The sequence below is a fragment of the Antedon bifida genome, chromosome 3 (assembly GCF_963402885.1).
Source record: "Antedon bifida chromosome 3, ecAntBifi1.1, whole genome shotgun sequence".
NCBI lineage: Eukaryota > Metazoa > Echinodermata > Crinoidea > Comatulida > Antedonidae > Antedon > Antedon bifida.
The window spans coordinates 22,024,471-22,141,489 of record NC_136228.1 but is presented as its reverse complement, the minus strand read 5'-3'; the positions used below and the strand labels follow the sequence as shown (position 1 = coordinate 22,141,489).

Genomic DNA, 117,019 nt, shown 5'->3' with positions numbered 1-117,019 from the left:
ACAAAACAAGGTCAACATGTGTACGATTTTGTAAGAAATATTTCATAACCATTTTTTTTATACCTCTCTGATTCACCCAAGGCAATCTAACAACTTGCCTTGATTAAAAGATATAAAATGATATAAAACACGATATTTCAAAGTAAGTTAAAAAAACGGACTATAAAATCTCTGATCTTGTTAAATTTCCTTCTTTTTGTGGGTCGCCATTTTTATGTTCTTTGTTTTTGACCCAGTTTCACATTTTGACGACGCAGCCTTTAATACACATAAATACAGCATAATTATGTCTATCAATTTTACCAGTACTTTCCCAAATGTACACGGCATATAAAACCCTAAACTTAGGCCTCTTTTTTTCTAAACATGTCATTTTTTTTAGTAACCGTTAAAGTATATACGGAGTAAACGAACATTTCATGTCACTTAAAATAGGACTAAAACAAAAATAGTATGAAACAATTATTTTCTACAACATAGGTCTCCACTTTGTTATCTACCTTGATACGATAACATTCTTTACTGTAGGCAGGGAAAAGTGAACTTTCATTCTTTCCTGCTGTAGATCATTTATAATCTAAACATTGTCATTGGGTTTCTGGAGCCTAAGGTAAAAATTAAAAAATACGGAGTTTTGACTTAATATTAGAAAAATATAAATATTTTGGCACATATGACGTTTCATACGTATACTACTTGAGCTTGTAAACTCAGACGAACAGCTATGATATTTTGTTTTGTTTTTATAAGCTTTTTCGACTTATTGATGTTTTGCATGAGATTTTAATGTTTTTAAGTGTTTTTTATTATTGTACAAATGGTATATGTAATTTACTCTCAATTCAATGTTTTATATTGCAATGAGTAGAACGAATGAAACCCGCAAATCGAAAAGCCTCGAAATAACTACATACTTGGGACAAGTTTATTGTAGGCCTATACATACATTGCATTACAGTATGTACATTACACAACAATGATACAATTATTTCAATACCACCTTTCCACTGATGTTATTGGATGAAGATAAAGAGCATGGCAAATCATTAAAAATACTGAACTAACTGTTTTTTAATGAACGAGGCCTACCTTCTATATTAACATGGTCGTCACTACGGTTTACAGCCGAAACGGCCGCCAACTGAAACGGCCGCCAATTGAAACGCAATTAAATGTATGAAACGCCGCGTGTGCCGTTTGTCATACAAAACGACGTGTGGTTTAATACAATTGTTTTACTTTTTTTTCAGATTGAAATGACTTTAGACGTATGTGACTTAATAAATATTAACAGATAGATGTTTTTTGATTATTTATGTATTATTATGTTTATCGTATAATAATGAATATTGTGTAAACATAATTGAGTTTTTTATATATTTTTTAAATGTAGGCCTATACAGTAAAAGTGTAAGGAAAAGAATTGGAATTGGACAAAATAAATGATAAATAATTACTATTATTATATTAAAATCTAAATTCTTCCTAGTACTAATACTGTAGTAAACCTATATAGTTAAGTTCAATAAATGTTTAAATATCCTTATTATTAAATTTTATTCTTTTTTTAAGAATTAGTTTTTTAAGATACATTACTTTTTTTTTATTTACCGGTAACACTATATCAAACAATTGTAGCGGTTTCGTTGCGGAATGTCATCATGTTCGCAATTAAATCATATAACATATAATTAATAACAATTACGTTAGATAAAAAGACAACTTAGGGCGTTGACATCACAAACTCAACACAATCGATTCAACGCAACAATAGCGACTTTAATTACAAACAATACACACACAGACACTAGCAAATGCTAAACAATACGCAACACGATTTTATTCAAAATACAAACGAGGACATTTTATTCAGATTATTGTTATTTTAAATTGTTTACAATTAATGGTGGTCAAGGCTTTAATATTAAAAACAGATCATTATTTTTATTTCACATTACATTAAATATTATATTACAATTAGTAACCTGATTTATTTATGTATTATGAATCAAAACGAACTTTATAATTAATTTCATATATGTACAATAAAATAGATTTCAATAATCATTAATAATAATAATAATAAAATAATCAGATTGCTTAAATAAGTTAGTTTGCATACAGTAGATAGTAATTATAGAGAATTGATTTACACTTTATTTTTCAAAATATCTTAAATCAAATATGTTTGTACATTAGCAAAGTTAATTAAATATTACACTATTTGTATTAGTGAAGTCTTGATTTGTATTCTAAGGATTACGTGCGTTTCGGCTGATGACACGGCTTGATGCTAACAGCAACGATCTTGCAGTTCGTGCACCTCTTACGTACTCGTCCCAGTATCCGTTCAATCGTTGTGTTGCAATGACGGCATGTCGTGACTGTCTTCGGATCTCATCGCCTGGTGCTATATGTTGGTTTTGGAGTTCGAATTGCAAGTTGGACGGATGCCTTGGTCTGGACAACTTTCGTCGTAGGTTGGCTTGTCTTGCGAGGCTGGAAGGTTTAGGCAGAGTAGGATGAAGAGCAATTTGACCAACACCGATGTCATCACGCATTATGGTGTCCACGATTTCAGCTGCTGAGTCGAAAGGTCGTTCCAGAGCTGTAGCTTTTATCTTACGACGGATCACGGCCACCTTACCACGTCCTGTAGAGTAAAGAAGAAAGGGAAAAAGAAATACACACATTATTAATCATTAATTCACGATCATTTTGAGTAAAAGCGCATGATTTTTTTTAGTTTTATATTGATTGAAACGTCGAGAAACTCAACAGTTTTCGGAACAGATATACGTGGTGTACTTTATCAAAAATTTGATTTTGCCATGCATAATATATTGCTGAATAAACAAAAATGTGGATGTGAGATGATAAAAACTATAAATGCACGTACCTGGCATCATCCCGCATATGTGCTCGTGGAGTCCTCTAGTATATACCCCATCTCTTTCTAAAACCGTTGCTTTACAGGTTAAGGCAGGAGTCCTACGGTAGCACCGCCAAGTTATGTTCGCCCGCCTCCGATCAACCTTCTTTGTATATTGGTATCCTAGGCTATCTATCAAAGTTGCCTGTTAAATAAAAATGTCATATGATAATAAATCAAACGCAAAGAAAAGTTAGGAAAATCATGTTTCAACAGTTGGAACTTGCTTTAGAAGATCAACAAATAAAGTTTAAAATATTAATTTATAATTGGACCTGCCTCACTTCTTCCGGAGATTGCTTTATATTATTACATAAGAATAACATGTATAAGCACTGAAACAAATACTATCTAATACGGTATAATTATTTAAAATAAAAATAAGAATGTAAATTAAATCAATTCCTTTTATATCCTAGACGGATCTACTTTTTTTTCCGAAATAAAAGATGAATGAATGAATAACAAAAATAAATTCTGAACTATGAAAAGAGCTATATAAAATACACCCTTACCTTTCCTTTCGCCGATGTGCCTTCCTCCACTACGTACTGGATTTCGTCACCCTCGTCGTCATTTCCTGCCACAGGATTCGGCTGTGGATAAGGATTCTCCATCTCGACTTCCTGATGTACTTCTGGCTCAAGAAACTGTCCCAGGTCGGCGGCAAACACATCGATTTCATCTGGCATCGGTTGATCATTTTCAGAACATTGTCGGCAACTCCATTCAATATAACCATTCTCCACTCCTCTTAAATACTCTGCTCGCGTCACTCCACTATCACACTCGCGATGTTGCCATCTATCACACTCCTCACATAGCAGTCCTTCTTGATTCTCGATAACAGGTTGTTGGCATTCGATACAAGCGTTCATGTTGATAATTTGATAAAAAGTAATGTTCAATTGGAAAAAACTCCATTTTAAAGGAAAACGCAAGCACCAAAAAGTGCGTGGCATTTCTGTGCAAATAATAGATTATTGTCTTTATGTAATGTTAGATGACGCCGATACGCGGAGCTCCACAGATAATGTGACTAGGCGCGGTTAATGCGCTAACATCTAACATAAATTCAAAACAATTAGCCCCGCGAAGGTGTTGTTGATACACATAATAGTAAAACAATAGGACACAACTTCATTTAAAGTGCTTTATTTGCACGTTAGAATGTTTGAATATTATTCCACAATTTCATATGTTATTGAATTTACTATAGACCTAATAAGTAACAATATAAATAGCTTTACTACATAACATATATTAATATTATTACAGTACGTTTGTATTTGTTTTGCCTATTTCAACTTCAATAATTGATACAGTATTTGTTTGAATACGTTAAATAAATTTATATTGCGCTTAGAATGGTGAATTATTATAAAAAACATTATTTTTATAAAAACGTAACTAAAAAATACGTTTATTCTTTGAACAATATAAATAGCTTTACTACATAACATATATTAATATTATTACAGTACGTTTGTCTTTGTTTTGCCTATTTTAACTTCAATAATTGATACAGTATTTGTTTGAATACGTTAAATAAATTTATATTGCGCTTAGAATGGTGAATTATTATAATAAACATTATTTTTATAAAAACTTAACTAAAAAATACGTTTATTCTTTGATTTTATTCTTAAACATATATTGGTTGGTTTCATTTATTTTTTTTCTCCATCATGGTTTCATAGGCTTTACTGTACGTTTATAATACTGCATTGGCTTGTTAGCTGCGGCGGTATTGGCGTCCCATAGAAAATGTTGGCGGCCGTTTCAGTCGGCGGCCGTTTCGGTCACACACCGTCACTACTGCGTCCATCTTCTTGCAACCACGCCGTCGTAAAATCATTCTTTCAAAACTGGCGCGATTGCATGCTGACAGACACTGTAAAATGTTTTTCAGTCATAATTATTGTAAACCGTATTCATGTCAATAGATATAGATATCAACCATTAAAAAGCTTGAAGACATTCGGTGATTAGGCACAAAACTGCAAGTTACATATTCCTCCCTACTAGAGGTACCGCACCACCACCACCAAACAACAACACACACACGCGGGCTCAGCTGCTGCATTTGACCACCACTCCACGGCGGGCGGCAATTGTGTTTGAGTCGTCCACAACAACACATCAAACAAGAAGTCTAGGCCTACTCCCAATCACGCACCGCGTACCCTGGAACATGACGAATTGGGGATCAACCTGAGTTTTCGGCATGTATTGAATATAGGACTATTCCATTATTATTTATAGGGGTGTTAGTCAATATGTTGGGTGTGCCAGGCTTGTTGAGGCTTCTATTGTTCGTGTCATTGTGCCAATTGTTTTGTATTTCACTGTGTTTGAGAAAAACAAACAAAAAACTGCTGCTGTAGTTAGCCTATAGCTTTTATTATGTGTCTGTAAATTATATCGTATTTTACACTATATAGGCCCTAACATGTTATGTTATAGGCCATCAACAGTTAAATCATATCATGTTTTATTTTACATTTCATGTAATACAGTATTGTTTTTTTTTTCTCAACAGCCGAATCAAGTTATATAGCCTCTTACAAATAACAAGAAAAAATACATTCAAACGTTATTCACAATAAAGAGAAAACATACAAAGAACTTATTTAATTTATGTTTTAATTTATATAAATCCAAAGGCAAATTAATGAAACAATGACAATGATGTGGGTATCAGTGGCTGGATCTCAATAGAGATACAAAAAAAAACGAAAAGCTAAATCAAAACGATAAAGTAAAACAGCTAGAAAAACAATATATATAAATACATCCATGTTTGTTTTTTTCTCAACCGTTTATGACTTTAAAAAATTCAGTACACTAAAGGCATAAGATTAAGCAAAACATACATTGTGTAACATATTTAATTTAAGGTATACCTGTATATGTTTTATTTCATCGACCCAGTTTTAAGTGTTATTTAGTAGTGTCATGTTTGGTTCAACTCAATGAGTTAGCAATATGTTTGTGAGGTTCTCTCTCCAGCTGATCCTGACACAAAAACTAAAATAGTCAGAAATAAAATTGCAGAGCTTTCTCTCATGCAACACACACTAACCCTTCCCCAGTACAAGATATATAGGGCCTACACTGTTAAAAAAATTCTTATAAAAAAACGGTAAATTACTGGCAATCTGGACGCCAGTAATTTACCGTAATGTAGAATTACAGGTACTGTTGAAAATAAATTACTGTAAAACTACAGTAAATTGTTGGTCATAAAGTCGGTTGTCTACCGTAATGTAGAATCACAGGTACTGTTGAAAATAAATTACTCTAAAACTACAGTAAATTACTGTTAACTTGAAAGTCGGATGTCAACTATAACGTAAAATCACAGGTACTGTTTCTAATAAATTACTACAGTATATTACTGTTAATCTGAAAGTCTGTTTGTCATCAATAACGTAAAATCACGGGTACCGGCCATAAATAAATTACTGTAAAACTACAGTAAAATTACTGTTGATTTCAAAGGAAGTGGTCTACCATAATGTAGAATCAAGAGTAATGTTGATAAATAACTGTAAAACTACATTAAAATTACTGTCAATTTCAATGGTCAATGGTAATGTAAAATCACAGGTACTGTTATTAATAAATTACTGTAAAAGATTCAGTGAATTCCAACCAAACAAAATATTACAAAAATATAAATACCATACAGACAAAATAAATACATGCCAATAATCTTATTTCAATAACTGATAACAATAACAAACTCAATTATAATGTTTCTTTTTCTACTTGTCTAAATATCTTGTTTCTGTCATGTTCTTACAGTATGTTCCCTACAATGTTCATTGTATCTGAACTTGATCTGGGATTCTCTGTAACGTTTCTTTTTTTAAAATAAACAACATTTTTTATAAATCTCTGCCTACAGTATATTACATAGATGTTTTCAATCTTCAAAGTACGTCTTCTATTAAAATTTGTTTATCACCTATTTCAATATAAAATATTTAAGTAATTGATATTGATATTTACAATCAATCGAAAATCTTTAAAAAACCAATCTATTAAAATTAGACCTACCATCTATGCTTGATCATTAAATAATTAATGTGGATGTTACAATCATCAAAATATGCCTTATATTAAAATGACCATCAAATAAATGGAAGGTTTATTCCAGAGTACAGGACCTGGATGTGGTAGATGGACACTTAACAGTAAACCACAGTAAGAATTTTGTTGATCCAATAACAGGAGTCCACACTCAAAACATAAAATCCTACTGGAATCGTGAAAAATTAAAGTTAAAAAGAATGGGTGTAAATGGGAATGGTTACCGGAATACCTTGACGAATTTATGTGGCGAGAAAGATATGGCATAATATAAATTAAACAGATTAAGTAAGTTAAAATAGTATATGTTCCTTGTGCCTTATTAAATAATGTTAAAGTTCTTGTGCCTTATATTTGAATAAAGTTTGAAGAATGTATTTTTCGATCTATCGATTTTTTTCTTGTTGTTTGTAGAGGCTATTTGATTCAACTGTTGAGAAAAAAACAAACATGGATGTATTTATATAAATTAAAATATAAATTGGATATTTTATATAAATTAAAACATAAATTAAATACGATTAAAATGTATGTATATGAATCTTTTTCTTGATCTTTTCTTGTTATTTGTAGAGGCTACTTGATTTAACTGTTGATTAAAAAAACATGTTAGGGCCTATATAGTGTAAAATACGATATAATTTACAGACACATAATAAAAGCTATAGGCTAACTACAGCAGCAGTTTTGTTTTTGTTTTTCTCAAACACAGTGAAATACAAAACAATTGGCACAATGACACAAACAATAGAAGCCTCAACAAGCCTGACACACCCAACCCAACATATTGACTAACACCCCTATAAATAATAATGGAATAGTCCTATATTCAATACATGCCGAAAACTCAGGTTGATCCGCTTTATTTGCCTGTCGTGTTTATATATTATATTCATGAAATGTATTATTTGAAACTCGTACTTACTTTTTTAATACCTTATTCATTTGTTTTATTATTGATTGAAAGAAAGAAAATAAATGTTTACGTTGAATTGTTGAATTTATAGTCAACAACTATTTGAAATTGAAGCCACATGGTCGACTCATGGTCGACGATATCGCCCATGCTGGAAAATAATTTGAGTAAATAATTACATTTTATGAAGAAAAATAGTAGAAATTCATATAATATTGAACATTTCTACTTTCCAAAATGTGTCAAATAAGTATTTAATGATAATTTATGCATTTCGGATCTTCTAAATTTTATTTTTTTCATTTATTTGATTTTTTAAATTAAATTGGTTTTATTACTAACCCTATTTTAAATGGTACGTTCCATGCGGCACTAACGCGCATGCGTAGCTTCAGTTAAAAAGCAACTTTGGACTGTACCATTTTGTAGAAAGGTAATTTTATAAATGTAATTTATTTTGCTTATTATTATTGTCGTTTAAAATTGTTTTATGTATTGTATGTAAATAAAATAATTTGGTTGTGTTTCAGGGAACAATATAACATTTGCTATAATGTTAAACAGATGGTTGTGGTGTTGAACAAACAGTATCCTTTCTATTTTCTAGTGGACCAAATAAAATGTCTTATATCTTCTACTACTAGTACTAACTACCCTAGTGACAACCCGTCAACCGATTCAGTTCCAAACCAATACAATCATTCACGAAAACATCACCTCAAGAGGAATATTTGTTGCCACAGACACTTACCTTTATTTTAGTGATGTTAATAAAGAGGCTGCAGTGAGGGTTGCCTAGGTATAGTACTAGGATTTAGCAGCTATTGTCGAATTATATCTATTGTGTAAGTGGTTGAATTGCATTTGTTCAGTAGTAGTAGTACTAGTACATTGCATTGTTGTGAACACATAATAAATACACACTATTGCTTAACAATCTCTTTCGGTTTTTGGGTAGCCCTGAAAAGGGCTGTTTGGTTTGAGATTGTTTGCGGTTTGTGGTAGCCCTGAAAAGGGCTGTTTGGTTTGAGGTAGCCCTGAAAAGGGCTGTTTGGTTTGAGTTTTTTTTTTTTTCTTTAGGGTTTGGCTGCCAACATGGATGGCGATGTCTTCACCCAATGTTCCTTCATTGCACTGGTCAGAATACCAAGGTCATCGTTGAATCCACGGATGTTGGACTTGAGGGTGTTAAGCTGAGCGTGCATGCTCTCCCCTCCCTGCTCTCCATGGAATCCCAATCCGAACTTCCATCTTCTTATCCATTCAGACACATGTTCTTCCAGAATGTGCATCTTGGGAGGCTCTGTTTCTTGAAAGTGTTTCCGAAAGAACTGCACATAATCTTCAATGTCTGATTCTTCAGAGACAAAAAAAAAATGTAATAGATAGAAAGACAGGCTAGATAGACAGACAGGCTAGATAGACAGACAGGCTAGATAGACAGGCTAGACAGACAGACAGGCTAGACAGGTTAGACAGGCTAGACAGGTTAGACAGACAGGCTAGACAGGTTAGACAGACAGGCTATCAGGCTAGACAGACAGACAGGCTAGAGATACAGGCCAGACAGATAGGCTAGAGAGACAGGCCAGACATCCAGGCAAATTTAACTCAATATATTTACAAAAATATTGTTGGTGCTGAAAGAAACTCATCGAAGAATTTAGTGGAGCAGCTGAAGTTGAGATTTTAGTAGAAAAATAATAAGTATTGATTTTACCAAGCTTCAATATCATCTCCTCTGTGAAAAATGAGGCACAATTGTATTGCCTGTGGCAGTTCCCAAACAAATTAAATAATCTTCCATATTTTGTTGTGACACTGACAACATTCTCTTTAATTTCTGGGCTGAGTTCTATTGCAGTCTTGCATATTTTTGTCATAAGTGTTTTGATATTTTCAGGCTGAAAGTAAATAATTCAATGATAAAATGAATAGTATAGTATAAAAGTCAAATGACAATGACATTACTATAATTATATAACATAAATGAAATACCTTGCAGCACTTATGAATATGGTTACCGACAAACGATTTGCCGTGATATGCCTGTCTGTTAACCCTGAAGGATTTCAGCACATCATCAAGTTTTGCCACCAAAGGCCCTTTTCTCACTTCAGGTAAGTCTTTAGAAATATGGACTGCTTCAGCTCTCTAAAACCAATAAATATATTGTTAGAAAATAAAATAATTCTAAGGAAAAATGCCACCTGTATAGAAATGTTTTCTAATTGTCTGATTTAAACTTACAACTTGTGCCTCTTGTGCCTCTTGGCTTTGAATCTCGCTAATTATACTCTCAGTTGTTCCACTGGTGTCACCCAATAGCATAAAGACACTTAAGTAATCTTTAAGTTGGTCTATTCCATTGCGTATGTCTTCTGCCTTGTTTTCTAGGTCTTTGATTTGATTTGACATGGCAACGTGCTTTAAGAATGTGGGGATATTGGTAGGAGTTTCGAGACTGTTTTGAAGCAATGCACTATCAGTAGACTTTAAAATGATGTCGTCCAGTTGCTGGCAAGCTGACTCCAGACTGTTGAAGTTTTTTAAATATAAGCCTAGGCTTATATGTAAGCCAGGAGGACATACCTATTTAAAAAAGTGAGGGAGCAAAATAATTACCTTGTTTTATGAAATTTAAGAGTCATGCAAGCTTTTAGAAAATAATGTTTTAATACCTACATGGTCAATGGGAACTTGTATCAAAGGGCTGGCAATTACATTATTGTAGTTCTTTGCTTTTGAAATATTACCACCAGCCTCTCTGAACCTGTCCAAGTCTTTCTTCAGAGTGTCCAATGTCCTTGGGAGTTGGGATTTGTGTTTTTTGGTTACATGGCACCACAAGCAGTAATGTCGTCCTTTAAAACAAAATTTAATACACATTTGCTTTCAATTATCCATCATTTATTAATTGCTAATAATTGCAGTACTGTACCTGTAATACATATATTGTTTGTTTACCGTTTGCACCCGTTAGGCCATATATACGAGCCAAATACTCGTAGTCACCGAATACGAACACTTTGACTTGTTTTCCCCTATTAAGAAAATGAAGCCAGTTAATAATTTGTCTTAATTTACACAAATATATTTGTACAATTTTGTGCAATATTTTAATTTTACAGATAAATGGTATATTTACCTTAATGTGGAATTTTGCAGCTCTTCGAGTTGAGGCAAGATATCCTTGAGGCCAGTTCTTAAATTAAAACTGGAATCGGTGGCCTCAAAGCAATTGATGATGATTGTATTATTTTGGGCATTGGGGCGTGGTACATGGCAAAGCTGAAGCATCTGCTTGAAATTTCCACCACCCTTGTCCCCTCCGATCTTTACCCACATCTCATCTGATGGGATGTGGCCATCGTGCCATGTTAGAAGATTTAATCTGTAAAAGGTATTGATATTTATTTGATTCATTTTTTAAAATTCAGTAATTAAATTAAATCTGTTAATGAAAGCAAATAAAAAACCTACTTTTCTAGTTCATCATATTGCTGGCAGATTTTTTTGTTGAGACTTGCAACAGAAACACATGCAGTTTTTTGGATGATTGTATCCCCTGTGTCATTGCAGGAATGTGCCATAGGGACGTATTCAGAAATGATGTTGTCGTTAATGATGATGTTTTTTTGGTGCCTCATTTTTGCCTCGCATTCTGTGCTGACACCATATTTTTTTAGCCAGCTTTAAAAAAAAAATAAAATATTAAAAACTATAATGTTGAGGGTGTTCGATTCAGATACTGCAGAATGTTGATTTGTTATTTACCATTTCAGTTCTCTGTTTTTTTTCCATGTTAGGCCAAGATTTGTTTTTAAAGATAGCAAATCACCAGTTGGAAGACGTATCGGACTTTTAAATTGAGAAAACTCATCATCTCTTTGAGCTTCTGAATCTCCTCCACTTACTGCCGACCGTACATCATCGATGAATTTACTTCTGTTGTGAACAGTTCTCCAGCCTGCATCAGATGAGCTTTTTCGTGGTATCGGCATCGCCATTGTTTTTAGTTTCTGGTTTTTGAAAAAAGGTAATACATTTCTATAGTTGGTATTATTTTTAGTAATAAAATTAAGTAAACTTGTTAGTTTTTATTGAATTTAAGTTTTAAGTTTTTTGTAATAATTAACAATTTGATTATACAGTAATAACCATTAAAAAAGTACCTTTCCTTTAACACTAAACTCAGTTGTGTTGTTGTTCGACTGTTTCAATTTTGCTTTTAGGATGTGTAGACCAACTTCCTCCATCAGTGGCGTTACTGGAGTACCAAGTGGATGGTTTAATATGTCATCTATTTGGTTCGTTTGTTGTAATTGATCACGAGGAGTGACTGGCGTTGATGTTAAGTTAGTTGGCGATGATAGATAACAGTGGTCTGGCAGGCATACATGGTCACTGATACATTTACATTTCACTACAGTACGACATCTTTTACATACAACAGGAACAGACAGATAACATTCAGCAAAGATTGACTGAACATCGTTAATACATGAAAAATGCACAGGTACATTACATACAGAACATTGGACAGTATCACAATCCATATACAACGGTTGAATGCAGGACTTGCACATAACGTGATGGCAAGATGTAACCACAGGAAAAGACGAAACAAGTTTACAAATACCACATTTAAAATTATCAAGTGAACTTGAAACATGAAAGGAGCCAGAAATTGGCTGAAGAAACGGAGGCTTTAAGTTTTTAAAATGTGTTTCCACTGCAACGGTAGTTGCATGTTTTATTTTATAGCTTTCAGTTGCTAAACCTCTTTTCTTCTTCTTCGGTCTACCGCCACTTTTCTGTGTCTCAAATTGGGCACATGTACTACAGTCGCCTGTTCTATGATGGGGTTGCCACTGGGTTACATTGCATGGTTTGTTTTTTTGCAAATATCCTATGCACAGCAGACAGAAATACTTGGAGTGAACACCATCAATATCTTGCAAAATGTTGATGTTTAAAGCAGTTGAAAATTGTGGTTGAAAGTTGGAACAAGCAAACTGCCTGATTTCCTTGCCTCCTTGTCTGGAGGCATAAGGTTTTAGCCTGTTCCCACATATACGACACAAGTAATTTAGATTTATAACATGCTTTTCCATATTCAATTTTAATAAAAGAATGACGTTTTACACAGTGAGTCCTATACTAATATTAATATATTACTAGTATTATTTTGTTAAAGTACAGGAAATAGTCTTCTACATCGACCTGAAATAAAAAAAAAATTAGAATAGGCTCAACATCAAGAGTGCATTTTAAGTTTTATTTGATAATAAATAAATAGTATCTTAGAATTGAATAATGACAAAAAACTCTGAAAATTTAATGATTACAGAAATTATATGCCTTGTATATTAATTAATGTTTTTATAATGATACTTTTGGTAATTTGATATGCCTATACTAAAATCGTTTTTTATAATTGTTTTTGCTCACTAAAAATTTTGAAAATTTCACTAAGTATGTATTATTATATTAAAAGTAAACATATATTTAAAAAAAATAAAATTATGAATTCTTACCGTAGTTATACGACTTTTAATTGTCTTTTTCGTCGGCGCGATTGTTTGTTTATCGTTGCCAAGTAACGAAACTACGAAGGTATGTTTACGCCCTCTATTGATGAGTGACGTAACCAGGAAGTATCGAATTTCAGGCTTTTGCATAGCGAGCGAACATACGTGGGTACCGCACCACCACCACCACACAACAACACACACACGCGGGCTCAGCTGCTGCATTTGACCACCACACCACGGCGGGCGGCAATTGTGTTTGAGTCGTCCACAACAACACATCAAACAAGAAGTCTAGGCCTATTCCCAATCACGCACCGCGTACCCTGGAACATGACGAATTGGAAGAGGCTCACGTGTACATTACAAGAATTACGCCTGGATGTTGCTTTAGTTTGTGGTCAGAGTTTCAGGTATGAAGGTCCAATGATCAACGGGGCATAGGAAGCCCAAACTATCTTTACAGATGTAGGGCCTAGGCTAGACCTGACCGGGATGAATTTAGTATGGAACGCCAAGCTTGCTTGCATTGTTTATATATTGTATGCATTGTTTAGATGGTGACCTCCGTGGCTTATTCCATTAATAGGGGTACATTGCTTAACCGATTTTCTAATCAATTTCTAATCAACTTTCTAGGCTAGTCTACAATTTCTGGACATTGTCATTTTTAAGCATTTCATATTTTTCAAAAAAATTTGCGCTGCGCACTCGCTTTTGCGCACTTTGACCGTACGCAGCTTAGAAATACCTTTTGCACTTGATTATCGTTCTTTATACTTTTTATGATGTATTTCTTTCATTTTTGATAAATTAGGAATGTAAAATAATGACACACTTGCACATCAAACTTTAAAAATTGTGCGCTTGAAAATGGGTTATTTTATTTCAACCACATCCAACAGCGAAAAATCGGCAATTACAGGATGCCTTAAAGATGAACTTGAGTTGAGTATATGATTTTGAGTTTCTGATATTAAAATTACATAATAATTAATATTCTTAACAAAATGGGTGCTTTTATTTTTTGTGTATGTTTGACAAAAATGTTAAAAAAATAGAATTTAAAATATTATTCTATGCCCCACCCACTGCCGATATTCACCGAAGCGTGAAAATGACCATGACGTCATCTCAGTTTCGCGCATGCAGTCTGTAAATCAATTTGAGCCTTTAGCAAATGGAGATGAGGAAGAAAATATGGAAACTGAGGATTTGAGGGAGAAGCAAAATAGATTACAAAATACTGACTGGTAAATTGAATTTTAACTTTTTTTATACTGTACTGACGTAGGCTACGTGACTCTATCTAGGTTATCTGATTCTAGCATATAAATATAGTCTATAGTACTATAGGGTGACTACAAAATGTCACGGGTCAATGATTTTCCGCTCGAGTTGCTTCTGGTAGACAAGCAAACTCTGAGTACAGCGTGGTCAGTGTGTTTACTGTGTGTTTACGTATAGACAATGGCAGTCGGCACCGCTAGTTCGTCGTTGCCAAACATTGTTTTATCAACAATAACTGATAATTTATCTACAACTGAACGTCGAAGATATCTTCAGAAAATATCAGGTATTGGAAAAAACCCATATTTGATTGATAAAGATGAATTTTCGCACGAAATCGACAGTCTGCCGGACCTCACAGCGATAGATATCATGGCATACTTAATCGCTACGCCAAGCCCATACACAGCTGAAAATTTTCAAGCCTACAAATCTACAGAGGCTTACAATCAATTTGCTAATGGATTTCTGTCGGATATGGGCATTTTTTGTCCCCCACACAGACCAGATTTTAAAGTTGTTAGAGGAGATGTAAGTAATATTGAATTTACTTTGTTGTAGTAGGTCTTCCGCCTCCTCCTAGTTAGTAACTAGGAGGAGGCTAGTAATTATTAGCAGTAGTAGCCTACAGCCTATGCCTTGTGTAAGACTGGGCCTAGCTAGATAGAAGGGATACAATTCTACTACTTATTTATTTAATAATTTTATTAAGTTATAACCTTTTTTGGAGAAAAGCCTATGCCCTTTTTTATGTATGTAAAACCATTATTTTATGGTACAACCATGAAGTTATTTTAATTTATATCCGGACCATGGATGGATAAGCATGGTTAATTACTGATAAGCAGGAAACCGACTAATTGAAATAAACAATTATTAATAGTACTGTATAATTAATAAACACAATGCAATCTTTTATAATGTCTGTAAAGGAATAATATTATTTGTTGTTAATATTATTTTATTGACTATTGTTTTTCATTTTTCAAGGTGTTGCACTCACAGTCGGTTTCTAAGAAACCGTTATCACCTTGGGTTATCTGCAGTGAGTAAAGCTTATTGGATGGAACCAAACCGAAAGTATGTGGTGGCAAAACCAGTGGCTTCAATTGACGTTTCATCAGCAAAGGCCAAAAAAAGAAAACTAGATGAGTCGATTGATGAGGGCACCCCAGATCCACCAGTTTCAACTACTACAACATCAGTGGAAACACGCACAACGGCTTTCCATGTCATGAATGACCCAGGGCTTGCATTCCTTGTCGAGCAGCTGGCACTGATTGCACCAAAATCTGTAGTCCTGAGTACTTTGCCTAAATACTGTGAGGCATTTGTTCCAGTAGAGGTTGAGGAAAAGTTTCCACCTGTTATGAGCAAGCTGTATGATGCAGAGGCGCTGATGCTTTCGTATCCTGAGCTGTACTGTCTGTTGTCATGTACTCAATTGGTAATGTTGAACTTAAAATTGAGTACTTTTGACGGACACCACCGATGACCCTCTCCACATGAATTCGTAAATGAGCAATTTTTCTTATGGTTTCCACCTCAAGAGCAGACAGCTGTTGTTTTCCCTTCTTAAAAGCAGGAATCTTTGCTTTGCAACCATAAAACCCAGCATCATCTTTTATGTCAAAACCTCGGTCGGCAAGGATGACATCCCCAGGTAGCAGATAATCAAAAAAATCTGACGTCAATGTTATGGTCTTATCTGTACCTCTGCCTCCCCATGCTGCAGACAAATATGAAATTTACCTGCATGGAGTGCAGCCAATTAAAAACTTTACTGTATTGTGGTGCTTGTAGCTGAAAAACAGTTGTGCCCTCGCTTCAAGACTTGAGGGCCGCTCGCAAAAAACCTCAAAACAGTCAATTATTACTGCTACCTTCGACTCCAATGCAATTCGAAATTGCATTGGCATGGTTTTCCACAACACCTCCCTTTCTGGCCATACAATAAGCTCTTGTTCAGCATAGACATGGCATCCAGTCCCGTATTAAAAACTCGACACTGTTGAGTCACTTATATGAAATCGGTACGCAATGTCCTGATTTCTAAGGTTCAGTCTAAGTTTGAACAGTACAATTAGTAACTGCTGGAATCGACTTACTGATGTTCTACTCGGGAATCTTTTTTTAACTAGTTCAAAAACCAACATCAATACTGCAAATGAAGGCAACCCTGTGTAGAAATGAGTTCGCTCATTGTCATTTTTAAAAGTTAACTCTGTTATTGGCGACTCCTGTAACAAGGCCTGTGACTGGGCCTGTAAGACATCTATGTCAGCACAACACATAGTAGAGTTTGGAGTTGATATGTCAACACAGACACATATGTTTTCTACAGGAGAAACATCTTCCATATTAGCCTCACCTAATTGGAGATCTAACAAAACTTCCACAGCAATACATTTCTTTTTTTTTTCAGTTCTTTTTTGTGACCTTTCGTATCGCTCCTTATCACGTTTTGCGGTGTGATCATCCAGGTCCAGCCTGCCCATGTCTTGAGTTGGAGCCCAACATTAGCGAACGTATGTACACTACGTTGCCCCTCGCGGTACTCGTTCCACAATGTTGTAAGTCTCTCGTTTGCCACCTTGCTGCCTGTTCGTGTTCTTCTCAATTCATCTCTGTATATCATCTCTACATTGATCGATACTGTCGAATTTCTTGGATGGTTACTAAATGTGAACATAAGCCGATTTAAAAAGGCATGTTTAACCGATTTATCATGCACGTCCGATCAGTGTGACAGCGCCCTCCATTTCTCCAATATGCGCCGGGCCCATGTGTGGATCGAGGCTAAGAATCAAACTTTTCAAACGACAAATTACAGTTAATTATCAAACTTAAATAGTAGTATATGAACTGGAACTAAATAATTTGATTTAACTTTCCACGTAGACAACGCTGGTCGAGTCCTTCTTACAACAGAGCATATTTTATACTTATAGATACAATAAACCGTGTTAATCAAAACCCGAAAAGTAAGGTTGTGAAGGAGCAGCATACGCAAAGTAAACATACGTAACCAAGTAACTTTGCGCGCCTTTTCAATGGCACATGATTACGCAACTTCAACTATTATCATGATTTGACAAGTGCCTGAAACTTTATTTTTCCTGGTTGAAATGAAATCATTAATAGCAATTACTTAAAAAAAATATTATACTGTATACTGAGATGAAGTGAGGTCATGTCAATTTTTTTTAAATAAGTATGTAAGTATGCTTTGTATTGGAATAGGTTTGTGCACGCTGCATAAGTCCTTTGTACGCTGGACAAAGATTTCTGTGCAATCTATAATACATGTGACCTTTGAATAGTTCTCACTAAAGCAACTCTTGTTTCTTCTTCGTTCCTAGCACCTCCAAATTGGAATTCATACTTGTCCTGCCGCAGCTCTCCATACTGCATCAAGTCGTTTAGTATGTTTTCATTTAACAGCCTAGCTCTATCAGCTTTTTCCACCATGCCTTTGTGATTGTCATCTATGTGCTGCTTCTTATCTTCTGCTAAGGTTTGTGTTCTTTCTGCATCAATTTGTTTGTTTCGCAAACAAGCATTCTGGCCTTTGAAAGTAATCTTCCTTAAATCTGATTTTTTTGAAAGCCATTCCAACGTCTTATTGCATCACTATCTTACTTTCCACACAACTCAAACTGTTTCGGAGTTCGGAGCTGTAATGGTCAGTAATCCAAATACTCTCTCACCACTAATATTATTACTTGTACATGTTCTTTTAACTCATAGCTGGTGGTGTTGTTTACCTTTCTAGAGGGGCTTATCTCTCCCAGTGGCTCTTTGCACTAATGTTGTTAATCTTTTCCATAAAAAACACAGGGGAGCGAAGGGATCTGTTCAACCTGGTAGGATGCGTCTCACTGTCCGGTTCGTTGTGGAACATGTATGGCAGATATCTACAGTGTACCTAGTATATACCTGGTATAACGGTAAGCTGAACCACTATCAGGAGGGATTGAGATTGTGTCAACATGTATTTCCTAATTAAGACTACTGTCTTGAATGAATGTGTCTCGAGGATACAGATGTTTTAGAAATTTCTCGATCTTTTTTGTTTTTATTGCGACGTCACACGATATGTGTTGGTGCGCCGGGGGATGGATCGAGGCTAAGAATCAAACATTTCTTTTAACGACAAATTACAGTTAATTATCTATCTTAAATAGTAGTATATGATGTGGAACTAAATAATTTGACTTAACTTACCACATGGACGATGTTGGTCGAGTCCTTCTTACAGCAGAGCATATTTAGCAGTGATATAATAAAACTTGTTCATCAAAACGCGAAAAGTAAGGTTGTGAAGGAGCATACGCAAAGTAAACATACGTAACTTTGCGCGCCTTTTCAGTGTCACATGATTTTTTTTTTAATATGTATGTATGCAAGTGTTAAAAATAAGAAAAAGAAACATTAATTTGTTAGTATTTTTATAGCCGTCATTAGTTTCTTTCTTCTTTGTTGCTAGCACCTCCAAATTCGAATTCATACTTGTCCTGCCGCAGCTCTCCATACTGCATCAAGTCGTTTAGCGTGTTTTCATTTAACAACCTAGCTCTATCAGCTTTTTCCACCATGCCTTTGCGATTGTCATCTATGTGCTGCTTCTTATCTTCTGCTAAGGTTTGTGGTCTTTCTGCATCAATTTGTTTGCTTCGCAAACCAAGCATTCAGGCCTTTGAAAGTAATTCTTCCTTATCTGATTTTTTTGAAAGCCATTCCGACGTCTTATTGCATTTATGCATTATGCTACTTTTCACATACTGAAACTGGCATTCGAAGCTCACTTTATGTAATGGTCAGTAATCCAAATACTCTCTCTGTCTTGAATGTGTCTCGAGGATACAGATGTTTTAGAAATTTCTCTATCTTTTTTCTTTTTGTTCCGACTTCACACGATGCGCCGGGCCCATTTCCCACGCCTTTCTGTTATGAAAGATGGTTGCACAAGATGACATGTCGGTTGCCTGAAAGCAAACTGTGTTATCCTTTTTAAACTGTCGTGATATTATTACAACTAAATTTCTAATGCGATGATATTCCTATAATGATCATCAATACCTGTAAATCTATTTACAGTATTTCCCGCCAGGAAGTTGATTCTAATTAAGAAAGGTTGCACAAGATGATTCTATATCAGATTGCACCTGTATACTAATGATGATGAAATGCCTAACATCAATATCTGAAGAACCTCTCCATTTGGCAAGTCTTTACATGCAGCAAAGGCATCTTATGGCTCATAAACATGAGTGACCCCCACCAATGATTATTGGTAATAGTAACCAAGAATTTCCTCATTTCTGTCATGGTGGTTTTTTAATTTAAAAGTGTAATATCTGCATTTGCTATTAATTGTTTCTGTGAGCTCGTCTTCTCTCAGCTTAAAGCCAGCAGCGCCAAACTGCTTCTGCTCCTGTAGGATGGTTGATGTGGTTTTTTGTTTTTGGACACAATGGCTTCTTATTTGCCAATTCGCCATTTCCTTTTCAGTAAAAATAACTGACATCAGTGCTTTTAGCAATAAACTTGGCTTTTTTGTCTTTCTTAGAAGGCTTTCGTATGCGCTAACCTCCATGGTGATAGCAATGCGTAATGTAGACCACCTATGGTGATGATTGAACATCTAAAAATTCTTGTGTTACCTTCATATTCCATAGCGTTAGCTGACCCCTCATGATTTACATTGCGCTCCAACTGATGCTATAGTTTCTTCACCATTTCTTCTATCGAACTCGACTTCCTTTGAAGCCATGTTTGCTTGCTTGTTTGCATAATATTTTTCTGAAGAATTTATTACAATGTTAAATGTTTGTTTTATTTGTTCTGATTTGGTATAACTTTTTTGACAATACAGTACAAAGATTGACTTGCTTAAAAATAACAAAAAGTTAAAATACTTCTTAAATTTATGTACATCTTAACAACATGCACATTGAAAGCAATATACACAAAAATAAAATTTTAGATTGTAATCTTATAAAATTTCAATCAAGATAATTTCTGAACACAAATTGAACAGTCTTGTACAGAAGTCAGAGGTCACTCTTTATTTTTTTAAAATGAATTGTTACTTACCCAATGTGTTTAACCTGATGTTATAGCTAACACTGTTAGATTATTAATTGATGTTAATTTCTTCAAGCAAAAGAGCAAGTGAATAAGGATGTTGCATGGCAACAATGCTTATGAGCAACTGAAATCTAACCTCGCACTAAGGCAACTTATGAGGAGATATGTGTAAAAATATTGTACACTGGAAATAAACTTAAATTACACAATAATAAGTGTTACTGTACAACAACATAATAACTGAATGCAACAGAGCAGATGAGATTGGATGAGAAAGTTTATAAACGTCTATTGAAATCCAGACTGAGTAGTTCACAAATATGCAAGGGTTATGACGAGATTGAGTTGAAATTAATCCAGACATGTCATGAAAAAGAAGTGGATAAAATGGATTGTGAAAGAAAGAAATCAAAAAGTGACTACCATACAGATGGTATATGATAATATATATATACTGGAAGAATGTTAGCTGGAAGTTATCTCTTTCGGACTCCCCAGAAGCATTTGAATAACAGATATTTAGTGGTCAATCGTGTTAAATAACATGCCTCGAAAGTCAAGTCAAAATCATTGTTTAGCTATAACATCAGAGTGACTTAATTTTGGTAAAGTATGATAACACACAAAACAACAGGTTAGTGACAACAGTTTTACCAAAATATAAACAGAAAGAAATGGAATAGAAAAAGAAACAAATATACCATACTCTTTTAAAAGGTTTCAAAAGACCTTTTTATGTTTATCAATATGGAAATTCAGATGAAACATAAAGTGTGCAAAAATTATCCAAATGAGTGATTAAAAATTATTTTTATTATATTTGAATACACCATTTCTCAAAAATATCCTATTTTACATTTTACAAATATCATATCTCGTGGGCTCATGATTTACAAATAAAAAAAAGTTATATTTAATTTAATGACTAAACAACTTTTCCCTGTTCTTCTGTACTTTCTCTTTTTTGGACCCATTTATTATATTCATAGCTGAGCTTGGTATTTGGCGATAGTTTGATTTGCACATGTGGTTCAGTCCTACCTACTGTACACAGAGAAAATTGTATTGTATTTCCGCTGCTTGTGACTTTATTTTCAAAGCACAGTCATGTAGTTCTTTCTGCAGTTTTTCAGCCACTTTTGATTGGATGCAGTAAAAAAAAGTGAATCCGTTTGCAGATGCAGCATCTATCTAGTTGCTCATTCATAGGGCCTGTTTCTGCTGCAACTGCTTAAAATATGGTATAAAAATACAGTATAAAATACGGTATATTCTATACCATATTTTTTAGTACCCCGTTTCTGCTAAAAAAATACTTGGGTGGTCGTGTTAAAATTCATCCTTTTACCTAAACTGTACGTGAGCCGGAAGTCTGTGTTTGACCCAAGTATACTGAGCGTGCACACTGTAACTCCACTCTCGTGGAATTTCCCACTCGAAATCTCGATCTCCACATATTTTCCGCTTTCCACTTAGTTATTTTTTTGCAATGTTGTACGGCTTTCGCAGGCTCTTCAGCTTTGAGTTTACTTGTTTTAGAGACCTATTCCGTAATTCTGCTTTATTTTTAGTTTTACACCTCACTTTCTACTACTTTGTACCTGGTTCTGATCCATTAGGTAATGAGGGGCAGCTACTGTATGGCCCGATCTTCTAATATTCTGTCCAAAACCTCGTAATGGGGACAAGCAATTCTGTCCCTCCCAGACTCCGAGTTATTTTTTTTGCCATGTTGTACTGCTTTCGCAGGCTCTTAGCTTTGAGTTTACTTGCTTTGGAGACAAGTCTATTCAATAATCCTGCTTTATTTTGTTAGAAATGTCTTTATAAAGGTGGTTGTCCCTTTTATTGCCTTTTAGTTGTCCGGAAATTTTAACTTCCCCTCACAAATTTATAGTAAATACCATAACGTCTTCGCTCCACATTTTCGCCGAATAAACCTATATACTATACATAAAATCAAATCACAACACGATGTTGACCTCATGTCACAGGTAAAAAAATATAGGGCATTTTTTATTGGCAGCAGAAAAGGGTACAGAAAATACGGTAAAGATTTGTAAATACTGTATTTTATCCACAAATTTGGTGGGGAAAATATGTATACAAAATACGGTATTTTTTTGTGACCGCCATTTCCGCTTCCAGAAATATACCGTATATATATACGCTATTAAAAAAATACCGTATTAAATACGGTAGTTACTTGGCATTAGAAACTGGGATTTGAACTCAAGTCAATGGCTAATGAATACATCGATGTGTCATAGCTTTTAGCATCATCCTCGTATGTCTCTCCATTGCCTGTCTCTTCTTTCCTCTGTTATATCGATTTCAAATTATTTTAAAAATTGATGATACTAATACTAATAGCCTCTAAAAACTGCTTCATCATTTTATTGAAAAGACTAAATTCAGTTTTGCTTGGGTTACTGTAAAGATTGATTGTCTCTGTGATCTTTCAATGACAATTTTCTGGAAAGACCCAATTCCATCAAAGCTAACATCTTTCACTGAACAAGTCTTTGCATTTCCGTTCTGACAGTTTTTATTACGGTCAGAATTTATTAGATGTTGAATTCATGCAGATCAACCACAATTGGTGTAACGAAAAAACCAATGTGTTCTGTTGAACACATCCATCATTTCCTGATGACTGGAGGATCAACTTCTACGACTGGAGGATCAACTCCGACGACTGGAGGATCAACTCCAACGACTGGAGGATCAACTCCGACGACTGGAGGATAATAATAAGTAGATAATAAGAAGTCCTCAATCGTATCATTCGTCTTCTGGGATTGTTCATAAATTGTTATTTAATAATAAGAAATGTTCAAATAAATTGTGAATGTTTTATTTTTTTTCCATTTTCCACTACCGAGTCTACCATCAGTTGCCTTTATGCTGTATGCAGTTACCTCTGTTCCACTCTTTATTAGCTTGCAGTAAGTCTATAAAAATATTAAAGTTCTCGCCTAACAGTTAACCTCCTAGAAGAAAACACAACCTCTAAAACTTCCTGGTCTAGGCAAATTTTCTTAAAACATTCTGTTAATACAATACATTCCAGGTCATTTACTCTCTTCCTTGTAAATTCACCTGCCGCGTGACAACAGCAACATTCCTACAGCATATGCCTACAATTGCCACAATGGCACCATTCGGTTGTATCCAACCTGCTAGGCCTTGGTGGCTACAGCTTAGCCTGTTGTTGATGTTCTTTTTTTAAAGTACTATCTGCAGAACGAACAGTGTACGGTTCAAATGCATAATCATTTCCTACTCTGTAACACAGGGTCATATCGCCACAGCTTCTTTCTGCTTCACCACGCGCTTATAATAAATGAAACTTTTATTGTTTAAGGGACAAACAATTATATTTCATATTTTTTTAACCCTTTAACATTGTTTACAGTTTATAAAATATATGGTTAAAAAATTGTGTACTTATTGGGACTAAAACCCTATTGTTGCCGGAGCATGAAAGCAGCTCATAGCCACCACCTTCTGTAAGCTTTGGAAAAACCTCCATCATTACTTCCTTCAGCTTGGATGGTGACATATTAGAATGCTTGATTGACATAACCTTTTCACCAAGATCAGCATCTGCCAACGCCTGCTTTTCGGCCATGGTTGGCGCATGTTCCATTTCAGGATTTGCCAAACAGATTACCTTTGGTCCATGAGGTGTCACCATAACTTTGTGCTTTTCTTTTTTTACCAAAACCTTGGTTTTTTGTTTCCCGATTGCCTATTTTTGCAGATAACAGGGTGCCTAGGAAAAATACGAGTATTTACTATCAAAGTGAAATAAACATACATGCTAGGTCTAATGTTAATTGCAATATCTGTGCATTAGGTTGTCCAAAGTCAATTTTGCATGTGAAAAACAGTATGGTTGGTCTCAATGGATTTAAAGCTATAGAGACCTGTACCACTCTCTCCTTTCCTGACACACCCTACATCTTTGTGTAATTGTAATTATTTATTCTGTCTAAGTTTGACTGGTGACATGTTCATCCCATCCGCTTAGACCGTGGTGCCTTTCTCTTTAATCTGCTTGCCAGTTTCCATTGTTACGGTGGTGGTGATCATTTCTTCATTCTCTTTAAGGAAGTTGTGTAAAATTAAATTTCAAAATCAGTTTTCTGCAATTCTGGTCTTCCAGACCTTCACAGAAATTTTCGAAGTTTTAATTACAACTCTTTATTTCAAGTTTTAATTACAATTCTTTATTTCAAGTTTTAATTCCAACTCCTACATTTTCATAAAAATCTAGATTATAAAGTACACCTTCTCCCTGTAATCTTAAGGCAGATGATGACTAGTGCCACTTTTATTTTACTCACATCTTCTTCAAGTCGGATACTTCTAGCATGAATTTCCTCTATCCTTTCCTGTGACATTCCACACTTGATTTGTCATTGCTGTGTGAAAAGTTTATTGTTGGCAATTCTGTAAATGTTGTTATTGGGATGCTGGTGGTTCGGCTAATTTGATGGCTTGTTCAGAGCCTAAACCTGTCCATTTGTGTTGCTGCATCCTTTTTTTCCTGTTGTAACATACAACAATCACAACATGTCTATCTATGATCCGAATTTGGCTGTATGCCCCGGACTCTCCATTCTGGTATCCCCACCTAAAAAGAACATTTGTCATTACTGTAGTTTTAGATATTCTTAAAGTTTCCAAACATTCACAATACTTGGCTGCAGATATTGTTCTTGATGGCGATAATATGTCCGTTCCGATATTGCACATACCCTACATCTTTGTGTAATTGTAACACAGGTCCCTGTTAGTGGCAAGCAGTGCATGTACCAAACAAACCTAGCAGCTGAGATTCGAAGACAATGTACTTTCGTTTGTCTACAGGACCCATGGATTTAGATGTATCACTGTCACCAGGGGCGGATTCTTTCGGGTCTCATCATTCGGAATATAATATAAAGTCATTCTATAGTAATTGTTAAATGTCTGAAAGAAATGAATATACATATATATTTGGAGAAATGAAAAAAAATAATTGCAAAGAATGGTGAAATTAAACCCGATAATTTAATAATTATATTGCATTATTTTTGAATGGCAGTCACATATAGTGCAGTCATTTAATTTTGTTTGTAAATGGAATGTCCAAAGCTTATTATAAAACTTAACTTAATGTTATTATACATACCTCTACAGACATTGACGTTGTCGACTCTATCCGCTTGACATTTTTATATTCGGTTACCAAAACGATACTCGCTTGTATCTTTTGGTCCATGACCAGCTCTATGGACGTGTGGGTTCCCCACAAAGATAGACCCACCGTGTTTGTCCCATCTGTTAGTTGGATGTCAATTATCAATGTTATTGATTATAAATTGAAGTGGTATAATAAACACAATCTTCATGGTAGACCATGCAAGCGATTGATTTTGCACAACCAAACTGATTCGCGGTCTTGTTGAATGGCAATCCAGTGGATAGTCTGTGCAACGTCATTGCTACTCTCTATTCTGCAGAAAATGTGGAACCGTTGTTGTTGGATCAATATAGTTTCCATTTTTACGGTGGTGGTGATCTTTCTTTCATTCTCTTTAAGGAACCTTTGAGAATAAAAACCTTACTTTGTTAGAAGGTGAAGATTGCAGTTCAACTGGTTAATTTCAGTCTCCCACCTCTCTTCTTTGATCGTAGTATTGTTTAAATAGAGTTTCATTTGGTGGCAAATGACCAGTCATTAGCGTTAGTTGATTAATGCAGGTATTACTAACCGGATACCAACTGTGCTGCATTTCTATATCATGTGGGAGATTTCTTTCTTTTTACCTCTTGCCATCGGACGTGCTGGACACTCCAACTTTAATTACATTTCAACTTTATATATTTTTACATTTTTATATTATATATGGTATACTAAAAGAGTACTAAATTTAAAGTACAAGCTTCTGGGGTATTGTCCTGGCTATGCACCTACCACAATGTATAATCCAGCTTTCAATGTCTGCACTCATTCGGGGCCTGTCTCTTGCCAACGCCAGCGCTCGCTCAACACCAAGATGACCTAATTCGTTGTGAAGTCCCTTTATAGCTGGATTGGTTGTACATCTGTATAAAATAGCATTACGAAGTTGAAGCTTTCCAAACTCTCTAAGAATAAGTCATTCATCGGGTAACCCTATCGAGGAGTCTGGTTTCTTACCCATTTTGACATAATTTATGACTTGGTTGATGATTGGATCTTTCTGCTGTATGTTCGTCCAATCAATATATAAGTGGAATAGTGTCGGATGAATTGACAGATGGAGTGTTGATGGATACACCATATTGTAGGAAAAGAGTGCTCATCATACAGTATCACGAGAACACAGCTTTACCTTTTAACCTAGCCTCAAGATTCTTGTTGTTCTTCATACTGTCGGTTGGGTTTGATGTCATGAGGTCTGCAGGACAGAGCATTGGCGTCAATGTTTAATTTACCTGGTTTGTAGTGAATAGAAAGTACATATGTGAGAGGGTTACTATCAGTCATCACTCGTGTACCACAGGCCATGTATAGGTAATCTTTAAATTTATCTGTAACCGCCCACTTTAAAGCGAGAAATTCGAGTTACACTTTGTCCACAACAATCTTATGAATAAATCGACCACGTACATAAGACCAAGATCCAAATGAAATGATCCAGTGACGCACGAGACATCTTGTTGTGTATTGTGATGGCTTCCAACTCAACCCATGCCTGCAGAATATACGATAGTATAGTAACATTAATAAATATCGACCGCGTATCTATATGATTATGCAATTTTAATTACCGTTTCGTACTAACGTCGTACCGCAAACGTGTATATATTGGGCTAAAATAACTGATGGTAGAATTCTTCACTTCGGGGGGAAGCCCCTATTAAGGGGAAAATTTGTTGGTTCTTAAAAGTGTCCCCTTAATAGATGTTCTACTTAAACATGGTCGGTAGAGAATCATTGTAAACGTGAAAATGTAGTAAAGCATTCAATTGACTTGGAATATGAGTGATGTGGGTCAAAGGGTAAAATATTACGTAATAAAGACAACCATCCTTACCTATCCTCATCTAATACAAACATCCTCATATCACAACAAATATTGTTTTGTGAAAATAGCAATCACATCAAATAAATAGGAAAGGTATATTGCATTAAAGACCAGTGTAATACAGATCAAACCAGAAATCCCCCTCCCCGAAAAGAAGAACGCAACATTTTGTGTCGGGAATTCCGTTTATAAATTTATTATTAAAATGAAATCAGAACACGTACAGACTTTGTTTTATAAAAATGTACATAACACACACGTTATTTATTCATATCATACAATTTAGACAAGATGGTTCATAAAAAATATTTAGAAATGTAGCTAGGAAACTATAATAATATACTTTGGAAATATATAATATTGACATACATCTTATGTTAAGGTACAAATATAATACAATTTTTAAAAACTATTTGTTATGGTACCTCTCGTCGACTGAGTACAAAGTTTAGAGGCGTCACCGAGTTTTCTACTACTTCAACCACGAAACCTTTGCTGAAATATCCTTCCGCCGATACTGTTATTGTGTAGGTACCTGGTAACAATAAACGCCAATATTCACCGTCTTTTGCTAAAGAAAAAGTATATAGATATTAAATCATAGATAATATAAATATGGTTCATTTTAACATATTCTTATTCATACGTAACAACATGGAAATGTTGAATGTTTAAAATGGTTGATCAAAATATATGGGTAAATTATTTCTAACCATTCACCAATGGTGGCGAATTTAAACAAAATCTGTTTCAATTAAAGCAAAAATCAATTCAACTTACTTGAGGTGACGTCATGATTGATTCCTGGTCCTCCTACATGTACTACCGCTCCTTTGATAGGCATATCGTCAGTGCTTGCTATAATACCCTTTACTCCCATATGAATCTGAAATGTTAAAAATAAATATGTACATAATATTACATACTTTTTATTTTAGTGTATGTGATATCACATGTGCCAGAAAGGAATACACACACCGCTACCATCATCATCATCATCATGATCTTTAACCGTAGCAGTAATATACAGTAATATAAAGTTACTTTGTTGTAACCAAGTCCGACTGATGACATCATGAACCACTAATGAATGGTAAAGAATTAACCGTGGAAATGTTCCACTACAATTGACTTACCTGGTACATGTACTGAATGAGCGCATCTTTGTTGTCAACCCATTCCTTTTCTAATCCCGATTCTGACGAGAATTTAATGCAATCTAACTCGAGCGTTATATCAAAACAATTCGTGTGCAGATAATCATAATCTTGAAGGCCTTTAAAGGAAATACACAAAATAAATATTGTTTATCATCATGGTTTTGTTTGTTGAATTACCTAAAATCGTGTCCGGTATTACTGCATTGGCTCTCACCAAAACTAACGTTACAAGAAGACGTATTGAGATGATGCTATGCCAAAATCTTGACATCGTTGTACCAATGTACATCCGGATGTAGGCCTACACCACATTTTTTGATAAAACTGAGGAAAAAGTAAACTAAACCACTAAACCGCCAAGTTTGCCATGATGTCATGAGTAGGATTCCCATCAGAATCGACTTTGTTCTTTATGCCTAATTATCTATCTGAACAGTTTGTAGAACCACGTCAGAGTTGGGCAAACATCATCTCCCTGACGTGAAACTAGTCTGTTACTAGGCCTAGTTCATATTAGTAGGAAACACTAGGCCTAGTTCATATATTAGTAGGCCTAACCATTATCATATTTAATGTGCTTAAGGAGGTTACAACATTATTATATGTTTAAATAATAAGAACTCACCTCCTTTGACCGTATACCAACTCGCACCATTGGTTATACCATCTTCAAATGTACGACTGTATATTGAGCATGCGCGTGTTCTAGTTGACATAGTAGCGTGAGATTGCGAATATGTTCGTGCAAGATGTCTAAAGAGAGAGTCGTCTGGACTCATTGTATAAGATGGTCGCCCGTTAAAGGATCTTACGTCATCAAATGGATAATTTGCTACCAAATCGCCATCGTGCATGTTGGCAGATAGCACAAAAGGGTATTCCTCAACCCATTCAATGTAAGCTTGTACTTCGGGTTCAGGCTGTTGAAAAATAGTAAAAACAAATAGTTATACATTTCTAAGTTCAAAACATTTGCTACATTAAACATAACTTGTGTGGCACTGATAATTAACACAAAGCATAAACAGTAACTTCAAACAGGATAATTACACAATCAAACGTTATGTAATGTGCTGATAAATGAACACGATGATGTCATATCACTACCATATTTGGGCACATCACAGTTTTTGTTTTTGTTAAACTGGTTTGATAGTGTAGACAGAGCTTAAAATCATAACATCATAACAACGTCCGTTCCCAATTACATGCATGTCAACTATTGCGATAATTTTCCAAATTCAATAAGATAGATAGTAGAGAAAGCTTGATAATAACTAGGCCTAAGGGTCCGTTCAGGCTTAGTTATTTACCCGGGTAGCAAGCTGGTTTCACGGGCACAGTTATCGCTAACTTTGGTGGGTAGGAAACCAACTTAACCTGGCAAAACAACTAAGCCGAAACGAGTCCTAAGTAGCGTGTGCTTGCATACAAATCATTAAAAAAACAAAATTAATTTACCACATAATTCGTCGTATCTTTGCCGTACCCCAGATGATGATTTTTGCCACCAATAATTTCATTTCGATACATAATTGTATTTAGCCGCGGAAAGTTCCTGTTTAAATCAACAGAATGCAAATTCTCACGACCATAGGCATCAATAACCATATCCTGAAATTAAAACATTAAATATCATAGACAATATTTAATAATTTAGTCGACCTTGAGAGTTATAATTTTGGTGCAAACGTTAGGTACAAAAAGTTCTTATTCTGGCTTAGTTTCAATCTAGTCCACTGATGCATGGTATAGTTACATGAACAAGTCGCTATACCATTTTATTTCTTGCAAACAGATTTAATATATTTGTCATGGGGATTGGTTTTAAAGTACCTAACATCAAGATCACTCATCATCACACTTCATCTGTACGCGCGTTTGTTACATGTTTTTTCATACACACATCACGCATCCGCAACCAACCAAATTTCATTTGTACCTCGTTGTTAAAATGACAATAAATAATATCGTATTGTATCGTAATTGTTGGGTCGGTTGCAGTATCTATTTAATAATTTATTAGAAGAGAACATTCCTCAAACCAAATGAAGATTTTTTTAGGCCTACGCGGTTGAGCATTTTGTAAAGGGTCTCAGAACTAAAGAAAAAATACATGTTCTTGGTAAGATCCACGTAATTGCTAAATAAATGTACATTGAATTTATGATCATTTAGATGATAATACCGGTGATTATTATTTCTTACGAATTCTTTGTAGAACTGGAAGGCCTTCTCGAAGCCATCAGGGTTGAGACTTGGAAGCAGGTGGATCCGGGTGTGGTCGAAAAGATACCTAATAGTGGCATTACCAGCATGATACTCATTGCAAAGGTACTCAGCTAACTTTAAGATCAACTCGCGTCCAGTTACCTCGTCTCCGTGCATGTTAGCAATATACTTAAATTCTGGTTCAACTGTCAACAAATAAATTGATAAGTTATAAGTACAGAGTCTTAAGATTTTATTATAATTTGTTGAATGAAACGTTACTAGTTATATTGAATATAAGTTAAATATTAACATCTTAAATTTATTATACACATTAACAAACAATGGTAAGTAAAAGTACATCCGCTGAATATGTCGTTTATTGTACCCTGCACTTATGGCAAACACTGATAGGCCTACTCTGTCTTGAATACTGTATATTATACATAGGCAGTCGTCTTAAAATTAATTAAAGTAAATATGGTATAACTGGATATTATAATGAATTTATAGATTTTTGCTATTCTTAAAATCCAAATAACGTTTTACGTCTAGGACAAAAATTGTTAATAAGACTACTAAAAAGATACTAAAAAATCTGTATTATTTTAAGTTATATACAGTAGAAAAATGATTAAGGTGATCGAATAAAGTGTTCCTTTAATGGTTTGGCAGCAGTTTTAAAACACGTCATATTCCTCTCGTTGTTATGAAATTATCCCATTATCCCATCATAATACACATTTATGTATTCACAATTCACAATTACATTTACAATATTTAATAGTATACCAAAAGAAGCGAGCGCTTGTCAGTTTGGTAACCATTATTTAAATGCATTTAAATAGGAGTCTCCACTGAGGAGTGTCTTAAAATAGTTTGAAAAAATTGTAAAATAACGTACGAATCTCGTGTACACCAACATTGTTGCTTATTTCCAATGCGTACAACTGTCTTCCGTCAACACTTTGTCCGATACTGTACATCTTGGTAATATTAGGATAAGCTGTCGTGAGATTCTGGAAAAAGATTCTGATATCGTTTGAATCATGATAACGGAATTCATGGAATGACGTACGATCTGCAAGAACAAATGAAATAATAATAATTACATTAAAGATGAAGATTAACTAAATTAGACTTTGAATAGGTTATTTTGTAGTTTTAATAAAGTTAATTCCTTCCGTGAAAAAAAAAACAAAACAAAACATTTTTCTCATATAAAATGACCAAATTAATGGTCAAATTCAACCAAAAACCCATTGGCTGGCAGCCAATTTGCTTTAAATTACAGTTTTTCAGGTAAATAATTTTTTTGTTCGATTCCATTTTTGTTCAAAGTGGATAACTAGTATGTGACAATAAAATGACATATTCAACAAAAACAATTTAAAAAATTATTTTTTCAGGGGGACACTACATCTTTACATTATACAGTATATAAGAAATCCAGCAATAAAACAATAAAATCCATCTTTAGGGACACGCCTATTCGGGAACGCCCCTATTAAGTTGGGACACTTTCTCCGTGAAACGAACAGAGAGAAAGACATGGTTAATCACTTTGACAAAAACTTGGAAACTGTTAAGGAGTTCCATGCTGGTTAATATGGTTCTACTGTATACTATATATTCGTTTGTGAGCTTTTTGAACTAATATAATTTAGTGGAGCTTTTTATTTCTGTTAGGCTTAGTTGATTTAAAATAATTTTTAAAAAATAACTGAAAATGTGACTTACTTCTTGTTCTTTCACATATAGCCTCGTCAGACCCATCACTGCAATCTGGTGAACCATCGCATGCTAAGTTTGAGTCGATGCATCTGTTGAGGAAACCATTACGGTTATAAACGTTGAGTGAATTACAAAAACGTAATTAAATTATATTATAACAATGCATGATACTCAGTATTAATATGCTAACTGTAGACTGTGTCCCGGTGGGCATATCTTGTGCAACTACCTTAGGCCTAAAGGCACATAATTTTATTTTTTAATGAAATGAAATGATACAAATAATTGTACTGAGAAAAACTAAAATTAGAAATACTAATTTCAAATCATTTTCATATAGGCGGTACTTTCATTTTTGTATACATGTAGGGCAGGTTATTTCCAACTTCTTTAGGTTATAAATCGAATAGAAATCTTCTTGACTACATGGAGTTTTATTTTTAAGATTTTAAGAGTTTCTTAGAAAACTATTTAACAAAGATGCTACTTCAATCTGAATGCATTGCAGTAAAAAAACAAGGAGGAATACTTGATGGCCCATCAGCATATGGTAGAAACAATGCCCTTCACCAAAGATTTGCTACTTATATTAAATCAACATACAATAAAAAAAAATATGAATTCTATTAGGCCTATAGTTTTTAGTGTTTCTTCCTCTGAATCGTGGCTATCGTTAGACCTATAATTAAGCTATTTTACAAATAAAACGTATAATGAATCAGATAAGCACAGTGTTTTATTCGTTGGCAGAGTAAGTTGATAATAAAGCATGGTTCCACTACGCGTCTGTGCTGGCGTGCGTGAATGTGCGTTTTCACAGACGAGTAGCTAAAGAGGTAGGAAACAAGCTTAACCGGAAAAATTAAATTTCCAAACTGCCAAAAATAATGAACCTTACTTTCCGTCACTGACGCATCCGAATTCGCCTTCAAGACAAGCTGTGAAAATAAAAGGAAAGCAGATTATGATTATAAAAATAAATATAGGCCTAATTGTCTGCCAGTGAATATAAAGTTAAAATTGTTTAATTTAAACCAACAAATCCGACCATATCATGAGCACGATTTCATATGTATATTATTTTTGGAAAAACGTATTGATCATATTTTGAAAAAAATGTAGATATATATTTTTCTAGACATTTCATTTGTGATTAAGAAAACAAATTTATCTTCCTAATTTCGTGTAAAAACATTACTATTAACTACTTCCTATGTCTAGATTATAACTGAATTTCACGCACCTCTGAAGCACGATAGGCCCACGTCGTAGGAGTGTTTACAGTCCGTTTCACCCCACACATCATGGCTACAATCATCGATGGTTTCATCAGTTAGATCGCAGCTTAGTTCTCCCAACCAAACCTTCTCTGGAACATTTGTTCGCATACCTCGTCTATGTAGAATTAATAACACAGATTAATTTGTAATTTGATTGAATGTTATCAATTATGATCTCTTGGCAACTGCTAATTCTACAGGCTTCCATCGTTTACACGCGTCTATCTAAGCTCGATTTTTGTCGATTTTGGATATGCTATTCTCTAAGAAATGTTGTAATGTAAACAATTCAGTTGTACCATTTCCCCCGACTGAACCTTAAAACTAGCAGAATGCATAGGGGCCTAATAATAGTACAGTTTAAATCGGAATTGCTGTCACAACCAACATTTCTTTGTATTTTTACGAAAAGAAATTGTTCTTGTTGTATCTTGTGAATATCTAATTGTAAAACCAACTTACCTGGCTTGTTTTTGTTTACTTAGCATTTGATAAACACCTGGGTACCCCAACTGTCTACAGATTGAAGCAGCCGTTACGGTCGAAAACTGTTTCTTGCAAACTGTCCCCCATTCACCATCATGGTATACCTCAAGGAGTCCTTCCCGTGGAATACGCCCACCGTTCAAACGTATTGTGTTACCTTACAGGAGAAGGAACTGATTGGTTAATTTTATTGATTTTATGTATTTCGGCACATGTGGCCAAGGATTACCAATAGTAAATCACTCTCCTATCAATACCTATGAACCAGTTCACCGGGGTGATCATCTACTCGTCTCGAATAATGAATTCTTTAATGTTCACACGGACAAACTGTATAGCCTAACACTGGACCAACGATTTAAAGTCATTATCCGAGAGAGGACTTGTTCCACCACCCTAATTAGGAGCGAGTAGGCCTCGAACACATGCCGATATTGTTGGCTCTTTAGGTACGGCGCCCTGCCTTAATCAATCGCTCATCCATTGGACTCGCTTAAATAACTATATAAGCATTAGGATTTGTAGGCCTTCATAGCATTGATTGAAACTGCGAGTAGCTAAAAGTATATACTTATTTATTTAATATAAGAGGGCCTATACGCACAGTAATATTAGGAAGATCATACTGCGATATTTTATTATTCCAAAGTGTAGGAATTACATTTTATTAAAATCATAAATAGGCCTATGTTAACTATTAGATTCTTACTATAGTTAATAAACAATTTATATGAAACTATTAAAAAATATGATAAGATATTTTATAGGCCTATAAGAAAAATCAGTTTTACTTACCACGTGCAAAAGATATTTCCAGAAAAACAAAAGCAAGAGTGAAAATCGCAGATAGTTTAGAGGCCATATTATTGACGTGTGAGCTCTTTTACCTCAAGTGTATTTTTGAGGAAATCACAAGTTTATGACCAAGTTTCCACACCACAGAATAGATAACACGTTTGAATTCCAATTGAACACTCCTCTAATTTCTATTCCTTCCAAGAATAATCCTGGGAACAACTTGTATTCTGATGCAAAAATAACCTACTAACTTCCCGTGGTCGCCGGTAATGTAGGACCTCACGACAATGTTGTACAATATCCTGTGTTGGGTATTGGGTATTAGTGAAAAGGAAAACGACAGGAGGTGATCTCACTACGCGCGCGATGACGTAATCAATCATTGTTATTATTAAAAATCGGATCTCACCTAATTGTTTCGCTTACAATTGTTATGGGCGGTATTAAAATCAGGGGGGTAACTGTGATTTGGTGTCAATAGCGGGTTTGGATAGAAAGAAACAATATACAATGGCATAATCCACTGACAAAACAAGGTCAACATGTGTACGATTTTGTAAGAAATATTTCATAACCATTTTTTTTATACCTCTCTGATTCACCCAAGGCAATCTAACAACTTGCCTTGATTAAAAGATATAAAATGATATAAAACACGATAAAGTAAGTTAAAAAAACGGACTATAAAATCTCTGATCTTGTTAAATTTCCTTCTTTTTGTGGGTCGCCATTTTTATGTTCTTTGTTTTTGACCCAGTTTCACATTTTGACGACGCAGCCTTTAATACACATAAATACAGCATAATTATGTCTATCAATTTTACCAGTACTTTCCCAAATGTACACGGCATATAAAACCCTAAACTTAGGCCTCTTTTTTTCTAAACATGTCATTTTTTTTAGTAACCGTTAAAGTATATACGGAGTAAACGAACATTTCATGTCACTTAAAATAGGACTAAAACAAAAATAGTATGAAACAATTATTTTCTACAACATAGGTCTCCACTTTGTTATCTACCTTGATACGATAACATTCTTTACTGTAGGCAGGGAAAAGTGAACTTTCATTCTTTCCTGCTGTAGATCATTTATAATCTAAACATTGTCATTGGGTTTCTGGAGCCTAAGGTAAAAATTAAAAAATACGGAGTTTTGACTTAATATTAGAAAAAGATAAATATTTTGGCACATATGACGTTTCATACGTATACTACTTGAGCTTGTAAACTCAGACGAACAGCTATGATATTTTGTTTTGTTTTTATAAGCTTTTTCGACGTATTGATGTTTTGCATGAGATTTTAATGTTTTTAAGTGTTTTTTATTATTGTACAAATGGTATATGTAATTTACTCTCAATTCAATGTTTTATATTGCAATGAGTAGAACGAATGAAACCCGCAAATCGAAAAGCCTCGAAATAACTACATACTTGGGACAAGTTTATTGTAGGCCTATACATACATTGCATTACAGTATGTACATTACACAACAATGATACAATTATTTCAATACCACCTTTCCACTGATGTTATTGGATGAAGATAAAGAGCATGGCAAATCATTAAAAATACTGAACTAACTGTTTTTTAATGAACGAGGCCTACCTTCTATATTAACATGGTCGTCACTACGGTTTACAGCCGAAACGGCCGCCAACTGAAACGGCCGCCAATTGAAACGCAATTAAATGTATGAAACGCCGCGTGTGCCGTTTGTCATACAAAACGACGTGTGGTTTAATACAATTGTTTTACTTTTTTTTCAGATTGAAATGACTTTAGACGTATGTGACTTAATAAATATTAACAGATAGATGTTTTTTGATTATTTATGTATTATTATGTTTATCGTATAATAATGAATATTGTGTAAACATAATTGAGTTTTTTATATATTTTTTAAATGTAGGCCTATACAGTAAAAGTGTAAGGAAAAGAATTGGAATTGGACAAAATAAATGATAAATAATTACTATTATTATATTAAAATCTAAATTCTTCCTAGTACTAATACTGTAGTAAACCAATATAGTTAAGTTCAATAAATGTTTAAATATCCTTATTATTAAATTTTATTCTTTTTTTAAGAATTAGTTTTTTAAGATACATTACTTTTTTTTATTTACCGGTAACACTATATCAAACAATTGTAGCGGTTTCGTTGCGGAATGTCATCATGTTCGCAATTAAATCATATAACATATAATTAATAACAATTACGTTAGATAAAAAGACAACTTAGGGCGTTGACATCACAAACTCAACACAATCGATTCAACGCAACAATAGCGACTTTAATTACAAACAATACACACACAGACACTAGCAAATGCTAAACAATACGCAACACGATTTTATTCAAAATACAAACGAGGACATTTTATTCAGATTATTGTTATTTTAAATTGTTTACAATTAATGGTGGTCAAGGCTTTAATATTAAAAACAGATCATTATTTTTATTTCACATTACATTAAATATTATATTACAATTAGTAACCTGATTTATTTATGTATTATGAATCAAAACGAACTTTATAATTAATTTCATATATGTACAATAAAATAGATTTCAATAATCATTAATAATAATAATAATAATAATAAAATAATCAGATTGCTTAAATAAGTTAGTTTGCATACAGTAGATAGTAATTATAGAGAATTGATTTACACTTTATTTTTCAAAATATCTTAAATCAAATATGTTTGTACATTAGCAAAGTTAATTAAATATTACACTATTTGTATTAGTGAAGTCTTGATTTGTATTCTAAGGATTACGTGCGTTTCGGCTGATGACACGGCTTGATGCTAACAGCAGCGATCTTGCAGTTCGTGCACCTCTTACGTACTCGTCCCAGTATCCGTTCAATCGTTGTGTTGCAATGACGGCATGTCGTGACTGTCTTCGGATCTCATCGCCTGGTGCTATATGTTGGTTTTGGAGTTCGAATTGCAAGTTGGACGGATGCCTTGGTCTGGACAACTTTCGTCGTAGGTTGGCTTGTCTTGCGAGGCTGGAAGGTTTAGGCAGAGTAGGATGAAGAGCAATTTGACCAACACCGATGTCATCACGCATTATGGTGTCCACGATTTCAGCTGCTGAGTCGAAAGGTCGTTCCAGAGCTGTAGCTTTTATCTTACGACGGATCACGGCCACCTTACCACGTCCTGTAGAGTAAAGAAGAAAGGGAAAAAGAAATACACACATTATTAATCATTAATTCACGATCATTTTGAGTAAAAGCGCATGATTTTTTTTAGTTTTATATTGATCGAAACGTCGAGAAACTCAACAATTATTACATAAGAATAACATGTATAAGCACTAAAACAAATACTATCTAATACGGTATAATTATTTTAAAAAAAATAAGAATGTAAATTAAATCAATTCCTTTTATATCCTAGACGGATCTACTTTTTTTTCCGAAATAAAAGATGAATGAATGAATAACAAAAATAAATTCTGAACTATGAAAAGAGCTATATAAAATACACCCTTACCTTTCCTTTCGCCGATGTGCCTTCCTCCACTACGTACTGGATTTCGTCACCCTCGTCGTCATTTCCTGCCACAGGATTCGGCTGTGGATAAGGATTCTCCATCTCGACTTCCTGATGTACTTCTGGCTCAACAAACTGTCCCAGGTCGGCGGCAAACACATCGATTTCATCTGGCATCGGTTGATCATTTTCAGAACATTGTCGGCAACTCCATTCAATATAACCATTCTCCACTCCTCTTAAATACTCTGCTCGCGTCACTCCACTATCACACTCGCGATGTTGCCATCTATCACACTCCTCACATAGCAGTCCTTCTTGATTCTCGATAACAGGTTGTTGGCATTCGATACAAGCGTTCATGTTGATAATTTGATAAAAAGTAATGTTCAATTGGAAAAAACTCCATTTTAAAGGAAAACGCAAGCACCAAAAAGTGCGTGGCATTTCTGTGCAAATAATAGATTATTGTCTTTATGTAATGTTAGATGACGCCGATACGCGGAGCTCCACAGATAATGTGACTAGGCGCGGTTAATGCGCTAACATCTAACATAAATTCAAAACAATTAGCCCCGCGAAGGTGTTGTTGATACACATAATAGTAAAACAATAGGACACAACTTCATTTAAAGTGCTTTATTTGCACGTTAGAATGTTTGAATATTATTCCACAATTTCATATGTTATTGAATTTACTATAGACCTAATAAGTAACAATATAAATAGCTTTACTACATAACATATATTAATATTATTACAGTACGTTTGTATTTGTTTTGCCTATTTCAACTTCAATAATTGATACAGTATTTGTTTGAATACGTTAAATAAATTTATATTGCGCTTAGAATGGTGAATTATTATAATAAACATTATTTTTATAAAAACGTAACTAAAAAATACGTTTATTCTTTGAACAATATAAATAGCTTTACTACATAACATATATTAATATTATTACAGTACGTTTGTCTTTGTTTTGCCTATTTTAACTTCAATAATTGATACAGTATTTGTTTGAATACGTTAAATAAATTTATATTGCGCTTAGAATGGTGAATTATTATAATAAACATTATTTTTATAAAAACTTAACTAAAAAATACGTTTATTCTTTGATTTTATTCTTAAACATATATTGGTTGGTTTCATTTATTTTTTTTCTCCATCATGGTTTCATAGGCTTTACTGTACGTTTATAATACTGCATTGGCTTGTTAGCTGCGGCGGAATTGGCGTCCCATAGAAAATGTTGGCGGCCGTTTCAGTCGGCGGCCGTTTCGGTCACACACCTTGACCACCACACCACGGCGGGCGGCAATTGTGTTTGAGTCGTCCACAACAACACATCAAACAAGAAGTCTAGGCCTATTCCCAATCACGCACCGCGTACCCTGGAACATGACGAATTGGGGATCAACCTGAGTTTTCGGCATGTATTGAATATAGGACTATTCCATTATTATTTATAGGGGTGTTAGTCAATATGTTAGGTGTGCCAGGCTTGTTGAGGCTTCTATTGTTCGTGTCATTGTGCCAATTGTTTTGTATTTCACTGTGTTTGAGAAAAACAAACAAAAAACTGCTGCTGTAGTTAGCCTATAGCTTTTATTATGTGTCTGTAAATTATATCGTATTTTACACTATATAGGCCCTAACATGTTATGTTATAGGCCATCAACAGTTAAATCATATCATGTTTTATTTTACATTTCATGTAATACAGTTTTGTTTTTTTTTTCTCAACAGCCGAATCAAGTTATATAGCCTCTTACAAATAACAAGAAAAAATACATTCAAACGTTATTCACAATAAAGAGAAAACATACAAAGAACTTATTTAATTTATGTTTTAATTTATATAAATCCAAAGGCAAATTAATGAAACAATGACAATAATGTGGGTATCAGTGGCTGGATCTCAATAGAGATACAAAAAAAAACGAAAAGCTAAATCAAAACGATAAAGTAAAACAGCTAGAAAAACAATATATATAAATACATCCATGTTTGTTTTTTCTCAACCGTTTATGACTTTAAAAAATTCAGTACACTAAAGGCATAAGATTAAGCAAAACATACATTGTGTAACATATTTAATTTAAGGTATACCTGTATATGTTTTATTTCATCGACCCAGTTTTAAGTGTTATTTAGTAGTGTCATGTTTGGTTCAACTCAATGAGTTAGCAATATGTTTGTGAGGTTCTCTCTCCAGCTGATCCTGACACAAAAACTAAAATAGTCAGAAATAAAATTGCAGAGCTTTCTCTCATGCAACACACACTAACCCTTCCCCAGTACAAGATATATAGGGCCTACACTGTTAAAAAAATTCTTATAAAAAAACGGTAAATTACTGGCAATCTGGACGCCAGTAATTTACCGTAATGTAGAATTACAGGTACTGTTGAAAATAAATTACTGTAAAACTACAGTAAATTGTTGGTCATAAAGTCGGTTGTCTACCGTAATGTAGAATCACAGGTACTGTTGAAAATAAATTACTGTAAAACTACAGTAAATTACTGTTAACTTGAAAGTCGGATGTCAACTATAACGTAAAATCACAGGTACTGTTTCTAATAAATTACTACAGTATATTACTGTTAATCTGAAAGTCTGTTTGTCATCAATAACGTAAAATCACGGGTACCGGCCATAAATAAATTACTGTAAAACTACAGTAAAATTACTGTTGATTTCAAAGGAAGTGGTCTACCATAATGTAGAATCAAGAGTAATGTTGATAAATAACTGTAAAACTACATTAAAATTACTGTCAATTTCAATGGTCAATGGTAATGTAAAATCACAGGTACTGTTATTAATAAATTACTGTAAAAGATTCAGTGAATTCCAACCAAACAAAATATTACAAAAATATAAATACCATACAGACAAAATAAATACATGCCAATAATCTTATTTCAATAACTGATAACAATAACAAACTCAATTATAATGTTTCTTTTTCTACTTGTCTAAATATCTTGTTTCTGTCATGTTCTTACAGTATGTTCCCTACAATGTTCATTGTATCTGAACTTGATCTGGGATTCTCTGTAACGTTTCTTTTTTTTAAATAAACAACATTTTTTATAAATCTCTGCCTACAGTATATTACATAGATGTTTTCAATCTTCAAAGTACGTCTTCTATTAAAATTTGTTTATCACCTATTTCAATATAAAATATTTAAGTAATTGATATTGATATTTACAATCAATCGAAAATCTTTAAAAAACCAATCTATTAAAATTAGACCTACCATCTATGCTTGATCATTAAATAATTAATGTGGATGTTACAATCATCAAAATATGCCTTATATTAAAATGACCATCAAATAAATGGAAGGTTTATTCCAGAGTACAGGACCTGGATGTGGTAGATGGACACTTAACAGTAAACCACAGTAAGAATTTTGTTGATCCAATAACAGGAGTCCACACTCAAAACATAGAATCCTACTGGAATCGTGAAAAATTAAAGTTAAAAAGAATGGGTGTAAATGGGAATGGTTACCGGAATACCTTGACGAATTTATGTGGCGAGAAAGATATGGCATAATATAAATTAAACAGATTAAGTAAGTTAAAATAGTATATGTTCCTTGTGCCTTATTAAATAATGTTAAAGTTCTTGTGCCTTATATTTGAATAAAGTTTGAAGAATGTATTTTTCGATCTATCGATTTTTTTCTTGTTGTTTGTAGAGGCTATTTGATTCAACTGTTGAGAAAAAAACAAACATGGATGTATTTATATAAATTAAAATATAAATTGGATATTTTATATAAATTAAAACATAAATTAAATACGATTAAAATGTATGTATATGAATCTTTTTCTTGATCTTTTCTTGTTATTTGTAGAGGCTACTTGATTTAACTGTTGATTAAAAAAACATGTTAGGGCCTATATAGTGTAAAATACGATATAATTTACAGACACATAATAAAAGCTATAGGCTAACTACAGCAGCAGTTTTTTGTTTGTTTTTCTCAAACACAGTGAAATACAAAACAATTGGCACAATGACACAAACAATAGAAGCCTCAACAAGCCTGACACACCCAACCCAACATATTGACTAACACCCCTATAAATAATAATGGAATAGTCCTATATTCAATACATGCCGAAAACTCAGGTTGATCCGCTTTATTTGCCTGTCGTGTTTATATATTATATTCATGAAATGTATTATTTGAAACTCGTACTTACTTTTTTAATACCTTATTCATTTGTTTTATTATTGATTGAAAGAAAGAAAATAAATGTTTACGTTGAATTGTTGAATTGTTGAATTTATAGTCAACAACTATTTGAAATTGAAGCCACATGGTCGACGATATCGCCCATGCTGGAAAATAATTTGAGTAAATAATTACATTTTATGAAGAAAAATAGTAGAAATTCATATAATATTGAACATTTCTACTTTCCAAAATGTGTCAAATAAGTATTTAATGATAATTTATGCATTTCGGATCTTCTAAATTTTATTTTTTTCATTTATTTGATTTTTTAAATTAAATTGGTTTTATTACTAACCCTATTTTAAATGGTACGTTCCATGCGGCACTAACGCGCATGCGTAGCTTCGGTTAAAAAGCAACTTTGGACTGTACCATTTTGTAGAAAGGTAATTTTATAAATGTAATTTATTTTGCTTATTATTATTGTCGTTTAAAATTGTTTTATGTATTGTATGTAAATAAAATAATTTGGTTGTGTTTCAGGGAACAATATATAATTTGCTATAATGTTAAACAGATGGTTGTGGTGTTGAACAAACAGTATCCTTTCTATTTTCTAGTGGACCAAATAAAATTTCTTGTATCTTCTACTACTAGTACTAACTACCCTAGTGACAACCCGTCAACCGATTCAGTTCCAAACCAATACAATCATTCACGAAAACATCACCTCAAGAGGAATATTTGTTGCCACAGACACTTACCTTTATTTTAGTGATGTTAATAAAGAGGCTGCAGTGAGGGTTATATAAATTAAAATATAAATTGGATATTTTATATAAATTAAAACATAAATTAAATACGATTAAAATGTATGTATATGAATCTTTTTCTTGATCTTTTCTTGTTATTTGTAGAGGCTACTTGATTTAACTGTTGATTAAAAAAACATGTTAGGGCCTATATAGTGTAAAATACGATATAATTTACAGACACATAATAAAAGCTATAGGCTAACTACAGCAGCAGTTTTTTGTTTGTTTTTCTCAAACACAGTGAAATACAAAACAATTGGCACAATGACACAAACAATAGAAGCCTCAACAAGCCTGACACACCCAACCCAACATATTGACTAACACCCCTATAAATAATAATGGAATAGTCCTATATTCAATACATGCCGAAAACTCAGGTTGATCCATCTATTCTGTGGTGTGGACGGCGTTATAACTTGGTCATAAACTTGTGATTTCCTCAAAAATACACTTGAGGTAAAAGAGCTCACACGTCAATAATATGGCCTCTAAACTATCTGCGATTTTCACTCTTGCTTTTGTTTTTCTGGAAATATCTTTTGCACGTGGTAAGTAAAACTGATTTTTCTTATAGGCCTATAAAATATCTTATCATATTTTTTAATAGTTTCATATAAATTGTTTATTAACTATAGTAAGAATCTAATAGTTAACATAGGCCTATTTATGATTTTAATAAAATGTAATTCCTACACTTTGGAATGATAAAATATCGCAGTATGATCTTCCTAATATTACTGTGCGTATAGGCCCTCTTATATTAAATAAATAAGTATATACTTTTAGCTACTCGCAGTTTCAATCAATGCTATGAAGGCCTACAAATCCTAATGCTTATATAGTTATTTAAGCGAGTCCAATGGATGAGCGATTGATTAAGGCAGGGCGCCGTACCTAAAGAGCCAACAATATCGGCATGTGTTCGAGGCCTACTCGCTCCTAATTAGGGTGGTGGAACAAGTCCTCTCTCGGATAATGACTTTAAATCGTTGGTCCAGTGTTAGGCTATACAGTTTGTCCGTGTGAACATTAAAGAATTCATTATTCGAGACGAGTAGATGATCACCCCGGTGAACTGGTTCATAGGTATTGATAGGAGAGTGATTTACTATTGGTAATCCTTGGCCACATGTGCCGAAATACATAAAATCAATAAAATTAACCAATCAGTTCCTTCTCCTGTAAGGTAACACAATACGTTTGAACGGTGGGCGTATTCCACGGGAAGGACTCCTTGAGGTATACCATGATGGTGAATGGGGGACAGTTTGCAAGAAACAGTTTTCGACCGTAACGGCTGCTTCAATCTGTAGACAGTTGGGGTACCCAGGTGTTTATCAAATGCTAAGTAAACAAAAACAAGCCAGGTAAGTTCCCAGCTAGCAATGACACGTTGGGCCGACGTTGGGTTAAGGTCAACAGTTACGTTGGCCCAACAGCTCTATTCGACGTAGGCCCGACGTAATTTTTTCCATCGGCCCTTAGTGGGCCCAACGTGTTGGTCAGACGTTGGTACAACGCGTTGGGCCAACGTCGGTAAAACGTCATTGTTTACGTTGGCTTATGAACTTTCTGCGACGTAGGCCCGACGTAGCTTTTTTCATCGGCCCTTGGTGGGCCCAACGCGTTGGGTAGACGTTGTCCCAACGCGTTGGGCGAACGTCGGTATAACGTCAATGTTTACGTTGGCTTATCAACTTTCTCCGACGCAGTCCCGACGTATTTTTTTCCATCGGCCCTTAGTGGGCCCAACGCGTTGGGTAGACGTTGTCCTAACGCGTTGTACCAACGTTGGTATAACGTCTTTGTTAACGTTGGCTTATTAACGTTCTGCGACGTAGGCCTGACGTAATTTTTTACATCAGCCTTTAGTGGACCCAACGCGTTAGACGTCATAGAATACGGTATCCCAGCTTTTGATGACGTTGGTGTAGTAGAATCAGTACATTAGATACATTTTGCAGCCCAATATTAAACTAATTGGTTTGTAGAGTTTTGCAACTAAAACCCGATAAAAACAGACAATACCAATATTAACAAAAGTATTATGTTAAAACAACGTTTTAGCTTTGGATATTTTCAGTTACAGTTGTAACTAAAACTATTTAAAAACAGTTGATAATACGCAAGACGCAGATATATGTTAAATAATGTTTTTAATAAATATATCCTATTATTAACAGATACCGTAGAGACAAAACAATTTAACTAAAATTATACAGCATCTGTTTCCTAATAGAACAAATACGGTTTAATTTTAAAGACATAAAGTACTGTAGGTCTACATTTTATATTACTGTATAACTTTACTATTCTATACAAAATACAATAAATACATATTAAAACAACAATATTTTTTACTTAATTTCAGTCATACCAGTCAGTAAAGACCAGTGTATTTTTCTTTGGCTTAAGACACGTTTATACTGTACAGTACTACGATAAGTAGATAAACATACTGTACATTTTTCTTACGGAAAACAAAAGAAATCGACAAGGTTTTCAACCTAGAACTATGGGATAACTATTTATGCCATTTATGTCTTTGTATTGTGGTCAATAAGAACAATAACATTATTATCACGATATTATTGCTCTTACTAAAACTGACGTCATCTGATTCATTGTGAAAATATTTTCATGAAAGACAGCATAGGCCTAAATGGTTATCCTACAGTTCTAGATTGAAAATGTAATAAAGAATTCTAAGGTTATTAATGTACTGTATATACCTATATAAACACAAATGTTTGTTTCTTATTAAGATCTACCTTAAGTAGGCCTACTTCTTTTTATGTTACAATTACAATTTGCGACACTGTACATAATTCGAACTTCAAATAGTTCTAGTTGTGTTTCTCATTCTAATTCAACATTAGTGTCCTTATCAAATTTAAAAAGTACATATCACATCGCACATAAGATACATTGTTCTACGACTGTAAAGCAGAGTGACGATTGGACCATTTGCGGTATAAATTGTTGCCACGTCATCCTGTCTTATACTGGTATATTTCTGTAAAAAAATTATTAACGATATGATAGAAATGTGTTTATGATATGATGATGCTAAAAATGCTGTGTTCCAATTAAAAGAGGGATAAATTATATTTTGCTTAAATTGTCAGTGTAGTAGGCTACATCTTAGCTTCATAAAACTACAGACAGGCATGCAATATCAAATGGCGATTAATAAAAATAATATGGGATTATATTTAGCAGTATTAAGATCCTATCCTATAACTATAACATAGAAATGAATACATATTACAATACTCTAATAATGACAAGAAGTATAAATTAATCAATACGTATTTATTTTATTTTACGAATATTTTGATATTCAAGGTAATAGCTATATTTTAAGTAACGTATTTAAACATCAAAACTATAAAGAAGTGGTAGTGTTATGCGCGATTTGAACGATCACTCAGAGGTATTACAAGAGGAGAATATGAATATATAGGCCAACAGTACTGTTACACCGGTTCACTCAATGGCAAAACGGTGATGTAAAAACTTGCATATATATCAATTGTACGATTTGTAATCAACGAAAACATTTTAAACTAACCTAAAGTTTAAAAATACAAAATCTTACCAGCAAAATAATAACAAGCAACATTAACTGAAGAGCAAGATGATAGCAGTTACCAATTCAAAATTCAAATGGAGACAGTTAAGTGAATGGAATGTGACCTAGGTTCTCCCATTAGAGTAATTAATGTCACTCGTAGTGGCTAAAACAATATAATTAATAGTTTTTATCAGAGGAGGGCTCTCTGTATTCTGGTTCCCTGGTTTTAGTTATATGGTATACCTGAGTACATCTCACTGAAGAGTCCTTAATTACAAATTTTAACTCCAACTACACGATGCTTCTATTTGAGTCGATGTCCAAGAGTTGGGATGACGTATGGAATCCAACCGAATGTGTAACTATCAGCCAATTATAATATGTTTGACGTTTGGATGACGTTGGATCAACAACTTGCAGATGATGTAGACATGCACCTATTTTTTTTTCAAACTTCAAACGTTGGGTCGACGTTAGAATTATACACATTGTTAGCCAATGTCGGCGCAACGTGAAAAAATGACTATAGTGCGTACGGTCGATTTGCTAACGTTGATCCAACGACTATGGAGACGTTAAATCAATGGAAATTTGTCAAATTGCCAACGTTGCGACGACGTTTGAACATGTCAAGTAGATGACATTAGACAGCACTTGTTTTTTGTAAAAATCCAAACGGTGGGCTGACTTTAGATTTCCTACGCAATTGTTAAAACTATTAGTCGACGTCGGCGCAACGTGAAAATATGACTATTATTGCGTCGACATTTGCTAACGTCGAAACAACGACTACAGCGACGTTAAATCAACATGAATTTGCTGACTTAGAAAATTGTATGTATTTCCAACGTTTCGACGACGTTTGAATTTTGACAACTTTTAGCCAACGTTGGCGCAACGTGCCCACGGTTTTTCGACGTTGGACTGAGGTTGGATCAACAACTTGTATGACGTTAGACATGCACCTATTTTGTGTTAAAATTCCAACGTCGGGTCAACGTTAGAATTCCTACACAACTGTTACAACTATTAGTCGATGTCGGCGCAACGTAAGAAAATGACTAGGCAGCGTCGACATTTGATAACGTTGAGCCAACAACTAATAGCGACGTTAAATCAACGGAAATTTGCCGACTTAAAAAGTTGTAATACAATGTCAAATTGCCAACGTTGCGACAACGTTAGAATTTGGACAACTGTTTACAACTTTTAACCAACGTTGGTACGACGTGTCAAAAACAACTCTAATATGTTGACGTTTGTAGACGTTGTGCCAACCAATGATAACGACGTCAAACAGACGTTGGATTTATGTTATCCCAAGGCACATTTGTCGGCACATTTTTCAACGGAAATACGACGTTGGCAAGACGTTAGACTAACAACCATAAAATTCACGACTTATAGTAAACGTTGTCATAACGTTGTAACAACGTCGGTAATTTGCCCGCGACTTTGTCGACGTCTGCCAACGCTTGCCGACGTCGAGCCAACGTCAAATTGCTAGCTGGGTTGGTTTTACAATTAGAATATTCACAAGATACAACAAGAACAATTTCTTTTCGTAAAAATACAAAGAAATGTTGGTGGTTGACAGCAATTCCGATTTAAACTGTACTATTATTAGGCCCCTATGCATTCTGCTAGTTTTAAGGTTCAGTCGGGGGAAATGGTACAACTGAATTGTTTACATTACAAAATTTCTTAGAGAATAGCATATCCAAAATCGACAAAAATCGAGCTTAGATAGACGCGTGTAAACGATGGAAGCCTGTAGAATTAGCAGTTGCCAAGAGATCATAATTGATAACATTCAATCAAATTACAAATTAATCTGTGTTATTAATTCTACATAGACGAGGTATGCGAACAAATGTTCCAGAGAAGGTTTGGTTGGGAGAACTAAGCTGCGATCTAACTGATGAAACCATCGATGATTGTAGCCATGATGTGTGGGGTGAAACGGACTGTAAACACTCCTACGACGTGGGCCTATCGTGCTTCAGAGGTGCGTGAAATTCAGTTATAATCTAGACATAGGAAGTAGTTAATAGTAATGTTTTTACACGAAATTAGGAAGATAAATTTGTTTTCTTAATCACAAATGAAATGTCTAGAAAAATATATATCTACATTTTTTTCAAAATATGATCAATACGTTTTTCCAAAAATAATATAAATATGAAATCGTGCTCATGATATGGTCGGAATTGTTGGTTTAAATTAAACAATTTTAACTTTATATTCACTTGCAGACAATTAGGCCTATATTTATTTTTATAATCATAATCTGCTTTCCTTTTATTTTCACAGCTTGTCTTGAAGGCGAATTCGGATGCGTCAGTGACGGAAAGTAAGGTTCATTATTTTTGGCAGTTTGGAAATTTAATTTTTCCGGTTAAGCTTGTTTCCTACCTCTTTAGCTACTCGTCTGTGAAAACGCACATTCACGCACGCCAGCACAGACGCGTAGTGGAACCATGCTTTATTATCAACTTACTCTGCCAACGAATAAAACACTGTGCTTATCTGATTCATTATACGTTTTATTTGTAAAATAGCATAATTATAGGTCTAACGATAGCCACGATTCAGAGGAAGAAACACTAAAAACTATAGGCCTAATAGAATTCATATTTTTGTTTATTGTATGTTGATTTAATATAAGTAGCAAATCTTTGGTGAAGGGCATTGTTTCTACCATATGCTGATGGGCCATCAAGTATTCCTCCTTGTTTTTTTACTGCAATGCATTCAGATTGAAGTAGCATCTTTGTTAAATAGTTTTCTAAGAAACTCTTAAAATCTTAAAAATAAAACTCCATGTAGTCAAGAAGATTTCTATTCGATTTATAACCTAAAGAAGTTGGAAATAACCTGCCCTACATGTATACAAAAATGAAAGTACCGCCTATATGAAAATGATTTGAAATTAGTATTTCTAATTTTAGTTTTTCTCAGTACAATTATTTGTATCATTTCATTTCATTAAAAAATAAAATTATGTGCCTTTAGGCCTAAGGTAGTTGCAAAAGATATGCCCACCGGGACACAGTCTACAGTTAGCATATTAATACTGAGTATCATGCATTGTTATAATATAATTTAATTACGTTTTTGTAATTCACTCAACGTTTATAACCGTAATGGTTTCCTCAACAGATGCATCGACTCAAACTTAGCATGCGATGGTTCACCAGATTGCAGTGATGGGTCTGACGAGGCTATATGTGAAAGAACAAGAAGTAAGTCACATTTTCAGTTATTTTTTAAAAATTATTTTAAATCAACTAAGCCTAACAGAAATAAAAAGCTCCACTAAATTATATTAGTTTAAAAAGCTCACAAACGAATATATAGTATACAGTAGAACCATATTAACCAGCATGGAACTCCTTAACAGTTTCCAAGTTTTTGTCAAAGTGATTAACCATGTCTTTCTCTCTGTTCGTTTCACGGAGAAAGTGTCCCAACTTAATAGGGGCGTTTCCGAATAGGCGTGTCCCTAAAGATGGATTTTATTGTTTTATTGCTGGATTTCTTATATACTGTATAATGTAAAGATGTATTGTCCCCCTGAAAAAATAATTTTTTAAATTGTTTTTGTTGAATATGTCATTTTATTGTCACATACTAGTTATCCACTTTGAACAAAAATGGAATCGAACAAAAAAATTATTTACCTGAAAAACTGTAATTTAAAGCAAATTGGCTGCCAGCCAATGGGTTTTTGGTTGAATTTGACCATTAATTTGGTCATTTTATATGAGAAAAATGTTTTGTTTTGTTTTTTTTTCACGGAAGGAATTAACTTTATTAAAACTACAAAATAACCTATTCAAAGTCTAATTTAGTTAATCTTCATCTTTAATGTACTTATTATTATTTCATTTGTTCTTGCAGATCGTACGTCATTCCATGAATTCCGTTATCATGATTCAAACGATATCAGAATCTTTTTCCAGAATCTCACGACAGCTTATCCTAATATTACCAAGATGTACAGTATCGGACAAAGTGTTGACGGAAGACAGTTGTACGCATTGGAAATAAGCAACAATGTTGGTGTACACGAGATTCGTACGTTATTTTACAATTTTTTCAAACTATTTTAAGACACTCCTCAGTGGAGACTCCTATTTAAATGCATTTAAATAATGGTTACCAAACTGACAAGCGCTCGCTTCTTTTGGTATACTATTAAATATTGTAAATGTAATTGTGAATTGTGAATACATAAATGTGTATTATGATGGGATAATGGGATAATTTCATAACAACGAGAGGAATATGACGTGTTTTAAAACTGCTGCCAAACCATTAAAGGAACACTTTATTCGATCACCTTAATCATTTTTCTACTGTATATAACTTAAAATAATACAGATTTTTTAGTATCTTTTTAGTAGTCTTATTAACAATTTTTGTCCTAGACGTAAAACGTTATTTGGATTTTAAGAATAGCAAAAATCTATAAATTCATTATAATATCCAGTTATACCATATTTACTTTAATTAATTTTAAGACGACTGCCTATGTATAATATACAGTATTCAAGACAGAGTAGGCCTATCAGTGTTTGCCATAAGTGCAGGGTACAATAAACGACATATTCAGCGGATGTACTTTTACTTACCATTGTTTGTTAATGTGTATAATAAATTTAAGATGTTAATATTTAACTTATATTCAATATAACTAGTAACGTTTCATTCAACAAATTATAATAAAATCTTATGACTCTGTACTTATAACTTATCAATTTATTTGTTGACAGTTGAACCAGAATTTAAGTATATTGCTAACATGCACGGAGACGAGGTAACTGGACGCGAGTTGATCTTAAAGTTAGCTGAGTACCTTTGCAATGAGTATCATGCTGGTAATGCCACTATTAGGTATCTTGTCGACCACACCCGGATCCACCTGCTTCCAAGTCTCAACCCTGATGGCTTCGAGAAGGCCTTCCAGTTCTACAAAGAATTCGTAAGAAATAATAATCACCGGTATTATCATCTAAATGATCATAAATTCAATGTACATTTATTTAGCAATTACGTGGATCTTACCAAGAACATGTATTTTTTCTTTAGTTCTGAGACCCTTTACAAAATGCTCAACCGCGTAGGCCTAAAAAAATCTTCATTTGGTTTGAGGAATGTTCTCTTCTAATAAATTATTAAATAGATACTGCAACCGACCCAACAATTACGATACAATACGATATTATTTATTGTCATTTTAACAACGAGGTACAAATGAAATTTGGTTGGTTGCGGATGCGTGATGTGTGTATGAAAAAACATGTAACAAACGCGCGTACAGATGAAGTGTGATGATGAGTGATCTTGATGTTAGGTACTTTAAAACCAATCCCCATGACAAATATATTAAATCTGTTTGCAAGAAATAAAATGGTATAGCGACTTGTTCATGTAACTATACCATGCATCAGTGGACTAGATTGAAACTAAGCCAGAATAAGAACTTTTTGTACCTAACGTTTGCACCAAAATTATAACTCTCAAGGTCGACTAAATTATTAAATATTGTCTATGATATTTAATGTTTTAATTTCAGGATATGGTTATTGATGCCTATGGTCGTGAGAATTTGCATTCTGTTGATTTAAACAGGAACTTTCCGCGGCTAAATACAATTATGTATCGAAATGAAATTATTGGTGGCAAAAATCATCATCTGGGGTACGGCAAAGATACGACGAATTATGTGGTAAATTAATTTTGTTTTTTTAATGATTTGTATGCAAGCACACGCTACTTAGGACTCGTTTCGGCTTAGTTGTTTTGCCAGGTTAAGTTGGTTTCCTACCCACCAAAGTTAGCGATAACTGTGCCCGTGAAACCAGCTTGCTACCCGGGTAAATAACTAAGCCTGAACGGACCCTTAGGCCTAGTTATTATCAAGCTTTCTCTACTATCTATCTTATTGAATTTGGAAAATTATCGCAATAGTTGACATGCATGTAATTGGGAACGGACGTTGTTATGATGTTATGATTTTAAGCTCTGTCTACACTATCAAACCAGTTTAACAAAAACAAAAACTGTGATGTGCCCAAATATGGTAGTGATATGACATCATCGTGTTCATTTATCAGCACATTACATAACGTTTGATTGTGTAATTATCCTGTTTGAAGTTACTGTTTATGCTTTGTGTTAATTATCAGTGCCACACAAGTTATGTTTAATGTAGCAAATGTTTTGAACTTAGAAATGTATAACTATTTGTTTTTACTATTTTTCAACAGCCTGAACCCGAAGTACAAGCTTACATTGAATGGGTTGAGGAATACCCTTTTGTGCTATCTGCCAACATGCACGATGGCGATTTGGTAGCAAATTATCCATTTGATGACGTAAGATCCTTTAACGGGCGACCATCTTATACAATGAGTCCAGACGACTCTCTCTTTAGACATCTTGCACGAACATATTCGCAATCTCACGCTACTATGTCAACTAGAACACGCGCATGCTCAATATACAGTCGTACATTTGAAGATGGTATAACCAATGGTGCGAGTTGGTATACGGTCAAAGGAGGTGAGTTCTTATTATTTAAACATATAATAATGTTGTAACCTCCTTAAGCACATTAAATATGATAATGGTTAGGCCTACTAATATATGAACTAGGCCTAGTGTTTCCTACTAATATGAACTAGGCCTAGTAACAGACTAGTTTCACGTCAGGGAGATGATGTTTGCCCAACTCTGACGTGGTTCTACAAACTGTTCAGATAGATAATTAGGCATAAAGAACAAAGTCGATTCTGATGGGAATCCTACTCATGACATCATGGCAAACTTGGCGGTTTAGTGGTTTAGTTTACTTTTTCCTCAGTTTTATCAAACAATGTGGTGTAGGCCTACATCCGGATGTACATTGGTACAACGATGTCAAGATTTTGGCATAGCATCATCTCAATACGTCTTCTTGTAACGTTAGTTTTGGTGAGAGCCAATGCAGTAATACCGGACACGATTTTAGGTAATTCAACAAACAAAACCATGATGATAAACAATATTTATTTTGTGTATTTCCTTTAAAGGCCTTCAAGATTATGATTATCTGCACACGAATTGTTTTGATATAACGCTCGAGTTAGATTGCATTAAATTCTCGTCAGAATCGGGATTAGAAAAGGAATGGGTTGACAACAAAGATGCGCTCATTCAGTACATGTACCAGGTAAGTCAATTGTAGTGGAACATTTCCACGGTTAATTCTTTACCATTCATTAGTGGTTCATGATGTCATCAGTCGGACTTGGTTACAACAAAGTAACTTTATATTACTGTATATTACTGCTACGGTTAAAGATCATGATGATGATGATGGTAGCGGTGTGTGTATTCCTTTCTGGCACATGTGATATCACATACACTAAAATAAAAAGTATGTAATATTATGTACATATTTATTTTTAACATTTCAGATTCATATGGGAGTAAAGGGTATTATAGCAAGCACTGACGATATGCCTATCAAAGGAGCGGTAGTACATGTAGGAGGACCAGGAATCAATCATGACGTCACCTCAAGTAAGTTGAATTGATTTTTGCTTTAATTGAAACAGATTTTGTTTAAATTCGCCACCATTGGTGAATGGTTAGAAATAATTTACCCATATATTTTGATCAACCATTTTAAACATTCAACATTTCCATGTTGTTACGTATGAATAAGAATATGTTAAAATGAACCATATTTATATTATCTATGATTTAATATCTATATACTTTTTCTTTAGCAAAAGACGGTGAATATTGGCGTTTATTGTTACCAGGTACCTACACAATAACAGTATCGGCGGAAGGATATTTCAGCAAAGGTTTCGTGGTTGAAGTAGTAGAAAACTCGGTGACGCCTCTAAACTTTGTACTCAGTCGACGAGAGGTACCATAACAAATAGTTTTTAAAAATTGTATTATATTTGTACCTTAACATAAGATGTATGTCAATATTATATATTTCCAAAGTATATTATTATAGTTTCCTAGCTACATTTCTAAATATTTTTTATGAACCATCTTGTCTAAATTGTATGATATGAATAAATAACGTGTGTGTTATGTACATTTTTATAAAACAAAGTCTGTACGTGTTCTGATTTGATTTTAATAATAAATTTATAAACGGAATTCCCGACACAAAATGTTGCGTTCTTAGTAGAGAGGTATACGGTATAGTCAGTCGTGATTATAACAATGGTTAACAATGGGGATGGTATAAGACAATAGAGTATATCATTTCACTAGAATTGTTATATAGTGAACAATTGGTTTACAATGGTTGAAGTCAATAGGTGTTATGTTTCGGATATAATAATACAATGGTTAACATTGGGTAAAGGAAGTAAAGGATTGTTGTAAGATTTGAATTAGTCATGGATTTAATAAAGATGCACCTGGTTAATTAAAACTAGTTAATTGAGGTATTTGCTTGATGTATGCCGACATAATCCAAAGACATAAGTTATTTGATCCGGATATTATAACAATGACTAAAACAAAAAGATAACAATGAATGAAGTTAAATAATAAGTATGTCTTGATTGAACTATACCGACAGGTAATTAACCATCTTCCGGATTTGTTAACAAAGGGAAGAAACACAGGGTGTTTGACATACTAAAGTTTAATGTGTGACGTCATGATGTTACTTTCACTATTTTTTTTGATGATTTTTGTTTTCCAATGTTTAGTTTTATTTTCATTTAAATTGGTTACGTTTACGAAAAGATTTCTTTGTTTCCTTTTAAAATAAAACAAAAAGAGGGGTAAATTAATAAAACAAAAACAAAAACAAAAATTAAGTAGGGACGCTACTTACTATAAACTTAGTGTATATATACTGGAGTAAAACATCATTTTGGCTGAAAAAAATTTAGTAAATGCCGAATGTAATCTTTTGGAAAACGGAACGGATTGATGATCTTGAATTGAACAATTTTGGAAATGGGAGTACCCACTTACGCTACAGCCTGACAGACTTAGCATATTCAACCAAAAACCAACAACTAGTTACTATGGGTTCCGTGATTGAACTTACTATGGACTGTGTGGGGAAGCTACTTAATGAAACAAAAGATACACGGCGCTTCGACACAATGTTCCGACAGGAAATACAACAATGACAATTGACTGAAACAAATTCAGTAAATGCCGAATGTAATCCTTTGAATGTATATAACTCTCGAATATTTTGTCATCTTTACCTCATTCTACAACGCTACAACCTGACAGACTTAGCATATTCAACCAAAAACCAACAACTAGTTACTATGGGTTCCGTGATTGAAATAATTGATCTTACTATGGACTCTGATGTCGAAGAAGATGTTATATAATATAAGCAGTGATTCAGAATTTGAAGACAAAGACATACTAGCTATGACTGGTGCCTATTTTACAGCAAAGGAGGAGGAAGAGATGAGGGAAGAGATGGGGGATATGACGTGTTTAATGGCGATTCAACCCCCACCTCCAATGAACGTTGATTTCAATAATGTATCTAATACTGAAGAAGACGAACATTATAGATCGAGAATAATTTCTGAAGAGGAGAGGATTGTATACGACGACACGTCATCGGTAGTTGACTACCACCTATTTCTGGCAAGAAAAGCCGATGTAGAAGATGAGGTAGAAGATGGGGTGTTTGCGGAAGAGTACCTGAACCCTGTGCTGGATGCGGAGATTAAGAAAGAAACTACCGAACTTGAGTACAAAGAGATAATGAGAACAATTGAGAAGGTTTTCATAGAAGAATTTATATTCATTCTGAAGGACATGGTTTGAACGTTATAACTTTCACGGCTCAAGATATGAACAACTCCTAACATTTTTTCGACCAATTCTGGCATTGAAACTTATGGACAATAGCGCTACCCATTTTGAATGGGCGCTAAACTACTTTCATTTACGTTGTATAAATGTTGATGCGTTTGCTAAAGCCATAAAGTTGATTACAAATGATTCAGAACTTTTTAATAAGATTCTTTACCAATTGTAATTTGTACAAATTTAAAATAATATCTTAACACTTTTTTTAATTAATGTTACATTATATTTTTATATTTCTTATTTCTTTTCGGTAAATTTATTATTATTATGGTTGTAAATTATATTGAAATAGAATATGTGTTAAAATAAAGGTTGTGTTTTTTCTTTTAAAAGCAACAACAACGAAAATGAATTTGATCTTTGCGTGTTATTTAAGTATTTTATTTATTTTTTTTTAATTTTCATTAGGGTGAATGAGGGTAATGAGTATGGATGAGTACTTAAGAAAAGTATATTATTACGATCCTAAGCATCCTGATAGTTTTGGTGGTGTGGACCGACTTTATCAAAATGTAAAATACGATTTAAATATTACCAAGAGACAAGTTCAAGACTGACTGAGCAAGCAAGATACATATACATTACACAAATCCATTCAACGTAAATTCAAACGAAACCGGGTACTTGTAAGTGTTATTGATGAACAATGGGGAATGGATTTGGAAAAATAACGTGTATAAAATTTGATTCAGACAAACTGTTTGACTTTAAATTTCCAAAAATCAAAGGAAGTCAATTTTGAAATAGTTGGTAGCATGGTACAAGGAATCGGACTGGAAAAAATAACAACAACTAATCCTAACAAAATAACCCGTAAACCAAAATCTCACTCTCTACCATTCAAAAACAACATTTTTGATGTAGCGATTTTTTCAAGCGGTATTGTCATGAACGTATTGAAAAGAAAATAGTTTTATTGTCAATGATTTGTCAAGTGTTTTATTTTAATTTCAATTACTGTTGTATTGTATTTAGTTTTACCCGTTCATGTTGGCATGATCAATATTTGCTCAAACTCCATTTTATCGTTATGTTTGTAGTATTTTAGAGCTTCCCGATCATCGTAATAATGATATAACTAGAATTCGTAACCGTGTGTTAGATTCCACGCGTATTATATACATATTGTCTTACTTTAATTCCTTCTCTCGTTATTCACCCGATGTAGTTTGATCAAACAATTGTACCTGAGCCTGAAAGGTTAGTTGTTATGGTACAAGGAATCGGCCCGGAAAATAATTTGTTTTCTTTTCTGTTAAATTATTATTATGTTTGTGAATTGTGTATTGCAATAGATTTGTTTAATGAAATTAAATTAATTAGGCCTATGTTTTGACTTAATTTACTGTCAGTGTAAATTTGTAAAAGTAGTTTTCCTACTTTAATTCACGGTAAATTTATTTATCGACTTAATTTAATTTGTTTTCTTTTCTGTTGTTGTTAAATGTAATTGCAAACACACATAATAAATGATTGTGATTATAAATATTCTGTTTACTTCTTTTAATTTTAAACAGTACAATAGATCTGTAATGTAAAGTTATATTTTATATATAATAAGTAATATTACAAAAATAAACATACAAAATGTATAAAGCATAGATTAATTAAATTTAAATACAATTTCTTTATTTCAAAATGAATTTCATTTTCTACGCGTTTTCAATTTTAAATCTTTTAAGAAAGACACAATAGGTACTGCTAAAAAAATAAAACGCACACAAAAGAAAACAAATTTGAGACGCACGATATGTAACGACGGTTTCAATAAAAAGGCATATTATAAATGTAATTTTTACCAAATTTATAAAGTAAAGTGTTATTATTGAGAAATATACATTTTAGATAAATGATAACACATCTAAAATTAATTAGAGAGATCAATACAATATGGTGTTCATAATAATGTTTTGATGACTAGAGGAAACATCTGAAGACATTCAACAAAAAACAAGCGTTAACACCATACCAGTCACTAAGAATGCTACTACTCTGAAAAAAAAACAACATCTCCCTTCAAGCACAGAAACAAATTCTGAACGAAAATAAAAAATAAAAATAATTAGTAAACGAAACACGCGCATTATAAATAAAATGAATAATTTAAGAATATTTGTTAAAATACCCACGAACAAAAAAAAAAAAAAAAAAGAAACATACTAACCGATTTATCGTCATTACGAAGTTCAAATAACGAAAACTTTTCCTTGAAAATTCCACAAGAGACACGTTTTACATTTTCTAACTGCATTTCAGTGTCACATTGTTTCGCAACACATGTACATAAAACGAGTCCTGTCACAAATCTGCCGACATTTATTTTTTTATCGCTCATCATTTGTTCTAATACATAATACAGCGCTTCCGAAGAAATATCTTTACACAATTCTAACACATTAAAATTGTTTTCCAACTCTTTACAAGCACGAATAGTACTCTGGATGATGGGTGAATCCAAAACAATTAACCCCGTCAATTTATATTCAATGTATTCTAAAACTACTTCCTCTAAATCAACCATAACGCTCGACAAAACAAATGATAATGGATGTAATTACCAAGAAAGTTACAACTTAAAACATTTATTTTTGTTTTTAAAAAGAAGTTGTAACATAGAAACTAATTTTGTCAGGAAATGTGTTTTTATTATTTATGTGATTTATTTGTGTTTAGAAAGTTACAACATTAACATTTAATTTTGTCAAAAAAAAAATGTGAATATACGGAGCCGAATGTAATTTTTAATCCTTAGTATAGTGAGAGATTTTATATAAGAAAAAAAAAAAGAAAAAAAGAGCGAACGGAAACTAATGATTGCAGATTAGCCATATAGAAATGGATTGAAATTGGAAATCCACATGATCAAAGAAAAGAAACCATTGTTCCGACTGAAGCTAATGACAATTACAAAGGATGACACAGTTTGAATATAGTAATTACCGTAAAACATAATTAAATGTTGTCAAGATAGTTGTCAAAAATAAATAAAATATATTATACTGAATTTACTTTGTACATTAGGGTTGTTGTTCATTTATGATTGTGAAAAATATACATACGAATAAAACAGCTATATATATATATATATAAAAAAAAATAATGATTCAGTGTTATAATTTTATTTACCTGTCATTATGTTAAATAAAACATATTCTAAATTAAATTTATATCATGTTAGATATATTTTCAAGAACATTTGTTACATAAAAATAAATTTGTAAAGAAATTTGTTACATAAGATAAATTTGTTAAGAAGTTTATATTTGTTACATAAAAATAAATTTGTAAAGAAATTCGTTACATAAATTTATTTTTTACAAGAAGTTTGTAACAGAAAATTATTTTGCTAAGAATTAGTTGCATCAATTGATTTTATCAACCGTATGTAACATAAAGAATTATTTTGTTGAAAAAAATATTTTGTCATTCAGTCCATTTGTTCAATAGGCCTAGTTCGTTTAAGTTTTTAAGAATTATTTGTGTAATATTCTTGTGTATAAGAGAATTTATTTTTAACCTTTGTAATTATTTTGTAAATATCATTTATGCAATATTTTTGTGTGTAAATATTTGAATTTATTTATACTTTTTTGTATGGAAATAATTATACTAATATTAAATATCATTATTTGTTTATAAATTTATTTGTGATTATAGATTTATTCTTTATAAGTATGTCGATTAATTTCAGAATCAAAAACTTGTTACATAAGAAAAAAAAAAAAATGGTCATGAAATTCGTTAAATAAAAAATAATTTATCAAGAATCTTTTTACATAAATTTTATTTTATCATTAAATTTGTTACATAAAAATAATTTGTCAAGAATCTTTTTGCATAAAATTTATTAGGTGATCATTTAGAATAAAATGATCACCTATTGTTATTGTATGAAATCTTTATTGTTATTATTATTCTTCTTTCTGTACACTTTTGTTTAGCAATTATCTCAAAAAGTTGAATAACAATGATCACAACAATTTCACAATGTCTTTCAAATACTTTAACTTAGCCATAATAAGCTTTTCAGCGTGATCACTCAACCGTGACGTCATTAATACGCGATTTTGTGAAATCACACTATCAATCATATCTCCATAACTCTTTATCACATATCAATAAAATTCACTATACGTAAACTTCAGGTGAAGGATAAAAATATTAACAAATAAAAACTTACATTTTTCAAGGTCGTGCACGTGAAATTGCGCGTTAAAAATTTAAAAAGCTCCAAATTAAGTTTTGATCAATTTAGAGCATGAGTTAGGCCATTTGCGTGTTTCAAAAAATTACTGCGCAAAAATGCGTTTTTGCGTGCGCAATTCTTAAAATGCGTAAAAAATATGAATTTTTTTTACAAATCGTATTCTACTCACCATCCTTAGTACATTCACCAAATTTGAGTCTGTTCCGACTTAAAATAACGCTATACGAGCAGGTTAAAAATGACAAAATGCGCACATTAATTGTACAAAAGTGCTAAAAATGGTAAAAAATAAGGCCTTTTTAAAATTAATATAACTCTTCAGAATGCACGATGACCCCCAATTTTTTTAACTTATTCTGGAAGCCAATGAGTTGTAGATATAAATGTATATACACATTAGACGTACAAAATGGTATGACGTCATCATTTGGCCACATTAATTTTTAAAATAGGGTTTTTTCCCCTTTTGTAATGGACCACCATATTCAACAGAGCGCAACTCGCTTATCTGTGATCGATTTTCTTTAAATTTTTAATATATTCTACCTCAACCAATTATGTTACTTATGAGTTGCCAATATTTTCATTTGGATGATGTCATCACGTCTTAAAATTTAAATAACGGTGGTTACGTAATTTCACCTACAAGGTATACTTGAATACCTTACAGCTCTTCTGAATTAAAGTTGACCTTGATGTTTATAACTTATTATGAGAGCTGGTGAAATGTAGATATGAATTATTATAGAAATTAAGCCTATCGGATGTTGTGACGTTATCATATGGCCAGTTGAAGTTAAAAAGTAGTTTTTTCATCTCTTTCGTCAAAGTTATACAATTTTTAAAGAGCGCGCACCGCCCTTCTACGTGCCAAATTTTCTTCCAATTCTTATATTTTATTGCTCAATTCATTATCTTTCGATATTGTAATCCACAAGTTTATTTTGATAATGTCATCAGTGCCGAAAAATTAGAACATGATGTGTGTCCGTAATTTCACCAATGCTACACTGTATATAGATATACAGTATATACTGTACATAATGTATATGGCATATAATAGGCACAGCACTATAGTATAACCGTATAATAGGATGGCATACATCAACATTTTCTGATTGTATTTTAACATACGTGCATGTTTAAAAAATATTAATGTAAATAAAATTATAAAAATGATCACCTATAATTCGTCAAAGTGACGAATTAAATTCTAGTTTTGTCATTAAGTTTGTTACATAAAAAAAAAAAAAAAAATTGTTTCATGAATCTTGTTACATTTTTTAAATTTTTGTTTTCAACTACTTATATGAAAATTCAAGTTAAGAACGCAGTATAATGACAATGACTGGGCGTTTAGTAACACCTTTCACCGCGGTGATTAGCGGACAGACTTCCTCCGGTAACTCGGTATTTGTTAACATTGTCACAGGTGTTTCATGGTTGGAAGATAAATTAAATAATAGAAAGCGATGGGATAATATTAGACGGGGTTTTAATTTACAAAAAGAAGCGGCTGAAAGTCTTTTATCGAGGGCTGGGGTAGATGATGGTCCTTGTGGGATAACCCAGCTTAAGCGTTTTCAGGAAGCGTTACCAAATTATCAAATTATTGTTTCATTCCGTTTTTCCAAAAGATTGCATTGTAATTACGGGAACTGTTTTAACCAATCGTAATTGTCATTCTGGTAACTTTTTTTTGGTCCGTGATTCTAGAAACTTAAAAATGAGTACTAATAGATAAGTTCAACGTTCAAGTGATCATCTTACTTAAAAATATATAAATAAAAATAATTATAACTTAAACTAATAACTAACTACTGAACTAATTTACTTGAATTTAAAATCCTAAGAATAAGTAACAAAAAAAAAAAAAAAAAAAATTAACATCTAACGACAGAATTCATTTTTTTTAAAAACATGCACAGGTGTTTTCAGTTGTAAATTTGTTTAATTATGAACAGAGAAAAATAAATTTATTTATATCACCGCGATAACCACTTCTGTATTTATTTTATTTTATTGTCGCGGTGATATAAATAAATTTTAGCAAAATAATTTTCTGTTACAAACTTCTTGTAAAAAATAAATTTATGTAACGAATTTCTTTACAAATTTATTTTTATGTAACAAATATAAACTTCTTAACAAATTTATCTTATGTAACAAATTTCTTTACAAATTTATTTTTATGTAACAAATGTTCTTGAAAATATATCTAACATGATATAAATTTAATTTAGAATATGTTTTATTTAACATAATGACAGGTAAATAAAATTATAACACTGAATCATTATTTTTTTTTATATATATATATATATAGCTGTTTTATTCGTATGTATATTTTTCACAATCATAAATGAACAACAACCCTAATGTACAAAGTAAATTCAGTATAATATATTTTATTTATTTTTGACAACTATCTTGACAACATTTAATTATGTTTTACGGTAATTACTATATTCAAACTGTGTCATCCTTTGTAATTGTCATTAGCTTCAGTCGGAACAATGGTTTCTTTTCTTTGATCATGTGGATTTCCAATTTCAATCCATTTCTATATGGCTAATCTGCAATCATTAGTTTCCGTTCGCTCTTTTTTTCTTTTTTTTTTTCTTATATAAAATCTCTCACTATACTAAGGATTAAAAATTACATTCGGCTCCGTATATTCACATTTTTTTTTTGACAAAATTAAATGTTAATGTTGTAACTTTCTAAACACAAATAAATCACATAAATAATAAAAACACATTTCCTGACAAAATTAGTTTCTATGTTACAACTTCTTTTTAAAAACAAAAATAAATGTTTTAAGTTGTAACTTTCTTGGTAATTACATCCATTATCATTTGTTTTGTCGAGCGTTATGGTTGATTTAGAGGAAGTAGTTTTAGAATACATTGAATATAAATTGACGGGGTTAATTGTTTTGGATTCACCCATCATCCAGAGTACTATTCGTGCTTGTAAAGAGTTGGAAAACAATTTTAATGTGTTAGAATTGTGTAAAGATATTTCTTCGGAAGCGCTGTATTATGTATTAGAACAAATGATGAGCGATAAAAAAATAAATGTCGGCAGATTTGTGACAGGACTCGTTTTATGTACATGTGTTGCGAAACAATGTGACACTGAAATGCAGTTAGAAAATGTAAAACGTGTCTCTTGTGGAATTTTCAAGGAAAAGTTTTCGTTATTTGAACTTCGTAATGACGATAAATCGGTTAGTATGTTTCTTTTTTTTTTTTTTTTTTGTTCGTGGGTATTTTAACAAATATTCTTAAATTATTCATTTTATTTATAATGCGCGTGTTTCGTTTACTAATTATTTTTATTTTTTATTTTCGTTCAGAATTTGTTTCTGTGCTTGAAGGGAGATGTTGTTTTTTTTTCAGAGTAGTAGCATTCTTAGTGACTGGTATGGTGTTAACGCTTGTTTTTTGTTGAATGTCTTCAGATGTTTCCTCTAGTCATCAAAACATTATTATGAACACCATATTGTATTGATCTCTCTAATTAATTTTAGATGTGTTATCATTTATCTAAAATGTATATTTCTCAATAATAACACTTTACTTTATAAATTTGGTAAAAATTACATTTATAATATGCCTTTTTATTGAAACCGTCGTTACATATCGTGCGTCTCAAATTTGTTTTCTTTTGTGTGCGTTTTATTTTTTTAGCAGTACCTATTGTGTCTTTCTTAAAAGATTTAAAATTGAAAACGCGTAGAAAATGAAATTCATTTTGAAATAAAGAAATTGTATTTAAATTTAATTAATCTATGCTTTATACATTTTGTATGTTTATTTTTGTAATATTACTTATTATATATAAAATATAACTTTACATTACAGATCTATTGTACTGTTTAAAATTAAAAGAAGTAAACAGAATATTTATAATCACAATCATTTATTATGTGTGTTTGCAATTACATTTAACAACAACAGAAAAGAAAACAAATTAAATTAAGTCGATAAATAAATTTACCGTGAATTAAAGTAGGAAAACTACTTTTACAAATTTACACTGACAGTAAATTAAGTCAAAACATAGGCCTAATTAATTTAATTTCATTAAACAAATCTATTGCAATACACAATTCACAAACATAATAATAATTTAACAGAAAAGAAAACAAATTATTTTCCGGGCCGATTCCTTGTACCATAACAACTAACCTTTCAGGCTCAGGTACAATTGTTTGATCAAACTACATCGGGTGAATAACGAGAGAAGGAATTAAAGTAAGACAATATGTATATAATACGCGTGGAATCTAACACACGGTTACGAATTCTAGTTATATCATTATTACGATGATCGGGAAGCTCTAAAATACTACAAACATAACGATAAAATGGAGTTTGAGCAAATATTGATCATGCCAACATGAACGGGTAAAACTAAATACAATACAACAGTAATTGAAATTAAAATAAAACACTTGACAAATCATTGACAATAAAACTATTTTCTTTTCAATACGTTCATGACAATACCGCTTGAAAAAATCGCTACATCAAAAATGTTGTTTTTGAATGGTAGAGAGTGAGATTTTGGTTTACGGGTTATTTTGTTAGGATTAGTTGTTGTTATTTTTTCCAGTCCGATTCCTTGTACCATGCTACCAACTATTTCAAAATTGACTTCCTTTGATTTTTGGAAATTTAAAGTCAAACAGTTTGTCTGAATCAAATTTTATACACGTTATTTTTCCAAATCCATTCCCCATTGTTCATCAATAACACTTACAAGTACCCGGTTTCGTTTGAATTTACGTTGAATGGATTTGTGTAATGTATATGTATCTTGCTTGCTCAGTCAGTCTTGAACTTGTCTCTTGGTAATATTTAAATCGTATTTTACATTTTGATAAAGTCGGTCCACACCACCAAAACTATCAGGATGCTTAGGATCGTAATAATATACTTTTCTTAAGTACTCATCCATACTCATTACCCTCATTCACCCTAATGAAAATTAAAAAAAAATAAATAAAATACTTAAATAACACGCAAAGATCAAATTCATTTTCGTTGTTGTTGCTTTTAAAAGAAAAAACACAACCTTTATTTTAACACATATTCTATTTCAATATAATTTACAACCATAATAATAATAAATTTACCGAAAAGAAATAAGAAATATAAAAATATAATGTAACATTAATTAAAAAAAGTGTTAAGATATTATTTTAAATTTGTACAAATTACAATTGGTAAAGAATCTTATTAAAAAGTTCTGAATCATTTGTAATCAACTTTATGGCTTTAGCAAACGCATCAACATTTATACAACGTAAATGAAAGTAGTTTAGCGCCCATTCAAAATGGGTAGCGCTATTGTCCATAAGTTTCAATGCCAGAATTGGTCGAAAAAATGTTAGGAGTTGTTCATATCTTGAGCCGTGAAAGTTATAACGTTCAAACCATGTCCTTCAGAATGAATATAAATTCTTCTATGAAAACCTTCTCAATTGTTCTCATTATCTCTTTGTACTCAAGTTCGGTAGTTTCTTTCTTAATCTCCGCATCCAGCACAGGGTTCAGGTACTCTTCCGCAAACACCCCATCTTCTACCTCATCTTCTACATCGGCTTTTCTTGCCAGAAATAGGTGGTAGTCAACTACCGATGACGTGTCGTCGTATACAATCCTCTCCTCTTCAGAAATTATTCTCGATCTATAATGTTCGTCTTCTTCAGTATTAGATACATTATTGAAATCAACGTTCATTGGAGGTGGGGGTTGAATCGCCATTAAACACGTCATATCCCCCATCTCTTCCCTCATCTCTTCCTCCTCCTTTGCTGTAAAATAGGCACCAGTCATAGCTAGTATGTCTTTGTCTTCAAATTCTGAATCACTGCTTATATTATATAACATCTTCTTCGACATCAGAGTCCATAGTAAGATCAATTATTTCAATCACGGAACCCATAGTAACTAGTTGTTGGTTTTTGGTTGAATATGCTAAGTCTGTCAGGTTGTAGCGTTGTAGAATGAGGTAAAGATGACAAAATATTCGAGAGTTATATACATTCAAAGGATTACATTCGGCATTTACTGAATTTGTTTCAGTCAATTGTCATTGTTGTATTTCCTGTCGGAACATTGTGTCGAAGCGCCGTGTATCTTTTGTTTCATTAAGTAGCTTCCCCACACAGTCCATAGTAAGTTCAATCACGGAACCCATAGTAACTAGTTGTTGGTTTTTGGTTGAATATGCTAAGTCTGTCAGGCTGTAGCGTAAGTGGGTACTCCCATTTCCAAAATTGTTCAATTCAAGATCATCAATCCGTTCCGTTTTCCAAAAGATTACATTCGGCATTTACTAAATTTTTTTCAGCCAAAATGATGTTTTACTCCAGTATATATACACTAAGTTTATAGTAAGTAGCGTCCCTACTTAATTTTTGTTTTTGTTTTTGTTTTATTAATTTACCCCTCTTTTTGTTTTATTTTAAAAGGAAACAAAGAAATCTTTTCGTAAACGTAACCAATTTAAATGAAAATAAAACTAAACATTGGAAAACAAAAATCATCAAAAAAAATAGTGAAAGTAACATCATGACGTCACACATTAAACTTTAGTATGTCAAACACCCTGTGTTTCTTCCCTTTGTTAACAAATCCGGAAGATGGTTAATTACCTGTCGGTATAGTTCAATCAAGACATACTTATTATTTAACTTCATTCATTGTTATCTTTTTGTTTTAGTCATTGTTATAATATCCGGATCAAATAACTTATGTCTTTGGATTATGTCGGCATACATCAAGCAAATACCTCAATTAACTAGTTTTAATTAACCAGGTGCATCTTTATTAAATCCATGACTAATTCAAATCTTACAACAATCCTTTACTTCCTTTACCCAATGTTAACCATTGTATTATTATATCCGAAACATAACACCTATTGACTTCAACCATTGTAAACCAATTGTTCACTATATAACAATTCTAGTGAAATGATATACTCTATTGTCTTATACCATCCCCATTGTTAACCATTGTTATAATCACGACTGACTATACCGTATACCTCTCTACTGTTCTTCTTTTCGGGGAGGGGGATTTCTGGTTTGATCTGTATTACACTGGTCTTTAATGCAATATACCTTTCCTATTTATTTGATGTGATTGCTATTTTCACAAAACAATATTTGTTGTGATATGAGGATGTTTGTATTAGATGAGGATAGGTAAGGATGGTTGTCTTTATTACGTAATATTTTACCCTTTGACCCACATCACTCATATTCCAAGTCAATTGAATGCTTTACTACATTTTCACGTTTACAATGATTCTCTACCGACCATGTTTAAGTAGAACATCTATTAAGGGGACACTTTTAAGAACCAACAAATTTTCCCCTTAATAGGGGCTTCCCCCCGAAGTGAAGAATTCTACCATCAGTTATTTTAGCCCAATATATACACGTTTGCGGTACGACGTTAGTACGAAACGGTAATTAAAATTGCATAATCATATAGATACGCGGTCGATATTTATTAATGTTACTATACTATCGTATATTCTGCAGGCATGGGTTGAGTTGGAAGCCATCACAATACACAACAAGATGTCTCGTGCGTCACTGGATCATTTCATTTGGATCTTGGTCTTATGTACGTGGTCGATTTATTCATAAGATTGTTGTGGACAAAGTGTAACTCGAATTTCTCGCTTTAAAGTGGGCGGTTACAGATAAATTTAAAGATTACCTATACATGGCCTGTGGTACACGAGTGATGACTGATAGTAACCCTCTCACATATGTACTTTCTATTCACTACAAACCAGGTAAATTAAACATTGACGCCAATGCTCTGTCCTGCAGACCTCATGACATCAAACCCAACCGACAGTATGAAGAACAACAAGAATCTTGAGGCTAGGTTAAAAGGTAAAGCTGTGTTCTCGTGATACTGTATGATGAGCACTCTTTTCCTACAATATGGTGTATCCATCAACACTCCATCTGTCAATTCATCCGACACTATTCCACTTATATATTGATTGGACGAACATACAGCAGAAAGATCCAATCATCAACCAAGTCATAAATTATGTCAAAATGGGTAAGAAACCAGACTCCTCGATAGGGTTACCCGATGAATGACTTATTCTTAGAGAGTTTGGAAAGCTTCAACTTCGTAATGCTATTTTATACAGATGTACAACCAATCCAGCTATAAAGGGACTTCACAACGAATTAGGTCATCTTGGTGTTGAGCGAGCGCCGGCGTTGGCAAGAGACAGGCCCCGAATGAGTGCAGACATTGAAAGCTGGATTAGACATTGTGGTAGGTGCATAGCCAGGACAATACCCCAGAAGCTTGTACTTTAAATTTAGTACTCTTTTAGTATACCATATATAATATAAAAATGTAAAAATATATAAAGTTGAAATGTAATTAAAGTTGGAGTGTCCAGCACGTCCGATGGCAAGAGGTAAAAAGAAAGAAATCTCCCACATGATATAGAAATGCAGCACAGTTGGTATCCGGTTAGTAATACCTGCATTAATCAACTAACGCTAATGACTGGTCATTTGCCACCAAATGAAACTCTATTTAAACAATACTACGATCAAAGAAGAGAGGTGGGAGACTGAAATTAACCAGTTGAACTGCAATCTTCACCTTCTAACAAAGTAAGGTTTTTATTCTCAAAGGTTCCTTAAAGAGAATGAAAGAAAGATCACCACCACCGTAAAAATGGAAACTATATTGATCCAACAACAACGGTTCCACATTTTCTGCAGAATAGAGAGTAGCAATGACGTTGCACAGACTATCCACTGGAATGCCATTCAACAAGACCGCGAATCAGTTTGGTTGTGCAAAATCAATCGCTTGCATGGTCTACCATGAAGATTGTGTTTATTATACCACTTCAATTTATAATCAATAACATTGATAATTGACATCCAACTAACAGATGGGACAAACACGGTGGGTCTATCTTTGTGGGGAACCCACACGTCCATAGAGCTGGTCATGGACCAAAAGATACAAGCGAGTATCGTTTTGGTAACCGAATATAAAAATGTCAAGCGGATAGAGTCGACAACGTCAATGTCTGTAGAGGTATGTATAATAACATTAAGTTAAGTTTTATAATAAGCTTTGGACATTCCATTTACAAACAAAATTAAATGACTGCACTATATGTGACTGCCATTCAAAAATAATGCAATATAATTATTAAATTATCGGGTTTAATTTCACCATTCTTTGCAATTATTTTTTTTCATTTCTCCAAATATATATGTATATTCATTTCTTTCAGACATTTAACAATTACTATAGAATGACTTTATATTATATTTCGAATGATGAGACCCGAAAGAATCCGCCCCTGGTGACAGTGATACATCTAAATCCATGGGTCCTGTAGACAAACGAAAGTACATTGTCTTCGAATCTCAGCTGCTAGGTTTGTTTGGTACATGCACTGCTTGCCACTAACAGGGACCTGTGTTACAATTACACAAAGATGTAGGGTATGTGCAATATCGGAACGGACATATTATCGCCATCAAGAACAATATCTGCAGCCAAGTATTGTGAATGTTTGGAAACTTTAAGAATATCTAAAACTACAGTAATGACAAATGTTCTTTTTAGGTGGGGATACCAGAATGGAGAGTCCGGGGCATACAGCCAAATTCGGATCATAGATAGACATGTTGTGATTGTTGTATGTTACAACAGGAAAAAAAGGATGCAGCAACACAAATGGACAGGTTTAGGCTCTGAACAAGCCATCAAATTAGCCGAACCACCAGCATCCCAATAACAACATTTACAGAATTGCCAACAATAAACTTTTCACACAGCAATGACAAATCAAGTGTGGAATGTCACAGGAAAGGATAGAGGAAATTCATGCTAGAAGTATCCGACTTGAAGAAGATGTGAGTAAAATAAAAGTGGCACTAGTCATCATCTGCCTTAAGATTACAGGGAGAAGGTGTACTTTATAATCTAGATTTTTATGAAAATGTAGGAGTTGGAATTAAAACTTGAAATAAAGAATTGTAATTAAAACTTGAAATAAAGAGTTGTAATTAAAACTTCGAAAATTTCTGTGAAGGTCTGGAAGACCAGAATTGCAGAAAACTGATTTTGAAATTTAATTTTACACAACTTCCTTAAAGAGAATGAAGAAATGATCACCACCACCGTAACAATGGAAACTGGCAAGCAGATTAAAGAGAAAGGCACCACGGTCTAAGCGGATGGGATGAACATGTCACCAGTCAAACTTAGACAGAATAAATAATTACAATTACACAAAGATGTAGGGTGTGTCAGGAAAGGAGAGAGTGGTACAGGTCTCTATAGCTTTAAATCCATTGAGACCAACCATACTGTTTTTCACATGCAAAATTGACTTTGGACAACCTAATGCACAGATATTGCAATTAACATTAGACCTAGCATGTATGTTTATTTCACTTTGATAGTAAATACTCGTATTTTTCCTAGGCACCCTGTTATCTGCAATAATAGGCAATCGGGAAACAAAAAACCAAGGTTTTGGTAAAAAAAGAAAAGCACAAAGTTATGGTGACACCTCATGGACCAAAGGTAATCTGTTTGGCAAATCCTGAAATGGAACATGCGCCAACCATGGCCGAAAAGCAGGCGTTGGCAGATGCTGATCTTGGTGAAAAGGTTATGTCAATCAAGCATTCTAATATGTCACCATCCAAGCTGAAGGAAGTAATGATGGAGGTTTTTCCAAAGCTTACAGAAGGTGGTGGCTATGAGCTGCTTTCATGCTCCGGCAACAATAGGGTTTTAGTCCCAATAAGTACACAATTTTTTAACCATATATTTTATAAACTGTAAACAATGTTAAAGGGTTAAAAAAATATGAAATATAATTGTTTGTCCCTTAAACAATAAAAGTTTCATTTATTATAAGCGCGTGGTGAAGCAGAAAGAAGCTGTGGCGATATGACCCTGTGTTACAGAGTAGGAAATGATTATGCATTTGAACCGTACACTGTTCGTTCTGCAGATAGTACTTTAAAAAAAGAACATCAACAACAGGCTAAGCTGTAGCCACCAAGGCCTAGCAGGTTGGATACAACCGAATGGTGCCATTGTGGCAATTGTAGGCATATGCTGTAGGAATGTTGCTGTTGTCACGCGGCAGGTGAATTTACAAGGAAGAGAGTAAATGACCTGGAATGTATTGCATTAACAGAATGTTTTAAGAAAATTTGCCTAGACCAGGAAGTTTTAGAGGTTGTGTTTTCTTCTAGGAGGTTAACTGTTAGGCGAGAACTTTAATATTTTTATAGACTTACTGCAAGCTAATAAAGAGTGGAACAGAGGTAACTGCATACAGCATAAAGGCAACTGATGGTAGACTCGGTAGTGGAAAATGGAAAAAAAATAAAACATTCACAATTTATTTGAACATTTCTTATTATTAAATAACAATTTATGAACAATCCCAGAAGACGAATGATACGATTGAGGACTTCTTATTATCTACTTATTATTATCTTCCAGTCGTCGGAGTTGATCCTCCAGTCGTTGGAGTTGATCCTCCAGTCGTCGGAGTTGATCCTCCAGTCGTAGAAGTTGATCCTCCAGTCATCAGGAAATGATGGATGTGTTCAACAGAACACATTGGTTTTTTCGTTACACCAATTGTGGTTGATCTGCATGAATTCAACATCTAATAAATTCTGACCGTAATAAAAACTGTCAGAACGGAAATGCAAAGACTTGTTCAGTGAAAGATGTTAGCTTTGATGGAATTGGGTCTTTCCAGAAAATTGTCATTGAAAGATCACAGAGACAATCAATCTTTACAGTAACCCAAGCAAAACTGAATTTAGTCTTTTCAATAAAATGATGAAGCAGTTTTTAGAGGCTATTAGTATTAATAGTATCATCAATTTTTAAAATAATTTGAAATCGATATAACAGAGGAAAGAAGAGACAGGCAATGGAGAGACATACGAGGATGATGCTAAAAGCTATGACACATCGATGTATTCATTACCCATTGACTTGAGTTTCAAATCCCAGTTTCTAATGCCAAGTAACTACCGTATTTAATACGGTATTTTTTTAATAGCGTATATATATACGGTATATTTCTGGAAGCGGAAATGGCGGTCACAAAAAAATACCGTATTTTGTATACATATTTTCCCCACCAAATTTGTGGATAAAATACAGTATTTTCAAATCTTTACCGTATTTTCTGTACCCTTTTCTGCTGCCAATAAAAAATGCCCTATATTTTTTTACCTGTGACATGAGGTCAACATCGTGTTGTGATTTGATTTTATGTATAGTATATAGGTTTATTCGGCGAAAATGTGGAGCGAAGACGTTATGGTATTTACTATAAATTTGTGAGGGGAAGTTAAAATTTCCGGACAACTAAAAGGCAATAAAAGGGACAACCACCTTTATAAAGACATTTCTAACAAAATAAAGCAGGATTATTGAATAGACTTGTCTCCAAAGCAAGTAAACTCAAAGCTAAGAGCCTGCGAAAGCAGTACAACATGGCAAAAAAAATAACTCGGAGTCTGGGAGGGACAGAATTGCTTGTCCCCATTACGAGGTTTTGGACAGAATATTAGAAGATCGGGCCATACAGTAGCTGCCCCTCATTACCTAATGGATCAGAACCAGGTACAAAGTAGTAGAAAGTGAGGTGTAAAACTAAAAATAAAGCAGAATTACGGAATAGGTCTCTAAAACAAGTAAACTCAAAGCTGAAGAGCCTGCGAAAGCCGTACAACATTGCAAAAAAATAACTAAGTGGAAAGCGGAAAATATGTGGAGATCGAGATTTCGAGTGGGAAATTCCACGAGAGTGGAGTTACAGTGTGCACGCTCAGTATACTTGGGTCAAACACAGACTTCCGGCTCACGTACAGTTTAGGTAAAAGGATGAATTTTAACACGACCACCAAAGTATTTTTTAGCAGAAACGGGGTACTAAAAAATATGGTATAGAATATACCGTATTTTATACTGTATTTTTATACCATATTTTAAGCAGTTGCAGCAGAAACAGGCCCTATGAATGAGCAACTAGATAGATGCTGCATCTGCAAACGGATTCACTTTTTTTTACTGCATCCAATCAAAAGTGGCTGAAAAACTGCAGAAAGAACTACATGACTGTGCTTTGAAAATAAAGTCACAAGCAGCGGAAATACAATACAATTTTCTCTGTGTACAGTAGGTAGGACTGAACCACATGTGCAAATCAAACTATCGCCAAATACCAAGCTCAGCTATGAATATAATAAATGGGTCCAAAAAAGAGAAAGTACAGAAGAACAGGGAAAAGTTGTTTAGTCATTAAATTAAATATAACTTTTTTTTATTTGTAAATCATGAGCCCACGAGATATGATATTTGTAAAATGTAAAATAGGATATTTTTGAGAAATGGTGTATTCAAATATAATAAAAATAATTTTTAATCACTCATTTGGATAATTTTTGCACACTTTATGTTTCATCTGAATTTCCATATTGATAAACATAAAAAGGTCTTTTGAAACCTTTTAAAAGAGTATGGTATATTTGTTTCTTTTTCTATTCCATTTCTTTCTGTTTATATTTTAGTAAAACTGTTGTCACTAACCTGTTGTTTTGTGTGTTATCATACTTTACCAAAATTAAGTCACTCTGATGTTATAGCTAAACAATGATTTTGACTTGACTTTCGAGGCATGTTATTTAACACGATTGACCACTAAATATCTGTTATTCAAATGCTTCTGGGGAGTCCGAAAGAGATAACTTCCAGCTAACATTCTTCCAGTATATATATATTATCATATACCATCTGTATGGTAGTCACTTTTTGATTTCTTTCTTTCACAATCCATTTTATCCACTTCTTTTTCATGACATGTCTGGATTAATTTCAACTCAATCTCGTCATAACCCTTGCGTAATCATGTCTCAATGTTTTTCATGTTTCTCCTCTGTGTATTTGGTTATAATTCAGAGATGTGATTCCAATGACCAGTCCACATTGTGTACAATATAATACAAATTTTAAATGTACTGTACAGTAGGTTCACATATTTGTGAACTACTCAGTCTGGATTTCAATAGACGTTTATAAACTTTCTCATCCAATCTCATCTGCTCTGTTGCATTCAGTTATTATGTTGTTGTACAGTAACACTTATTATTGTGTAATTTAAGTTTATTTCCAGTGTACAATATTTTTACACATATCTCCTCATAAGTTGCCTTAGTGCGAGGTTAGATTTCAGTTGCTCATAAGCATTGTTGCCATGCAACATCCTTATTCACTTGCTCTTTTGCTTGAAGAAATTCCTTGTAAATTGTTAATCAGCATATGGATTTTTTTTTAGGAATGTTATCATTTTTGGAAAAAATCACTGGGACTCAGATGTATTCAAACAACAGATAGAAGAGGCTGGTTAACATCAATTAATAATCTAACAGTGTTAGCTATAACATCAGGTTAAAATAACCTTGGTAAAGTATGATAAAACAACACATTGGGTAAGTAACAATTCATTTAAAAAAAATAAAGAGTGACCACTGACTTCTGTACAAGACTGTTCAATTTGTGTTCAGAAATTATCTTGATTGAAATTTTATAAGATTACAATCTAAAATTTTATTTTTGTGTATATTGCTTTCAATGTGCATGTTGTTAAGATGTACATAAATTTAAGAAGTATTTTAACTTTTTGTTATTTTTAAGCAAGTCAATCTTTGTACTGTATTGTCAAAAAAGTTATACCAAATCAGAACAAATAAAACAAACATTTAACATTGTAATAAATTCTTCAGAAAAATATTATGCAAACAAGCAAGCAAACATGGCTTCAAAGGAAGTCGAGTTCGATAGAAGAAATGGTGAAGAAACTATAGCATCAGTTGGAGCGCAATGTAAATCATGAGGGGTCAGCTAACGCTATGGAATATGAAGGTAACACAAGAATTTTTAGATGTTCAATCATCACCATAGGTGGTCTACATTACACATTGCTATCACCATGGAGGTTAGCGCATACGAAAGCCTTCTAAGAAAGACAAAAAAGCCAAGTTTATTGCTAAAAGCACTGATGTCAGTTATTTTTACTGAAAAGGAAATGGCGAATTGGCAAATAAGAAGCCATTGTGTCCAAAAACAAAAAACCACATCAACCATCCTACAGGAGCAGAAGCAGTTTGGCGCTGCTGGCTTTAAGCTGAGAGAAGACGAGCTCACAGAAACAATTAATAGCAAATGCAGATATTACACTTTTAAATTAAAAAACCACCATGACAGAAATGAGGAAATTCTTGGTTACTATTACCAATAATCATTGGTGGGGGTCACTCATGTTTATGAGCCATAAGATGCCTTTGCTGCATGTAAAGACTTGCCAAATGGAGAGGTTCTTCAGATATTGATGTTAGGCATTTCATCATCATTAGTATACAGGTGCAATCTGATATAGAATCATCTTGTGCAACCTTTCTTAATTAGAATCAACTTCCTGGCGGGAAATACTGTAAATAGATTTACAGGTATTGATGATCATTATAGGAATATCATCGCATTAGAAATTTAGTTGTAATAATATCACGACAGTTTAAAAAGGATAACACAGTTTGCTTTCAGGCAACCGACATGTCATCTTGTGCAACCATCTTTCATAACAGAAAGGCGTGGGAAATGGGCCCGGCGCATCGTGTGAAGTCGGAACAAAAAGAAAAAAGATAGAGAAATTTCTAAAACATCTGTATCCTCGAGACACATTCAAGACAGAGAGAGTATTTGGATTACTGACCATTACATAAAGCATGGAGAAATAAGTTAGGAAGGAGTAACATCGATGTAATGCATGGATTTTAATCCAATTAAGCACATTACATGGTCAAATGACTCCTATTAAATTGCACTGCGACCGCCCGCCGCGTTATCTCGGTTCGATCTCCTTACACACAAGGCTCCTCGCCGCTAAGTAGCAACCCCTATACCCTGTCTAACTAACAGTGGAGTACATAAATACGAACAAAAAACACATTGCATATGCGCAGTTAATTGTCAACAAGGATTCACATGCGTGTTTTATGTATTCGGATTCCGAATTTTTTTGCGAACGTACCAGTCATTAAATCATTAAAATCAACCAAAAATAACTACTTGTTTCTTCAATTGTAAGTATTCCATTATTTTGAATATAACAACGAAACAAACACGTATTTTAATAGTTTCCCTTTGTACTGGAGTTTTAAGTTTTAGTTATATGAATAAAGGAAAGCTGTAGCTTTCATTTGATGCCTTGCATGACAGTTTCCGATGGTGTCCGGCTGACATACAACGAATTGAAAAGCATCGAATCTGTCCGACCGCCGAACCGAATAGCCGGAGTTAGTTCCACCGGTCGTAGTTATTTTGGTCCACCGGTCGTTGTATTACTTAGGCCTAGGGCAGTTATTGTTTCGATGTTTAATTTAGGCTAGGTCTTAGATTTAAATTTTAAACCAATAAATAATAACTAACATTGGCCATAAAATAATTACTTTCGTAGGCCTACTACTACTACTAGCTAGGCTAGGACTAAAGTACTTGACTCCTAGCTAGGGTCTAGTCCTACTAGGCTAGACCTACCTATTGTTCTATGTACTATTTATCATAGAGGTAATGTTAATCTACCACCTAGGGTTATGCCAAAAATACCAATACTACTATCTAGGGCCGGCCTAATTAGACTATGTTCAATAACATTAACAATAAAAAAAAGCAGGTATTTATTTTTAGTTAGCTAGCCTAGATAGTACTACTACTAGGACAACAACTCTAGGTCATCATTCGCCATTTAAATTAAATTGCTCTTGTTTTCAGAGAATTAATTCGTTTGTAGAGTTGACTAAAAAACTACTGGACCTGCCAGGGGTAGAGTGTGTTCTAAGTGCGAAGTATAATCAAGATCCGTTGGAACAGTACTTCAGTAAACAGAGAGGATGTGGTGGAAGTAACACAAACCCAACATCAATGCAGTTTGGCCACAATATGCATGCACTGTATGTAGCTGCGAACTGTTCCAAGGCATCCAGGAGAGGCAACTGCCGCAGCCAAATTGTTGACCAAACTATTGATGACTCACCTCTTCAAAGGAAGAAGACACCAAATGCATAAATGATATTTATGATCAGCAAACTTTTTCAAACCAAACGGTTCTTTTCAGAACCAACCAAAATACAATTGAGATTTAATTTAGCTATTGTCGTTATTTATTTCATCACACACACAAAAAAATACAAAATAGTATATATTACAACAATTCTTTTCTGAGAGATTTTTCACCCTTTTTTGAAACTTTGCCGCTTTCCTTCTTTAAATTCAAGTATACCTTGAGGAATGCATTAGCTCTGATTTTCAACCAGTATCTAACTACAATTTGTAATAATTGAGCAGAAGCATTGTCACCTAGTGTATCTCTGGTTATTCTGCACCAGAAAGTTTGAACATTCTCCTTATTGATAATACGGTCATACAAATCAGCCAGATAGTTACTATTTAACATCGTATTAAGTTTATTTGTAGCTAAATGCTGCCTTGTTTCTATTTCAACGCTTCTAAAAAACAGATATACATCGTCATCAACAACAAACAAACCTGATCTATTTTGTTTGTCGATCCATTCTTTGGAATAGTCGTAGAAGGAATGGGTTACGTTGGTACTACACACTTGCCACTTAGTGAGCACATCACAGTAGGCTCTGGCAGTACTACTTTTACCCTTTCGAAATCTTTTCACAAGCGCATAAGGCACATAACCGGCAACGTACCGAATTATCTTTTCTGTGTGAACATCCAACTGTGGGATGTCAGTTACCGTTTCCTCATGTGGCAAATCTATTTTATGCTTATCATTTAGAATTAACCTTAACATTGTACGTTGCAAAAATAGGTTCAGTGTTTTTACATGCTGCCCATCAGAGTTGACATTTAGCTCCTTTAACAGGGTGACCCACCTTCCCAAACTTGTACACATGTGTTGGTGAAATGCCCGGCACATCATCTCATCAGCTTCTGGTTTCATTTTCTTTGTGTTTCCTGATGTTATTACCTTCCAAAGTAATTTTGTACTGTCTTTCCAAAATGTTTTTATAATGACTGTATTTGAGTGCTTCTGCAGATCATTTGCCAATTTTTTCACTTGACGAGCTATTGGATACAAGTCATTGCTGTATACTGGATCGTTCGCTAACATGGTAAAAGCAGCATCAACGTATTCATTAACCCTGCTGACAGCTTCATCTTCACTAAACTTATTGGAGGGTCGGTTGATGCCTGAAAATACAGAAAAGAAAGATTATTGAGCATACAACAGTTTTAATAAATGATGAGAATGCATTTAATATAGTAAAGATGAAATGTTCAAAATAAAATGTTATCATTCGTTCAAAATCCTTACTCTTTTTCCTTGATTGGTTTTTGGCTGGGTTTGTTGACACTTCCTTCTTCTGATGGGTTGCGGTAATAGTAGTTGGATGTAGGCCTACACTAACATCCATACCTAAATAGCATAATAAAATTGAAAATTAACTCATGTTGTCCTATAAGAATGAAAAATAATAATTTATCTAAAAAATACAGACTCCTGTGTAAATACTAATGGTTTGAGGTCTTGACAAGGTCATAGATGAGTTGGTTGCATCAGATGATAATCGTGCCTTCATAATTAATATAATAATATGAATGATGCATTATTGATGATTGTGCAATAAAATTAATGATATATTAGGCCTAGGCCTCCTATAGGGGGAAATCCATGGATGGATAGATTATAGGGCCTAGCCTAGCTAGACCTATCAATAAATCGGGCGGCTAATTTTTGGCGTACAGAAAGAAAAACTACAAAAATACTACCTAGCCTAGAGAGGACGAACGAATTCAGACAGCCTAGAGTGGGCCGGGGCAGACGAGGCCTCTTTAAAAGAGAAGAGGTTCAGGTAACTAGGCCTAGCTACTAAACTTAAATGCAATGCCTAGTTTTAACCTAGCATACCATTTTCCAGGTCTTCATGTTCGCTGGCAAACTTCAATTCCTCGAGAATTCCGGGTTCCAATTCGTCCTCCAATTCATAAAAATCCATAATGATAAATAAAACGCGTAAATAAAATGTATCGAGTGTGGTATAATTATTCTTCTGCTGTGTGTATGGTCGCCGCGTGTGTAGATCAGCATCAACAACGAGTCTCGCTTGATGACGCGTCACATGAAAGCAATGGATATGCGCATGCTCAAATCTAACAAGCGACAGATCAACGGCAATTAAATGTTACGTAACAGTCAGATAATCCAATTAGCGGCGGGGTGGCCTATTCGTTTGATGTATTCTCGATGTTACTCCTTCCTAACTTATTTCTCCATGCATAAAGTGAGCTTCGAATGCCAGTTTCAGTATGTGAAAAGTAACATAATGCATAAATGCAATAAGACGTCGGAATGGCTTTCAAAAAAATCAGATAAGGAAGAATTACTTTCAAAGGCCTGAATGCTTGGTTTGCGAAGCAAACAAATTGATGCAGAAAGACCACAAACCTTAGCAGAAGATAAGAAGCAGCACATAGATGACAATCGCAAAGGCATGGTGGAAAAAGCTGATAGAGCTAGGTTGTTAAATGAAAACACGCTAAACGACTTGATGCAGTATGGAGAGCTGCGGCAGGACAAGTATGAATTCGAATTTGGAGGTGCTAGCAACAAAGAAGAAAGAAACTAATGACGGCTATAAAAATACTAACAAATTAATGTTTCTTTTTCTTATTTTTAACACTTGCATACATACATATTAAAAAAAAAATCATGTGACACTGAAAAGGCGCGCAAAGTTACGTATGTTTACTTTTCGTATGTTCCTTCACAACCTTACTTTTCGCGTTTTGATGAACAAGTTTTATTATATCACTGCTAAATATGCTCTGCTGTAAGAAGGACTCGACCAACATCGTCCATGTGGTAAGTTAAGTCAAATTATTTAGTTCCACATCATATACTACTATTTAAGATAGATAATTAACTGTAATTTGTCGTTAAAAGAAATGTTTGATTCTTAGCCTCGATCCATCCCCCGGCGCACCCACACATATCGTGTGACGTCGCAATAAAAACAAAAAAGATCGAGAAATTTCTAAAACATCTGTATCCTCGAGACACATTCATTCAAGACAGTAGTCTTAAATAGGAAATACATGTTGACACAATCTCAATCCCTCCTGATAGTGGTTCAGCTTACCGTTATACCAGGTATATACTAGGTACACTGTAGATATCTGCCATACATGTTCCACAACGAACCGGACAGTGAGACGCATCCTACCAGGTTGAACAGATCCCTTCGCTCCCCTGTGTTTTTTATGGAAAAGATTAACAACATTAGTGCAAAGAGCCACTGGGAGAGATAAGCCCCTCTAGAAAGGTAAACAACACCACCAGCTATGAGTTAAAAGAACATGTACAAGTAATAATATTAGTGGTGAGAGAGTATTTGGATTACTGACCATTACAGCTCCGAACTCCGAAACAGTTTGAGTTGTGTGGAAAGTAAGATAGTGATGCAATAAGACGTTGGAATGGCTTTCAAAAAAATCAGATTTAAGGAAGATTACTTTCAAAGGCCAGAATGCTTGTTTGCGAAACAAACAAATTGATGCAGAAAGAACACAAACCTTAGCAGAAGATAAGAAGCAGCACATAGATGACAATCACAAAGGCATGGTGGAAAAAGCTGATAGAGCTAGGCTGTTAAATGAAAACATACTAAACGACTTGATGCAGTATGGAGAGCTGCGGCAGGACAAGTATGAATTCCAATTTGGAGGTGCTAGGAACGAAGAAGAAACAAGAGTTGCTTTAGTGAGAACTATTCAAAGGTCACATGTATTATAGATTGCACAGAAATCTTTGTCCAGCGTACAAAGGACTTATGCAGCGTGCACAAACCTATTCCAATACAAAGCATACTTACATACTTATTTAAAAAAAATGGACATGACCTCACTTCATCTCAGTATACAGTATAATATTTTTTTAAAGTAATTGCTATTAATGATTTCATTTCAACCAGGAAAAATAAAGTTTCAGGCACTTGTCAAATCATGATAATAGTTGAAGTTGCGTAATCATGTGCCATTGAAAAGGCGCGCAAAGTTACTTGGTTACGTATGTTTACTTTGCGTATGCTGCTCATTCACAACCTTACTTTTCGGGTTTTGATTAACACGGTTTATTGTATCTATAAGTATAAAATATGCTCTGTTGTAAGAAGGACTCGACCAGCGTTGTCTACGTGGTAAGTTAAATCAAATTATTTAGTTCCAGTTCATATACTACTATTTAAGTTTGATAATTAACTGTAATTTGTCGTTTGAAAAGTTTGATTCTTAGCCTCGATCCACACATGGGCCCGGCGCATATTGGAGAAATGGAGGGCGCTGTCACACTGATCGGACGTGCATGATAAATCGGTTAAACATGCCTTTTTAAATCGGCTTATGTTCACATTTAGTAACCATCCAAGAAATTCGACAGTATCGATCAATGTAGAGATGATATACAGAGATAAATTGAGAAGAACACGAACAGGCAGCAAGGTGGCAAACGAGAGACTTACAACATTGTGGAACGAGTACCGCGAGGGGCAACGTAGTGTACATACGTTCGCTAATGTTGGGCTCCAACTCAAGACATGGGCAGGCTGGACCTGGATGATCACACCGCAAAACGTGATAAGGAGCGATACAAAAGGTCACAAAAAAGAACTGAAAAAAAAAAAGAAATGTATTGCTGTGGAAGTTTTGTTAGATCTCCAATTAGGTGAGGCTAATATGGAAGATGTTTCTCCTGTAGAAAACATATGTGTCTGTGTTGACATATCAACACCAAACTCTACTATGTGTTGTGCTGACATAGATGTCTTACGGGCCCAGTCACAGGCCTTGTTACAGGAGTCGCCCATAACAGAGTTAACTTTTAAAAATGACAATGAGCGAACTCATTTCTACACAGGGTTGCCTTCATTTGCAGTATTGATGTTGGTTTTTGAACTAGTTAAAAAAAGATTCCCGAGTAGAACATCAGTAAGTCGATTCCAGCAGTTACTAATTGTACTGTTCAAACTTAGACTGAACCTTAGAAATCAGGACATTGCGTACCGATTTCATATAAGTGACTCAACAGTGTCGAGTTTTTAATACGGGACTGGATGCCATGTCTATGCTGAACAAGAGCTTATTGTATGGCCAGAAAGGGAGGTGTTGTGGAAAACCATGCCAATGCAATTTCGAATTGCATTGGAGTCGAAGGTAGCAGTAATAATTGACTGTTTTGAGGTTTTTTGCGAGCGGCCCTCAAGTCTTGAAGCGAGGGCACAACTGTTTTTCAGCTACAAGCACCACAATACAGTAAAGTTTTTAATTGGCTGCACTCCATGCAGGTAAATTTCATATTTGTCTGCAGCATGGGGAGGCAGAGGTACAGATAAGACCATAACATTGACGTCAGATTTTTTTGATTATCTGCTACCTGGGGATGTCATCCTTGCCGACCGAGGTTTTGACATAAAAGATGATGCTGGGTTTTATGGTTGCGAAGCAAAGATTCCTGATTTTAAGAAGGGAAAACAACAGCTGTCTGCTCTTGAGGTGGAAACCATAAGAAAAATTGCTCATTTACGAATTCATGTGGAGAGGGTCATCGGTGGTGTCCGTCAAAAGTACTCAATTTTAAGTTCAACATTACCAATTGAGTACATGACAACAGACAGTACAGCTCAGGATACGAAAGCATCAGCGCCTCTGCATCATACAGCTTGCTCATAACAGGTGGAAACTTTTCCTCAACCTCTACTGGAACAAATGCCTCACAGTATTTAGGCAAAGTACTCAGGACTACAGATTTTGGTGCAATCAGTGCCAGCTGCTCGACAAGGAATGCAAGCCCTGGGTCATTCATGACATGGAAAGCCGTTGTGCGTGTTTCCACTGATGTTGTAGTAGTTGAAACTGGTGGATCTGGGGTGACCTCATCAATCGACTCATCTAGTTTTCTTTTTTTGGCCTTTGCTGATGAAACGTCAATTGAAGCCACTGGTTTTGCCACCACATACTTTCGGTTTGGTTCCATCCAATAAGCTTTACTCACTGCAGATAACCCAAGGTGATAACGGTTTCTTAGAAACCGACTGTGAGTGCAACACCTTGAAAAATGAAAAACAATAGTCAATAAAATAATATTAACAACAAATAATATTATTCCTTTACAGACATTATAAAAGATTGCATTGTGTTTATTAATTATACAGTACTATTAATAATTGTTTATTTCAATTAGTCGGTTTCCTGCTTATCAGTAATTAACCATGCTTATCCATCCATGGTCCGGATATAAATTAAATAACTTCATGGTTGTACCATAAAATAATGGTTTTACATACATAAAAAAGGGCATAGGCTTTTCTCCAAAAAAGGATATAACTTAATAAAATTATTAAATAAATAAGTAGTAGAATTGTATCCCTTCTATCTAGCTAGGCCCAGTCTTACACAAGGCATAGGCTGTAGGCTACTACTGCTAATAATTACTAGCCTCCTCCTAGTTACTAACTAGGAGGAGGCGAAAGACCTACTACAACAAAGTAAATTCAATATTACTTACATCTCCTCTAACAACTTTAAAATCTGGTGCTGAGCCCGCGTGTGTGTGTTGTTGTGTGGTGGTGGTGGTGCGGTACCCACGTATGTTCGCTCGCTATGCAAAAGCCTGAAATTCGATACTTCCTGGTTATGTCACTCATCAATAGAGGGCGTAAACATACCTTCGTAGTTTCGTTACTTGGCAACGATAAACAAACAATCGCGCCGACGAAAAAGACAATTAAAAGTCGTATAACTACGGTAAGAATTCATAATTTTATTTTTTTTAAATATATGTTTACTTTTAATATAATAATACATACTTAGTGAAATTTTCAAAATTTTTAGTGAGCAAAAACAATTATAAAAAACGATTTTAGTATAGGCATATCAAATTACCAAAAGTATCATTATAAAAACATTAATTAATATACAAGGCATATAATTTCTGTAATAATTAAATTTTCAGAGTTTTTTGTCATTATTCAATTCTAAGATACTATTTATTTATTATCAAATCAAACTTAAAATGCACTCTTGATGTTGAGCCTATTCTAATTTTTTTTTAATTTCAGGTCGATGTAGAAGACTATTTCCTGTACTTTAACAAAATAATACTAGTAATATATTAATATTAGTATAGGCCTCACTGTGTAAAACGTCATTCTTTTATTAAAATTGAATATGGAAAAGCATGTTATAAATCTAAATTACTTGTGTCGTATATGTGGGAACAGGCTAAAACCTTATGCCTCCAGACAAGGAGCCAAGGAAATCAGGCAGTTTGCTTGTTCCAACTTTCAACCACAATTTTCAACTGCTTTAAACATCAACATTTTGCAAGATATTGATGGTGTTCACCCCAAGTATTTCTGTCTGCTGTGCATGGGATATTTGCAAAAAAACAAACCATGCAATGTAACCCAGTGGCAACCCCATCATAGAACAGGCGACTGTAGTACATGTGCCCAATTTGAGACACAGAAAAGTGGCGGTAGACCGAAGAAGAAGAAAAGAGGTTTAGCAACTGAAAGCTATAAAATAAAACATGCAACTACCGTTGCAGTGGAAACACATTTTAAAAACTTAAAGCCTCCGTTTCTTCAGCCAATTTATGGCTCCTTTCATGTTTCAAGTTCACTTGATAATTTTAAATGTGGTATTTGTAAACTTGTTTCGTCTTTTCCTGTGGTTACATCTTGCCATCACGTTATGTGCAAGTCCTGCATTCAACCGTTGTATATGGATTGTGATACTGTCCAATGTTCTGTATGTAATGTACCTGTGCATTTTTCATGTATTAACGATGTTCAGTCAATCTTTGCTGAATGTTATCTGTCTGTTCCTGTTGTATGTAAAAGATGTCGTACTGTAGTGAAATGTAAATGTATCAGTGACCATGTATGCCTGCCAGACCACTGTTATCTATCATCGCCAACTAACTTAACATCAACGCCAGTCACTCCTCGTGATCAATTACAACAAACGAACCAAATAGATGACATATTAAACCATCCACTTGGTACTCCAGTAACGCCACTGATGGAGGAAGTTGGTCTACACATCCTAAAAGCAAAATTGAAACAGTCGAACAACAACACAACTGAGTTTAGTGTTAAAGGAAAGGTACTTTTTTAATGGTTATTACTGTATAATCAAATTGTTAATTATTACAAAAAACTTAAAACTTAAATTCAATAAAAACTAACAAGTTTACTTAATTTTATTACTAAAAATAACACCAACTATAGAAATGTATTACCTTTTTTCAAAAACCAGAAACTAAAAACAATGGCGATGCCGATACCACGAAAAAGCTCATCTGATGCAGGCTGGAGAACTGTTCACAACAGAAGTAAATTCATCGATGATGTACGGTCGGCAGTAAGTGGAGGAGATTCAGAAGCTCAAAGAGATGATGAGTTTTCTCAATTTAAAAGTCCGATACGTCTTCCAACTGGTGATTTGCTATCTTTAAAAACAAATCTTGGCCTAACATGGAAAAAAAACAGAGAACTGAAATGGTAAATAACAAATCAACATTCTGCAGTATCTGAATCGAACACCCTCAACATTATAGTTTTTAATATTTTATTTTTTTTTTAAAGCTGGCTAAAAAAATATGGTGTCAGCACAGAATGCGAGGCAAAAATGAGGCACCAAAAAAACATCATCATTAACGACAACATCATTTCTGAATACGTCCCTATGGCACATTCCTGCAATGACACCGGGGATACAATCATCCAAAAAACTGCATGTGTTTCTGTTGCAAGTCTCAACAAAAAAATCTGCCAGCAATATGATGAACTAGAAAAGTAGGTTTTTTATTTGCTTTCATTAACAGATTTAATTTAATTACTGAATTTTAAAAAATGAATCAAATAAATATCAATACCTTTTACAGATTAAATCTTCTAACATGGCACGATGGCCACATCCCATCAGATGAGATGTGGGTAAAGATCGGAGGGGACAAGGGTGGTGGAAATTTCAAGCAGATGCTTCAGCTTTGCCATGTACCACGCCCCAATGCCCAAAATAATACAATCATCATCAATTGCTTTGAGGCCACCGATTCCAGTTTTAATTTAAGAACTGGCCTCAAGGATATCTTGCCTCAACTCGAAGAGCTGCAAAATTCCACATTAAGGTAAATATACCATTTATCTGTAAAATTAAAATATTGCACAAAATTGTACAAATATATTTGTGTAAATTAAGACAAATTATTAACTGGCTTCATTTTCTTAATAGGGGAAAACAAGTCAAAGTGTTCGTATTCGGTGACTACGAGTATTTGGCTCGTATATATGGCCTAACGGGTGCAAACGGTAAACAAACAATATATGTATTACAGGTACAGTACTGCAATTATTAGCAATTAATAAATGATGGATATTTGAAAGCAAATGTGTATTAAATTTTGTTTTAAAGGACGACATTACTGCTTGTGGTGCCATGTAACCAAAAAACACAAATCCCAACTCCCAAGGACATTGGACACTCTGAAGAAAGACTTGGACAGGTTCAGAGAGGCTGGTGGTAATATTTCAAAAGCAAAGAACTACAATAATGTAATTGCCAGCCCTTTGATACAAGTTCCCATTGACCATGTAGGTATTAAAACATTATTTTCTAAAAGCTTGCATGACTCTTAAATTTCATAAAACAAGGTAATTATTTTGCTCCCTCACTTTTTTAAATAGGTATGTCCTCCTGGCTTACATATAAGCCTAGGCTTATATTTAAAAAACTTCAACAGTCTGGAGTCAGCTTGCCAGCAACTGGACGACATCATTTTAAAGTCTACTGATAGTGCATTGCTTCAAAACAGTCTCGAAACTCCTACCAATATCCCCACATTCTTAAAGCACGTTGCCATGTCAAATCAAATCAAAGACCTAGAAAACAAGGCAGAAGACATACGCAATGGAATAGACCAACTTAAAGATTACTTAAGTGTCTTTATGCTATTGGGTGACACCAGTGGAACAACTGAGAGTATAATTAGCGAGATTCAAAGCCAAGAGGCACAAGAGGCACAAGTTGTAAGTTTAAATCAGACAATTAGAAAACATTTCTATACAGGTGGCATTTTTCCTTAGAATTATTTTATTTTCTAACAATATATTTATTGGTTTTAGAGAGCTGAAGCAGTCCATATTTCTAAAGACTTACCTGAAGTGAGAAAAGGGCCTTTGGTGGCAAAACTTGATGATGTGCTGAAATCCTTCAGGGTTAACAGACAGGCATATCACGGCAAATCGTTTGTCAGTAACCATATTCATAAGTGCTGCAAGGTATTTCATTTATGTTATATAATTATAGTAATGTCATTGTCATTTGACTTTTATACTATACTATTCATTTTATCATTGAATTATTTACTTTCAGCCTGAAAATATCAAAACACTTATGACAAAAATATGCAAGACTGCAATAGAACTCAGCCCAGAAATTAAAGAGAATGTTGTCAGTGTCACAACAAAATATGGAAGATTATTTAATTTGTTTGGGAACTGCCACAGGCAATACAATTGTGCCTCATTTTTCACAGAGGAGATGATATTGAAGCTTGGTAAAATCAATACTTATTATTTTTCTACTAAAATCTCAACTTCAGCTGCTCCACTAAATTCTTCGATGAGTTTCTTTCAGCACCAACAATATTTTTGTAAATATATTGAGTTAAATTTGCCTGGATGTCTGGCCTGTCTCTCTAGCCTATCTGTCTGGCCTGTATCTCTAGCCTGTCTGTCTGTCTAGCCTGATAGCCTGTCTGTCTAACCTGTCTAGCCTGTCTGTCTAACCTGTCTAGCCTGTCTAACCTGTCTAGCCTGTCTGTCTGTCTAGCCTGTCTATCTAGCCTGTCTGTCTATCTAGCCTGTCTGTCTATCTATTACATATTTTTTTTTGTCTCTGAAGAATCAGACATTGAAGATTATGTGCAGTTCTTTCGGAAACACTTTCAAGAAACAGAGCCTCCCAAGATGCACATTCTGGAAGAACATGTGTCTGAATGGATAAGAAGATGGAAGTTCGGATTGGGATTCCATGGAGAGCAAGGAGGGGAGAGCATGCACGCTCAGCTTAACACCCTCAAGTCCAACATCCGTGGATTCAACGATGACCTTGGTATTCTGACCAGTGCAATGAAGGAACATTGGGTGAAGACATCGCCATCCATGTTGGCAGCCAAACCCTAAAGAAAAAAAAAAAAGAAAAACTCAAACCAAACAGCCCTTTTCAGGGCTACCTCAAACCAAACAGCCCTTTTCAGGGCTACCACAAACCGCAAACAATCTCAAACCAAACAGCCCTTTTCAGGGCTACCCAAAAACCGAAAGAGATTGTTAAGCAATAGTGTGTATTTATTATGTGTTCACAACAATGCAATGTACTAGTACTACTACTACTGAACAAATGCAATTCAACCACTTACACAATAGATATAATTCGACAATAGCTGCTAAATCCTAGTACTATACCTAGGCAACCCTCACTGCAGCCTCTTTATTAACATCACTAAAATAAAGGTAAGTGTCTGTGGCAACAAATATTCCTCTTGAGGTGATGTTTTCGTGAATGATTGTATTGGTTTGGAACTGAATCGGTTGACGGGTTGTCACTAGGGTAGTTAGTACTAGTAGTAGAAGATACAAGAAATTTTATTTGGTCCACTAGAAAATAGAAAGGATACTGTTTGTTCAACACCACAACCATCTGTTTAACATTATAGCAAATTATATATTGTTCCCTGAAACACAACCAAATTATTTTATTTACATACAATACATAAAACAATTTTAAACGACAATAATAATAAGCAAAATAAATTACATTTATAAAATTACCTTTCTACAAAATGGTACAGTCCAAAGTTGCGTTTTAACCGAAGCTACGCATGCGCGTTAGTGCCGCATGGAACGTACCATTTAAAATAGGGTTAGTAATAAAACCAATTTAATTTAAAAAATCAAATAAATGAAAAAAATAAAATTTAGAAGATCCGAAATGCATAAATTATCATTAAATACTTATTTGACACATTTTGGAAAGTAGAAATGTTCAATATTATATGAATTTCTACTATTTTTCTTCATAAAATGTAATTATTTACTCAAATTATTTTCCAGCATGGGCGATATCGTCGACCATGTGGCTTCAATTTCAAATAGTTGTTGACTATAAATTCAACAATTCAACGTAAACATTTATTTTCTTTCTTTCAATCAATAATAAAACAAATGAATAAGGTATTAAAAAAGTAAGTACGAGTTTCAAATAATACATTTCATGAATATAATATATAAACACGACAGGCAAATAAAGCGGATCAACCTGAGTTTTCGGCATGTATTGAATATAGGACTATTCCATTATTATTTATAGGGGTGTTAGTCAATATGTTGGGTTGGGTGTGTCAGGCTTGTTGAGGCTTCTATTGTTTGTGTCATTGTGCCAATTGTTTTGTATTTCACTGTGTTTGAGAAAAACAAACAAAAAACTGCTGCTGTAGTTAGCCTATAGCTTTTATTATGTGTCTGTAAATTATATCGTATTTTACACTATATAGGCCCTAACATGTTTTTTTAATCAACAGTTAAATCAAGTAGCCTCTACAAATAACAAGAAAAGATCAAGAAAAAGATTCATATACATACATTTTAATCGTATTTAATTTATGTTTTAATTTATATAAAATATCCAATTTATATTTTAATTTATATAAATACATCCATGTTTGTTTTTTTCTCAACAGTTGAATCAAATAGCCTCTACAAACAACAAGAAAAAAATCGATAGATCGAAAAATACATTCTTCAAACTTTATTCAAATATAAGGCACAAGAACTTTAACATTATTTAATAAGGCACAAGGAACATATACTATTTTAACTTACTTAATCTGTTTAATTTATATTATGCCATATCTTTCTCGCCACATAAATTCGTCAAGGTATTCCGGTAACCATTCCCATTTACACCCATTCTTTTTAACTTTAATTTTTCACGATTCCAGTAGGATTCTATGTTTTGAGTGTGGACTCCTGTTATTGGATCAACAAAATTCTTACTGTGGTTTACTGTTAAGTGTCCATCTACCACATCCAGGTCCTGTACTCTGGAATAAACCTTCCATTTATTTGATGGTCATTTTAATATAAGGCATATTTTGATGATTGTAACATCCACATTAATTATTTAATGATCAAGCATAGATGGTAGGTCTAATTTTAATAGATTGGTTTTTTAAAGATTTTCGATTGATTGTAAATATCAATATCAATTACTTAAATATTTTATATTGAAATAGGTGATAAACAAAATAATTTTAATAGAAGACGTACTTTGAAGATTGAAAACATCTATGTAATATACTGTAGGCAGAGATTTATAAAAAATGTTGTTTATTTTAAAAAAAGAAACGTTACAGAGAATCCCAGATCAAGTTCAGATACAATGAACATTGTAGGGAACATACTGTAAGAACATGACAGAAACAAGATATTTAGACAAGTAGAAAAAGAAACATTATAATTGAGTTTGTTATTGTTATCAGTTATTGAAATAAGATTATTGGCATGTATTTATTTTGTCTGTATGGTATTTATATTTTTGTAATATTTTGTTTGGTTGGAATTCACTGAATCTTTTACAGTAATTTATTAATAACAGTACCTGTGATTTTACATTACCATTGACCATTGAAATTGACAGTAATTTTAATGTAGTTTTACAGTTATTTATCAACATTACTCTTGATTCTACATTATGGTAGACCACTTCCTTTGAAATCAACAGTAATTTTACTGTAGTTTTACAGTAATTTATTTATGGCCGGTACCCGTGATTTTACGTTATTGATGACAAACAGACTTTCAGATTAACAGTAATATACTGTAGTAATTTATTAGAAACAGTACCTGTGATTTTACGTTATAGTTGACATCCGACTTTCAAGTTAACAGTAATTTACTGTAGTTTTAGAGTAATTTATTTTCAACAGTACCTGTGATTCTACATTACGGTAGACAACCGACTTTATGACCAACAATTTACTGTAGTTTTACAGTAATTTATTTTCAACAGTACCTGTAATTCTACATTACGGTAAATTACTGGCGTCCAGATTGCCAGTAATTTTTTATAAGAATTTTTTTAACAGTGTAGGCCCTATATATCTTGTACTGGGGAAGGGTTAGTGTGTGTTGCATGAGAGAAAGCTCTGCAATTTTATTTCTGACTATTTTAGTTTTTGTGTCAGGATCAGCTGGAGAGAGAACCTCACAAACATATTGCTAACTCATTGAGTTGAACCAAACATGACACTACTAAATAACACTTAAAACTGGGTCGATGAAATAAAACATATACAGGTATACCTTAAATTAAATATGTTACACAATGTATGTTTTGCTTAATCTTATGCCTTTAGTGTACTGAATTTTTTAAAGTCATAAACGGTTGAGAAAAAAACAAACATGGATGTATTTATATATATTGTTTTTCTAGCTGTTTTACTTTATCGTTTTGATTTAGCTTTTCGTTTTTTTTTGTATCTCTATTGAGATCCAGCCACTGATACCCACATCATTGTCATTGTTTCATTAATTTGCCTTTGGATTTATATAAATTAAAACATAAATTAAATAAGTTCTTTGTATGTTTTCTCTTTATTGTGAATAACGTTTGAATGTATTTTTTCTTGTTATTTGTAAGAGGCTATATAACTTGATTCGGCTGTTGAGAAAAAAAAAACAATACTGTATTACATGAAATGTAAAATAAAACATGATATGATTTAACTGTTGATGGCCTATGACATAACATGTTAGGGCCTATATAGTGTAAAATACGATATAATTTACAGACACATAATAAAAGCTATAGGCTAACTACAGCAGCAGTTTTTTGTTTGTTTTTCTCAAACACAGTGAAATACAAAACAATTGGCACAATGACACGAACAATAGAAGCCTCAACAAGCCTGGCACACCCAACATATTGACTAACACCCCTATAAATAATAATGGAATAGTCCTATATTCAATACATGCCGAAAACTCAGGTTGATCCGAATAGATAACACGTGTGAATTCCAATTGAACACTCCTCTAATTTCTATTCCTTCCAAGAATAATCCTGGGAACAACTTGTATTCTGATGCAAAAATAACCTACTAACTTCCCGTGGTCGCCGGTAATGTAGGACCTCACGACAATGTTGTACAATATCCTGTGTTGGGTATTGGGTATTAGTGAAAAGGAAAACGACAGGAGGTGATCTCACTACGCGCGCGATGACGTAATCAATCATTGTTATTATTAAAAATCGGATCTCACCTAATTGTTTCGCTTACAATTGTTATGGGCGGTATTAAAATCAGGGGGGTAACTGTGATTTGGTGTCAATAGCGGGTTTGGATAGAAAGAAACAATATACAATGGCATAATCCACTGACAAAACAAGGTCAACATGTGTACGATTTTGTAAGAAATATTTCATAACCATTTTTTTTATACCTCTCTGATTCACCCAAGGCAATCTAACAACTTGCCTTGATTAAAAGATATAAAATGATATAAAACACGATATTTCAAAGTAAGTTAAAAAAACGGACTATAAAATCTCTGATCTTGTTAAATTTCCTTCTTTTTGTGGGTCGCCATTTTTATGTTCTTTGTTTTTGACCCAGTTTCACATTTTGACGACGCAGCCTTTAATACACATAAATACAGCATAATTATGTCTATCAATTTTACCAGTACTTTCCCAAATGTACACGGCATATAAAACCCTAAACTTAGGCCTCTTTTTTTCTAAACATGTCATTTTTTTTTAGTAACCGTTAAAGTATATACGGAGTAAACGAACATTTCATGTCACTTAAAATAGGACTAAAACAAAAATAGTATGAAACAATTATTTTCTACAACATAGGTCTCCACTTTGTTATCTACCTTGATACGATAACATTCTTTACTGTAGGCAGGGAAAAGTGAACTTTCATTCTTTCCTGCTGTAGATCATTTATAATCTAAACATTGTCATTGGGTTTCTGGAGCCTAAGGTAAAAATTAAAAAATACGGAGTTTTGACTTAATATTAGAAAAAGATAAATATTTTGGCACATATGACGTTTCATACGTATACTACTTGAGCTTGTAAACTCAGACGAACAGCTATGATATTTTGTTTTGTTTTTATAAGCTTTTTCGACTTATTGATGTTTTGCATGAAATTTTAATGTTTTTAAGTGTTTTTTATTATTGTACAAATGGTATATGTAATTTACTCTCAATTCAATGTTTTATATTGCAATGAGTAGAACGAATGAAACCCGCAAATCGAAAAGCCTCGAAATAACTACATACTTGGGACAAGTTTATTGTAGGCCTATACATACATTGCATTACAGTATGTACATTACACAACAATGATACAATTATTTCAATACCACCTTTCCACTGATGTTATTGGATGAAGATAAAGAGCATGGCAAATCATTAAAAATACTGAACTAACTGTTTTTTAATGAACGAGCGATTGATTAAGGCAGGGCGCCGTACCTAAAGAGCCAACAATATCGGCATGTGTTCGAGGCCTACTCGCTCCTAATTAGGGTGGTGGAACAAGTCCTCTCTCGGATAATGACTTTAAATCGTTGGTCCAGTGTTAGGCTATACAGTTTGTCCGTGTGAACATTAAAGAATTCATTATTCGAGACGACTAGATGATCACCCCGGTGAACTGGTTCATAGGTATTGATAGGAGAGTGATTTACTATTGGTAATCCTTGGCCACATGTGCCGAAATACATAAAATCAATAAAATTAACCAATCAGTTCCTTCTCCTGTAAGGTAACACAATACGTTTGAACGGTGGGCGTATTCCACGGGAAGGACTCCTTGAGGTATACCATGATGGTGAATGGGGGACAGTTTGCAAGAAACAGTTTTCGACCGTAACGGCTGCTTCAATCTGTAGACAGTTGGGGTACCCAGGTGTTTATCAAATGCTAAGTAAACAAAAACAAGCCAGGTAAGTTGGTTTTACAATTAGAATATTCACAAGATACAACAAGAACAATTTCTTTTCGTAAAAAGTACAAAGAAATGTTGGTGGTTGACAGCAATTCCGATTTAAACTGTACTATTATTAGGCCCCTATGCATTCTGCTAGTTTTAAGGTTCAGTCGGGGGAAATGGTACAACTGAATTGTTTACATTACAAAATTTCTTAGAGAATAGCATATCCAAAATCGACAAAAATCGAGCTTAGATAGACGCGTGTAAACGATGGAAGCCTGTAGAATTAGCAGTTGCCAAGAGATCATAATTGATAACATTCAATCAAATTACAAATTAATCTGTGTTATTAATTATACATAGACGAGGTATGCGAACAAATGTTCCAGAGAAGGTTTGGTTGGGAGAACTAAGCTGCGATCTAACTGATGAAACCATCGATGATTGTAGCCATGATGTGTGGGGTGAAACGGACTGTAAACACTCCTACGACGTGGGCCTATCGTGCTTCAGAGGTGCGTGAAATTCAGTTATAATCTAGACATAGGAAGTAGTTAATAGTAATGTTTTTACACGAAATTAGGAAGATAAATTTGTTTTCTTAATCACAAATGAAATGTCTAGAAAAATATATATCTACATTTTTTTCAAAATATGATCAATACGTTTTTCCAAAAATAATATACATATGAAATCGTGCTCATGATATGGTCGGATTTGTTGGTTTAAATTAAACAATTTTAACTTTATATTCACTTGCAGACAATTAGGCCTATATTTATTTTTATAATCATAATCTGCTTTCCTTTTATTTTCACAGCTTGTCTTGAAGGCGAATTCGGATGCGTCAGTGACGGAAAGGTTCATTATTTTTGGCAGTTTGGAAATTTAATTTTTCCGGTTAAGCTTGTTTCCTACCTCTTTAGCTACTCGTCTGTGAAAACGCACATTCACGCACGCCAGCACAGACGCGTAGTGGAACCATGCTTTATTATCAACTTACTCTGCCAACGAATAAAACACTGTGCTTATCTGATTCATTATACGTTTTATTTGTAAAATAGCATAATTATAGGTCTAACGATAGCCACGATTCAGAGGAAGAAACACTAAAAACTATAGGCCTAATAGAATTCATATTTTTTTTTATTGTATGTTGATTTAATATAAGTAGCAAATCTTTGGTGAAGGGCATTGTTTCTACCATATGCTGATGGGCCATCAAGTATTCCTCCTTGTTTTTTTACTGCAATGCATTCAGATTGAAGTAGCATCTTTGTTAAATAGTTTTCTAAGAAACTCTTAAAATCTTAAAAATAAAACTCCATGTAGTCAAGAAGATTTCTATTCGATTTATAACCTAAAGAAGTTGGAAATAACCTGCCCTACATGTATACAAAAATGAAAGTACCGCCTATATGAAAATGATTTGAAATTAGTATTTCTAATTTTAGTTTTTCTCAGTACAATTATTTGTATCATTTCATTTCATTAAAAAATAAAATGATGTGCCTTTAGGCCTAAGGTAGTTGCAAAAGATATGCCCACCGGGACACAGTCTACAGTTAGCATATTAATACTGAGTATCATGCATTGTTATAATATAATTTAATTACGTTTTTGTAATTCACTCAACGTTTATAACCGTAATGGTTTCCTCAACAGATGCATCGACTCAAACTTAGCATGCGATGGTTCACCAGATTGCAGTGATGGGTCTGACGAGGCTATATGTGAAAGAACAAGAAGTAAGTCACATTTTCAGTTATTTTTTAAAAATTATTTTAAATCAACTAAGCCTAACAGAAATAAAAAGCTCCACTAAATTATATTAGTTTAAAAAGCTCACAAACGAATATATAGTATACAGTAGAACCATATTAACCAGCATGGAACTCCTTAACAGTTTCCAAGTTTTTGTCAAAGTGATTAACCATGTCTTTCTCTCTGTTCGTTTCACGGAGAAAGTGTCCCAACTTAATAGGGGCGTTCCCGAATAGGCGTGTCCCTAAAGATGGATTTTATTGTTTTATTGCTGGATTTCTTATATACTGTATAATGTAAAGATGTATTGTCCCCCTGAAAAAATAATTTTTTAAATTGTTTTTGTTGAATATGTCATTTTATTGTCACATACTAGTTATCCACTTTGAACAAAAATGGAATCGAACAAAAAAATTATTTACCTGAAAAACTGTAATTTAAAGCAAATTGGCTGCCAGCCAATGGGTTTTTGGTTGAATTTGACCATTAATTTGGTCATTTTATATGAGAAAAATGTTTTGTTTTGTTTTTTTTTTCACGGAAGGAATTAACTTTATTAAAACTACAAAATAACCTATTCAAAGTCTAATTTAGTTAATCTTCATCTTTAATGTAATTATTATTATTTCATTTGTTCTTGCAGATCGTACGTCATTCCATGAATTCCGTTATCATGATTCAAACGATATCAGAATCTTTTTCCAGAATCTCACGACAGCTTATCCTAATATTACCAAGATGTACAGTATCGGACCAAGTGTTGACGGAAGACAGTTGTACGCATTGGAAATAAGCAACAATGTTGGTGTACACGAGATTCGTACGTTATTTTACAATTTTTTCAAACTATTTTAAGACACTCCTCAGTGGAGACTCCTATTTAAATGCATTTAAATAATGGTTACCAAACTGACAAGCGCTCGCTTCTTTTGGTATATTATTAAATATTGTAAATGTAATTGTGAATTGTGAATACATAAATGTGTATTATGATGGGATAATGGGATAATTTCATAACAACGAGAGGAATATGACGTGTTTTAAAACTGCTGCCAAACCATTAAAGGAACACTTTATTCGATCACCTTAATCATTTTTCTACTGTATATAACTTAAAATAATACAGATTTTTTAGTATCTTTTTAGTAGTCTTATTAACAATTTTTGTCCTAGACGTAAAACGTTATTTGGATTTTAAGAATAGCAAAAATCTATAAATTCATTATAATATCCAGTTATACCATATTTACTTTAATTAATTTTAAGACGACTGCCTATGTATAATATACAGTATTCAAGACAGAGTAGGCCTATCAGTGTTTGCCATAAGTGCAGGGTACAATAAACGACATATTCAGCGGATGTACTTTTACTTACCATTGTTTGTTAATGTGTATAATAAATTTAAGATGTTAATATTTAACTTATATTCAATATAACTAGTAACGTTTCATTCAACAAATTATAATAAAATCTTATGACTCTGTACTTATAACTTATCAATTTATTTGTTGACAGTTGAACCAGAATTTAAGTATATTGCTAACATGCACGGAGACGAGGTAACTGGACGCGAGTTGATCTTAAAGTTAGCTGAGTACCTTTGCAATGGGTATCATGCTGGTAATGCCACTATTAGGTATCTTGTCGACCACACCCGGATCCACCTGCTTCCAAGTCTCAACCCTGATGGCTTCGAGAAGGCCTTCCAGTTCTACAAAGAATTCGTAAGAAATAATAATCACCGGTATTATCATCTAAATGATCATAAATTCAATGTACATTTATTTAGCAATTACGTGGATCTTACCAAGAACATGTATTTTTTCTTTAGTTCTGAGACCCTTTACAAAATGCTCAACCGCGTAGGCCTAAAAAAATCTTCATTTGGTTTGAGGAATGTTCTCTTCTAATAAATTATTAAATAGATACTGCAACCGACCCAACAATTACGATACAATACGATATTATTTATTGTCATTTTAACAACGAGGTACAAATGAAATTTGGTTGGTTGCGGATGCGTGATGTGTGTATGAAAAAACATGTAACAAACGCGCGTACAGATGAAGTGTGATGATGAGTGATCTTGATGTTAGGTACTTTAAAACCAATCCCCATGACAAATATATTAAATCTGTTTGCAAGAAATAAAATGGTATAGCGACTTGTTCATGTAACTATACCATGCATCAGTGGACTAGATTGAAACTAAGCCAGAATAAGAACTTTTTGTACCTAACGTTTGCACCAAAATCATAACTCTCAAGGTCGACTAAATTATTAAATATTGTCTATGATATTTAATGTTTTAATTTCAGGATATGGTTATTGATGCCTATGGTCGTGAGAATTTGCATTCTGTTGATTTAAACAGGAACTTTCCGCGGCTAAATACAATTATGTATCGAAATGAAATTATTGGTGGCAAAAATCATCATCTGGGGTACGGCAAAGATACGACGAATTATGTGGTAAATTAATTTTGTTTTTTTAATGATTTGTATGCAAGCACACGCAACTTAGGACTCGTTTCGGCTTAGTTGTTTTGCCAGGTTAAGTTGGTTTCCTACCCACCAAAGTTAGCGATAACTGTGCCCGTGAAACCAGCTTGCTACCCGGGTAAATAACTAAGCCTGAACGGACCCTTAGGCCTAGTTATTATCAAGCTTTCTCTACTATCTATCTTATTGAATTTGGAAAATTATCGCAATAGTTGACATGCATGTAATTGGGAACGGACGTTGTTATGATGTTATGATTTTAAGCTCTGTCTACACTATCAAACCAGTTTAACAAAAACAAAAACAAAAACTGTGATGTGCCCAAATATGGTAGTGATATGACATCATCGTGTTCATTTATCAGCACATTACATAACGTTTGATTGTGTAATTATCCTGTTTGAAGTTACTGTTTATGCTTTGTGTTAATTATCAGTGCCACACAAGTTATGTTTAATGTAGCAAATGTTTTGAACTTAGAAATGTATAACTATTTGTTTTTACTATTTTTCAACAGCCTGAACCCGAAGTACAAGCTTACATTGAATGGGTTGAGGAATACCCTTTTGTGCTATCTGCCAACATGCACGATGGCGATTTGGTAGCAAATTATCCATTTGATGACGTAAGATCCTTTAACGGCCTGACGTCTCTCTCTTTAGACATCTTGCACGAACATATTCGCAATCTCACGCTACTATGTCAACTAGAACACGCGCATGCTCAATATACAGTCGTACATTTGAAGATGGTATAACCAATGGTGCGAGTTGGTATACGGTCAAAGGAGGTGAGTTCTTATTATTTAAACATATAATAATGTTGTAACCTCCTTAAGCACATTAAATATGATAATGGTTAGGCCTACTAATATATGAACTAGGCCTAGTGTTTCCTACTAATATGAACTAGGCCTAGTAACAGACTAGTTTCACGTCAGGGAGATGATGTTTGCCCAACTCTGACGTGGTTCTACAAACTGTTCAGATAGATAATTAGGCATAAAGAACAAAGTCGATTCTGATGGGAATCCTACTCATGACATCATGGCAAACTTGGCGGTTTAGTGGTTTAGTTTACTTTTTCCTCAGTTTTATCAAAAAATGTGGTGTAGGCCTACATCCGGATGTACATTGGTACAACGATGTCAAGATTTTGGCATAGCATCATCTCAATACGTCTTCTTGTAACGTTAGTTTTGGTGAGAGCCAATGTAGTAATACCGGACACAATTTTAGGTAATTCAACAAACAAAACCATGATGATAAACAATATTTATTTTGTGTATTTCCTTTAAAGGCCTTCAAGATTATGATTATCTGCACACGAATTGTTTTGATATAACGCTCGAGTTAGATTGCATTAAATTCTCGTCAGAATCGGGATTAGAAAAGGAATGGGTTGACAACAAAGATGCGCTCATTCAGTACATGTACCAGGTAAGTAAATTGTAGTGGAACATTTCCACGGTTAATTCTTTACCATTCATTAGGGGTTCATGATGTCATCAGTCGGACTTGGTTACAACAAAGTAACTTTATATTACTGTATATTACTGCTACGGTTAAAGATCATGATGATGATGATGATAGCGGTGTGTGTATTCCTTTCTGGCACATGTGATATCACATACACTAAAATAAAAAGTATGTAATATTATGTACATATTTATTTTTAACATTTCAGATTCATATGGGAGTAAAGGGTATTATAGCAAGCACTGACGATATGCCTATCAAAGGAGCGGTAGTACATGTAGGAGGACCAGGAATCAATCATGACGTCACCTCAAGTAAGTTGAATTGATTTTTGCTTTAATTGAAACAGATTTTGTTTAAATTCGCCACCATTGGTGAATGGTTAGAAATAATTTACCCATATATTTTGATCAACCATTTTAAACATTCAACATTTCCATGTTGTTACGTATGAATAAGAATATGTTAAAATGAACCATATTTATATTATCTATGATTTAATATCTATATACTTTTTCTTTAGCAAAAGACGGTGAATATTGGCGTTTATTGTTACCAGGTACCTACACAATAACAGTATCGGCGGAAGGATATTTCAGCAAAGGTTTCGTGGTTGAAGTAGTAGAAAACTCGGTGACGCCTCTAAACTTTGTACTCAGTCGACGAGAGGTACCATAACAAATAGTTTTTAAAAATTGTATTATATTTGTACCTTAACATAAGATGTATGTCAATATTATATATTTCCAAAGTATATTATTATAGTTTCCTAGCTACATTTCTAAATATTTTTTATGAACCATCTTGTCTAAATTGTATGATATGAATAAATAACGTGTGTGTTATGTACATTTTTATAAAACAAAGTCTGTACGTGTTCTGATTTGATTTTAATAATAAATTTATAAACGGAATTCCCGACAAAAAATGTTGCGTTCTTCTTTTCGGGGAGGGGGATTTCTGGTTTGATCTGTATTACACTGGTCTTTAATGCAATATACCTTTCCTATTTATTTGATGTGATTGCTATTTTCACAAAACAATATTTGTTGTGATATGAGGATGTTTGTATTAGATGAGGATAGGTAAGGATGGTTGTCTTTATTACGTAATATTTTACCCTTTGACCCACATCACTCATATTCCAAGTCAATTGAATGCTTTACTACATTTTCACGTTTACAATGATTCTCTACCGACCATGTTTAAGTAGAACATCTATTAAGGGGACACTTTTAAGAACCAACAAATTTTCCCCTTAATAGGGGTTTCCCCCCGAAGTGAAGAATTCTACCATCAGTTATTTTAGCCCAATATATACACGTTTGCGGTACGACGTTAGTACGAAACGGTAATTAAAATTGCATAATCATAATAGATACGCGGTCGATATTTATTAATGTTACTATACTATCGTATATTCTGCAGGCATGGGTTGAGTTGGAAGCCATCACAATACACAACAAGATGTCTCGTGCGTCACTGGATCATTTCATTTGGATCTTGGTCTTATGTACGTGGTCGATTTATTCATAAGATTGTTGTGGACAAAGTGTAACTTGAATTTCTCGCTTTAAAGTGGGCGGTTACAGATAAATTTAAAGATTACCTATACATGGCCTGTGGTACACGAGTGATGACTGATAGTAACCCTCTCACATATGTACTTTCTATTCACTACAAACCAGGTAAATTAAACATTGACGCCAATGCTCTGTCCTGCAGACCTCATGACATCAAACCCAACCGACAGTATGAAGAACAACAAGAATCTTGAGGCTAGGTTAAAAGGTAAAGCTGTGTTCTCGTGATACTGTATGATGAGCGCTCTTTTCCTACAATATGGTGTATCCATCAACACTCCATCTGTCAATTCATCCGACACTATTCCACTTATATATTGATTGGACGAACATACAGCAGAAAGATCCAATCATCAACCAAGTCATAAATTATGTCAAAATGGGTAAGAAACCAGACTCCTCGATAGGGTTACCCGATGAATGACTTATTCTTAGAGAGTTTGGAAAGCTTCAACTTCGTAATGCTATTTTATACAGATGTACAACCAATCCAGCTATACAGGGACTTCACAACGAATTAGGTCATCTTGGTGTTGAGCGAGCGCTGGCGTTGGCAAGAGACAGGCCCCGAATGAGTGCAGACATTGAAAGCTGGATTAGACATTGTGGTAGGTGCATAGCCAGGACAATACCCCAGAAGCTTGTACTTTAAATTTAGTACTCTTTTAGTATACCATATATAATATAAAAATGTAAAAATATATAAAGTTGAAATGTAATTAAAGTTGGAGTGTCCAGCACGTCCGATGGCAAGAGGTAAAAAGAAAGAAATCTCCCACATGATATAGAAATGCAGCACAGTTGGTATCCGGTTAGTAATACCTGCATTAATCAACTAACGCTAATGACTGGTCATTTGCCACCAAATGAAACTCTATTTAAACAATACTACGATCAAAGAAGAGAGGTGGGAGACTGAAATTAACCAGTTGAACTGCAATCTTCACCTTCTAACAAAGTAAGGTTTTTATTCTCAAAGGTTCCTTAAAGAGAATGAAAGAAAGATCACCACCACCGTAAAAATGGAAACTATATTGATCCAACAACAACGGTTCCACATTTTCTGCAGAATAGAGAGTAGCAATGACGTTGCACAGACTATCCACTGGAATGCCATTCAACAAGACCGTGAATCAGTTTGGTTGTGCAAAATCAATCGCTTGCATGGTCTACCATGAAGATTGTGTTTATTATACCACTTCAATTTATAATCAATAACATTGATAATTGACATCCAACTAACAGATGGGACAAACACGGTGGGTCTATCTTTGTGGGGAACCCACGCGTCCATAGAGCTGGTCATGGACCAAAAGATACAAGCGAGTATCGTTTTGGTAACCGAATATAAAAATGTCAAGCGGATAGAGTCGACAACGTCAATGTCTGTAGAGGTATGTATAATAACATTAAGTTAAGTTTTATAATAAGCTTTGGACATTCCATTTACAAACAAAATTAAATGACTGCACTATATGTGACTGCCATTCAAAAATAATGCAATATAATTATTAAATTATCGGGTTTAATTTCACCATTCTTTGCAATTATTTTTTTTCATTTCTCCAAATATATATGTATATTCATTTCTTTCAGACATTTAACAATTACTATAGAATGACTTTATATTATATTCCGAATGATGAGACCCGAAAGAATCCGCCCCTGGTGACAGTGATACATCTAAATCCATGGGTCCTGTAGACAAACGAAAGTACATTGTCTTCGAATCTCAGCTGCTAGGTTTGTTTGGTACATGCACTGCTTGCCACTAACAGGGACCTGTGTTACAATTACACAAAGATGTAGGGTATGTGCAATATCGGAACGGACATATTATCGCCATCAAGAACAATATCTGCAGCCAAGTATTGTGAATGTTTGGAAACTTTAAGAATATCTAAAACTACAGTAATGACAAATGTTCTTTTTAGGTGGGGATACCAGAATGGAGAGTCCGGGGCATACAGCCAAATTCGGATCATAGATAGACATGTTGTGATTGTTGTATGTTACAACAGGAAAAAAAGGATGCAGCAACACAAATGGACAGGTTTAGGCTCTGAACAAGCCATCAAATTAGCCGAACCACCAGCATCCCAATAACAACATTTACAGAATTGCCAACAATAAACTTTTCACACAGCAATGACAAATCAAGTGTGGAATGTCACAGGAAAGGATAGAGGAAATTCATGCTAGAAGTATCCGACTTGAAGAAGATGTGAGTAAAATAAAAGTGGCACTAGTCATCATCTGCCTTAAGATTACAGGGAGAAGGTGTACTTTATAATCTAGATTTTTATGAAAATGTAGGAGTTGGAATTAAAACTTGAAATAAAGAATTGTAATTAAAACTTGAAATAAAGAGTTGTAATTAAAACTTCGAAAATTTCTGTGAAGGTCTGGAAGACCAGAATTGCAGAAAACTGATTTTGAAATTTAATTTTACACAACTTCCTTAAAGAGAATGAAGAAATGATCACCACCACCGTAACAATGGAAACTGGCAAGCAGATTAAAGAGAAAGGCACCACGGTCTAAGCGGATGGGATGAACATGTCACCAGTCAAACTTAGACAGAATAAATAATTACAATTACACAAAGATGTAGGGTGTGTCAGGAAAGGAGAGAGTGGTACAGGTCTCTATAGCTTTAAATCCATTGAGACCAACCATACTGTTTGTCACATGCAAAATTGACTTTGGACAACCTAATGCACAGATATTGCAATTAACATTAGACCTAGCATGTATGTTTATTTCACTTTGATAGTAAATACTCGTATTTTTCCTAGGCACCCTGTTATCTGCAATAATAGGCAATCGGGAAACAAAAAACCAAGGTTTTGGTAAAAAAAGAAAAGCACAAAGTTATGGTGACACCTCATGGACCAAAGGTAATCTGTTTGGCAAATCCTGAAATGGAACATGCGCCAACCATGGCCGAAAAGCAGGCGTTGGCAGATGCTGATCTTGGTGAAAAGGTTATGTCAATCAAGCATTCTAATATGTCACCATCCAAGCTGAAGGAAGTAATGATGGAGGTTTTTCCAAAGCTTACAGAAGGTGGTGGCTATGAGCTGCTTTCATGTTCCGGCAACAATAGGGTTTTAGTCCCAATAAGTACACAATTTTTTAACCATATATTTTATAAACTGTAAACAATGTTAAAGGGTTAAAAAAATATGAAATATAATTGTTTGTCCCTTAAACAATAAAAGTTTCATTTATTATAAGCGCGTGGTGAAGCAGAAAGAAGCTGTGGCGATATGACCCTGTGTTACAGAGTAGGAAATGATTATGCATTTGAACCGTACACTGTTCGTTCTGCAGATAGTACTTTAAAAAAAGAACATCAACAACAGGCTAAGCTGTAGCCACCAAGGCCTAGCAGGTTGGATACAACCGAATGGTGCCATTGTGGCAATTGTAGGCATATGCTGTAGGAATGTTGCTGTTGTCACGCGGCAGGTGAATTTACAAGGAAGAGAGTAAATGACCTGGAATGTATTGCATTAACAGAATGTTTTAAGAAAATTTGCCTAGACCAGGAAGTTTTAGAGGTTGTGTTTTCTTCTAGGAGGTTAACTGTTAGGCGAGAACTTTAATATTTTTATAGACTTACTGCAAGCTAATAAAGAGTGGAACAGAGGTAACTGCATACAGCATAAAGGCAACTGATGGTAGACTCGGTAGTGGAAAATGGAAAAAAAATAAAACATTCACAATTTATTTGAACATTTCTTATTATTAAATAACAATTTATGAACAATCCCAGAAGACGAATGATACGATTGAGGACTTCTTATTATCTACTTATTATTATCCTCCAGTCGTCGGAGTTGATCCTCCAGTCGTTGGAGTTGATCCTCCAGTCGTCGGAGTTGATCCTCCAGTCGTAGAAGTTGATCCTCCAGTCATCAGGAAATGATGGATGTGTTCAACAGAACACATTGGTTTTTTCGTTACACCAATTGTGGTTGATCTGCATGAATTCAACATCTAATAAATTCTGACCGTAATAAAAACTGTCAGAACGGAAATGCAAAGACTTGTTCAGTGAAAGATGTTAGCTTTGATGGAATTGGGTCTTTCCAGAAAATTGTCATTGAAAGATCACAGAGACAATCAATCTTTACAGTAACCCAAGCAAAACTGAATTTATTCTTTTCAATAAAATGATGAAGCAGTTTTTAGAGGCTATTAGTATTAGTATCATCAATTTTTAAAATAATTTGAAATCGATATAACAGAGGAAAGAAGAGACAGGCAATGGAGAGACATACGAGGATGATGCTAAAAGCTATGACACATCGATGTATTCATTAGCCATTGACTTGAGTTTCAAATCCCAGTTTCTAATGCCAAGTAACTACCGTATTTAATACGGTATTTTTTTAATAGCGTATATATATACGGTATATTTCTGGAAGCGGAAATGGCGGTCACAAAAAAATACCGTATTTTGTATACATATTTTCCCCACCAAATTTGTGGATAAAATACAGTATTTACAAATCTTTACCGTATTTTCTGTACCCTTTTCTGCTGCCAATAAAAAATGCCCTATATTTTTTTACCTGTGACATGAGGTCAACATCGTGTTGTGATTTGATTTTATGTATAGTATATAGGTTTATTCGGCGAAAATGTGGAGCGAAGACGTTATGGTATTTACTATAAATTTGTGAGGGGAAGTTAAAATTTCCGGACAACTAAAAGGCAATAAAAGGGACAACCACCTTTATAAAGACATTTCTAACAAAATAAAGCAGGATTATTGAATAGACTTGTCTCCAAAGCAAGTAAACTCAAAGCTAAGAGCCTGCGAAAGCAGTACAACATGGCAAAAAAAATAACTCGGAGTCTGGGAGGGACAGAATTGCTTGTCCCCATTACGAGGTTTTGGACAGAATATTAGAAGATCGGGCCATACAGTAGCTGCCCCTCATTACCTAATGGATCAGAACCAGGTACAAAGTAGTAGAAAGTGAGGTGTAAAACTAAAAATAAAGCAGAATTACGGAATAGGTCTCTAAAACAAGTAAACTCAAAGCTGAAGAGCCTGCGAAAGCCGTACAACATTGCAAAAAAATAACTAAGTGGAAAGCGGAAAATATGTGGAGATCGAGATTTCGAGTGGGAAATTCCACGAGAGTGGAGTTACAGTGTGCACGCTCAGTATACTTGGGTCAAACACAGACTTCCGGCTCACGTACAGTTTAGGTAAAAGGATGAATTTTAACACGACCACCCAAGTATTTTTTTAGCAGAAACGGGGTACTAAAAAATATGGTATAGAATATACCGTATTTTATACTGTATTTTTATACCATATTTTAAGCAGTTGCAGCAGAAACAGGCCCTATGAATGAGCAACTAGATAGATGCTGCATCTGCAAACGGATTCACTTTTTTTTACTGCATCCAATCAAAAGTGGCTGAAAAACTGCAGAAAGAACTACATGACTGTGCTTTGAAAATAAAGTCACAAGCAGCGGAAATACAATACAATTTTCTCTGTGTACAGTAGGTAGGACTGAACCACATGTGCAAATCAAACTATCGCCAAATACCAAGCTCAGCTATGAATATAATAAATGGGTCCAAAAAAGAGAAAGTACAGAAGAACAGGGAAAAGTTGTTTAGTCATTAAATTAAATATAACTTTTTTTTATTTGTAAATCATGAGCCCACGAGATATGATATTTGTAAAATGTAAAATAGGATATTTTTGAGAAATGGTGTATTCAAATATAATAAAAATAATTTTTAATCACTCATTTGGATAATTTTTGCACACTTTATGTTTCATCTGAATTTCCATATTGATAAACATAAAAAGGTCTTTTGAAACCTTTTAAAAGAGTATGGTATATTTGTTTCTTTTTCTATTCCATTTCTTTCTGTTTATATTTTGGTAAAACTGTTGTCACTAACCTGTTGTTTTGTGTGTTATCATACTTTACCAAAATTAAGTCACTCTGATGTTATAGCTAAACAATGATTTTGACTTGACTTTCGAGGCATGTTATTTAACACGATTGACCACTAAATATCTGTTATTCAAATGCTTCTGGGGAGTCCGAAAGAGATAACTTCCAGCTAACATTCTTCCAGTATATATATATTATCATATACCATCTGTATGGTAGTCACTTTTTGATTTCTTTCTTTCACAATCCATTTTATCCACTTCTTTTTCATGACATGTCTGGATTAATTTCAACTCAATCTCGTCATAACCCTTGCATATTTGTGAACTACTCAGTCTGGATTTCAATAGACGTTTATAAACTTTCTCATCCAATCTCATCTGCTCTGTTGCATTCAGTTATTATGTTGTTGTACAGTAACACTTATTATTGTGTAATTTAAGTTTATTTCCAGTGTACAATATTTTTACACATATCTCCTCATAAGTTGCCTTAGTGCGAGGTTAGATTTCAGTTGCTCATAAGCATTGTTGCCATGCAACATCCTTATTCACTTGCTCTTTTGCTTGAAGAAATTCCTTGTAAATTGTTAATCAGCATATGGATTTTTTTTTTAGGAATGTTATCATTTTTGGAAAAAATCACTGGGACTCAGATGTATTCAAACAACAGATAGAAGAGGCTGGTTAACATCAATTAATAATCTAACAGTGTTAGCTATAACATCAGGTTAAACACATTGGGTAAGTAACAATTCATTTTAAAAAAATAAAGAGTGACCTCTGACTTCTGTACAAGACTGTTCAATTTGTGTTCAGAAATTATCTTGATTGAAATTTTATAAGATTACAATCTAAAATTTTATTTTTGTGTATATTGCTTTCAATGTGCATGTTGTTAAGATGTACATAAATTTAAGAAGTATTTTAACTTTTTGTTATTTTTAAGCAAGTCAATCTTTGTACTGTATTGTCAAAAAAGTTATACCAAATCAGAACAAATAAAACAAACATTTAACATTGTAATAAATTCTTCAGAAAAATATTATGCAAACAAGCAAGCAAACATGGCTTCAAAGGAAGTCGAGTTCGATAGAAGAAATGGTGAAGAAACTATAGCATCAGTTGGAGCGCAATGTAAATCATGAGGGGTCAGCTAACGCTATGGAATATGAAGGTAACACAAGAATTTTTAGATGTTCAATCATCACCATAGGTGGTCTACATTACACATTGCTATCACCATGGAGGTTAGCGCATACGAAAGCCTTCTAAGAAAGACAAAAAAGCCAAGTTTATTGCTAAAAGCACTGATGTCAGTTATTTTTACTGAAAAGGAAATGGCGAATTGGCAAATAAGAAGCCATTGTGTCCAAAAACAAAAAACCACATCAACCATCCTACAGGAGCAGAAGCAGTTTGGCGCTGCTGGCTTTAAGCTGAGAGAAGACGAGCTCACAGAAACAATTAATAGCAAATGCAGATATTACACTTTTAAATTAAAAAACCACCATGACAGAAATGAGGAAATTCTTGGTTACTATTACCAATAATCATTGGTGGGGGTCACTCATGTTTATGAGCCATAAGATGCCTTTGCTGCATGTAAAGACTTGCCAAATGGAGAGGTTCTTCAGATATTGATGTTAGGCATTTCATCATCATTAGTATACAGGTGCAATCTGATATAGAATCATCTTGTGCAACCTTTCTTAATTAGAATCAACTTCCTGGCGGGAAATACTGTAAATAGATTTACAGGTATTGATGATCATTATAGGAATATCATCGCATTAGAAATTTAGTTGTAATAATATCACGACAGTTTAAAAAGGATAACACAGTTTGCTTTCAGGCAACCGACATGTCATCTTGTGCAACCATCTTTCATAACAGAAAGGCGTGGGAAATGGGCCCGGCGCATCGTGTGAAGTCGGAACAAAAAGAAAAAAGATAGAGAAATTTCTAAAACATCTGTATCCTCGAGACACATTCAAGACAGAGAGAGTATTTGGATTACTGACCATTACATAAAGTGAGCTTCGAATGCCAGTTTCAGTATGTGAAAAGTAACATAATGCATAAATGCAATAAGACGTCGGAATGGCTTTCAAAAAAATCAGATAAGGAAGAATTACTTTCAAAGGCCTGAATGCTTGGTTTGCGAAGCAAACAAATTGATGCAGAAAGACCACAAACCTTAGCAGAAGATAAGAAGCAGCACATAGATGACAATCGCAAAGGCATGGTGGAAAAAGCTGATAGAGCTAGGTTGTTAAATGAAAACACGCTAAACGACTTGATGCAGTATGGAGAGCTGCGGCAGGACAAGTATGAATTCGAATTTGGAGGTGCTAGCAACAAAGAAGAAAGAAACTAATGACGGCTATAAAAATACTAACAAATTAATGTTTCTTTTTCTTATTTTTAACACTTGCATACATACATATTAAAAAAAAAATCATGTGACACTGAAAAGGCGCGCAAAGTTACGTATGTTTACTTTGCGTATGCTCCTTCACAACCTTACTTTTCGCGTTTTGATGAACAAGTTTTATTATATCACTGCTAAATATGCTCTGCTGTAAGAAGGACTCGACCAACATCGTCCATGTGGTAAGTTAAGTCAAATTATTTAGTTCCACATCATATACTACTATTTAAGATAGATAATTAACTGTAATTTGTCGTTAAAAGAAATGTTTGATTCTTAGCCTCGATCCATCCCCCGGCGCACCAACACATATCGTGTGACGTCGCAATAAAAACAAAAAAGATCGAGAAATTTCTAAAACATCTGTATCCTCGAGACACATTCATTCAAGACAGTAGTCTTAATTAGGAAATACATGTTGACACAATCTCAATCCCTCCTGATAGTGGTTCAGCTTACCGTTATACCAGGTATATACTAGGTACACTGTAGATATCTGCCATACATGTTCCACAACGAACCGGACAGTGAGACGCATCCTACCAGGTTGAACAGATCCCTTCGCTCCCCTGTGTTTTTTATGGAAAAGATTAACAACATTAGTGCAAAGAGCCACTGGGAGAGATAAGCCCCTCTAGAAAGGTAAACAACACCACCAGCTATGAGTTAAAAGAACATGTACAAGTAATAATATTAGTGGTGAGAGAGTATTTGGATTACTGACCATTACAGCTCCGAACTCCGAAACAGTTTGAGTTGTGTGGAAAGTAAGATAGTGATGCAATAAGACGTTGGAATGGCTTTCAAAAAAATCAGATTTAAGGAAGATTACTTTCAAAGGCCAGAATGCTTGTTTGCGAAACAAACAAATTGATGCAGAAAGAACACAAACCTTAGCAGAAGATAAGAAGCAGCACATAGATGACAATCACAAAGGCATGGTGGAAAAAGCTGATAGAGCTAGGCTGTTAAATGAAAACATACTAAACGACTTGATGCAGTATGGAGAGCTGCGGCAGGACAAGTATGAATTCCAATTTGGAGGTGCTAGGAACGAAGAAGAAACAAGAGTTGCTTTAGTGAGAACTATTCAAAGGTCACATGTATTATAGATTGCACAGAAATCTTTGTCCAGCGTACAAAGGACTTATGCAGCGTGCACAAACCTATTCCAATACAAAGCATACTTACATACTTATTTAAAAAAAATTGACATGACCTCACTTCATCTCAGTATACAGTATAATATTTTTTTAAAGTAATTGCTATTAATGATTTCATTTCAACCAGGAAAAATAAAGTTTCAGGCACTTGTCAAATCATGATAATAGTTGAAGTTGCGTAATCATGTGCCATTGAAAAGGCGCGCAAAGTTACTTGGTTACGTATGTTTACTTTGCGTATGCTGCTCCTTCACAACCTTACTTTTCGGGTTTTGATTAACACGGTTTATTGTATCTATAAGTATAAAATATGCTCTGTTGTAAGAAGGACTCGACCAGCGTTGTCTACGTGGAAAGTTAAATCAAATTATTTAGTTCCAGTTCATATACTACTATTTAAGTTTGATAATTAACTGTAATTTGTCGTTTGAAAAGTTTGATTCTTAGCCTCGATCCACACATGGGCCCGGCGCATATTGGAGAAATGGAGGGCGCTGTCACACTGATCGGACGTGCATGATAAATCGGTTAAACATGCCTTTTTAAATCGGCTTATGTTCACATTTAGTAACCATCCAAGAAATTCGACAGTATCGATCAATGTAGAGATGATATACAGAGATGAATTGAGAAGAACACGAACAGGCAGCAAGGTGGCAAACGAGAGACTTACAACATTGTGGAACGAGTACCGCGAGGGGCAACGTAGTGTACATACGTTCGCTAATGTTGGGCTCCAACTCAAGACATGGGCAGGCTGGACCTGGATGATCACACCGCAAAACGTGATAAGGAGCGATACGAAAGGTCACAAAAAAGAACTGAAAAAAAAAAGAAATGTATTGCTGTGGAAGTTTTGTTAGATCTCCAATTAGGTGAGGCTAATATGGAAGATGTTTCTCCTGTAGAAAACATATGTGTCTGTGTTGACATATCAACACCAAACTCTACTATGTGTTGTGCTGACATAGATGTCTTACAGGCCCAGTCACAGGCCTTGTTACAGGAGTCGCCAATAACAGAGTTAACTTTTAAAAATGACAATGAGCGAACTCATTTCTACACAGGGTTGCCTTCATTTGCAGTATTGATGTTGGTTTTTGAACTAGTTAAAAAAAGATTCCCGAGTAGAACATCAGTAAGTCGATTCCAGCAGTTACTAATTGTACTGTTCAAACTTAGACTGAACCTTAGAAATCAGGACATTGCGTACCGATTTCATATAAGTGACTCAACAGTGTCGAGTTTTTAATACGGGACTGGATGCCATGTCTATGCGGAACAAGAGCTTATTGTATGGCCAGAAAGGGAGGTGTTGTGGAAAACCATGCCAATGCAATTTCGAATTGCAGTAATCGTCGAATCGAAGGTAGCAGTAATAATTGACTGTTTTGAGGTTTTTTGCGAGCGGCCCTCAAGTCTTGAAGCGAGGGCACAACTGTTTTTCAGCTACAAGCACCACAATACAGTAAAGTTTTTAATTGGCTGCACTCCATGCAGGTAAATTTCATATTTGTCTGCAGCATGGGGAGGCAGAGGTACAGATAAGACCATAACATTGACGTCAGATTTTTTTGATTATCTGCTACCTGGGGATGTCATCCTTGCCGACCGAGGTTTTGACATAAAAGATGATGCTGGGTTTTATGGTTGCGAAGCAAAGATTCCTGCTTTTAAGAAGGGAAAACAACAGCTGTCTGCTCTTGAGGTGGAAACCATAAGAAAAATTGCTCATTTACGAATTCATGTGGAGAGGGTCATCGGTGGTGTCCGTCAAAAGTACTCAATTTTAAGTTCAACATTACCAATTGAGTACATGACAACAGACAGTACAGCTCAGGCTACGAAAGCATCAGCGCCTCTGCATCATACAGCTTGCTCATAACAGGTGGAAACTTTTCCTCAACCTCTACTGGAACAAATGCCTCACAGTATTTAGGCAAAGTACTCAGGACTACAGATTTTGGTGCAATCAGTGCCAGCTGCTCGACAAGGAATGCAAGCCCTGGGTCATTCATGACATGGAAAGCCGTTGTGCGTGTTTCCACTGATGTTGTAGTAGTTGAAACTGGTGGATCTGGGGTGCCCTCATCAATCGACTCATCTAGTTTTCTTTTTTTGGCCTTTGCTGATGAAACGTCAATTGAAGCCACTGGTTTTGCCACCACATACTTTCGGTTTGGTTCCATCCAATAAGCTTTACTCACTGCAGATAACCCAAGGTGATAACGGTTTCTTAGAAACCGACTGTGAGTGCAACACCTTGAAAAATGAAAAACAATAGTCAAACAAATAATATTATTCCTTTACAGACATTATAAAAGATTGCATTGTGTTTATTAATTATACAGTACTATTAATAATTGTTTATTTCAATTAGTCGGTTTCCTGCTTATCAGTAATTAACCATGCTTATCCATCCATGGTCCGGATATAAATTAAAATAACTTCATGGTTGTACCATAAAATAATGGTTTTACATACATAAAAAAGGGCATAGGCTTTTCTCCAAAAAAGGTTATAACTTAATAAAATTATTAAATAAATAAGTAGTAGAATTGTATCCCTTCTATCTAGCTAGGCCCAGTCTTACACAAGGCATAGGCTGTAGGCTACTACTGCTAATAATTACTAGCCTCCTCCTAGTTACTAACTAGGAGTAGGCGGAAGACCTACTACAACAAAGTAAATTCAATATTACTTACATCTCCTCTAACAACTTTAAAATCTGGTCTGTGTGGGGGACAAAAAATGCCCATATCCGACAGAAATCCATTAGCAAATTGATTGTAAGCCTCTGTAGATTTGTAGGCTTGAAAATTTTCAGCTGTGTATGGGCTTGGCGTAGCGATTAAGTATGCCATGATATCCATCGCTGTGAGGTCCGGCAGACTGTCGATTTCGTGCGAAAATTCATCTTTATCAATCAAATATGGGTCTTTTCCAATACCTGATATTTTCTGAAGATATCTTCGACGTTCAGTTGTAGATAAATTATCAGTTATTGTTGATAAAACAATGTTTGGCAACGACGAACTAGCGGTGCCGACTGCCATTGTCTATACGTAAACACACAGTAAACACACTGACCACGCTGTACTCAGAGTTTGCTTGTCTACCAGAAGCAACTCGAGCGGAAAATCATTGACCCGTGACAATTTGTAGTCACCCTATAGTACTATAGACTATATTTATATGCTAGAATCAGATAACCTAGATAGAGTCACGTAGCCTACGTCAGTACAGTATAAAAAAAGTTAAAATTCAATTTACCAGTCAGTATTTTGTAATCTATTTTGCTTCTCCCTCAAATCCTCAGTTTCCATATTTTCTTCCTCATCTCCATTTGCTAAAGGCTCAAATTGATTTACAGACTGCATGCGCGAAACTGAGATGACGTCATGGTCATTTTCACGCTTCGGTGAATATCGGCAGTGGGTGGGGCATAGAATAATATTTTAAATTCTATTTTTTTAACATTTTTGTCAAACATACACAAAAAATAAAAGCACCCATTTTGTTAAGAATATTAATTATTATGTAATTTTAATATCAGAAACTCAAAATCATATACTCAACTCAAGTTCATCTTTAAGGCATCCTGTAATTGCCGATTTTTCGCTGTTGGATGTGGTTGAAATAAAATAACCCATTTTCAAGCGCACAATTTTTAAAGTTTGATGTGCAAGTGTGTCATTATTTTACATTCCTAATTTATCAAAAATGAAAGAAATACATCATAAAAAGTATAAAGAACGATAATCAAGTGCAAAAGGTATTTCTAAGCTGCGTACGGTCAAAGTGCGCAAAAGCGAGTGCGCAGCGCAATTTTTTTTGAAAAATATGAAATGCTTAAAAATGACAATGTCCAGAAATTGTAGACTAGCCTAGAAAGTTGATTAGAAATTGATTAGAAAATCGGTTAAGCAATGTACCCCTATTAATGGAATAAGCCACGGAGGTCACCATCTAAACAATGCATACAATATATAAACAATGCAAGCAAGCTTGGCGTTCCATACTAAATTCATCCCGGTCAGGTCTAGCCTAGGCCCTACATCTGTAAAGATAGTGTGGGCTTCCTATGCCCCGTTGATCCTTGGACCTTCATACCTGAAACT

General features: G+C 34.0%; 7 protein-coding genes and 1 pseudogene across 7 annotated transcripts; 4 read left to right on the top strand and 4 right to left on the bottom strand.

Moving 5' to 3' along the window:
* Nucleotides 1-9,022: 9,022 nt before the first annotated feature.
* Nucleotides 9,023-11,539, bottom strand: LOC144838251 (uncharacterized). Its single transcript, XM_078693603.1, has 8 exons — nucleotides 11,430-11,539; nucleotides 11,095-11,340; nucleotides 10,914-10,990; nucleotides 10,632-10,810; nucleotides 10,197-10,538; nucleotides 9,945-10,100; nucleotides 9,667-9,850; nucleotides 9,023-9,303 (listed from the first exon to the last, which is right to left on the bottom strand). Exons 1-8 carry the CDS (start codon nucleotides 11,537-11,539, stop codon nucleotides 9,023-9,025), a joined length of 1,575 nt encoding a protein of 524 aa, XP_078549729.1.
* A 4,598-nt stretch (nucleotides 11,540-16,137) lies between these two features.
* LOC144838250 (uncharacterized) lies at nucleotides 16,138-17,268 on the bottom strand. Its single transcript, XM_078693601.1, is given in 1 exon segment — nucleotides 16,138-17,268. A coding segment is annotated over 1 exon segment (1,131 nt).
* Nucleotides 17,269-28,343: 11,075 nt separating this feature from the next.
* On the bottom strand, nucleotides 28,344-39,474 carry LOC144838249 (carboxypeptidase E-like). The gene is made up of 12 exons (XM_078693600.1): nucleotides 39,132-39,474; nucleotides 38,386-38,775; nucleotides 34,775-34,955; nucleotides 34,276-34,427; nucleotides 33,945-33,970; nucleotides 32,203-32,428; nucleotides 31,296-31,504; nucleotides 30,549-30,701; nucleotides 29,713-30,007; nucleotides 29,064-29,203; nucleotides 28,708-28,813; nucleotides 28,344-28,498 (listed from the first exon to the last, which is right to left on the bottom strand). Exons 1-12 carry the CDS (start codon nucleotides 39,472-39,474, stop codon nucleotides 28,344-28,346), a joined length of 2,376 nt encoding a protein of 791 aa, XP_078549726.1.
* Nucleotides 39,475-44,617: 5,143 nt separating this feature from the next.
* Nucleotides 44,618-55,649, top strand: LOC144838248 (carboxypeptidase D-like). Its single transcript, XM_078693599.1, has 12 exons — nucleotides 44,618-44,684; nucleotides 45,323-45,503; nucleotides 49,570-49,721; nucleotides 50,027-50,066; nucleotides 50,876-50,958; nucleotides 51,617-51,793; nucleotides 52,492-52,700; nucleotides 53,295-53,447; nucleotides 53,989-54,283; nucleotides 54,793-54,932; nucleotides 55,180-55,285; nucleotides 55,495-55,649. The coding sequence occupies exons 1-12, from the start codon at nucleotides 44,618-44,620 to the stop codon at nucleotides 55,647-55,649; spliced, it is 1,758 nt and encodes a 585-aa protein (XP_078549725.1).
* Nucleotides 55,650-79,106: 23,457 nt separating this feature from the next.
* Nucleotides 79,107-81,184, bottom strand: LOC144837609 (uncharacterized). The gene is made up of 3 exons (XM_078692799.1): nucleotides 80,871-81,184; nucleotides 80,277-80,378; nucleotides 79,107-80,152 (listed from the first exon to the last, which is right to left on the bottom strand). Exons 1-3 carry the CDS (start codon nucleotides 80,956-80,958, stop codon nucleotides 79,131-79,133), a joined length of 1,212 nt encoding a protein of 403 aa, XP_078548925.1. The 5' UTR covers nucleotides 80,959-81,184; the 3' UTR covers nucleotides 79,107-79,130.
* Nucleotides 81,185-83,413: 2,229 nt separating this feature from the next.
* On the top strand, nucleotides 83,414-84,685 carry LOC144838247 (uncharacterized). The gene is given in 1 exon segment (XM_078693598.1): nucleotides 83,414-84,685. A coding segment is annotated over 1 exon segment (1,272 nt).
* An 11,336-nt stretch (nucleotides 84,686-96,021) lies between these two features.
* Nucleotides 96,022-102,458, top strand: LOC144838246 (carboxypeptidase D-like; annotated as a pseudogene).
* An 11,188-nt stretch (nucleotides 102,459-113,646) lies between these two features.
* Nucleotides 113,647-114,783, top strand: LOC144838245 (uncharacterized). The gene is given in 1 exon segment (XM_078693597.1): nucleotides 113,647-114,783. A coding segment is annotated over 1 exon segment (1,137 nt).
* Nucleotides 114,784-117,019: the final 2,236 nt, after the last annotated feature.

Coding starts and splice junctions, on each gene's coding strand:
- LOC144838251 (XM_078693603.1), bottom strand. CDS start 11,539: ATGGCACATTCCTGCAATGACACAGGGGATACAATCATCCAAAAAACT. Junction 9,851..9,944: donor ATATTCATAAGTGCTGCAAG/GTATTTCATTTA, acceptor ATTTACTTTCAG/CCTGAAAATATCAAAACACT. Junction 9,304..9,666: donor GGAGATGATATTGAAGCTTG/GTAAAATCAATA, acceptor TTGTCTCTGAAG/AATCAGACATTGAAGATTAT.
- LOC144837609 (XM_078692799.1), bottom strand. CDS start 80,958: ATGGATTTTTATGAATTGGAGGACGAATTGGAACCCGGAATTCTCGAG. Junction 80,379..80,870: donor ACATGAAGACCTGGAAAATG/GTATGCTAGGTT, acceptor TATGCTATTTAG/GTATGGATGTTAGTGTAGGC. Junction 80,153..80,276: donor AAACCAATCAAGGAAAAAGA/GTAAGGATTTTG, acceptor CTGTATTTTCAG/GCATCAACCGACCCTCCAAT.
- LOC144838249 (XM_078693600.1), bottom strand. CDS start 39,474: ATGAACGCTTGTATCGAATGCCAACAACCTGTTATCGAGAATCAAGAA. Junction 34,428..34,774: donor AGTAAACAAAAACAAGCCAG/GTAAGTTGGTTT, acceptor AATTCTACATAG/ACGAGGTATGCGAACAAATG. Junction 28,814..29,063: donor TCATTCAGTACATGTACCAG/GTAAGTCAATTG, acceptor TTAACATTTCAG/ATTCATATGGGAGTAAAGGG.
- LOC144838248 (XM_078693599.1), top strand. CDS start 44,618: ATGGCCTCTAAACTATCTGCGATTTTCACTCTTGCTTTTGTTTTTCTG. Junction 50,067..50,875: donor GGATGCGTCAGTGACGGAAA/GTAAGGTTCATT, acceptor TTTCCTCAACAG/ATGCATCGACTCAAACTTAG. Junction 52,701..53,294: donor TCCAGTTCTACAAAGAATTC/GTAAGAAATAAT, acceptor TTTTAATTTCAG/GATATGGTTATTGATGCCTA.